This window comes from Salvia splendens, chromosome 6 (assembly GCF_004379255.2).
Source record: "Salvia splendens isolate huo1 chromosome 6, SspV2, whole genome shotgun sequence".
NCBI classification, from domain to species: domain Eukaryota; kingdom Viridiplantae; phylum Streptophyta; class Magnoliopsida; order Lamiales; family Lamiaceae; genus Salvia; species Salvia splendens.
Window position 1 is genome coordinate 2,939,587 of NC_056037.1, and position 110,139 is coordinate 3,049,725.

A 110,139-nucleotide genomic window follows, 5' to 3' on the forward strand; every position below is an offset into this window, starting at 1 on the left:
CTCTTCGGTGACCACAGCAATGAGGTCGTTTTCATCCCAGTCTTTGAACTTCTTCTCAACGACGTGGGCTGCCGGCTTCTTCTTCTTGCTGCGGCAGTCTTTAGCAAAGTGGCCTGGTTTGCCACACTTGTAGCAGTCGCCTTCAAACTTCTTTGAAGACTGCTTTCCCTTCCCTTTGTCGTTTGGACGGTTTGGGCGAGGGCGTTTGTTGGAGGGACCGCCCCGCTCCAACAGGTTGGCTTTGGCTTCATTTGGGGTGAAGCCCTTAGCCTTTTGATCACTTTTGCGCACGTCAGCCTCAATGCGCAATTTCACGATCAAGTCTTCAAGGGTCATCTGCTTTCGCTTGTGCTTGAGATAACTCTTGAAGTCCTTCCAACTTGGAGGGAGCTTGTCAATGATCGTGCACCTTAGGAACTTATCGGGCAAGGTCATCCCTTCAGCCACTAAGGAGTGGATGATCATTTGGAGCTCTTGGACTTGCTCCATGATAGGTCGAGAGTCAACCATTTTGTAGTCCATAAACTTGGACGCTACGACCTGTTCAGTCCCTGCAGCATTATCTATGCTATATTTCTTTTCTAGGCTTTCCCACATTTGTTTAGATGTGGTTACATTGGAGTATACATTGTACAAACTATCATCTAATGCACTTAGAATGAAATTTTTACAAAGATAATATCCTTTTCTCCAAGCTTCGTAGTCCGCCATGACTTCGAGCCTAGTCTCTTGGTCACTTGGCGCTGGCGGCTCGTTTTCCGTGAGGAAGTTGGCGACGCCCAATGTTGTCAAGTAGAACAACATCTTCTGGTACCACCGCTTGAAGTCAGATCCTCCAAACTTTGGTGGCTTCTCGGCGGGTGGCATCATTCTTGGTGCCATAGGTGCCGCACTTGGTCCATTGAAGGAACCAATTCCGTTGCCCCCGAAGGAGCCAACAACTTGGTTGGGCATAGAGCCCCCCATGTTCGTGTTGGGCATAGTACCCCCCACATTCGTGTTGGGCATAGTGCCCCCCACATTCGTGTTGATCCCGGAAGATCCAACACCAGTATTGAGCCCGAAGGCACCAACACTCGATCCATTAAAGGATCCGAAGGAACCACTAAAAGTGGAACCAACCGAACCACCAAAGGTGGAACCAGTGGACGCCCCGAAGGGGTTGTCCCAAACCCAAGGGACGGTGGATGAGGCAGCTGGGAAGCCGGGGGTTGGCATCATCGAGGGAATCGATGAAGTGTTGACCGGTCCAGTGGTCGCCATGGTGGAGGGAATGGCGGAGGTGGTGGTGGCAACAGCAGTGTTGGATTCCGTCGACATCTCCAGCAAAGGTTTAAGTTTCGAAAGTTTTTAGTTCAGTTTAAAAGGTCCAAATCCCTTCAAAGGCAAGTTATCTCGTCTTGTGATTGTTGGTTTCTGGATTACAAGAGATAAAAGCCGGGCGTAATACAACCCAAAAAAAGGGATACAAGAAACGAAACTGAACTGAATTACAATGAAACAAATAAACCGTGAACTAAGTTTAGCCGAGTCGAGGAGGCCTCTTCCCGCAAGACGAGATACGCCCCGGTAGTGCTCTTCGGTTTGGCGTGTCGTCCCCAAAGGTAAAACGGCTACGTCTCTATTGATGCAGCACCGCAATCAGTAGAGCTCCGGCGAACTGGATGGAGGAGAGGGCAGAGCTTCGACAGAAAGACAATGCAGCTGTGACTGTGCCTCGCTTGACGACGTGTCAAGCCACTTGGATTGCTGACTCGGCGGTGGTCCAAAAAGAATAGTTTGGGCCAAGCCCCAAGCCCAAAGACCACCCAAAGACCAATTGCCAAGTCCAAGATCGGGCTCGGGCCCGGGCCCGGGCTCAGGCCCACGAGCACGAGCACGGGCTCGGGCTCGGGCGGGGCGGGCGGCGGCGCGCGCGTGTGCGCGCGTGGGCTCTTTCACCCATCTTGGTCCACTATAATTATTAAGTAACATAAAGTCACTTAATTTATACACATTAAAAGATGTGTTAGTCCTCCAATGTGGGATAATTAACACTAGTTAATTATTCCCTAAGCTCCAACTCCAAGCTTTAATTAAAAGCTAATTATGCCCAACTTTAATCCATTATTTCTCACTCACCGGAAATCGGATTTGAGAAAGTGAATATACTACATTTATCTACGTAAAATGTAGATCGACGCTATGTCATTTAATTTCACAAAATTAAATGTCTCGTCACATTTATTATTTGATCAAAATCCATTGACCGGACATATTTAATACCATGATTTCTACAAATAATGGAGTAGTAAAACACTTGATTTAAATTGATCCAAAGATTAAATATGCATCGCTTTTAAGAGGCTTATTTATCGTTTAAAAAAAACAAAAATAACATTACATAACAATTGTTGTGGCAATTTGAATTATGAAGGAGCTATAAATATTAGCATAAATTTATAAATCTTGGGTTAGTTGGAACCTAGAGCTAGGGATCCACTATGTCTATGACCAATGCCTACTGTAAAACTTATTATATGGAGTACGTTGAATCTAATTTCTAATAGTACTACAAGTTCATAACTTTCGACCAACGAATGCAAATTATTTAATTTCGATCAATTAAAACTAGTTTGGCTTCTACGTCGTCGACCAAACCACTGCAATTTTCTCATTTGGACGATATTTCAACTGTGAGCTTTTAAAAAAAGTTGAATGAATAAATTTAAAAATCGAAACCAAGCCATTTGATATCTATCATTTTCGCATAAAGTCAAAGTTACAACATTAATTTTGAATAATTAATACAGTTACGTAATTATACCGAAATTTAGCGTAGACTTGCATTAAATAGGAAATATGCAAATTTGTGTTTCAAACAGCGTAGGGCATACTTCAGTAGCCCTTTTTTAAACACTCCGTATGTATGCTATTACTAACTTGTATCCTTGTGCTAGTTATTGATTTTCAATAATTGACTATATCCCAAAAATGATCTCTACAAGATCTTCCCCAATTAAAATATCAAAACAGAGAAAGAAAAAAAGCGATAAACAGGGACAGAATAAGAAAAGAAAATCCTCAAGTTATTTTGGCCATAAAAGCAAATTCCAACATGGAAAATGGTTACTGCTGCGGCAGTAAAACACCTCAAACAAAAAACATGAAAACCACAAAATCTAAGACACAATAAAAAACAACAATGATAATAATAAGGGACCTTTTATCTTGGGTGCAACTTCTTGTCCCTTTTAGTACCTGTAGTGCAAAGGCTTGTAAGGCCCCTCAACCGGCACACTGATGTAGTCGGCCTGCTCCTTGCTCAACTTCGTGAGCTTGGCACCGAGCTTCCCTAGATGGAGAGCCGCCACCTTCTCATCGAGGTGCTTGGGCAGCACGTACACCTTCTTCTCATACTTCCCGGAGCTCCTCTCGTTCCACAGCTCGAGCTGGGCGATGACCTGGTTGGTGAAGGAGCACGACATGACAAAGCTGGGGTGCCCCGTGGCGCATCCAAGGTTCATCAGCCGGCCCTCGGCCAGGACGATGATCCCAGTCTTGGTGTCCGGGAAGATCCACCTGTCCGTCTGGGGCTTGATGGTGACCCTCTTCACGCCCGGGAAGGTCTCCAGTCCCTGCATGTCGATCTCGTTGTCAAAGTGGCCGATGTTGCAGACGATGGCATTGTTCTTCATCTTCCTCATGTGCTCGAGCATGATGATGTCCTTGTTGCCGGTGGTGGTGACGAAGATGTCAGCGGTGGAGACCACATCCTCAAGGGTTAGGACTTCGAAGCCTTCCATGAGGGCTTGGAGAGCGCAGATGGGATCAATCTCAGTCACGACCACACGAGCACCACCCTGCTTCAACGCGGCGGCACAGCCCTTCCCCACATCTCCGTAACCACACACGACGCCAACCTTTCCGGCGATCATGACATCAGTTGCCCTCATCAGACCATCGGGCAGCGAGTGGCGGCACCCGTAGAGGTTGTCAAACTGGTTAAAGCAGAATCAACAAAGATAATCAGAGGGAATGAAAATGAAGAAATTTGAATATGTGAAGGTTCTAGGCTAAATCTGGCAATAATTAACCTAAATCAAGACAAATCTTCTATTAAGAGATAACACAGAAAATTAAGGAGAATTCTATATCAAGTAACGAAATCAAAACATAATCCTAAATCTAAGGAAAGGAAACACATTGAATCGGCGTTGACAACAAGCAGTATTAATTAGGTAGTAACAGTTGAGTATTCATAAGCATCAAAAGGGGCACGATCCGGTGCATAAGCCCTAATTATGGTTGATAAACCCTAATTACTAATTAGGCACAAAGAAACAGGTATATCGACAATCGTTGACAAAGGACCACCAAATATCCTCAACAAAACCAATCACAATCAAAGCAATCATACATCAAAACAAACCAAATCAAAAAACTGAATACCTTGCTCTTGGTGACAGAGTCATTGACATTAATGGCAGGGAAAAGCAGAGTGCCATTAGCCTGCATCTGATACAACCTCTTCACACCAGTCGTCGTCTCCTCCGAAACACCAACCAATCTCTCATTCATCTTCCTGTACTTGGTCGGATTTCCCTTCAATCCATCTCTGATCAGCGTAAGCACGATCTGAAACTCCGCGTTGTCAGTTGAGCTCGGATCCGGCAGCTTCCCCGTCTTCTCATACTCCAGCTCCGCCTTCACGCCCTCGTGAATCAGCAGCGTGGTGTCGCCGCCGTCGTCAACAATCAGATCTGGTCCGCCGCCGGGGCCCCAGTCGAGTGCGCGCTCGGTGCACCACCAGTACTCCTGCAGAGTCTCCCCCTTCCATGCGAAGACGGCGGCGCTGTCGCGGGCGATGGCGGCGGCGGCGTGGTCCTGGGTGGAGAAGATGTTGCAGGAGCACCATCTGACCTCGGCGCCGAGGGCGGTGAGGGTCTCGATGAGGACGGCGGTCTGGATGGTCATGTGGAGGGATCCGGTGATCCTGGCGCCCTTGAAGGGCTGGGAGGGGCCGAATTCGGTGCGGCAGGACATGAGGCCGGGCATCTCGACCTCGGCGAGCTCGATCTCGAGGCGGCCGAAGTCGGCCTGGGACATGTCCTTGACCTTGTACTCGCGGCCGGAGGTGGTCTTCTCGATTTGGAGAGCCATGGCTGCGGAGGTTTCAGATCTGAGAAATGAGGGTTTTGGAGTAGAGAAGTGGACGAAGGAGATGATGGAGTGTGAGGGGTTATAAAGATGTGCGCTATATGTTTATTCTGATTTAGTCCCTATATGTTTCTTTATTTTTTTCTACTGGGAAAGAGAAAATTTCATTTTCATGCCTAAACTATTGATATTAAAAGTTAGACCAATACAATTATGTCATAGAGATAGGAATTTTCGATTAAATATAAATTAAAAATGAATTCAAAATGGATTGTCACAAAAACAACTTATATTTTCAAGATTACTCTAGTTGAAAACCGATTAAATGTCTCCAATTGCTATAATATTGGGTGTTCAGTATTTATTAATATATGTGTTGGAGTATAATCTCACAGTCACCGTTGGATGCAGCAAGCTAAAAATCAATGTCACTCTCAACAGCTGTAGATTTGTTAGAGGTTGAGCTCGTTCAAGATATTATTGAGCTCGGCATATTATTGAGCACGGCGTTTTATTGAGCTCGGTGAGCTCGGTGTTCTATTGAGCTCGGTGAGCTCGGTGTTTTATTGAGCTCGGTGAGCTCGGTGTTTTATTGAGCTCGGCGGTTTATTGAGCTCAGCATTTCATCGAACTTTTGCATACTTTCACAACAAGTGGCGCCGTCTGTGGGAAGCGCAATCGGAGTTGATATCGATGACGACGACGAGGTACGAAGCGGAGAAATTCTCGGGGAAGAATGACTTTGGTCTGTGGCAGATCAAGATGAAGGCTCTGTTGATCCAGCAAGGGCTCGATGAAGCAATCGAGCCAATTGATCCGAAGGGGAAAGAAAAAGAAGATCTCGATGAGAAGAGCGTGAGGAAGAAGGCTGAGATTGCCAAGAAAGCCCATAGCGCTATTATTCTCAATCTCACGGACAAGGTGTTGCGCGAGGTTGCGAAGGAAACCACAGCGCATGGGGTATGGACGAAGCTCGAAGCGCTGTACATGACCAAGTCGCTTGCTAATCGCCTATACATGAAGCAGCGCCTCTTTTCATACAAGATTCTTGAAGACCGACCCTTCGCAGAGCAGATTGATGATTTCAGCAAGAATCTGGATGATTTGGAGAATGTAGATGGCCCCATGAAGAATGAAGACAAGGCCATCTTGCTCTTGAATGCTCTTCCCAAAACATTCCAGCATCTTAAAGATGCAATGCTGTTTGGCCGGAATGCAGAATCTGGAATCACATATGAAGAAGTTCAGTGTGCTCTTCGATCAAAGGAGCTTGAAAAGAACTCTTCGAAGACAAATGAAGGAAGTGGCAGTCAAGCCTTGAATGTAAAGGCTTTCAAAGGCAAGAAAAAGAAATTCAATCAGAATCAAAAGCCTAAGTATCAGAAGCAAAATGAGGAGAAGCGAAGCTGTCATTACTGCAAGAAACCTGGGCATCTCAAAAGGGATTGCTACTCGTGGAAAAGGAAGCAAAACGAAGAGAAGGCTACCCAAAATCAGGCTGATCTTGCAGAAGACACAGATCCACCCCAGATCATGAATGTGGTGAGTGGTGGGATAGAGAGTTCTTGGATAATGGACTCCGGGTGCAGCTTCCATATTTGTTCCAACAAAGCTTGGTTTGAAAACCTTTCTGAGGCAACCGGGTCAGTAATGTTGGGGAATGATCAGATGTGCTACATCAAAGGCATTGGAGATATCAGATTGAGAGCTCATGATGGATCAACAAAACTGCTTACTCAAGTCAGGTACATTCCTGAGATTAAGAGGAATTTGATTTCACTTGGCATGCTTGAATCTAGAGGTTTCAGGTTTTCTTCTGAGAAAGGCTACATGAATGTCTCACTTAATGGAAAAATCTTGCTGATTGCTGAGAGAAGAAACAGTTTATACTATCTAGTAGCAGAAACTGTTGTTGCTTCAGTGAATCTTGCAGAGGACTCTGATATAGGTCTGTGGCACAAGAGGCTCGGCCATCTTGGAGAAAGTGGGATGAGAGAACTGATCAAGAAAGGGGTCATTCCGGCTGGAAGTGATCAGAGGTTCAAGGAATGTGAACACTGTGCTCTGGGGAAGAGCAAGAAGCTACCATACAAGGCTGGTAAACACACCTCAAAATTACCTCTTGACTATGCGCATTGTGATTTATGGGGTCCAGCTCAGCCTGCTTCTATGGGAGGAGGCAGGTATTTCATGTCGATAATAGATGACTATAGCAGAAAGGTCTGGATATACATCCTAAAGCAGAAGTCACAAGCATTTGAAAAATTCAGAGAATGGTGCACAGAGATGAAGTTGAAGAAATCCACCACTCTCAAGTGCTTGAGGACTGATAACGGGCTGGAGTTCTTATCTGAAGATTTTGAGTCTTTCTGCAAAACAAATGGGATACAAAGGCATAGGACAGTCCCGGCTAATCCGCAACAAAACGGAGTTGCTGAAAGAATGAACCGAACACTCCTCGATAGAGTCAGATGCATGCTTTTATCATCAGGCTTGCCAAAGATGTTCTGGGGGGAGGCAGTGTGTACTGCTGCGGTGCTAATTAACAGCTCTCCATCATCAGCTATAGGAAATGAAATCCCAGATGTCAGATGGTATGGTGGAGATAGAGAGTACAACCAGTTCAAGGTGTTCGGTTGTAGAGCATATGCCCACTGCAAGCAGGGAAAGCTTGATGCAAGGGCTCAGAAATGTGTGATGGTTGGGTACCAACATGGAGTAAAAGGGTACAGGTTGTGGTGCACTGAAGAGGGGAACAAGAAGATAATTGTGAGCCGAGATGTGGTCTTCCATGAGCATCATATGCCATTCTTGAAGACTGAGGATCAGATGGGTGAAAGAGTATCTATTGATCAAGAAGTTCAGCATGGCCAGCCACCACCTAGTGATCCAGATGATCAGAATGGAGGTGGAGCTTCAAGTTCCCATGAAGCTTCAAGTCCACAGCAACCCCAGCAACGAGATCAGATTGATGATGATCAGAGATCACATATTATAGCCAGGGACAGAAACAGAAGAGAGATCAGAAAGCCAGCTAGGTTCAGTGATTATGAGATGAGTTTTTTTGCTCTCTGTGTTGCTGAGGTATTGGAGTGCTTAGAGCCATCCACCTATGCTGAAGCTATGTCGAGTAAGGAAAAGGAGAAATGGCTTGCAGCTATGAGAGAAGAGATCCAGTCACTACTCAAAAACCACACTTGGATTTTGGTGAAGAATCCAGGGACCCAAAAGCTTATTAGCTGCAAATGGATCTTCAAGATGAAGATTGAAGTTGGTGAAGTTGAGAGTGTCAGATTTAAGGCACGGCTTGTTGCTAGAGGATTCACTCAAGAAGAGGGGATTGATTATAATGATGTGTTCTCTCCGGTTGTAAAACACAGTTCCATCAGGATATTGCTTGCTCTTGTTGCAAAGTATGATTGGGAGTTACACCAACTCGATGTCAAGACAGCCTTCTTGCATGGTGAACTTGAAGAAACAATATATATGCATCAACCCGAGGGGTTCATGGAGGCTGGGAATGAAGACAAAGTGTGTTTGCTCAAGAGAAGTTTGTATGGATTGAAGCAAAGTAGTAGGCAGTGGTATCTCAAGTTTGATGAGCATATGATGAGTATTGGTTTCAGAAAATCACAGTATGATAGCTGTGTTTACATCAGAGAAAGGAATGGTGTACCAATTGCTTTCCTACTTTTGTATGTTGATGATATGCTTGTGGCAGGAGCAGATCTGGGAGTGATTGAGAGAATCAAGGCTGAACTGGAATCCAAGTTTGAAATGAAGGATCTTGGAAATGCAAGGAGAATCCTTGGCATGGATATACTGAGGGATAGGCCAAAGAGAGAGCTCAGGTTGTTGCAGAGGAATTACATCCAGAGAGTTTTGAAGAAATTTCAGGCTGATGACTTCAAACCTGTCTCTACACCATTGGCTGCTCACTTTAAGTTGAGCATGGATCAGAAACCAAAGAATGACTCAGAGAGGAGAGAGCTGAGCAAGATACCTTATGCAAACATCATAGGAAGCATAATGTATTCAATGCTGTGCACAAGACCAGATTTGGCTCAGGCTATAAGTGTTACTAGCCGATTTATGTCAGACCATGGGAGAGAGCATTGGATAGCATTGAAGTGGTTGCTCAGATACTTGAAGGGTGCTTCAGATTATGGTCTGTTGTACAGGGCAGATTGTAAGGATCAAGGTGGAGCACTGGTGGGGTTTTGCGATTCTGATTATGCATCAAATAGAGATAATAGGAGATCTCAAACTGGATATGTGTTCACCCTAAATGGCACTGCTATAAGCTGGAAATCTGGATTACAACATGTGGTTGCTTTATCTACTACGGAAGCTGAGTACATGGCAATGACAGAGGCTGTGAAAGAAGCAATATGGCTGAAGGGAATCCTAGAAGATTTTGGGGAGAAGCAAGATACAGTGGAGATAAACTGTGACAGCAGCAGCGCCTTATGCCTTGCCAAACACCAAGTGTTTCACGAAAGAAGTAAGCACATAGATGTGCGGATGCACTTCATAAGGGATGAAATACAGAGAGGCGAAGTCAAGATGGTGAAAATATCTACTGAGCATAATGCGGCTGATATGTTGACAAAGCCGTTGCCAGCCATGAAGTTTAAATACTGCTTGGGGCTGGTGGGACTTGTGGAGTGATGAGTTTGAGGTTTTGTCAGAGGATTATGATTCATTGTTGATTCTGAGATTAAGGTGGAGTTTGTTGGAGTATAATCTCACAATCACCGTTGGATGCAGCAAGCTAAAAATCAATGTCATTCTCAACAGCTGTAGATTTGTTAGAGGTTGAGCTCGTTCAAGATATTATTGAGCTCGGCATATTATTGAGCACGGCGTTTTATTGAGCTCGGTGAGCTCGGTGTTCTATTGAGCTCGGTGAGCTCGGTGTTTTATTGAGCTCGGTGAGCTCGGTGTTTTATTGAGCTCGGCGGTTTATTGAGCTCAGCATTTCATCGAACTTTTGCATACTTTCACAACAATATGAATGTAAAATTAATATATAAAAACACTAGTAATGTTTCACTATTTTTTTCATCCCTTCTTCAAATCAACGCCTGATCAAAGTTAGACATATAAATCGAATGGATGGAGTTATATTTTGTATGCTTATTAAAAATAGTAAATGAGGTATTAGTTGTGAACCAAGAGAGTAATAATTTGATTAGTAAAATCTAATTTGAAATAAACCATGAAGTTGGTAAGTCGGGCTCCACCACTAGTGTTGATTATAGTAATATATGATATTTCATTTTTTAAGATAAGGAAATCTTCTATCGTTACTAGTGCTAAAATATCTAAAACAAGTCTTGTAGTCATCATTGGTCATGAATCATGATAGGTTTATTGCACTAATTTTATTTAGGGATAAGTAAGGTTACCTATTTTATGGAATATTGTCTTTTAAGAAAAATGAATTTAGAAGACAACATATTTTTCATATTTGGTGTGATTGGTGGGATTTGGTAAATGTCGCGACTCCAATGTGAAAAGGACCCGATGAGAAAATATCACACGTCATTTCTTCGATTACTGTTTGATTAAAATTTTAAAAACAACACCAAACTTTTGAATTATTTCATATATTTTAATCCCAAAAGTAAATTATTGTTTGCCATAAGAAAATTTAGTACAACTATAAAATTATATACTATATGTTGACATCACGGCGACATCTACACGATCTTTGTTATATTTAAGATTTTATGAAATTAAGTAGCTCGATTTCCATTTTATCACTTTTCCAATAATTATACAACTACCATTTTTAGTCAGTAAAGAGAAAATACACATTTTAACCATTAAAATATGTATTAATTCACCACGAGCTATAGGCGGCCCATCCATCAATTGGTAATTCAAATTGCAAAGCTTAATTTAAATTTCAACTCCATCCAAAAAAGAATAATTCTATTTTTTTCATTAATAAAAATATACTATAATTTTTTATTTAATTTTACTAATTTTACATTAAAATTTATGATGAGTCGTGAGACTATCATATGATTCAACAGGAAATATTTATTTTTTCACTATTTTCAACTCCTTTTTATCTAGGGAGTTGGTGATCTTAGGGCATCCACAATGGGGCGCTTGAAGGCGCGCCCGATGCGTGCCATCGTCCTCAGGCGTGTCATCGGGCACCATTGTGGGTGCCCGGACGATGCGACGCCCTAAGCCCACGCCCTATGCTTCGTCAGCGGTAAAAGCGCGCCCGATAGGCCATCGGGCGCCATTGTAGGCGACGCGGACGATGGCGCGCCCGATGGCACGCGTTTTTTATTTTTATTTTAATGCTAAATTCGAAAAAATTGTTTAAATGCCCCCCACCCCACCTTCATTTGTAACATTTCATTTCACGATTCCACTCTCGAAACTCACATTTACTACGAAAATGGATTCAAGTCCCAACAGTTCGATGTTTGGTGGTGATGCGCGTTGGCCGGGTACAGAACCCGACGAATATCGGCCGTTCGACGTCAACTCGCAGTACGATCCCAAATTCAGTACGGATTTGTACGGTTTGTCTGACATGGAGTCGTCTCCAAACCGACCCGTCGCCCCCTCCCGCTGCGCCGCCTCCGCCGCCGCCACTCCATCCGCCGCCCCCGCCCCCGCCCCCGCCAGAAAGAAGCGGATCCGGCACCGCGCGTACTAGTTGCCACCTCCAGCAACGAATGAAGAGTACGCCCCCGGCCGTACGAACTACCAGCCGGATGAAACCCTCGTCTTGGCGAGGTGTTGGGTGGATATATCGGAGGACCCGATATTCGCGAACAACCAGAAGCAGCTCGCGTACTGGGAGCGAAGCCGCCGAGTGCGTACAGGCTCCAACGGGAGCAGCTCTGCAAGCACTGGGATCAGGTGAAGAAGCAAGTCAACCTGTTTGCGGCGGAGTACGAGAAGTGCTTGAGGGAGCAGGGAAGCGGCGAGAGCTTGACCGATGTGCGCGATAAAGCGCTGTTGTCGTACCAGTCCATGTACGGCGACTTCTAGCATTTCAACATCTGGGCGCTCTTGAGGGACAAGCAGAAATTCCAAGGCGGAATTCTGCACACCGGTGCGACAAAGAGGACGAAGACCACCGAAGCTGGTGGTTACACGAGCAGCGAAAGCGGAACTCATCCGGTGGACCTCAACCGGACGTACGCGGAGGATGAGGTTCTGGCACACCGATGTCCTCCCGGCGTCCCATAGGCGTCAAGGCTGCGAAGAACAAGGGGAAGGCGACAGCGACAACATCCTCGATGGCGCAGACGTTGTTGCAAACGCACAAGGCCCTCGAGAAGTGCACGGACCCCACCAAAGCCGAATACCTCCGGGGGTTGATCAATGAGCTGCGTCAGAAGTTGGGAATTTCGTAGATTAGCCACTTGAATCGTGTAACTTTTGTTAATCAATGCAGTCTTCGCCGGTTTTTATTTAACCGTTGTGTTTTTTAATTAGTTTGCATTATATATTTGAAAACATTTAAATTAATTAACTAAACAATAGTAAAACCTATAGGGCGCCCCTTAGGGCGCACCTTAGGGCGTCCCATAGGGTGCCCTACTGCAGGTGGAAGGGTAGGAGGATAAAAAAGATGACGTGGCGGTGCATAGGGCGCGCCTTAGGGCGTCCCATTGCTAATGCCCTTAGGGTATCCACTATAGGGGCGGTGCGCCGGCCGGCCCCTTCCCGCCATCGCCCCGCCGGATTATAGTAGGGAGGACGTCCGCCCCGAGGCGGACAAAATTTCCGGGGCGAAGAGGCTTCGGCGTGTTTTGTGCGAGGACGCGCCGGTCCCCGATCGCCGCGCCGGCCGCCCCTGCGATTTTTTTTCGACATTTTTAGGGTTTAGAGGGAGATTGGAGAAGGAAGAAGGAAGAAGAGAGAAAGAAGCAGTTTCGAATTTTGTGTAATTAAAATGAAAATTGATTATAAAATTTCGGAGCTATTGGAAGTGTCCGCTTATAGTGGCAGAAACCTTTTTTTAGCGCGGACAAAAAAACTGGGGTTGTGGATAAAAAATGGGCGGGACTATTGGGAACGTCCGACTTATAGTGGATACTCTTACCCTTGACATTAACACACTTGAGCAAATTCGTTCTATCATGGTTAATTATCAGCATCACTAAGATATTACTAAAAAGCCCTCCCACCCACCACAAGGCTATAATAGTCCAAACACATTCACCAACCCCAAATTCCTAATTTATTAAATCAGATCCAAACTCACCACCTCACCACCTCCACACCTCCATTCCACCACCTCCGATTCCAATCATGGACGCCGTTTCAGAATGGGGAAACACTCCTCTTGCTGCCGTGGACCCCGAGATCCACGACCTCATCGAGAAGGAGAAGCGCCGCCAGTGCCGCGGCATTGAGCTCATCGCCTCCGAGAATTTCACCTCCTTCGCCGTGATTGAAGCTCTCGGCAGCGCGCTCACCAACAAGTACTCCGAGGGCATGCCTGGCAACCGCTACTACGGCGGCAACGAGTACATCGACCAGATCGAGAACCTCACCCGCTCACGCGCCCTCCAGGCTTACCGCCTCGACCCGGCCAGTTGGGGCGTCAATGTCCAGCCCTACAGCGGCTCCCCGGCGAACTTCGCTGCCTACACGGCGGTTCTCAACCCGCACGACCGGATCATGGGGCTGGATCTGCCATCCGGTGGCCATCTCACGCACGGGTACTACACCTCTGGCGGTAAGAAGATCAGCGCCACCTCGATCTACTTCGAGAGCTTGCCGTACAAGGTTGATTCGAAGACCGGGTACATTGATTACGATAGGTTGGAGGAGAAGGCGCTTGACTTCAGGCCTAAGTTGATTATCTGCGGAGGGAGTGCTTACCCTAGGGATTGGGATTACAAGAGGTTCAGATCGGTTGCCGATAAGTGCGGCGCGCTTCTGCTCTGCGATATGGCGCACATTAGCGGCCTCGTTGCTGCTCAGGTGCGTAAACATTCGACCTCGATCTGATTTAGTATCTGCAGCTGAGCTTAGTAGATCATAAATTTGCCGTTCAATTTGCTCTGCATTTACATTTGCGTTTTGTGTTGTGGAATCAGAGATCTGTTCATTTTCATTGGTGCTTCATTTGCATGTATGCTTGATTTAGACGAAATACCCAATATACTAATAAAATCTGCATAATTTTGTTAATTATACTTGGCGATGGAGTTAGGATCTGCATGTTAATACTATTTTGTGGTTTTGCCCCTGATCTTTTGTCATGTGATACGTGTGTGTGTGTGTGTGGAAGTCTTTTGCTTAGTATGTTGATTCTCATAGTTATGGTTGAGCGTTATAGGAAGCGGCTGATCCATTTGAGTACTGCGACTTGGTAACTACCACCACTCACAAGAGTCTGAGGGGTCCAAGGGCGGGCATGATCTTCTACAGGAAGGGTCCGAAGCCAGCCAAAAAGGGGCAGCCCGAGGGTGCAGTTTACGACTTTGAGGATAAGATCAACTTTGCTGTCTTCCCCTCCCTTCAGGGTGGCCCACATAACCACCAAATTGGTGCCCTTGCTGTGGCCCTAAAGCAGGTCATGACCCCTGGTTTCAAGGCGTATGCTAAGCAAGTCAGGGCGAACGCAGTGGCTCTTGGGAATTATCTGATCAGCAAAGGATACAATCTTGTCACTAGTGGAACCGAGAACCACTTGGTTCTGTGGGATCTCCGTCCTCTTGGGCTAACTGGTATGGGATCATGGATCTGAATCTAGTTTGTTTGTAAGACACAAGTGATTGTTGAGCTCTTTCGTTTTTCTTGAAACTTACATCCGGCTGTTGTTTTGCAGGAAACAAAGTTGAGAAACTCTGTGATCTGTGCAACATTACTGTTAACAAGAATGCTGTGTTTGGTGACAGCAGTGCCTTGGCTCCTGGAGGTGTTCGCATTGGTACGTATCAGTATTGTATTATTCGAATGAGAGCTTAGTTCCTTTGTCTTATTTTCCACTGTTACTGATGAGTGAGTTTTTTTGGGTATTGCAGGTGCTCCTGCCATGACATCGAGAGGGTTAGTCGAGAAAGACTTCGAGCAGATTGCTGAATTCCTCCACCGGGCTGTGACTGTGACACTGAAGATTCAGAAGGAGCACGGTAAACTACTAAAAGACTTCAACAAGGGCCTAGTGAACAACAAAGACATCGAAGAGCTCAAGGTCGATGTCGAGAAATTCTCCTCTTCATTTGAGATGCCCGGCTTCCTCATGTCAGAGATGAAGTACAAAGACTGATGTGATGCATTAACTCCTCATTTTTAAGTTTCTCTGTTTTCGATTTGTGTGTCTTCCCTTTGAGTTCATCTGTTAGGCTCTTCTGATTTTGAATTATGTATGTCAAAAATAACTAAAAGAACAGGCAGTATATGATGTGCCAAAGTTGTTTTCCAAGGTCATCAAATTTCCTTGTGTTCCTACGAAGTTGAAGTTGATCAAAGTTTGAGGTTGTGAGTTTCCCACTATAGAATACTGTTTTTTTTTATGAGTAGATGAGAGGCTACCCGAATATTGTTTTGGTAGTTTTCGTAATCTAATTGCATATCACACGAAAAGTCTAACATGAATAATAGTACTATCTCACTAAATATGAAGCATTTTTTTTTAACTTGAGATTTTATGTATCATTGTTTTGTGAATTAAAGTGGAAAGAGAATAAAATACATATAATAATTCTTTTCATTAAAAAAATTTAGCACTTTTAGTAGAACTAACAAAAAATAAAAACATTTCATAATTTAATGACACAGAGATTCATTTTTAAAACAGAAGCTGCAGTAAAATGGTAGAGGAAAACTGAGAAAAGCAAACTAAAAATCATCCTCCAATTATTACAAGTTGCCAGAATAAAAGAGGAAACTAAAGCAAGGAACACCGTTATGGAAAAACGGTGCAGTTTATGGAGATTAATGTTAAACTAGTAGTGACAAAATAACGAAGCAAGCAACATGGAGACTAGTAACTCTCATCTCTGTTGCCATACCCGCCTCCATAACCACCACCACCACCACGGCCAAAGCTGTTGCCTCCATAATCGCCACCGCCACCGCCATAGTTACTACGAGGAGGTTTCTCTGTGGCCTGGCTTACACGGATGTTCCTGCCATTCAGTTCCTACAGGGAAGTGATAAACACGTGAATTAGACAATGTTAGAGGCAATGAATGTGAAGGAAAGCTGTAAAGAATGCTTAGCAGTTATTTCTAGCGCTCAGAATCTAACCTGCCCATCCATTGCTGATATGGCTGAGTTAGCAGCCTCTTCACAAGTGAAATTTACAAATCCAAACCCTCTCGATCTTCCAGTGTCTCTGTCAACGATAATTCTTACTACATACAGACTGATAAGTCAATATATAGAAAGAAGAAACAACATCAAGCAAAAAGTTACAATGCTCTATATTTTGGTCCATTAAACACTTTACCCAATGCTTCAACTAACAGAGCCAGTGACCTACAACACTAAAAGAGCAACATCCACCTATTTCACAAGGAATACAGATTTAAAACAAGCTAAACAGACGCAACATTGTCAGAGTTCATTTAACTTTTAAGTACGGGATAGTGTTGCCATTTTATATCCGCAAACAAACACATAGACAAAACAAAACTAATAGAACAGTCTAATCAAAAGATTTCGAGAAAAACGGGCAGAACAAGATCTTATGAGCATATAGACATCAAGATACTTGGTACTGCAACATGCCTTTCAACAAACTTGGGAATGTACAGAAATGGGAAATAACAGCTACTCTATTCGACTCACCAGAGTCAACTTCTCCGAAGCTAGAAAAAGCATCCCTGAGAGACTGATCATCAGTTTGATAAGAAAGCCCTATCAAGGGAAAACACAGGACATGCATATGAGATCATAAGACAAATATATGTTACACAAACAAAGCTATAAATGTGAAATTTAAGAAAGATCAACCTCCAATGAAAAGCTTGGTAGACATCAGGCGCATCGCATTAAGCATCGAGGATTGTCCACTCAATGCACTAGAGGCAGATATGCTCTGCCTTAGCATGGTTCCAACTTTGTTGAAGCAAGCCATATGCATTAAAATCTGAATGAAATTCAAATATCTCAACAAACGTGTACATAGGTTTAGAAATGAGATTGTAATCAATCAAGAAGCCATGACAATCCAATTCTGGTTAAGAAAAAAGACTCTAAAGTAGTACAGTAACTTTTTGAGTCAGGAACAGATAACTGATAAACTGATTCAAGCACCATTCTATCAAAAAACAAGAAACAAATTGCTAAAGCACAGATCACGAGCATAAAATACTAGGAGTACATTTCACCTCTTCTTTCTGTCGTGAACCACACAAAAAGTAAACAACATCTGGTGAAAATTAGAGTATGTTCTAGGCATCATATCATCACACAGATCACTCATGGCATACAAAATACATAAATCGCACCTTGACAGAGATAAACAAATTACATAAATCGCAAATAAATATTAAAAAATCCACACTTCCCATAGGAAGAAAAGGTTTTATATTCTGCAACTAAAAACAAAGATCTCTGACGCATATCAAGAATAACACATGCAGAAATGAATAGATCTAAGAAAAAGCTATCAGAATTAATTTAGTCTGCGAAATCAGAGGAAAGATACCTCTTTGAATTGAAGGGTTTTTCGGAGCGGCGACTGCTATCAAGTGAAGGGTTTTAGGAATATACTCCTATTAATCAGATTGGAGCTGAAACTACGAAAATATCTCTCCTACAGTTATTTTTCCTGCGGTTAGGGCTCCATTGCCTGTGTTGTACCCTTTTCCGCTTTTGGGTTATGCATTGAATTATTTATTCATTTGTTTATATTTTTTTGTTATTATTTTTATTAGTAGTAGTAGTACTATTTTTATTTTGGTTAGTTATACTAGAACTTATACTACTAGGTATAATATAATTGTCATGTTTTAATGGGATTGATCCGATTGAACTTTTAAACACTCACCTCTTGTATTTCAAATATAACAAACGCAGATTAGGAATCTTAATTACATACTCCTAATTTACACTATTAGTAAGGGAAACGAGTTTAAGAGCATCCACAACGGTGGCGTCCGTCGCCACGGCCGTCCGCGCCGCTGGCACGGCGCCGCTCGATACATACGGTGGCGTCCGTCGCCACGGCCGTCCGCGCCGCTGGCACGGCGCCGCTCGATGTATCGAGCAGCGCCGTGCCAGCGAGCAGCTGACGTGGCGCGCTGGGATTCGTCAATGGCATAGCCGTTGTGTTTAATTTTTTTAATTAAAAAATCGGTTTTTAATTAAAAACCCCGATAAAAAATAAAATATAAAAAAAATCACTTCCCAAAAAAAATATATCCGTTTATAACCGTTTTTTTTCCAATTTTTAATTTTTTTTCATTTTTTTACCCAAAAAATACACACTTTCATCTATAAATACCCCCAATTTCACTCCAAAAAATTCACATCAAACTACACAATTCTCATCTTCATTCTCTCATATTCATTTTCATCTTCAATCTCTCATATCCATTTTCATATTCAATCTCTCATATCCATTTTCATCTTCATTCTCTCATACCCTACAACATCACTATGTCCGGCCAAGACGATAACCCTACGGGCTCCCACGGTTGGAACCCCGAATGGTTCGGTTCACAACCGTTTCCTAGTCCGGAAACGGACTATTCGACCCCTCCTCTCACCCAAGATTCGGGCGTTCCGGGTGGCTACCGGCCATACCCGGTCGACGAGCAAGGTGTAATACCCGGATGGCTATTTGGCAGGAAACGAGGACGCACCCGAAGTATCTGGGAGGCGTAACATCCTCCTCTAGCGGCTCCTCCAAACGGTCACGGTCGGCATCCCTATCCGACGCCGGCGAAGAAGTGGCTAGCCAACTCGCCGAAGCTAACTTGGGTAGCCCCGACGCCGGACCAAGCGGTTCCCGACGCCGACCGCAAGGAGAGAAGAAGGCGGCGGCCGAACGCCGTCACGCCGCGACTCCATCTGCCCCCGCCCCCGAACCCACACCCTATGTTCCACCTCCACCCCCGAACAACTCGTTGTGGGCCCTTTTGACCCAACTCAATATGGCCGATAGGTCAACTATGACCCCACGCAACTTCAAACGCACGAGGACATGATATTGGGTCTCAAAAAACAATTGGGGTTGGTGCCGCCGGATGCGTAGTCTTCCTCGGGTAATATTAGCCAATAATCATGTAATTTTTAATTTTTAGGAGTTTAATTATGTAATTTTTAATTTTTAGTTTTTTAATTATGTAATTTTTAATTTTTTGGATTTTAATTATGTTTTATTTTATTTTATTTGTAATTTGTAATATTTATTGTGGTTTTTTAATGAATTTTAGTATTATGGAAATGTTTTTGTGTAATTGAATTTTAAATTAATTGTGCTCGTCCTTGCGGAAGAGCACAGCTGTGGGTGTTGTGCTCTTACCAGAGAGCAGACAGAAAAAGTGGGGTCGGCCCCACAACCGTGCTGCTGGCAAGAGCACGGTTGTGGATGCTCTAATGCGTCATTCACAAAATTAAAAAAAGAAAAAAAGGTAAGTGATAAATATTCCATAAATAGCAGTAATATTATTTCATCTTCCACCAATAATCGTCTCATTTTGTCATTTTTATCCGTTCATAAATAAATTTCTCATTTTTTTTTACCAATGGACCTCATATTGCATTGACTTTATTTCATTCACTACAAGAGTAGATTTTATTGGAACCCACAACTTCTTCAACATTATCAAGTGTTAGTAACTAGAAATACTCCCTTGATCTCCTTGAGTGTTAAGCGATAACATTTCTTTTTAGTTGTCTCACTATATTTAAATTATTCCCATTATGTTAAAAACTAAAACATGTAATCTCTCTTATTTTAATATATTTTTTATTATTTGTTTTATTTTTCTCATATCTTATATTCTTCTTACTTATATATTTTTATTTTTTTATGTTTTATTGTTATAAAGCACTCGTTCTTTAATCTTTGTACTTAAAAAATTGCATCAACTAGAGTTATTCGTACTAAATTCTATACTATCATGCTTATTCTTCTTGTGAGATCCACAACATTAAGCAATACATATAAAAATTATGATTTTTATTCTATACATTATTCACATAATTTGAGCACAACGCCATATAATTTAATTAGACTACAGAGTAGTTGCTCTTCAACGCCATAGAGTAAGAGCACAACGTACTGGACAACAATAGAGCACGCCAATTTACGCTCAAGAAACTCATATCCTCTACCAACTTAAATACGTAGACTGCAATTAAATTGGTAACCATTTCATTTCAAAAACAAAAACTTAATTTTCCAATATCACTAAAAAAAATTCTACAAACCGATTGATGTACACGTGGCACTGGCACCGATATGTGGGTGCAGCGAGCCTTGTCCCGTGGAGACGCGCACACACGCACATGGCGCATACATAAATGTGTCTCTCCCCCCTCTCTCTCTCTATCTCTAAAAATATACGTATATATCCAAATAATAATGAGTAGTAGAATACTAGTACTCGTATGATTTAATAGCTCTCCATGTTCTCTCCCTTCTCACTTCTCTCACAGAGGAAACTAGCTTGCATAACCATCTACACACGCCCACGCCCCTTCCATGTGCTTCCGTATATCTGGATATGAAGGTGAACTGTTAGCTTGATTGAGATTGGGAAATATTGTGAAAGAAAAGGAGACAAAAAAGGAAATCTGAGATCTTGTGGCGTTTCTGCAAATGCTCTTCCTTTTCCAGTGGGAATCAAATTGAACTCCAGTTGAATATTGTTGAGGTGCTTATTCAGCTAAATGTCGATACTTTTGATTTGGGGTTGTCGAAATTGAGGAACTATGGTGTAAATCATCGTCAGGAAGCATTTCATCTGCTTGTATTCGGCTGAAAAGTATTGGATTTTCGGTTGTCGTTGCTCGGAGCAGAGAAGATTCTCCTTGATCAAGTGAACTCAAACGCGCTTTTTGTTTTGGTAATTTGGGGTTTTGAGGATTGGGTATTGGTTTGCCGGGGCCGAGTTTTTCTAGGGTTTTCGATTTGATCATATTGCTTCGAGCTGAATTCTGGCTGGAATAGGGATTTGAATTCGCATATTCTGGATATTTGAGCTGGATTCTGGCTGGAACAGCTCAATCTGGAGATTGGGAGTTGGATTTGATTGTATAGACGTCAAGAATCAATTTTCAGTGTGCCATTTCTTCAAAGGGGCTTATGGAGGCAGATTGTTTTCACATATAGAGTTACCCTCATTGAAATTGGTTCTGAGATTTTGAATTTATTTGGGATCGAATTTTGGATTTTGACTACAAGGTTGACGAGGTGTAGGCCATGATCACCAGCTTCCATGTGCTTAGTAAGCTGCCATAACTTGATCCTTTAGGGATTCCATTTTTTCTCAGAAACAAGCTAAGTCAAAAGTGTTAAGTTAGCAAGAATTTTGCCAACTAATTTATTGTTGCTCCTCCGTTGGCCGTGATTTTGGTTATATATAGTTTTCAGTCATTTTCTGTTCATCGCTTAGAGGCCTTTGTGTTGAAGCTCAAGGGTAATCTGTGCGGGTTTGAGCTTGATCTTGAATATCATTGTTTGGTGGTTGGATCAGTTGAAAAGAGAAGTCACACGGAAGATCTCTAATCTAGAAATCAATGTGTGGGGGACATGGTTAATGGACAGAAATTTAAACGCGGGTCTGTTCCCATATTGGAACTCAGCTACACGTGGGAAGTAATTCAAGACTATAATTTTCTTGGCTGTGGCTATTTTGTTTGTTGCAGGAAGGCGTCCAATGTCTCGCTGCTTTCCATTTCCTCCACCGGGATATGAAAGAAAGCATCTACCAGAAGACGTGGTTCTTCTTAAAGAGGTCTGTTCATTCATCATCTCTTTCGGTGTTTTCTTATGATGTTTACTGATATGATAACATTTCTTTATTAATGCTGTGTATGTGTGGATGTCCTGGGTGTTTTTCGTGTCGTGCTTGGAAATTTAGTTATATATTAAATGCAGCTGAATTGATTATCATTTATTGTGCTATAACTTCAGTTCTCTTTGCTGCGAAATTATAATGAGTCTGTGAGATAGTTCTCAGTTCATTAGTCGTGGAAAACACATGTTATCTGAAAACTATCGTTACGTTTGATAACAACAGAAAGACGCTGCTCTCTTTCTGGGTAGTGAATGCTCCATCCCCTTACATTAAATTTTACAGTAATTTAGCTGACGCAGTGTATAATCAGACATCGTGTCTGGTAGTTGTGCTGACTCATTTTTTTTTGTTGAAAACCCAACTCCTGCAAAGACACCATTATCTTATTGAGATATAAGTGAAACTAGATGTTGATTTAATTATGTTATAAGAAGGAATAAATCAATGCTGGATTTGAGAGTAGGATCCTGAACATGATCTTTTTCTTTTCTTTTTTTTTGGCTATTTCTAAAGGGGCATAAAAGTAACTTCAAAACTAAGGCGTTGTGTATTACTTCCATTAATTAATCACATTTTATGGTGAGAACGAGCTTCAATGATTATGGTTGGGAATTTTATATCTAATGATCTAGAACAGATTGTGTAAGGTAAATTTAATCTCGGGCTTCATATAGCTTAAGGTATAGGTTTGGATCAGTGAGTGAGTAGTAATATCACAATGTAAATATACAACTGGATAAATACATCAGTGATTTAGTTTAGTTGTTAGATTGATACAACCTCATAAACTATAATCTGATATCTGACGTAAGTCTGACTTGAGAATAAACAATACTCGATGTAAATTTGATTGTGTTCCAAGCATTGCCATTGACCAACCATTGATATTATATTTTCTCCTATTTTATTCTTGCATTGATGTGTTTTCTATCTTGCAATATTTGAATCCAAAGTTAGGGAATTGTCTCCTTTTCTCCTAGCTCATTTTCTTGAGTAGCTCAGTATGCACATATAATAGCAGCCCCAGTTATTGGGATAATGAGCTGTTTCATTTATGCTCGATGATCACATATACACTCCACAATAATGATCCTTTGTTATCAATGAAATATGCCTTCTCGTGAGCGCCAGTTTTCAGAAATAGAATCTGATGTTTGTGTTGTTGAAATGGAAATGACAACTGGTCTTAGTATTCCAATAAATTTTATTTATGATTTGGCTATTCATTTCTCCTTTCCACTATAATATTACTAAGCCAGAACAGATAAGAGTAGAAAAAGTTGAAAGGGCAAACATTCTATGTGGTTTCCTCTGTGTTTTAGATATAATGAGTAAAAAATTTAATTTTACACATGGAAGAGCATAGAATTATAGTTGCTTTTGGAATAACTCTCTTGTATTAATAAGTTTCATTGTTGTCCTTTGGTAGCCACTGCATAATGTGAATTCTCATAGAGATAGTTACTATTATGCTTATGATTTTTTGTTCCAGGCTAAACACAACAAAGAGCACAAAGAGAAAAAGGAGAAAAAAGATAAGGAGAGGAAGAAAGACAAGGAAAAGAAGGAGAAGGATGGAAAGGAAAAACACAGGGACAAGAAAGACCGGAAAGGGAAGCACAAGGACAAAAAAGAAAAACACAGGGATAAGAAAAGGGAGAAAGTGGACCGGGGAAAGGATAAAGATAAAAGTAGCGTCTCGGAAGAATCAACTGTTTCTAGGAAGCTTGAGGAAAGAAGTGGAGAGAACCTCCAACCTGAAGGGCACAACAAACATAGCCGTTTTGAGGATGAAGGGAAATGTTCCCCCTTATTGCACGGTCAAAATGGAAAGAAGCCTTCACAGAGCATCTTTCCCTTCCAAGAAACCAATGGAGCAAGTTCCGTAAAGGAACTGAACGGGTGGATCCAAGATAAGGAGAAAGGTGGAGGGAGTCAGTTTCTTCAGAGTCTCGCCGATGTGGGCAAAAGGGATCAAGAGGCAGCAGCTGGAACTGCACACTGGAATCCTTCACGATTAGTGGCAGAGGATAAGAATAAGAAAGTTGAGTTGGAAGGATGCAATGGCGTGTTTACTGGAAAGTCGACAGTCCAAAACCTCGGAGTTACCAAAAGTAAAAATGAAGGGATTCCTAGACCACTGGAAGTACAAAACGACTCAAGGTTGGAGGACAAAGATAAGTACAAGGAAGCATTGAGTAATAATAAGCAGGGAGACAAACAGAAAGACAGGGATAAGAAAAGCCTTAGAAAGGATAAACACAAGGAGAAGGAGAAGAAAAAGGAGAAGGCTAATGCAAACATAGAAAACAAGAGAAGTGAATCCCAAATTTCCGGAAAAAATTATCTTGTTGATGCTACTTTTAGTAAAAATGTAAATTTGCTCAAGGATGTTGTCGGTGCTGCTACTAATGAAGCGAGTATCAAGAAGCGGAAAGACATGGACACTAATGGTTTTCTTCATGGTGAGTTCTTTTAGTCGATGCTCATTATTTTATTTCACTATGTTACAGTGTTGTCAAAGTGTCGTTCGGGTCGCTCGGGTCGCCTGGGTCGAGACCATCACCGCCCCAACATGGGTGGGTTGATCGAGATACAGGGTCGCCGTTGGGTCGAGTGGGTCACCTAGGTCGCCCTAAACATATGCTATCTCTGATTTTCTCAAATCTCTCACATGTTTTCTGACTTTCTGAATCACAATTCTCTATATATATGCATGCACCACATCAAACTTTTCAAACCTACTTTCTACACTTTAGAATTCGGCGTCTTCACTCCTAAACAAATAAACAATTCAAAGATCTTTTGCTGCCACCCTTCATATATTCCTTTGTTTTGATATTTTCAGACAATGGTATCAATTATTTATTATGTTATGACTTATGAATTGCTTTGATATTTTGATCATTTCTATTTTCCACTTTATCTCTATTCACATGAATTGCGTCTACATTTATATTATTTGATATATTATAAACATTAGAGCAATATATTTATTTTATTTAATATTAAAAGGCAAAACAATTAGCCTAGATTTGTGGGTCTCTCGACCCAGTCGACTCGTCGACCCACGACCCGAATTTTTACCTCATCGACCCGATGCGCCCCGCAACCCTAACAACACTGCTATGTTAGGAAATGAGAATAATTGTTTGGATTCTATCTAATGCACATGTAATTTACTTTTTTGTTTAAACTAATCATTGCTGCTTAATTTACAGATGGTGAAATTAGGCCTAATAAAGTTCAAAGGCTTTCCCCAACAGAGAATGGAAGAATATCCACTAAATTCTCTTCTTGTAAGCATAATATTCCAAACAAAGTTTGGTCGGATCACGGTGGCCAGTTGAACAATGGTATAAATGAAGCCAGGAAACCTTCTCCATCTAAACCTAATCATCCTTCTGGTGTTAACAAGTTCAACCATCAAAATTTTGTACCTCCAAAGACGCCAGATCCTGCTCGTAGCAATGTAAACGAGGCTCCCAAAATGCATAAGATGAAGGACCATGCTGCTGAAGCATCAAGGAGGCCTCCACATCCCGATTCCAAGTATCTAAGTCAGATCTTAGCAGTTCCCACAGTGGGAGACTGGTCCGAGGAAGATGACCAAGAATGGTTATTAGGCAAAAACGGTCATCCAAATAAGCCCACGTTAGAACCAGCCAGGGTCAAGGAGGAGCTGCAAGTATGGTCTGAAGCTGTACATATCAAATCAGCTGATGTTTGTGCTCTGCCATATGTGATTCCTTACTGATTCTCGCTCGTTAACTTCTGGTTGAAGAGAGCCAGCCATTGCCAGAGTTATCCTCAGCATCTGCCTCTTGATATGGCCGGGTATGGTATCTTATTCCCCGTGACATGCCACCAGTAATCTTTCCCAGCCCTTTCGTCTGACCTATTTGATCTTATAGGTACACAAGGCATCGATGTTGTGCTGCCTTACCGGAGTCGCATGTCATGGAGAGATACATTAATCGACTTGTATATTTTTGTAGCATAGGTGACTTGGCGCTCGTCCTGTCCATTCTAATTTAACCAAGTGCAGTTCTAGTTTCATGTATCCACAATTTTGATGTGCAACATACAAAGTGGTGGTGCTCAGCGACGGAGCCAGCATAGGCCAAGTCGCCGCCAGCAGGGGCTTGGCCATTGCCTAACCACAGGGTCCGGAGTGGAGCTAGGTGGGGTCTGGGCAGAGAGTAAATGGAGCAAACATGGAGCTTTTGAGAGAGTCTCAACCATTGTATGGATGAAAGATGAAAGAGCTACAATAAATAACATCTTTAACTTTTTATGTATTACGAATTAGTAATTTTTTAACTTAATGGAAAGTAATGTGTTTTTTGGGTAATTGAAGGAGAAACTTGAAAATGTTAGTAATTCTTTAACTAGATGTAGAAGTGTTTCATAAACTGGCAGTCAAGTTTGAGTTTAGAGATGAAGTTTGAATATATATTGGCCAAATTACCAAAAAAAAACCTATGAAATCCAGATCCGTCCCTCTATTTTAATACTCCTGATGTTCATAAACCTAACAAATTCGTTCTATTTTAGAATAAATTGCTTAATCATCGACGATGACGTTTAAATTTTGATTTTCGAACCACCATATTAGATACTCCACAATTTCATCAAAATTAATAATCATAGAATAACGGTAAATAAATGTAAGTTTCAAAATTTTTAATATTGATTTTCAAAGTTATAAGACAAATAAAAATTTTACATAATATTTTGGACAATCTGAATCTGAATCTGACCAATGGCTGAGTTGAAAACAATGTATGGACTTTCTGCTCAAAACATAACCAATAATTTCACATTTGCACCCAATGAACACCAAAAATCCCCTTCCAGTCCCTGATGAATATACTTTCACTTTCACACCCGTCGACAAAAATTTAGCAAAAACTTTCCCAATAATTCTCCTGTCCTCTCCGTCCGTTCACCTCCGCCCCTCCAAATCGCTCCCCTTCTCAACTAAAGGTAAGTTTTTCTTAGCAACTTCCCGTGATTCTTGATGGCTGAGCGCACACATTTAAACACGTTTCTTCACACAGTGGCGTCAAGCAACCATTTTTCCCTCTCGTTGTGAGGAATCTTGATCTGGGCTCTTGTTGTTCTGCAAATGATTTTATGGGTTTTTGTAGTTTTTTTATTTGATGAAATTGAGCTTTTTAGTTGGGTGTAGTGTAGTGTAGTGTAGTGTAGTGGGATAGAGTGATGACGCCTCAGCCAAGAAGAAAGAAATGGACTGAGGCAGAGGAGAGGACTCTAATAGATAAGTATGGCGATATGACTTGTGATGGGACTTTATCTAAGATGAAAACTAGGGAGAAGAAATATAGGCCTATTGCTTTACATGTGAATTCTGTGCACCATGTCCGAGACCCGGTGTCGTATCCGTGGCAATGGAGTTGGAAAGATGTCTCTACGAAGGTGCAGAATATGAGGCATCAGTATGCCCTAGTTAAGCAGAAGATCAAGAAGCCCGAGTCTTCGATTAGGGGGTCGGGCGAGGATGAGTTTGATTGGATGGAAGGGATTACACACTGGTCCAACTTTCTTAGGTATAAGGAGGTGTTTGGGGATGTGCCACTGGTGTTTGCAAGCAATGATGGGGTTGGAGGGGGGAATGATTGTTATGAAGGGGATGATATCATCCCATTCGGGCAGCTGGGGGAGGTGGGGGAAGGGGGTTTTGTGGCTGGGATTGATGGGGTTGAGAATGGGGTGATGGATTTGGAGTTTGATTATGATGGGGAGGAGGGGGAAGACAATTACAATGGAGGGAGTAAGAGTGATGCTTGTATGAGGGAAGATGCTGGTGCGAGATTTGTATGTGAAGCTATAGAGCCGGATATGAGGAAGAAGAGGAAGGTGTTGAAAGGGATGGAGAAGAAAGCGTGGGGTTTCCTTTTTAACCAGCTTGGGAGCTTGAAGGAGATGGAAGCTCGGAGTGAGCAGCGTGAGGGGGGGAGAGAGAGGGAGAGGCAAAGAAGGGACCAGCTCCGGATGGAGATGGAGAAAGAGCGTGAGAGGAAGTGGGAAGAAATGGAGAAGGATCGAGAAGTTAGGGAGAACAATAGGGACAAGTTAAGGAGGAAGTGGATTCAAGAATGGGAAGCTATGGAGAGGGAGAATGAAGAGCGAGAGAGAAGAAGAAGAGATGAGGAGTTAAGGAACCAGAGGGAATGGGAGGAGAGGATGAACCGGAGGAGATCAGAATGGAAGAAGAGGATGGATGAGACGTTGAGTCAACACCGACCTGAAATAGGCCAGATTCAGGCGAGGATAATCCACGAGCAACAGAATCTTACCAGTCAGTTGATTGGAATTGTTTCACAGTGGACTGGCCATCCCTCGGCACTCTCCGATCACGCTGGAGCGAGTAGCCATTATATGTCGCAGATGATACAGAACATGCACCATGTGACTGGTATGGTTCATGGCGATGCACGGGTCGAGGGGGATGATAACCAAGAAGATCAGTTCATTGTTGATGGTTAGCACCTCGATTGAACCGACCTACAGAGTGTCCTTTTATCTGCTGTTCGAAGGAGCTTGAGGAACTGAATTAGATGTCTGTATTATAGCTGTTTAGTTTATATTCTTTGCTTTTTTTTCACCTGGAAACTCTTTTGATCTGATATAGTGTAGCATACAATAATTCATTCCTCATTTTTTGTCGGTTGAATAACAATTGTCGAAAATAATTTCAACCAGAAAGCACTTGAATCACATCACTATGGTTTTCAATATTGCCTCTGTAATTTGTTTGTTTTAAGCGTTTTGTTTGTAGATACTAGGAGAAATGCAAGAAGGTATGTAGTTTCTTGATAGTTGAGTTTTATCTTAATTGAATGTCAATAAACATTTTCTGGTTACCAAAGTCTTGGACCTATTTCTGTTCAAATATAACAAAAAATGCGAAAGGCCAATAAACTAGTAGTATGTCCTAAAACACCTTTTATCTGCAAACTGGCAGTTTTGTTATATAAAATAAATTAAGAAACTAATACTACTAGTATACATGTATATATTGAAGGAAAACAAAATGTTTGTATAACTTCATCTCCTCCATTAACTCAGTAGCTCGATCGATTTTGATAGATCCACGACTTTTTCGCCCCACTCCTTCGCCTCTTCTGAATACCTGGCAACTGCAGTACGAGCTTCTGAGAGCTGCTGCTCTTCAATGGCGAAGTCAGTCTTGAGCGCAAAAAGTACTTCGTTGACATCTTCTTCGATCTTGAGGCAAAAGATGTTGCTGAATACCTGCAAATTGCAACGAGAAGAAAACAAAAAACGTATCAAAATTAACATCATGAAGCAATTAGCTAGAATCGGAATCACACTATTTTCTACATCACTATAGTTCTTGCCTTTTTCAGGCGCGTATACACTGCATCTTTCATGGTAGAGGATCTCGAGACCAGATTGATGATGAATAAACCTTGCTCAGAAAGTGATTCTTTTGCGGCCAAAAGAAAATATTCTTCGACAAAATCCGCTTCAGGGCATGTCAAACCAGAACTGGATAAGATTGTCATAGACGCATTGAGAAAATTAACAAAGAAGATGAAGATGATGAATGACCGGTTAAGAAATCCACATTACCTTGTGTCTGATGAGTCAACATCGACTATGAGAATGTCAATTTTTCTGAGGCTTTTTTCGTCTGGACAGAGTACAATGCGATTTATATAATACATTACGGTTAGTTAAGCACATTTTTCTCTATTTTCACAGATAGTTGATGTAACTTTACCTCCCTCAACCTTAGAATCTGCTATCTCCTTGACAAATTTAATTCCATCTGTAACATGTACCTACAAAGGAACATAAAATGGATTGAAGATTTTTAAAATGCTTGCAGTCGAATTTAAACCATATGCATCTCTTTAATGTAACATTATTTTTGTAGTTTAAAATAACAAGTACTATAAGTAATGCATATTATTTTCATGAACTCAAATACGAAGTTGCCAAGCACATCTTAAACCCCTACAATTTCAATTCAGGATTGATTTTCAAAAATAGTGTTACCTTCAAGCGCTCATCCTCTTCGAAACCAAAAAAATCTCTAGCGACATCCAATACCACTGGATCTAACTCGATAACCTATGAAAATAAGAATTTGCATAAGGGTGAGATAGCAAAATAATTTGGAATGTAAAGTATCAGAATTTAATTAAACCTCAATCTGGAGGGTGGGTAGATTTTTCTTCATGAACATAGGAAGCAGTCCTGCCCCAAGACCAAGAACCGCTGTTTTTACCTAGAAAACATGGAAGAGTTGCCTTAAGTCCAATTATTCAAAAACTAGAGCCACACACCAAAAATTTATGGACGATTCAAAGGCAAAGTGATAATATAACAATATAAAAAAATATTCATTTTGAATACTAATCTAGACATTGATAAGAAAGCTAATCATACTAAAGCATGGCCTTCTTAAGCAAGACAGAATTTAATGCACATCGGTCTTTTGCAAGTGAGGAAATCGCTCACCAGGCCTCCAAATGAGGTAGCTATGCTCAAATATGAAGAGATCAACAGTATTCCTGAAATAATCCCATTGTGGTACGGACTAGCTAAGTGGTTGTGAATAACTTCCGCTTCACTACTTAAAGCTGCCCAAAATAAGACAGAACACATGGGTCAACAAATTAAAAATGCATATTTGTAGCTGTATAGAAAGTACTGTACAAACACGCACACATAGGGAAATCAGATCCTCACCAGAAGTCCTAGATGAGCGAGAGTCAAATTTTGACGATAAAAGAGCTTCAGATTGCACCAGATTCTCAGACCTTTCAAAAATGAGACGGCGATACTTATGACCCTTATAAGGATCATCTTTATTAATAGCTTCATAGATCACATCATCCACGATGATTAGACCAGTCAAGTCAGATTCAACCTACATTAACAAAAAGACAAAAATCAGAAGCAAATGGTTGGGTGATATTTAATCATCAAAGAAGTTGATTGAGACAAGAAATAGCAAATAATTAGCAAATAATTAGTGTCCAACTTATTAATATCATAGTGAAAACTAAGCACAACCAAATATGAACTTGGGAATCTGAAACAAGCCTTCCTAAAAATACACTCCGTATTTATTATCAAACACATCTTGCGATATAAAATAAAAGATGGCAGTTATCTAACCTGGTGCACAATACCTCGCTTCTTAATTCCATCACCTGCAGCCATAAACCTGCCAAAGAAAAGAGAACAAAGGAACCAAAAAACCTTTTTCCATCAAATCTAGCAAGTGATAAAAAATAACATTTGAATATCTAAGGCACGTGCACTGACAACTTCCACCCCCCACACATACAAACATATATATATATATATATATATATATATATATATATATTGTATATCCAAGAAGGACACAGGAACTCAGGGAATGTTATTCAAATGATCTGATCATGGACATACTACTAATAGATAAGTACTTAATAACTAATGGATACATACGGAATTTGAAGGTCATTGTCATTGTCACCATAGTTTGGAGCCAACTGCTTGACTAAAGGAGAAAGGTCCGACTACAATAAGGAAAAACAAAATATAAGATGTTATCATACTTTCAGCAAGAAAACGAAACCATTCTAACATGTCAAATAAAGTAAGATATTAACCTGGATGGACTGCATGGGATAAACGGAATTACTAGAATCCAGAAAAACCTAAAGTCAATACGGAAAATTTTATCATTAGAAACAAAATAGAAATTGCATACAGGAATAATATACTAAATTTATTAGTGACAAGAAGGCTTACCATGCACAACCTAGCAGCCTTTGCACTTACAACAATAAGCCACTGCCCTTCTTCTGATGTGTAAAGCCAGTCATGAGCTCTTAACTGAAATATAAAGTTCAGTCACATCACACACCCGCTTGATTAAAACAAGTATATAACAAAAGTAGGCCACAGCAACTGAATTACGGTAGAAAAAGGGACTTGATGAAATTATGATGGCATAGAAAAAAGAAGAAACAAAAGTTAAACATCTAGATCTCAACTCGGAAGTTGGTTCAGATGAAACAGACCTCAATATTACCTCTAAATAGTTCAAACTTAAAAGTTGTTCTAAAAACCTGTCATACAACCCAGTGTTGTTAATTTGGCGTTCGGGTCGCTCGGGTCGCCTGGGTCGCCCGGGTCGAGGCCATCACCGCCCCAACATGGGTGGGTTGATCGAGATGCATGGGTCGCGCTGGGTCGCCCGGGTCGGCGGGGTCGAGCGTTTCGGGTGGGTCGCCCTAACCAGGGGCGGACCCAGTAAGAGGTGGGGGAGGGCTTAAGCAACGTGGGAGCAAAAAGTTGCAGAGGAAAAAGAGAAACAATGGCGGCAGGCAGCGCGAGGAAGAAGACAATTGTAATAAAATTAATATAGTTATTATTATAATAAAAGCTTTCTTTATTGGGAGTTGTGGTATCGTACTTTCAAATGCAGTTATTAATGGAAAAATAAATGTGCTGTGTTAATTTTGGTCAAAGAAAAGTAAAATGTGATGTGTTAATTTAGATTTTTGTTTAGTGGACATAAAATTTCAAATTGACTACTTAGTTTTAAATAAATGATGGCCGATTAAATTATGGAAAATTTTGTTTAGTTTTCATAATATTTCATGTATACTAGTACATTATTATTATGTGAAATTAAGAATGAAAATATGAAAAATATGAAAAATGTGCATTAAAATTGTAATTAAATTTATATAGGATATTGTGATTTATTATATAGAATTAATTTTACTCACTACTTTATGATAACATTTTAATTTATGTATTGAACTAGTTTTATGTATAAAATTGTAACTAAATTTATATAGGAGTACTACCTTCGTTTCTGAAAATTTGAAATTTATGAAACCGCGCATGTTTTATTAAACAATTATTAAAGTAAACAAAAGATAAAACAAAAAGCGATTAAAGCATTCTTAGTGGAGAAATGAGTTCTACTTCATTAGAGAAAAATAAAATTTCTTAAAATAGAAACTTCCTAATTTTAAGTGTTGAACCAAAATAGAAATAATTTCTATTTTTAAAAGTCAAAGATAATATAATAAAGCCCCTACAACCAAAATTTTCTCGTATTTTAAGTGTTGGAGCCATCTCACAATACTAGAGGCAACACAAATACTCGAGATCATGCCTCAAGCTCCAAGTCTACTCGTATTCTTGTGGATGAAGATGAAGAGAATGAAGATATAAACTTGGTTGTAGCAGAATTTGATGAAGGAGAAGATGACTATCATCTAAGTGCAGATGATATATAACTTTCTTTTGACATTTACAGATAATGGTTTCAATTATTTATTTTGTGTTATACTTATGACTTATGAATTGTTTTGATATTTTCTATTTTCCACTTTGTCTCTATTTACATGAATTACGTCTACATTTATATTATTTGATATATTATAAACATTAGACTAATATATTTATTTGATTTAATATTAAAAGGCAAAAAAATTAGCCTAGATTAGTGGGTCTCTCGACCCAGTCGACTCGTCGACCCGCGACCCGAATTTTCACCTTATCGACCCGGTGCGACCCTCGACCCTAACAACACTGATACAACCTCACTTTATAATCCCTAAAATGAGTTGCTTTGTTGAGATTTGATTTACATACTAGGAAAGCTATCTACTGATTAATGCAAGATTATCTTCGTATTCTTGAACAAATGACAAAAGAATATCCAATCGTCTGTAAAATGACAGATACGAAACACAGTAGCGACTATATCTTGTGGAACAATATAATATGCATTGGAGAAAAGAGACTTACTTGGGGAACAATGAATACACCATAGGGATAGACAAATTGTCCTGAGTCTGGCTTAGCATCAAGAAGCGTGCAATTATAGAAAAAATTGGATACTCCAGGTTCACCTAAGATGAGCTTTATCCTACGCCCAGGTTCAAGTATTGAAATATTTCCTTTTGCCCCAAGTCTCAAGTCTTCCATTGTGTACGATATGTCGGAGTTGTTGGAGTATTTTGTGCGAGCATGTCTTTCTTTTTCAAGCATTTCATATAGTTTACGAGCCTAAACCATGTTAACAAGGAACTTTTATATTTCAGTGTATAATGGATAAAATAAATTTGAACTTATGTAAAGAGAATGTCCAAGATAACAACTTAACTGAAAGTAGTTAAAAATAGATTACTTGAACTCTTATTGAAAGTATATTGTCTTTTTTATTTCAAAATCATGCCAATAGGATATATCCTATTGAGTTTCATAATAAGATGGAAAGTGATGTACCTGATTACCATGTCGTTCAATAGAATATTCACCCAAGAACAATGATAAATCAGACACTGAAGTAGGAGAATCTTTCTCAGCAACTACCACAAAAGTCTGCAGTTCCGGGGTGGTTCCATATGGTGGCCCTTGAGAGATGGCATGAATACTCATTTTCCACCCAAATCGAAATTCACGGAGAAGTAACTCTGCGGAAAAAAGTAATGAGGAATATGAGAGAGAGGTCCAAGGGCATAGCTTAACATAAGAAAAGGTCATATTCAAAGGAACCATACCTAAGACATGAGATTCTGCTAAGGTGAGACAAATGAATTTTCCTCCAGTTTCCATAACCCTTTTAACCTAAAAATGCACGAGATAGTTTACGCGTAAAATCAATGCTTAGGCCTACCATGCACAAAAGGTCAATTTAGTATGAATATCCAATACCTCGCTTAAGTAGAGAATGCCCAATCTTGAACCGAGCTTCGGCTCCATCAAAGCATCCAAGCCTCCTTTGTCCACAACAGCATTGAAGCTCTCACCACCAAACTTAAAAACAAGGAAAGTGAACAGCAAGAAATCGTAAGGCTCTTTCTGGCAATATATTCCTATTAATGTGTTTATATGTTCATCAATTAGATTATTAGATAAGATCACTTAATTGATAGAGATTATTCCATAATCAAATCTTGGATAACTCAATTGGCATAGCATAATCCAGAACCAAATTTATTAATTCACTGGCATCCATAAACACATTACTCATGATCAAACAAATTACTCACAAACTTCTATAATCGAACTCTCGAATACTTAATCAATATAGCTTAATCCATAATCTGTCGAAGCATCACTCACAAACTAACACATGACTCACAGATGTGCCAAAAACATGCTGCAGTTACCTGCAACTCGGTCATATCCATAACTCTCCACTTCATCTCCGGCCGCTCTCTCACGTTCCTCCTCAACATATCCATAATAACCACTTTCGAGAAATCGATATTCGTTATGCTCTGAAATCCGGCATCGTAGAGCTGCTCCGAGAGCTTGGAGTTCCCGCACCCCGGCACTAAGATAGTCACCTCCTTGGGAGGCTTCTCGGGGAACGAGAGATTGTCCGTGAGTAAGCTCCGGAGCTGCGGCCACTCGGCGTACCATTCGAAGTTATCTTCGCTGCCGCGAAGTGTGAAGAATTTGTCCCAATTATCTTTGTCTGTGAAGTCACCGAGGGTTTTCAGAATCTCCTCTTGCTTGATTTGTTGCTCTCCATTGGCTATTCTTCGCTGCTGCTTGCTCTTCTTCTTCCCCATCGCGAGTTTAGGGTTTTACAGAGAGTTTGGAGTTGATTTGGGGTTTAACTGCAGTGCAAATGTTATTTGCGTTACTATAAACTTGACGGAATATATTATTTTACAACACTAATAAGTAAACTTTTTTCTATAAAATATAAGTATAAATTTAATTTTTTTTACTAAATTAGAACAAAAGTAAAATATTTTTTATAAAACATATAATTACCCCATTTGTTCTTATGATTTGGTCAAGTCCACATTACTTATTTATTTAAAATATAGTACATTAATACTATATAAATTATTTTGAAAATTAAAGTTTAATTTGTATCGAAGTTTTCAGAAAGTTTTCAGAAAAATAAGAAAAAATGATAATTGTCGACTAAGCAATACTCCCTCCGTCCGCGAATAGGAGTCCCGTTTTTCCATTTTAGTCTATCCGCAAATAGGAGTCTCGATTCACTTTTACCATAAATGGTAATAGAGTCTCACATTCCACTAACTTATTTCACTCATATTTCATTTAAAACTAATATATACAAGTGGAACTCCTATTCCACTAATTCTTTTTCATCCATTTTTCTTAACATTTCTTAAAACTCGTGCCGTCAAGGAATGAGACTCCTATTGACGGACGGGCAGAGTAGATTTTTGCTAAGATATAGTACTATAACATGACATTTGATCACACACATTCGATTGGTTGCCTAGCCAGCCTCAACCAACTTTTTGTGTTTAATTTTTCATTTTTTTTCCGGAAGTCTCATGTTTGTAAGGAAATTAGTAATGGTGGCCTATATTCGGAGCTCATCTTAAGGCCTATCTCTATTTTCTCCTATCACATCAGTAAACCCATCTTAGAACCTATCTTTCTGTAATGAAAGTTCATTTCAGAGTCCATCTCATTTTCACATCAGCATTATTTTATATTTTTCACTTTTAATTGTTAGCGTGAAATAAAATGATAAATTAACCAGAAATAAAGACAATTCAATAAAAAGAAAACATCTTACATTTAAAAAAATATAGAAAAAAACAAACTAAAACATTTATAAAAATATTGAAAACATTGTGCATAGAGAAGTAAAATGTATATAAAATGAAGTGGGATGAATGTGAATAATTGATAGAGAATGGAGTATATATAGGGGATAAAAAATGAATAAATATAAAAAAAGAAAAAAAGGAGATCAACTAGGCTGATCCATCAGCTTTGGGGAGGAGCACATGGTGAGTGGAGAAAGGCCCTTGCTCCATAATGGAAGCCTTAGACAGCCGATGGGGGTCGATCGCTTAGCCCTTGCAATCATCCTCCATTGCCTAGTGCTCTAAGAGGTTGGTAAAGCTTATTTCAGGGAATTTATTTTAAGAATTTATTAATTATGAAAAATGTGTGATAATTTGTTGTAGCTTATTTTCACAACTTTAAGTTGTTAGTAGTAAATTATTTTGTCAAACACTTTTAAGAATATAGTATACTATAAGTTATAAATGGTTTATAAATTCAGCCAAACACTCTTAAAGTCTAATTTAAGCAATGAATATAAGTATGTGTTTCGTAGGCATTCTTTATAGTATCTTCTAAAAAGGTAGTACTACCATTTCTCTTGTAATAAAGCTTCGTTTACTTGAAAAAAATATTGTCTCATTTCCCTTGGAGAAATTTCGGAAAAAGGATTAATTTCGCTGACATTTCGAAATTTAACATTAAATTCGCTGACCTTTTGAAATATGGGATCGAGGCATGCGAATTTTTTAGAATAAGAGTTTTTTTATTGACTAAAGTCCCAATTTGGTCCTTAACATATTGCATTTTTTTGAGTTTGGTCCAAAACATTATCTTTTGAATTATTCGGTCCCTCACATTTGAAATCGGATCACATTTGGTCCATTTTGGACGGTTCCGTCAAATTTTTGACGGTTTTAATTACCGTGTCACAGATCCGTCACTAACTAGGAGAAACTAATCCGTCACTAATCCGTCACAAATCGGCTTCTAATTTTAACGACTCAAAACTAAACAAATTTCGCTATTTATGCATCAACTCAAGATGAAGAATTAAATTAGTATACTTCAATTAGATATGGATGATAGTATATTATAAAAATGCAAAATAAAATTAGTACAATAATTGGAAATTGACCTGGTGGGATTGGAGGAGTTGTTGGCTGGCACGTTTAAGTGAGGTATCGTAGTAAGAGTTGAAGTTGTCGAGGCCGAGAACGCCGTCGCCGCGCTTCTTCAAGGCGAGGGAGCCGACGAAGCCGGCGGCGCCGGTGACGAGGACGGAGAAGCCGTTGGGGCGGCGGGGGTGGAGCAGCGGCGGACCTGCTTCTCCCAGGCGGCGCCGGCGCCGTAGAAGGCGGAGGAGAGGAAGCTGTTGGAGGTGTGGAGGGCGGCGTGGTTGGAGGGGGAGAGGGGAGGGTAGTTGAGGGTGAAGAAGAAGATGAGGAGGAGAGCCGCCAGTAGAGTCACCCGGGAGAGGAGCTTTGACGGATTTGTGACGGATCAGTTTCTCCCAGTTAGTGACGGATTTGTGACTCGCTAATTAAAACCGTCAAAAATTTGACGGAATCGTCCAAAATGGACCAAATGTGATCTGGTTTTAAATGTGAGAGACCGAATAATTTAAAATATAATGTTTTGGACCAAAATAAAAAAAAAACGCAATATGTAAAGGACCAAATTAAGACTTTAGTCTTTTTTATTTTTTCTCTTTTTTTATTATTATTTCCATAACAACATTTATAAATTGACCAAACCACCGTATACTATTTTCCTCCCTAATTCCTATACCTTTGTTTATGAAATCATTCCTCTCGTATTTATTTTGACAGAGTGAATGGGAAGTTGAGAGGGCATGTCGGAGTGCGATCGCAGCCATACATGTACATCAATGCACCACACTCCGGCAGCTTACGGCCGCCGCCGCCGCGTATGTGGTTTAGGCATATGGAACAGTAGTGCTCAGTCTCTGATCTCTCGTGGAATATGGAAGCCATCGGCATCTGCTCCTCTTTGCCGGAAAATTTCTCAAGGAACGATCCCATGTTTGTTTGTAAAAAGCTCTGTTGTAATGGAGCTTAATTGTTATTGCGTATATATAATGGCGAGGGCATTGGACTAAGATTGTTACAAACTGGAATTAATTCAAAGGTAAAAACTAAATTCATAGATTAGTGGTAATTTATTTAGAAGAAAATACAATGGTGATTTTGTGAATGGGAGATGATCAAATAAAGGCATGTCATATGTGTTTAGTAAATACAGTAGGACTGATTTTTCTTAGCAATTTGAGAGGTTAAACAGAAAGCAGTCATGACTCATGAGAATGGACTGTTTTTAATTAATTGACCTTTTTCAAAATTCGAGAAATTTCAAATTTCATTTGAGGTATGAAAGCAGGGGTGAAAACTTAATTGGGTAGTTTGGTCAATTTATAAATGTCATGATAGAAATAATAAGAAAAGAGACGAGAAAAAATATAAAAATATCTCATTCTAAAAAATTCGCATGCCTCAATCTCATATTTTGAAAGATCGGCGAATTTAATGTCAAATTTCAAAAGGTCAGCGAAATGAATTCCTTTTTCTGAAATTTCTCTTTTCGTTATTAGAAAATTCCATTAAAAGTGACATGTTTTTTTTATAATACTATATCAACTTTATTATCTTTTCACATAACTCACGAGTAACGGAATAACACTACATAAAATCAAATGCCACAAATGGAACACTTTGTTTTACCATGTTATTATAATAGTAGTACGTATTTTTTGTTAATATTGATCTGCTTTTTTTTTTGTTTCAGATCACCATGTAAAATACTCCATATCGACACAAATCCACTATTTTAACACTCGAGTGATCAACTTTACTTGTTTGTAAAACAAATTTGAGAGCATACTTCAAATCTTAGTCTCGTTGAGTTTTTGAGATAATTTTTTGGTTTCTCCTTCTGCCCTAGCAAGCCTATCTGCTTGACTTCCAGCAAACCTCTGTCTGAATAGCTCCACTTCTTCATCTCTCTGCATCATACTATTCATTTAATAAACACAACAAAATTGAAATTCAACACCATACAACTATATAGGTAGAAACCTAGAAAAATCAAACTATACCATTTCTCTAAACAATGGCGTGGCGTTCGTCACTCTTTTCATCAGAGAGCGAAAATTGCGTTTCAAGTGGCAAATCGAGCTGCTTAAGCACCTATGTATCAGAAAATATTTGTTTAGCGTTAGCACCGCCGTGATGGATATACAGCTATTTATGAGCACAATTGCAGCAAGGACGGCATGAAAGGTTCTAAGAGGCACGCGAGAAGATACACTAATCCGAGAGAAGTTTTCATGACCACGGAACAAGAAGGTCGATCCTCCCTGTAGAGCTTCCAGAACTGGCTTTCCTGCACGAGAATAACTGCATGTTCAAAACCTGATCAACCTAATACCAATAAGTTCTAAATCATCACAAAAAATGAGGCAATGTTCGTACTTGCAGATAAGCATTTCCTACTCCAGATATGGTCATAGCAATCTTCAAGCCTTGCTTTAGTTTCACCTACACCAAATGCGGGTCAGAATGTCAAGGCATGCTAATATTCAGTAGCAAAATAAGACCATTAGTGCCTTTGTTTACCTTCTCCATTGCATCTATGTACTGTTCCACAAAACCACCAATCTTCTCTCCCAATGCTTTACTCAGTGGATGAGTATCTGCATTTGGAGCATCGGGGATTGATGGTTGGGCGAATTTTTGATGGTAGTAAATGCAGGTAATGAATATAGATCACGACACAAGGAATTACGTGGTTCGATTTACTGAAGTAAATCTACGTCCATGGGAAGAAAGGAGGGCAAGATTGTATTGCTTGATCTGGTTTACAGCTTACAAATACAGCCTTGCTATATGTTATTTGATGTCTAGCCCCTCCTCTATCTGATCTAAGTTCTATTTATACATTGAACTAAGATCGTGGCTTGCATCACCACTAACTAGGTCGTGGCTTGCATCACCACTAACTAGGTAGTGGATGTCGTGGAGGTCATGAGATCCTGCATGGGTCCACTATCTCTTTGTTTGGTCCGCTATCCTGCATGAGATCCTGCATGAGTTGACACCACTAAATAGATCGTGTAGTGGAGGTCGTGGAGGTTCTGCATGAGTCCACTATCTCCCAGTTCGGTCGAATACTGAGACCGAACTTCTGAACTATTGCCGAGCAGCTTTTGCCGATCTGAGGGTAGAGCTGGATTGGTCGGCTTTTACCGAGCTGTAGGCTGGGGCCGAACTCTTTGGTAATGCCGAACTTATTGGTCGGCTTTTACCGAGCTGTAGGCTGGGGCCGAACTCTTTGGTAATGCGGCTGGGGCCGAACTCTTTGGTAATGCCGAACTGATACTCTTCCTTGGGCTTTGGGCTGATGGGCCGTCACTGCTATTGGGCTTGTTTAGTACGTACCCCATCACTACCCCCCCCGAAAAGCGAAGTGAATCACTTCGGCGAAGCGAGTCACTTCGGCATTCTGGATAAAGGTACGGGGGAGGCTGACGTCAGGGGACGTGCCTTGCGCGTGACTGCATTAAATGCGACAGTAAAATCCGGCCGTTGAATCCTGAAAAGGTGGGATTCGAAACGGTGCGATGATTTTGAAATCTTCTCCGAATCTGATAAATACGTCCTTTCTTCATCATTTGAACACTTTTGCTATTGCTTCTTCTGCATTCTCTCTCTCTTTTGCGTAAAAATTTCCTTCCACTTTCAAGAATTTCTTCAGAATTTCTTCAGACTTTCAAAGAGTAAGAACCATGTCTTCTTCTTCTTCTTCTGAGTCAGGTAGCGGTAGGAAAGGGGGTAAGGGGTCTTCTAGCCGGAAAGAATCCGGGGAGAAGACCGTAGAGTATTTTCACAGCATCTTGAGTAAGGATACTGTGATATCCTTACACGAAAAATATTTTTTTCCTGGGGGGAAGGTTGCGATTCCCGACGACCTTCATAGAGCTGACTCGCCGCCGGAGGGTTACGCCACCGTTTATGAAGCCGGCTTGGAATGCGGGCTTCGTTTCCCTCTTCCCCCTGCCTTTGTAGAGCTGCTAGATTTTTTTCAACTCCCTTTAGGTCAGGTGACTCCGAACTCTTGGAGGCACTTATCGGCCTTTGCTGCCGAACTGCGTAGGCTAGATAAGGATCTGTCTCTGAGGGCAATCCTTAATTTCTTCCAGTTTAAGAGGAAGGGATCTTGGTTTTACTTGATCCCTTTACAGCCCTTCAGGGCCTTTTGTAAGACCAAATGGCCGAAATGGCAAAATCGCTTCTTTTTTTATAATAGGACAGCGGCTCCGGGCTTTTCCTGGAGAGGGCCGAAGTCCGTGATTCCTCATCCTCGGTTAGAACCGTTGGACGAGCTCGAGGGCGAGCTCAATAAGATTCCTATGATTAAGAAGCAGTACCTGGAATCTGAGCTCGTCAAGGGCGACTTCGTGTTCGACTCCTCGTCTTCGGACGAAGAGACCGAGGGTGAGGAATTCTTTTTTGTGCCTTACTGCTTTTGTGGCGAAAACTAACCTTGCTTTCTTGCTTTTTGGCAGTGAACATGCTAAATAAGATTAGCCGCAAATCCTCCGAGCTTAAGGAGCCGGAGAAACAGAAGGCTACCAGCTCGGCGCCTGATGCCGAGAAGAATCCGAAGAGGCAGAAGACCTCTTCTTCGGATCCAAAAGAGCCGGAGTCCACTTCGGCAAAGAGGAAGGGGAAGACCCAGAAGCCCCCAAGAGCGCCGGAGAGAGACATCGTCTTGGCGCCTCCTTCGGAGCATGTCTGTGAGCCTTTTGCATGGCCAACGGACTTTGCCGAGGTAACTTCTCTTCTTGATTCTTTGGCTTTGCTTCTTTCCTATGTTTTTTTTTGTGGCCCCTCGGTTGACTTTTTCCTTTTTCCATTTTCAGAGGAACGATATGCTCTCCAAGCTCGTCGCCGTTGAACTCTCCAAAGCGTCCAACGATTATGCTGAGATGCAGAGGAAGTTGGCGGCTGCTCGTCACCAGGCCGAACAGGCTAAGGCAGACTTTGAGAAGGCCAGAGCTGCTAGGATCTCGGCCCAGGATGAAGCCCAGTTTGCCAAAAACCAGCTCGTCATCCAGCGAGAGCAGACGAAACGGAGGGATGCTGCCGCCGTGGTTGCCCAAGGGGAGGTTCTCCGTGCTTTCGCGGAGAAACTCTTTCTGAGCAATCAATTTTCGGCCTTTGTCGGTGATCTGCTGAAACTGATGACCGATAATGCCGAGCAGGGGCCCGAAGTCGTTCTGCCGCTGTACGGCCGAGAGATAGCAGCTCGTCTCCAGAGTCTGCCGCTCCTTGAGGAGCTTGCTTCGTCCTCAGTCCTGCTTTCTGCTGACCGAGTTCGTAGTTGCCGAGCTGACCGGGACGAGAATATGGAGGCTATCTTTGCCTCCTTAGGGCCAGTTTCACCCGCTCCAATTTTCCACGGAGAGGGTGAGACCGAGCAGCTTGATCTGCAGACCGGAGACAGGCAGGCCGAGCAAGAGGTGCTGCTGATCGGTGATGGGGGCACAGAGCAGGCCGGGAGGAGCAGGGAGGCCGAGGCTGAAGCTGAGGCAGACAAGGAGAAGGAAGCTGAACCTCACCGAGGAGCCGGAGACGAAGCTGGCGGAGTATGATTTCGTCTCCCTTCTCTTAGTTTAGTTTCTTCCTTGTTGTAAAATGGCCTTGAAGCCCTCCTTGTGTAAAAAAAAAAAAAATTTTCTTATGAAAAAATTCTTCTTTCTGCACTTGTGTCTTCGTATAGCTTTTCATACTCTCTTTTACTCCTGTTGTGGTTTACTACCTGCTCAGTAAACTGAAATGCCGAACTGACATAGCTGCTTTGTATTCTTAACTCTTAAGGAGCTGGAGGTACTTCACTTGAAGCGGCTGTATTCTTCCGCTTTAGACGAAGCTGAGAAAAAAGCCATGGCTGACCAGATGAAGAATGACGAACTCTTGGCTTGTTTAGTGAAGCTGGAGGCCGACAATAAGGACTTAGAGTCCGAAAAGAAAGATCTGGAGGCCGAGCTGAACACTGCCGTCGCTGAGAGGACTGCGTATGAGGATTTCATCTGCAGGCGCGGGGGAATGACCATCTCTGAAGTTCAGGAACGAGTTGACGAACTGTGGGAGGAATATCAGTACTCCGGAGGAACAATGCGCTGGAGAGCTCGGCTTGCCAACAAGTCGTGAAATCATTGCGGCGCTGGGCTTCTCGGTACGACATCATTCTTTCCCGGCGTCCCTCAATCGAGAGATTCCTTAGGCATTTCCCGCCAACAGATGGTCGCACTCCAGCTCAAACCCCTGATTCACTTGCTCAAAACCGTACTCCAAGTCAGCAACGAACTCAGGAACAGCCGGAAACGTCAAGACGAGAACGGACTCAGGAGCAACCGGAAACGTCAAGACAAGGACGAACTGAAGTTCGTAGAGGAGCTGTGATTATGAGTGAGCAAGATCAACAAATGCTTCGTGAAGAGACTCTTCGCCGCCGAGGTGCTAGAGCTTCCCGGGCTCAGGGAAGAGGCGGTAGGTCGATTAGAGCATCTCGTCGACCTGCTTATTCTTCAGCTGCCGAGAACGCCCGAACTCGGCTTCACGAGGATTTTTTGAATAGGTGGCTCAACTTTAGCAACCGTGGACAGTAGAATAGTCCTTTGTAATAGCGTAACGCCTTCTCGTAGGGCAGCGGAGTTGTATGCCGAACAAGATTTAATAAATGAAATCTCCATTTCGCTTCTATCACTGCGTATTTACAGCTCAGCGAAAAAATTTCATCGTGCTCGTCCTCGGTCTTATGAAGTAAACTTCTTTGACCGGACTCGTCTTTGGTCTTATGAAGTAAACTTCTTTGACCGAACTTGGTCCTCGGTCTTATGAAATAAACTTCTTTGACCGGACTCGTCTTTGGTCTTATGAAGTAAACTTCTTTGACCGGACTCGTCTTTGGTCTTATGAAGTAAATTTCTTTGACTGGACTAAGCTTGTGTCCTAATTTGGCGAGTTTTATCGCTCGGATCGGACTTTCCTTTGTCCTAATTTGGGGATCGGACTTTCCCTTGTCCTAATTCGGCGAGTTTTATCGCGTGGATCGGACTTTCCCTTGTCCTAATTCGGCGAGTTTTATCGCGTGGATCGGACTTTCCCTTTGTTGCAGTTCGTTTCAGACGAACTGCTTATTTCTTAAGCTGAATTGTGGTCTTGTATCCTCCTTAGAAGCTTGGACTCACAATCGTTGGCTTATATATGTTCTAAAAAGGGGATCAGCCTTCGAAGAACAAGATACCTCAGTAACATTTGTAAGAGACGACGCACATAGACAGACAAAACGCACATAGACAAACAAAACGCACATAGACAAACATGACACACATAGACAAACATGAAAAACAAGTAAAAAACAAAGAAAGCACATACCCCTAGGACCGAACTAGACACAAGACTGACTGACCGGACTGTCTCTTACAAATGGAACTTCTTGAGGTTGGAAATGTACCATGTTCGGGGTACTTGTTCTCCTGACATGTGAGTCAGTTTATAAGACCCTTTGCCGAGGACTTCTGACACCCGATATGGACCTTCCCATGTGGGTTCGAGTTTGCCCAGCTTTTCTGCTCGGCTTACTTCGTTGTTTCTCAAGACGAGATCTCCCACTTGAAATTGCAGCTTTTTCACCCTTTGGTTATAATACCGGGCTACTTGCTCCTTGTACTTGGCTGCTTTTATGCAGGCCAATTCTCTTCTTTCTTCGGCAAGATCTAGTTCGGCTCTTAGTCCGTCATCATTCATTTCTGAAGAGAAATTTAGAGTTCGGGGACTGGGTACGCCGATCTCAACCGGAATCACGGCTTCAGTGCCGTACACCAGACTGCACGGAGTTTCACCGTTGGAGGTTTTGGGTGTAGTTCGGTAGGACCATAGGACTTGAGGGAGATTTTCTACCCATTGTCCTTTGGCTTGTTCTAACCGAGCTTTTAACCCTTTCACCAAGATACGGTTTGTTACCTCCGTTTGTCCGTTTGCTTGTGGGTGGGAGACCGAAGTGAACCGCTGTTGAATATTCAGCTCTTGGCACCAATTCTTGAATGTCTTGTCGGTGAACTGAGTCCCATTATCCGAAATGAGGATGTGGGGTATGCCAAATCGGCACACTATGTTCTTCCAGACGAAATCCAATGCCTTCGAGCTCGTTATCGTAGCTAAAGGTTCAGCCTCCACCCACTTCGTGAAGTAATCCACGGCAACGATAAGGAATTTCATTTGCCGAGGAGCTTGTGGTAGTGGTCCTACTATGTCTATGCCCCATTGCATAAAAGGCCAAGGGCTTTGCATAGCACATAGATCGGTCTGCGGCATCCTTGGGATATTTGCATGGATTTGGCACTTCGTACATGTCTTGACGAGCTGCACTGCTTCTTGTACCAAAGTTGGCCAATAATATCCCCATCTCAGAACTTTTTTAGCTAAAGCTCTAGCTCCGATGTGGCTACCGCAAGATCCTTCATGAACTTCCCTAAGGATGTAGTCCGTCTCTTCTGGTCCTACACATCGCAATAACGGTTGAAGGTAGGACTTTCTGTATAGGACTCCTTCATGAAGTTCATACCGAAGTGCTCGGCATGTGACTTTCCGAGCTTCTCTCTTATCCTCGGGCAGTTGTCCTTGATCTAGATACTGTAAGATCGGCGTCATCCAGTTCGGCGAGCTGGTTACTGAATGTACCTCAGCTTCATCAATGCTTCGGTGTAGTAATTCCTCCACCTTTGAGCTCGGATATGAGGCCAACTTACTTAAAGTATCTGCTCGGCTGTTTTCCGCTCTGGGAATGCGGATTATCCGAAAATAAGAGAAACTTCGGCTAATGCTTTGCGCTTTGTCCAAGTATTTTTTCATCCTCTCATCTCGGGCTTCACTTGTACCCAGCATGTGATTCACTATGACTTGTGAATCACAATGGATTTTGAGAGATTTGACAAATAGACTTTGCGCTAAGTGAAGTCCGGCAAGGAGGGCTTCGTATTCGGCTTCGTTATTAGTAGTTGGGAATAAGAACCGAAGTGAATAAGTTACCTCGTGTCCGTCGGGAGCGATAAGTAGAATACCAGCTCCACTTCCCGTTTTATTCGAAGCTCCATCTACGAATCCGCTCCAGCAATCCGGCGGCTCTACTTCGGATTCCAGGGGCTGTGCTAGTTCGGTATTGGCAGAATTTTTCTGTTCGGCAATGACAGGGATTACTTGATCGAACTTTGCCTCTGTAAGAAAATCTGCCAAGGCTTGTCCCTTGATGGCTTTCCGAGGTAGGTATTCGATTGAGTGTTCTCCTAACTCTATGGCCCATTTGGCGATTCTGCCTGATGCTTCTGGCTTGGTCAAAACTTGCCGAAGTGGCAGATCGGTTAAGACGCATACCTTGTGAGCATAGAAGTATGGCCGCAGTCTCCTTGCTGCATTTACTAATGCCAGAGCAATTTTTTCCAGAGGTTGATACCTTGTTTCTGGACCTCTTAATGCTCGGCTTGTAAAGTAGATGGGAAGCTGCTTTAGGCCTTCTTCTCGTACAAGCACCGCGCTAATGGTTTGATCAGATGCCGCTAAGTATAAGAATATCACTTCGGCATCGGTTGGAGCAGAGAGAATTGGAAGCTTGGCTAAATAACTTTTGAGCTCGTCAAAAGCCTTTTTCTGCTCGGCTCCCCACTCAAACTTTGATGCCTTTTTCAACACTTTGAAGAACGGCAGTTGCTTTTCGGCTGCTTGGGAAAGGAATCTATTCAGTGCGGCTAGACATCCAGTTAGCCTTTGCACATCATGTATGGACTTCGACATCGCCATGTTCTGAACAACTTGAACTTTTGAGGAATTTGCCTTGAGTCCGTCCTTTGAAACCCAACAACCCAGAAACTTTCCCGAATCTACCAAAAAGGTACATTTTTGGGGATTGAGTTTGAGGTTGGCTTTTTTGAGCACGTCGAGGGTGGATTTGAGGTTGTCTTCGTACTCCGAAGTGCTTCTGCTTTTGACGACTATGTCGTCAACATACACTTCAACCTCTTTTCCTATCAAATGCCGAAAAAGCTTATCTACCATCCTTTGATATGTGGCTCCGGCATTCTTTAAACCGAATGACATCTTTTTATAAGCAAAGATGCCGAAGTCAGTAATGAAAGCCGTTTTTGAAGCATCATTCTCATCCATTAAAACTTGGTGGTAGCCTTTGTATAAATCAAGAAAACAGAAAATTTCGAAGCCGATCAAAGCTTCTACTTTTTTATCTATGTTCGGAAGGGGATAGCAATCTTTAGGACAGTGCTTGTTTAGATCGGTAAAATCTATGCACATCCTCCATCCTCCTTCTTTTTTCTTGATCATCACAGGATTGGCCACCCAAGAAGGATATTTCACCTCGAATAATACATCCGCTTTCAATAATTGGCGGACTTCGTCATGGATGACTTGATTTCTTTCTGCCGCAAAGAGTCTTTGCTTCTGTTTTATAGGCCGGACTGAAGGATCAATATTTAACCGATGAGTGATTACCTCAGGGGGCACTCCGGTCATGTCCAACGGAGACCATGCAAAAACATCTTTGTACTCCTTGAGGAGCTGGATGGTCTTTTCCCGGAGTAGAGGCGTTCCCGCGAAACCGATCTTGACCGTTCTGGATGGATCATCTTCGTATAACTGAACGGTCATTGAGTTCGACTCTGGTGTGACTTCGGTCATTTCGCTTGCCTCAGACTCCGGCTGCTGTGATTGCTATGCTTGATGATGCCGATCTGATTGCTCGGCACTTTTAAGCGCAATCTGCAGACACTCTTTTGCTCTCTTTTGATCACCTCGGATGACCGCTATCCCACCTTTAGTGGGAATCTTGATGGTGAGGTGATAAGTAGAGCAAACGGCCCGAACTGTGTTGAGCCAGTCTCTTCCCAAGATGATGTTGTACGGGGACCGAGCTTTTACCACAAAGAACTCGATCATCGTACTGGAGCTTGTAGGCGCTTTTCCCACCGTGATCGGAAGGCTGATAATACCTTCAGGGCGGGTGTCCTCCTGGGCGAAACTTTTCAGAGGAAGTGGAGCCGGACTGAGCCGAGCTGGATCCACTTCTAGTTTATCGAAACATTCTTTAAAAAGAATGCTGACTGACGCTCCGGTATCCACAAACACTCTGTGGATCAGTTTGTTTGCCACTCCGGCTTGGATGACAATAGCGTCTTGATGAGGAGAGATGGCCGGGACGGGATCTGCATCTGAAAATGTAATCACTTCGTCCTGCTTCAGCCTTTTATGCGTTGGCTCCTCTCGATTGAAGCCTCTGCGCTCTGACTTCAGGGACGATTTAGTCTTCCCGGCAGGGAGAGCATCAATAGTCAGGATTACTCCATCATATTGCAGCTCGTCATCGTCTTCGGGGTCCTGTTGCTTTTTCAGATCCTGAGGAGCGCAGTTTGCACCTCTCTGCTTTTTGTTCTTTTTCGGCTGCTTGCTTTGGTATTTTTTTAACGTCCCTGCTTTCACAAGAGCATCAATACCTGCAGCCAAATGTCGGCACTCCTCGGTATCGTGACCGTGGTCTTGATGGAAAGAGCAATATTGATCCTGAGGTCGACGCGCGGCCGATTTCGTCATCCGCTTTGGTTTTTCGAACATATCGGAATGCAGTTCGAAAATTTCCGCTCTCGACTTGTTCAATGGTACGAACTGAGCGGGCGGCTTCTCGGGATTGAGACGTGGCCCCAATCGGTCTTGCACCGGAGTCCTTTGAATCCTTTCAAAAGGAGTTCGGCGAGGATGTCCCTGATCGCCAAAAGGAGTTCGGCGAGGATGTCCCTGATCGCTATGATCGGGCTTCCTCCTGTCTCCTCGGGATGAGCTGTCTAAAGACCGTTTGCGACGGTCTGCCTCATCGGCACGGGAGAACTGGTCCGCAATGTCCCACATCTCTTGAACTGTTTGCGGACTGCATTCCACGAGCTTTCTGTAGAGAGCTCCGGGCAGGATTCCATTTTGGAATGCCGAAATGACAAGTAGATCATTGAGATCATCTACTTGTAGGCATTCCTTGTGGAATCTCGTCATAAAGTCGCTGATCTTTTCGTCGCGACCTTGACGTATAGAAAGCAGCTGAGCCGAAGTGATTCGGGCTTCCGCTTTCTGAAAGAACCTCCTGTGGAAAGCATCCATTAGATCTTGGTAAGATCTAATGCTGCCTTGGGGGAGGCTATCGAACCACCTTCTTGCGTTCCCGATAAGCAGCTCGGGAAACAGCTTGCACATATGGACCTCATTGAGACCCTGGTTCGCCATGTTATACTGATAGCGTCCCAGGAAGTCATGAGGATTCTCTAACCCGTCATAAGTCATCGACGGAGTTCGGTAGTTCTGTGGCAAGGGAGTTTGGGTGATATCGTCCGAGAACGGAGTCTTCAATGCTCCGTACATGGCGAACCCGACATCTCTTCGGTATGGAGGAGATGGAGTTCTCCTGTGATTCCGGTACCGAGGAGGAACAGGAACATGTCGGGGTTGAGGATTCTTCTTCCTGGAAGACACGACACTACTGCGGTAGTGACTTTCATGTCTGGATGAGGAGGGAGAATCCACCGTTTTCGTCTCCGGCTTTTGGCCCTTTTGCAGGAAAATTAAGAACTCTTCCTGCTTCTCGGCCAAAAACAACTTGACAGCCTCGTTCAAATCGGGCTGCTGGGAAGACTCGGTGCGATGAGTCTTTGAGCGGCTTGTTCCTTCTCCGTGAGAACTGGAAGTAGATTTCTCCCGAGGCTGTTTTCCAGACCTGCGGGCTGGACTAGCTTCCTCATGGTTATCATGAACGGTATTATGGGTGTTACGTGATCTGGTATGCATTTTTTTTTTGGGGTGGAAAAAAGGGTCAAAAATTCGCTTTATCACAAATTTGGTTCTCTGTTCCCACAGACGGCGCCAGTGATGGTTGGGCGAATTTTTGATGGTAGTAAATGCAGGTAATGAATATAGATCACGACACAAGGAATTACGTGGTTCGATTTACTGAAGTAAATCTACGTCCACGGGAAGAAAGGAGGGCAAGATTGTATTGCTTGATCTGGTTTACAGCTTACAAATACAGCCTTGCTATATGTTATTTGATGTCTAGCCCCTCCTCTATCTGATCTAAGTTCTATTTATACATTGAACTAAGATCGTGGCTTGCATCACCACTAACTAGGTCGTGGCTTGCATCACCACTAACTAGGTAGTGGATGTCGTGGAGGTCATGAGATCCTGCATGGGTCCACTATCTCTTTGTTTGGTCCGCTATCCTGCATGAGATCCTGCATGAGTTGACACCACTAAATAGATCGTGTAGTGGAGGTCGTGGAGGTTCTGCATGAGTCCACTATCTCCCAGTTCGGTCGAATACTGAGACCGAACTTCTGAACTATTGCCGAGCAGCTTTTGCCGATCTGAGGGTAGAGCTGGATTGGTCGGCTTTTACCGAGCTGTAGGCTGGGGCCGAACTCTTTGGTAATGCCGAACTTATTGGTCGGCTTTTACCGAGCTGTAGGCTGGGGCCGAACTCTTTGGTAATGCGGCTGGGGCCGAACTCTTTGGTAATGCCGAACTGATACTCTTCCTTGGGCTTTGGGCTGATGGGCCGTCACTGCTATTGGGCTTGTTTAGTACGTACCCCATCAGGGATGATCGAACCATATCCTGAACCTGAACTACTAAAATACTATTAGAAAGTGCTAATGGAAGAGTAAGGATCTCTTTCAGAGGTGAAGATTAGTAGGCGCGAAAATCATACGCAAGAGGTCTACTCTACGAAAATCTAGAAGTGAATACTAGCCATTACAATCAATTTTTTTAGGCCAGATAAAATAAAGCACACCAAAATATTGTGCTTCTGATAAGAAAACGTGTGACTTCTGAGTTCCAGAAGATGAAACTTCAAGGGAACTGTTGAAACTTGTCTTGTTTCCTTCTCAACCCCTCAGGTTTTAGTATTTACTAGCCACGAACTATAAGGGGCCTCTGCATCCAATACAAAGAACTGAACCAAAGAATGCAACATAAAACAGATCGATATTGGTCATCCATCCTAAGACAGGAAACTGCATTCTTGTCCTGTTCCATGTTAGACATTGGGATCGAAACATGAGCAAATTACTTGTCACAGATCTCTTTGGGAGAAGAGCCCTCCTCCATTGCCTTAGCCTCTGTTGCAGTGCCGTATTCATCCGTGCCACAAACATAGACCACGTTATAGCCCCTCATCCGGCAGTAGCGCGCAAAGACATCGGCGCTCAGAACACCTAAATCAGTTCCCCAAACAGAACTTAACATGAGAAATTCAATTTATATAGACAGAGAGACGCAAAATTGAAGCGGGAATTACTTCCGATGATGTTGCCGAGGTGCGGGACGTTGTTCACATAAGGCAAGGCGCTTGTGATGAGGATGTTCCGCTTCCCTTGTATCGGCAGCTTCGCCGCTGCGCTGCGAATGTGATCGCCCATTTTCTACAAGCCTTCTATGTTTTCAGCTGAATATAAATACTCCATCTGCTGTGCTGACATGTCAGACTGCCAGTTTCTTATAGAAGCCATTCCAACTGATTTGTCAACTTCAGTCTACCTAATTTCCATTTTTCTTATGTCATTTTTATTTTTTTAAATAAATATAGTATTACATTACTATAGGGTACAGTATTATATTTTACATTCATATTTTATTTATAAATTAATTTTATGGAGTACTAACTTTTTTCATTAATTATTTCTTACATATTTATTTTTTATAGATCCAAAGTGGATTATACTACATTGTAAGCAAAGAGATGCTATTTTATCAAATCAAGAGTGAATCATTCCAACACTCTCAATATCTATGCAATTTGCACATTACGACAATATGTTAGTTATATATAGTATGACTGCATGCTACAATATACTCCCTCCTTCCCATAAAGATTGTCTCACTTTGACAGGGTACGAGTTTTAAAAAATGTAATTAAAAGTGGATTGAAAAAGTTAGTGGAACGTGAATCTTACTTTTATATATTAATTTTATAATAAAATGTGATTAAGAATAAATTAGTGGAAAATGAGAGTCCACTACCAAAAATAGCAAAAAGTGAAATGAGACAAATTTTGTGGGACGGACGAAAATGAAAAAATGAGATAATTTTTGTGGGACGGAGGGAGTAGTATTTTAATTGAAAATAATTTTTTTCTATTCACTTAACATATTAAACGTAAATTTCATATAAAAAATAAATGTATCACGAATAATAAGGTGTTATCACTCTTCACAAATACATGTCTACCTATTAAATGAGCTATTGATTTTCTTAATTTATGAAACGTTTCTAAAAATTTACACTGAATATTAAAAATTGTCATTTACATCTTCCTTCCAAATTAAACATGGAATCAACTTTATTTTCTTAAGAAAGTAGATACGTGTAAAAAAGCAAAGAAATATGCACAAGTATCCAATCAACAAAATTGGTACTAATATTTACTAATTGACTGAATAATTAATCACAATGCATAGTAAAGAGGGAATATCATATCATATCATATCACATCACATCAAATTATGTTACTTTATCTAAGTGAAAACGATAACTGATATAGTAGTAGTATCAATTTATGTTATTATCAAATAGAATCGCACAAATTCAAAATTCTACACTTCATCTATACGAGTGAATATCACATCATATCACTTGATATTAGTATTTAGTACTAGTATATACACATTTTTGGATGCTTAGATGTTCTTCTCTAATATGGAGTAACAAATTTGAGAATAGCAAAGAGGATAGCTTATAGTGTAAAATACAATGTTTTCATAAAATACAATAAATTTGCTACGAAACTTTATGATTTCATTATGAAAAGTAATGGATTAATAAAAAAAAAATCTTAAACTATAAATATATTCATAAAAGAGTTGATTATTTATAAACTCACAAATTTTGGTCAAATCTCGATTACCCATTTCATAATTAGAATGACAAATTGTGGAACTTTAAAATTCAATTTTGGCGCACCCGTATAATTTTTGGTGATGTGAATGAATAGTAACACATACGTATACTAATGTGATTACATGAATAGACGATACTATCATTTTGAGCCTAATAAAACTAAAAAATAATAAAAATTTAATTGAGACAGTTGAGAATTTTTGTGATTTCAGTATTATCATTCAAATTTCGAAAGACAACATTACTCTCAGACTCTCAAACTACACTTTTATTTTTAAATCAGATTTAGCTGAACTTACGAAATATAAAGAATTACCACAATAAAAAAGAATATACTGTATATAGCACAAAAGAATATACTGTACTAAAACGAGTATTTAAGCATAATAATCCTAAATAATTTTGTAATTGCAAAATAAGTTAAAAACGAGGAAGAAAAGAATCCGGCTATGTACTTCAATTCGCGTATACGAACACATATAGGTACGCGCATACAGCGGTGATATCTGTATTATTTCTGCCGAATTTCGAAGGGTTCGTTGTGTGAATGCAGCGGCCGCTGCTGCAGATCTGAGTTTTTAGGTCAGTTTGCTTTGTGATTCGACGATTTTCATGTGCGCGTGTGTTTGTGGTGAACGTAATGCGGAAAATTAAGCGGTGCGGGTATTTGATTGATCGAGGAAACTAATTATATTCCTTTTTAATGATTTATTGGATATGGATAGCTGCTATTGGGAAACGGTTGGCGGTTTGTTGAGTGGAATGATCGGTGCCTTGTTTGGGATATTTTCTATGATCTGCGTGCTGTTGAATATTTGATTTAGAGATCGGTTTGGTGGATGTTAGTCTGGCATTATTAATTTGTTATTGTTAACCATCAGCTAATTTGTTGCTTCTGAATATATTTATTCATGTCCACTGTTTCATTTATAGGAGTATTCTGGTATTTATATTGATTGTGGAGGTTGATTCATTTTACTATTACATTTCCAAAATGTGAGAAAATCTTAGTGGCTGAGTCTGATGTCATTTTTAGATGTATTTTCGAGCATGCACACCTTTTTAGCTAAGAAACAAAGTTGAGATTTCTGCTAAATATATTGTTGTTATGTGTGGCTATGTGTAAAGTTCCTTATGCTGTAGTTTACCGACGCCATCGAGCTCTGACATCGTGTAGAATTTATCAGCTCTGTGTGTGACTCGAATCACTTTTCCTCAACATTAAAACTCTACATCAATCATCAATTTCTACACTATTTTTCTTATATTATTGAAGTAAGAGTTGGTGAAATTAAGCTATGCTTGGATTTCTTACCCCTTTTCCCTAGCAATTGAGATTCTATATATGCTATCAATATCTGTTGGGCCTGCTATCTTTGATACTATTTCTGTTGGTTCTTAGTTCAATTGCCATAGAGCAATGGAATAGACTAGTGACAGGATGATTTCAAGTGTTCTTTTGATTGTATTTGTCAACTAGATTTGTGATTCACTCTCCCATGTGCAGCATGCTTAGTTGGTCAAATATTACCTTTATTCTTTATTGAAGAAGCTCTGAAGTAAATTTATCAAACCAAGTGAAATTTTCTAAACGAAATGGGAGAAATGCAAAAACGGCTAGAGTAGAGATTCCAACCTCGATTATAAGAGCTCTAAGAATTTCATCAGAAAATAAGAGTCTAAGAAAAGAAAGGCTGTAAAAAAGTGACATGTGCATTCAAGTGTTCATGTTAAGATTGCTACCCCCTACTTCACTATATTGCTGTAGATCCTAAGCTCATACTAGAATGGTGTAATGATGTTTACTTGAATGTCTTAATGCTTGATTCCTCATAGATGGCCTATTGCTGGTTTGTGTGTAAATGTCCACATCATGCTCCTTCCACTATTTCTGACTTGTGTAAATTGTTTCAGAATTCTATTTCCAGCCTGAATTACTAAAGTTCTGACAATAAGATTAGGCGAGGCAGTTCACTTTATTGGCAGTGTATCAAAATTAAAGGTTTTAATCGAAATTTCATGGTTCAGTTGTATATGACATATTGATGAGATGATCAAAGTATATGGTTTCTAATATTTGCCGTGTTAATGACATGCCCCCCTCCCCCTGATCTCATTGGAGCAATTTTTTTCCATCAGTGTCTCTGAGTTGATTTATACTTATATTTGCTCATGAAGGTTATTCAATTTATACTTTCTAAGTTGGCTCATATCTGGTCTGCACACTCAATCAGATAAATTTTCTCTGTAGGATTCTGGAAATAGTTACGTCCGAGCGCACTCTAAGAAAGACTAATAACAGCGAAGCTTAAGTACTGAGAAATGGAAAATCTGTCAAGTTTTTGGGGCCCTGTGACATCCACACATGAGTGGTGTGAGCTGAATTATGTCCACTCTTCCTATATTGCTGAATTTTTCAACACCATATCTAATGTCCCATGCATCCTCCTAGCACTAATTGGTCTTGTTAATTCTTTGAAATATCGATTTGAGAAAAGGTTCAGTGTCCTTCACCTATCAAATATGATACTTGGCATTGGCAGCATGATATATCATGCCACATTGCAGCGACTGTAAGTTCTTTTATTGTGTCCTTGCCTTTTCTGCTTTCCTATTTGAAATCAGATCTATGTCCTGTGTTACTATCATCTTTAAACATGTGACATGTAGTGGACAATACTGCTTCTCGTCGGTCTCTACGTTTTGTATGATAGTCGAGTGTCGTAATGCTTGTTCATTAGGGGACACCATATACAATTAATGAAACCTGTTGTTGGAACAAATTTCAGAATTGGATTGTCAGTTGCGATTTTAATAGTAAAAGAGAATTTATATGAGTCCTGTGTACTAGACAAGTGTGAGGCTTATGATGTAACATGGCTTTTAGTTTAATTAGGCTTCAAATTGTTATAAGCAAGCAGATTGACTATTTCTGTAACATGCTTGAAGTTGGTCTCATATAGAAGGGCTAAGACAGTATGACGTTATGATCATAGTTTTGAGTACCTATTTAGTTAAACTTATCGAAAAGTAGGGTATATCTAAATTAGTTATGCAAGTCAGACAGTTTCTGTGAAATAGTTCATCTAAGCTGCATCTAGTATTGATATATCTAGCACTATTTTTTTATAATAACCCATTAATTTGAATTTCTTCAGGCAGCAGCAAGGGGACGAAACACCTATGGTGTGGGAAATGCTCCTTTACATCTACATTCTCTACTCTCCCGACTGGCATTATCGAAGTACAATGCCCACGTTTTTGTTTCTCTATGGCGCAGCATTCGCAGTTGCACACTCACAAGTTCGCTTCAACCTTGGTTTCAAGGTACACTACGGACTGCTTTGTCTCCTTTGCATTCCCAGGATGTACAAGTATTACATTCACACAGAAGACAGAGCTGCTAAGCGGCTGGCAAAGCTCTATGTGGCCACTCTTGTGACAGCAACCATCTGCTGGCTAGCCGACCGTCTCTTCTGCAAGGATATTTCGCTGTGGCACTTCAATCCACAGGGTCATGCCTTGTGGCATGTTTTAATGGGTTTCAACTCGTACTTCGCCAACACGTTTTTGATGTTCTGCCGAGCACAACAACGAGGGTGGAATCCCAAAGTAAAGCACTTTTTGGGTATGTTCCCTTACGTGAACATTCAAAAACCAAAAGCACAGTGAAATGGATATTAATTGTGAGAAAGTGCGAATATGTTACGTGCTGGTTGGGAAAAACTGAGATTCATTTTTTGCTCTTTAATTTTGTTTTGAAACATGTATGTAAATCATAGCTGGAAGTAAACTTAGATGGTTGATATTTAAATTTTGACTGTAAAAGTAGAATATTACTATGAGGTAGCATATTTTCATATATCGTGTGACAAGAACAGTTTCTAGTCTTGGTCAATTGGATTTTACGGTGGCTTACAAAATATTTGTGGGCTGATTGAGATGTTTGTTCTATGGAATTTTGGGATAATAATTATTTTATTTTTATTATGATAATTGGGTTTTCCGATAAAATTCAAAATATACAGTTTGTATTTTCAAGTTTCCACCTTTAAATTTGTTATCTAATTTTAAAACACAATCTGAATATCTGTTCCAAACATCAAAGACACCAAATAAACATTCCAAACCATATTGCTGTCGTTATGTATCTCCGATTGGGGCGAAGTATGTATAGATCAAGAAATAGAAACACATTTTCAATTTTTTTCTCTAACACGAACGGTCTAGTTCTCACTTCTCATCGATTAAGCATTACACATTTCGAATCAGGAATTTCCCGATACTCGCTATCTGTTATGGAACCAAAACTGCCAACCGCATCGCATATCAGGTTCGAATTACCTGATACCTTACCACCCATTTGGACACCCCTACGAACATTTGTACTGCTTTGGAACCACAACTGCCAACCTCAGATTACCCAGCTGACACAATCTGGCTGGATTTTTGTACACCGTGACCTTCGCCATATCATTTTCTGACAATACAACATGTGCAATGCTGAAAAATTCACCTTTCTCAATTGCAAATTGCCACTCTCTAATAGATATGAGAAACCAATTCTTGCTTCCATATCTGGTTGCTTTTACTTCAATATATTCAGTAGTGTTGTGATCACCCTCCAGTAAAATATCGTAAGGCAGTCCAGTTTCATTAGTTTCGTTCACCCATTTCACAGAACGGTCACCAATTTCTCCCTCCGTGAAATATTTGAATGCCACATGCTCCCCTAATCTCCCTGTGAGCAATGCCTGCTCAAGTTCCGGATCCTTCTCACTAAAAACTGGTGGGCGTACATCTGTGGTATCAGAGGAATCGAGATCAAGAGAATCCGCAACTACATTCAGGTTGGATGCCACCAAGTTGCTCTGAAGATTAGGCTGGGATTCTGGAACCTCTACCCCAACTAGAACTGCTCCAGGAGCTGTTGAATTAACATCAACGCTAAAATCATTTGGTTTGCATTTGGATCGTAAATTGCTCAAACCCTCAACCTTCCTAGAGCCAGAAGGTATGGGTGCAGCATAATTTTCCACCAATGATGAGGCACATTGAAGAGACCAGATGGATTCCTCATCAGGGAGCTTTGGCACCTTCTTGCTGTTCATAATGAACGATTCTATTTGCTCCTCTGTTGCACCCGATTCGGCCATGGTCTTGATTGTTTGAAGGAAATTTGCAAAGTGCAATTCAGGAGTTCCATCAAATAGTAAACAAGATAACTCCAGAAATATTGAGTGTGAATCTGATTCCTGACGGCAGTATAAAATGTTTTCCTGCAAAATCAAGTAAAGGAGTTAGAGATGAAAACTCAAATCGACAAGGGCCCCCTAACTGAGGTTGCATCTTCATTACCTGCAGAAGGCAGTTGCACTGGTATCTTTTCTTTGATGCAATGTCAGATTTCTTTATCTTATACCGATAAAACAACTTTTCAACAACAACAATCTTCAGGCGTTTGAGATTCTCAAAAGAAGAATGCTTAAGTTGAACATATTTGTCCGGGTGTACATTGAAGATGTAGCGCTGAGCATATGGAAGAACCCAATTCACCAGCAAAGAAATGGGGCTACTACCTTCTAAACCATAGGCAATAGCCTCACGAGTTACAATCTGCGAAAGAAAGAATGTTCATGTCATAAAGACTGGCATAGAACAGATCTGCACTTCTCTTACAAAGCCTCAATACAAGTTACTGACCTCAATTGGTACAAGTATTACCAATCAACTTGTATGCAGACAATAATAATAAATAAAAAGAACTTGGATGGAGTACATTTCAAAAAAAATATAAAGTTGCTGAGCTGAATAGCATCAGTTCCAAATTAGAGCTGTAGCAACCATTTGAAAAACTACAAAAATTATCAACAATATGCACCATCTAATAGATAATGAGATTAAAAAAAGAAACCACTAAGCAGGAGCATTAGCTGGATTGCTTGTTAACATCAGCATAGTGCAAAATTTTCACAACTGAAGAAAAATTGAAATGTGAAAATAAATGTAAATCTTCAAGAAAGATAAATCAGGAGTGTTAAAAGTAAATTAATTTCAAACTCCAGGCATAGCAAGCTAAGAATCAGCAATTCTACGCTTCCCTTCTGGTCAAACTATGAGAATGCATCATAAAATCACAGTTCACAACTTGCTAAATGTAATACTCCCTCCCGTCCACTATCAATAGTCTTGGTAGTGGACAACACGAGTTTTAATGAAAAATTGTAGAGAGATAAAAAGTGGATGAAGTATTGTTAGTTGAACTTGAACAAATAAAAGACAGAAAAAGTGAAATTGAACTTGAATAAATAAAAGAGAAAAAAGTAATGGGCCATGTAATCAAAAATGAAATGAGACAAACTTTTTTTTGGACACACCAAAATAGAAAAAACAGGACTACTGGCTGAGGACAGAGAGTATATAAAATTTCATATTAAGTTATAAGACTACAATATAACACATTAAAAGCAAGTTTAGAGCAGGGGAAATGCCCCAAGCATAATTTCAAAAACCGAGGAGCTAAATGAGCAAGAGAAAGGAAGGTCAACCCGATTCTTCATTAAATAAACTCCATTATCATTTTCCGATCATAACCGATCATGCAAGTTGCCAAAAGTAACATTCTTCATCATGGCTTAAGTAGGATAAAAAAGCTCACTAAAGCTTTACTTTACAATTTGACAGTGAAGATACTCTCCACACATATATCTAAGTAAGAGAGGGTGAATTAAGTGAAAGCTTGGAATATTGGCTTAAAAGTAGTGAATGAGTCAACATGGACCATCATTGTAAAACAACAAAGGACAGATGACTCAACAAATTCAGGATAAAGGGAGAACACTGAGGAAACCTAGATCTTGATATCAATATATAACTACAAAAGTATATTATCGGAGCCTGAACTCATATCCCATGCCCTAAATGATCAGCTAATAGCTCTCAGGTAATGGACATGTTCTATCAAGTTTAACAGGAAGCACAGATAGTGTGGATGCAGCTTCACTAAGCTGTGCATCACCATTAAAGATCAAGATATTACCTCATCTGGATTATTATCCAGGCATGCCGCTTTCCGGGTAGTGATAAATGTCATTGATTCGATGGGAAGTGAATCGCCACTTAAACTCTGATCATCAGAGCCATTAAGCTTGACATCATCAAATTTCTGCTTTTTAGGCAACTTGCGAGGTAACAAAGTGCTTGAACTCAATTTTTTATATTTTCTCTTCAGACGGGAGTTTTTATTGTGCATATCACACCTTACACCCCCACCAGGAGTATATGAGGTAGGCTCTACACTTTTCAAGCCCAGTCTTTCCATTTCTTCAGTTGCTGAAGGATAAGGACAGCTACCAACACGCTCCGCTCTACCATTAGGTAGCAACAAATTACAACTGCCGTTTGTATTCTTCTCAATCTGGTTATCTTCGCAATGATTCGCTTCACTATCATCATCTGCTGAACTTGATGACAAAAATCTTATGTGTTTCCCAGAAGCATTTTCCGATGAAAAGGACTTCAGGCGCTGGGAGTTTTCTTTTAAATGGCCATCCATTTCATTTTTTTGTTCTGAAAAAAGTGGACGCTTCTTGCTGCGTTTCCCATTTTGCTTTCTGAATTTCTCATAACATTTTTCTAGTACAACACCTTCTGATTCTTTTGCCTGCTTTATATGATTAACATAGAATCTGAGACACAGAAAGCATAACTTATTTAGAACAAAGTCACAAAACCAAAAAAATGGTACTCATTACACCTACAGAGTTATTTTACATATGGTAAATGAGTAAATGAGGATATGAAGAACATTTTTTCACAGATACCAACTCCAGCATGGAAAAACAACAACTATGTTGCATCGTAGAAGAAACACCACATTTTTCAAGAAACTGGAGTAACAGCATTGTGCATATCATTTAGGACATGGGTCATAACAAAACTTACCATTTATAGGAAAAGGAAATTTCATTAAGAAATAACAACTACAACAAGGATGTGAAATCTCAAGAGTTACATAGAAATTAACCAGATCTCACTGTTCCAATGTACTTATTATTACATTTCAACGAATTTGCTTATAAGTTATAACTCAACAAGGATGGAAAATATCAACGTATTTGCTTAACCTTAATTATATTTCTAAATGAATGAAACATAGGAAATGTAGCTAGATGAATAATGAACTGACTGAATGTTAACGATGAACTCCTGATTCGACACTCAACTCTAATAGATAAAAGGAGACTCCAAGAAACCATTGCCAAAGTTGACTCCTTAATGAAAACTTCAATAGATAAAAAGCTGACCCTAACAAACCATCAACAAACTTGGCTCCTTAAAGAAACAGACTCCTTAGTAAAACAAATGACTAATAAAGAATAATCAATAACTAATAATAAACTGTAACCAACGATCTCTATCAACTGCTCCACCTCTTGAAATAACCTTATTCTCAAGGCTGGGAAATAATGTCAGAAAATGTCCAAATCTGTCATGGCTAGGCATCAATATGCATCACAATTTTTTCCAATAAGGGGAAGCAGTAGTGCCCCAATGAATCAATCTGTTAGAGTAAAGGCAAATGAGGTTGGAAAAGAACATAACGGAAGAACTGAAACAAACCCTCCTCCAAAGAGGCCACTCCTCTGAAGTGGCCACAAACGTATTTGGTGAACCTTTATTATATTTCTGAATGAATAAGTATATGAAACATAGCTTGGATCCTGAAAGAATTCAAAGAAACAGAATTGGTTCAACCCTAACGAAAAGAACTCCCTATAAATAATGAATTGGTTCAACCCTAACGAAAAGAACTAAATAATGAATTGGTTCAACCCTAACGAAAAGAACTAAATAATGAATTGGTTCAACCCTAACGAAAAGAACTCCTCTGACTCTGACTCTAACGGATAAAAGTTGACTATAACAAGCTTGAATACTGAAAGAAACAGAATCCTTAATGAAACAAATAACTGATAAAGAATGATTAGTGAAACAAACAGTTGTAGAAATGGGTTCCTAATTATACAAGAGCCCATCATGCTGTAATCCGTAACAATGCTCTAGATAAATCATTTGAAATTTTACCAGAGAAAAAATGTTACCCGAAATCCTGGACCCGCACACAGAGGTTTTCACAGCCACTGGCAGATTGTTTTTCACGAATAAAATTCAAAAAGTAATAGGCTCTAATACTTTTCCTTTTGTGAGTATCAATAAACTCACAAAGGTAAGATATTATTTCTTCGGTTCTTATTCTGTAAACTTCAGTAACTTTAGAAGTCAGAGAAAAATAATGCACAGCAAGTGGGTGCTTCACCAAAGGACCCAATTCCAGCTCTTCAAACTTTTTGATGCCCTCACTCTCACATATTGCCACTTCCAAATCATACAACGTAGTAATTTTTCTAGCCGCTAAAAAGCAGTGTATGAATGCATTGATCTATAAAAAAAAATAACAAACAAGCATCAAATTATGAACTCTAAGCTGAAATAAAGAAGCAGGTATAAATTGATAATGTCGCAGCAAACAAAACCAAATAATTTCTTGTAATTCACAATTTATATTTCTCATAATCAAATAAATAAAAAAAAGTAGCAAAGCAACAGAAGTGTCGAGTACTCTATCAACCTTAATAAATTTCAGTTACAAATCAGTAGCACACCAAAAACAGAAAGAAAAACTATTGAAAGATCAACGGTTTGTGATTCCAATAAAAGTATAATTTGCTTACCTTCTCTTCTGTAACCATGATGCACTTCAGCGAAGGCACTTCCTGCATCGGAAGCCCCAAACTTTCCCATGAACCGGCATTCACCGCCAACAAGGCTGCCTGAGAAACTCTCCACGCCGAAACATTCTCTTTCGACTTCAAAAGGTCCTTCCAAGCGCTCTTTGCCGCCTGATCAACTTTCTCAGCCATCTCATTTTCCACTTTAACGTGCTGTTGCGGGAAGCTATTGTTGCTGTCATTGTTATTAAATTCATTCTGATACGGCGCTTGAAAATCAGCATGTTCGTGATTCAGTTGAACAGGGAGATTCAAGTTCTGAAACAGCTGTTGGAGCTGGAGGAAGCTGTTAGGGTTTTGGAGAAAGGGGTTAAATTGAGGCAATAAATTGGGGACGAAAAGATTGGGGTTTGGGAATAAATTAGGGTTCAGATGGATTTGGTGTTGCTGTAGCTGTAGTTGCGGTGGTTGCAATGACCCATGGACGATACCGCCGCCGTCGGGAAGGAAAGGCGGGTTTTGTCCGTACATTGAGGTAGACGAAGAGAGACGAAGTTCCAATTTGTGGGTGGCGGGAGGAGTATAACCTAACCTACTTTTATACTCCCTTCACTTCTACAAAAATACTGATAAAATACTAGAAATATAAAATAAATAATTGAAATAAGGTTAGAGAATAATTTTTTGTACAGACTATTCTTCTAGTACTAGTGGAGTAATATTTACGTTCATGCAATGTAGAGATGAATACCATCAAAATAATTAAAAAACACAATAAAACTATGAGGGTAATAATATATTGGGTTCATAAATTTAAAAAAAAAAACACAATATTAACTGTATAATCGCAAATACTATTATTATCATTATAATTGTAGACTAAATTGTCAAGATTTAACTTTTGGCAGACTAACATATAATTATTCATAGCTGAAAAAAATATTTCCAAAAACAATTCAATATAAGAAAAAGATCGACCTGAACTTTTGTTTTTTTATCATGACACAATTAAGAAAATTGACAAAGTTTAAATCTGAATGGTATTCTTGAATCACGTGTTAATAACATCCTAGATGTTAACACTTTAGCCACAAGCCACTACATCTGTATGAAGCCAACCTCGTTGTAGCGACAACTCAATTTACTAACTTTTATCATTTGAAAATTCAACATCTGATAAAATTACAACTAAAATTATTATACAATACTTGATTAAAATTCATAGATAAAAACTTCAATGGTTATGCGCTCAAAATTTTTTTTACAGATCTTGTTGGAGTTGAATATATGTACAATTCTTTATGTATTGACGCATGTTGACACACCCGTAAAGAGAGTTTTTGTCAAAATACATAGATCAAGAAATAGAAATACACAATTTCAATACTTTTCACTTTTCATCGTTTGAGCATTACACATGTGTTATACTACACACCCGCTACCCGTTTGGACACCCCTACAAACAACTCTACTGTTTTGGTACCACAACTGCCAACCTCAAATTACCCAGTTGGCACAATCTGGCTGGATTTTGGTATACAGTGACTTTCGCCATACTATTTTCTGCCAAGACAACATGTGCAATGCTGAAAGATTCACCTTTCTCGATTGCAAATTGCCACTCTCTAAGAGATATGAGAAACCAATTCTTTCTTCCATATCTGGTCGCTTTTACTTCGATATATTCAGTAGTGCTGTCATCGCCCTCCAATACAATATCGTAAGGCAGTCCAGTTTCATTAGCTTCGTTCACCCATTTCACAGACCGGTCACCAACTTCTTCCCCCGTGAAATATTTGAAAGCCACAAGCTCCCCCAATCTCCCTGTGAGCAATGCCTGCTGACTAAGTGCCGGATCTTTCTCGCTACAAACAGATGGCCCGACATCCTTGGTATCAAAGGAATCTAGATCAATAGAATCCATGACTACGTTAACGTTGGATGGCACCAAGTTGCTCGGAAGATTAGACTGGGGTACTGGAACCTGTGTCTCAACTTGAACTGCTCCCTGAGTTGTTGAATTAACATCAATGTTAAATTCACTGCTAACATCATTAAAACAAATATCTGCTGTTCTATAATCTCTCTGTGCAATATTCCCCGCTTGGATTTGCACAGTGCTGGGCCATGGTCTTGTTAACCTAGATGTATCAACAGAATCAAAACCAGGAGCGGTTTTCCAATCAGCAGGTGGCCAGTTTGAGGACTTGATGCCATGTTTGCATTTGGATGGTAAATTGCTCAAATCCTGAACCTTTACAGAGTCGGAAGACGCAGCATTACTTTCCATCAATGATGAGACAGATTGAAGAGACCAGATAGATTCCTCATCAGGGAGCTTTGGCATCTTCTGGCTGTTCAAAATGAACACTTCTGTTTGCTCCTCTGTCGCACCTGATTCAGCCATGGTCTTGATCATATGAAGGAAATTTGCAAAGTGCAATTCAGGAGATCCGTCAAATAGTAAACAAGATAACTCTAGAAATATTGAGTGTGAATCTGATTCCCGAGAGCAGTATAAAGTGTTTTCCTGCAAAATAAGGAAAAAAGAAGTTAGAGATAAAAACTCACATCGACAAGGACTCCATCACTGAAGATGTATGTTAGGTATTGAATACCTGAAGGAGGCAGTTACACTGGTGTCTTTTCTTTGATGCAATGTCAGATTTCTTTATCTTATACCGATAAAACAACTTTTCAACAACAACAATCTTCAGATGTTTGATATTCTCAAAAGAAGACTGCTTAAGTTGAAAATATTTGTCCGGGTGTGCATTGAAGATGTAGCGCTGAGCATATGGAAGAACCCAGTTCACCAGCAACGAAATGGAACTACTATCTTCTGAACCATAGGCAATAGCCTCACGGGTTACAATCTGTGAAAGAAAGAATGCTCATGTCACTAAGAATGACAAATAAAAGATCTGCACAGTCAATTGGTCTGAGTATTACTAACCAACTTGCATGGAAACAATAATAACAAATAAAAAGAACTTAGATGTATGGAGTACATTCCATGGACGACTTAGTTACAATGGCAGACATTCAATGTTATTGTCATCAATGTAACTTGCTAATAGATAATGAGATTAAGAAAAAGAATTACTAAATAGGAGCATTAGCTGGATTTCTTGTTAACATCAGCGTAGTCCAAACTTTTCACAACTGAAGAAAACTTGAAACATGAAAATAAAAGTAAATTTTCTGCAATGATAGATCAAGAGTTTGTACTCCAAGCACAGACAGCTAGGAAAATAGCAATTCTACACTTAAATGAGAATACACCATATAATTACATTTTAAAACTTGCTGAATGTAATATATAAAATTTCATAAAGTACAATAAGTTAGGCTACAACATATTAAAAGCAAGTAGAGGAAATTAAGCAATTGCGGGTAAAATAAATTCTTAATGAAGGGGATAAATTGAATTATTTAGTTGCTACTAGTAAGTTAGTAAGTGATAACTATTATAAATCCGGTACAAAATAAAGTTTTTATTGTTTCTCAACAAGTATGAAAAAGTAACTACTCCAAAGTCCAAAATAAACATCTTAGCTATGCATGAAATAAACAATATATTGGTTTATCCATGGGAATTATAACCACTTGCTACATGGTTGTAACTTGTATGGAGAATATATAAGATCCAAAGGATGACAAGATACGCTAAGTATGTCCACTTCATAGGACATACGTATAAAACCAGACACATGAAACGTAGATGATGTGCATATAGCCACATACCAAAATGGAAATGGTAATAGAAATAAGTTTGCTAATGTTTTCTATATAATTTAGTACTTATAAGTTTGCTAATGTTTTCTCTGGCTGTTCAAAATTGGTGAACTACCACCTAGAGCATTCGTAGCTTTTCCTATTGAGGCTTTTCAAAATGGATAGCTTGTTTATAATATAACAAGATCTTTAGAAGAATCTTGTCTTTCACCTTAGTGAAACTGTAAGCACATGTAATTACTAGATGTCAAAATACACAACAAAAAACAGAAGTAACTGTTGAATCAAAGTAGGAACGCCTTCAATATGGTTTGTCAGAAGGGATTAGGTAACAAAATCATATTTGAAGTGTAAAAAATTCAAAATTATACGGGTAACTTCACATCAAACATCCAAAAGAAATTTTTAATAAAATGGCAATCCGAAATGAGTATTACCTGAAAAGACTTGAGCAAATAATATAAATTCAAATTATGTATGTTTGCACAAAAACTAAACAGCAAAAAGTGAAAGGAAATAAATTAAAAAAACAATACTTTATACTATGCAGCAAACATAAAAAACCTTCAGCAAAAAGCAATTTCAAAATTCAACAAACCAGAAAAAGGTCCAACAATCCTACATATATTATGCAAGTGATGGGGCTAATAGATAAATCAATACAAATAGTCCATATGTCAACAATAAGTTTGGTGTGGAAGGCACGGGCAAATAGTTGGAACATGTGTTTTGAGTGGAGAAGGGTCCCAACGAGGGTATTGTATTGATTAATCATAAGTGTTGTTTTGGGTAAATATTGAGTGTCAATGAGATTTAAAAATATAAGGGGATGTGTAACAAAATTGAAACACCAAACTTTTTGTTGATGAAAGGAGTACTAAACAAAGTAGGATAGAGTGAAATCAAAGAGAGAAAGGTCATTCCTGGGAGAAACTTATAAGCAACTGAAATAGAGAAATGTCAATTAACCAAACAAATACTGAGGCAGCCTATTTCATCTTAGAATATTTAGTTTAAAAGTTTCAATAAAAAAGTAAATGAGCATCAAGTACAAAGAATACTAAAAACAAAAAATATGCATATGGAAATTACAAATTTAAAATATTCAAATAAAAAACAGTTTGAATAAAGATTTATTATAGAATTACTATTAGATAAAAACAATAGGATATGCAATAAAATATGAAAACCAACAGAGGATATAGAAAATGAAGATATCTCAAATAGCAAAAGCATAAGAGAACCTATGATATGTACAAAATGTCAAAATCTTACTTGGGCTGTTGCTTTGTACTTCAAACTATAATTAATTAAGTAATTGGTCAAATTTTCAAACATTTAAAGAGATTATACTTATGAATGACAGAAATAGCCTAACAAGGCCAAAACTAGCAAAAGAGATAAAAGGCCTAACTTCAAGTTCCATTTATAAGCTATTAAAATAATACAATATTAATGGAAGTCATAGTTGGAAATAAATACGTGTATATATATAAATATATAATAACACTAATTGTTTGACAAAATATACATGGCTAGCCATTGAAGAAACCAAAAAAATCCTTACTGAATGAAAAGTAGTAATTCTATTGTTATAGTCCACATATTGGTAATGTGGACATAATTTAGGACAATTGATCAACATGACTATAAGTTGGTCTAGTTGCAAGTGTCAAGTTCAATAATGTCAAGAACTTGCAAGTTATACACCCTAATATAGATTAAGTAAGTATGTTAGGATAGTTAGCCAATCATTCCTCTGTATGTGCAGAATCTGTACCGATAGTAAAGGTATTTTTGGGTAAAGACAAGCATTAGATAAGCTACAATTTTTTGGGGGCATTAATTGCCAAAACAATAATTAGGAAAATAGAGGCCATTTTTACAGCCCACTTCACTCAAAATCTTTAGTAGCTTCTTACCCAAGTGTTAAGACTTGATCAACCATATATACACACACACATATATACATAGTGAGAGAGAGGGGGGGGAGAACCTTAGAGAGGACAGGAATTCGTAGTCTTTGCATGGCAACTGAGACCTTCCCCAGAAGCATCTGATTGTCTTCCACAGAAGCATCTGACTGAGACCTTAGAGTGGATTTCTCAAAATACAGGAAGTCAACACCATCACGATGTTTGAATTCTCTTCGTAGATTGTCATCATCAGACCAACAGACTATACCAAATGACGAGTGTAGAGAAACCCATTTATCTTGTCTAGTAGGAAGCACAGCATATTCCTTTTTCAGGAGATTTTCTTTCAGGAATTGAACATCTTCGGACGTCATTGATCCAGATCTCAATGCATCATCCCAGATTAAGAACACCTCCAAAACCTATATATTCATAAAATACAAGTTAAGATTCCTAGGTTACATAAAATATCCAAAATATAATTTGAGAATCACTTACCTGCTTTGCAGCCTGATGAGGCAAAGCAACAGCAGATAACTCCAGCAAAAACTGAAGGTAGCTGCTAAAGGGAGGACTTTCATCCACTCCGCATTCATTCACAAAGAAATCATGAAGATGTGGGTACAATTTTTGCAACATTTTTATCTTAGAACTTGCAAATGCTGAAACACATTCAGGGTGATCTGATTTTATTAGGTCTACGGAACCAATAGTATCATGCCAGTAAACATCCCGAGGAGACATAAGAGAACCAGGTAAAGCATCTTCATTCAAATAGCTACATGTATCAGGAACAAAAATAAAAGGCCCAGAATGTAATTCATCTATAACTTTCTTCTTTGAATGAGTCATTTCCTTCCAGAGGTATGCATAGAAGTTGGACATCTGTGAGACACTGGCAAAACAAGAGAGAACAAATTAATACGCAAGCCACTCTGATTGGAAACTATTAACAAACACAAGTACTAGAAGTCCTTTCTAAGAGTCATTTACCCTCCATAACCAACTAATGGCAGATGCCAGTCTAGTCCAATTTTTATCATTACTGACGGATAACTTTACCACTAAAATTATTGATTAACTCTCATGCCATAGATTTGCCTTTAAAAATCGAGTAAGATTTCACATATTATGCTAGCTGGATAACTATGTTAGACTAATTATCATTGTCAAAAATGGTACACGATTCAGGTCATAGGATCAGTACAGGTATATATCAAATGGCATTTAGAGCAACATGCTTCACAGTAGGGGTCCACTCAGATTGTGTACCATTTTAGGCCAAGGTTAATAGCCACAGTTGGGTTATTAAATTCATGTCAACTTAAGTAACAAGATGTTCCTTTAAATGGCAAAATTGCATACTGTTCTGAAGATTGAACCTAAAGTAATAAATGCACATCATATTCTGAAAGCAAGCATTGTACTGCAAAAATATCTCGCATCATAATCTCAGATCACCCTACTTTCAGCCTAATATCTCGTGTCAACAATTCGAAACACTTATTCAAACAATCGATCCAGGTTGAGAATGATTGGCGATCTAGGTCATGTGATCCATGTCAAAAATCGTTTAAGGGGCTGACTTGAATATCCATGGTATAGATAAGAAAGTACTCAATTAAAAAAGAAGAAAGGTAGTGTTATTAAGCACTGCTGATGAAAACAAAATCTACTATCAGAGATTATTAGCAGTGATGGTTAATTAAGTTAATAGATCCATAGTAGTATTAACATTCTAAAAGAAAACATAGTAGTATTAACATTAGTTGGAGTAGTGAAGTAAATGAGAAGTTTTAACAACTCCTGATCATGGTAGACTGGTTACTGAAAAAATACCTAGCGCTTAAATGAGATCCAGACTGTCTCCAAAGTCTAAGAACGGATAGAGCATCATCAAGGGTAACTTCAGTTTTTAATCCAATATCAGTGAGCAACTTTGTACTTTTCACCTGTTTCAAATGGAAAGACTTTCAGTACTTTCACTTATAGAACATACTGTTTCACACGAATACACTTGCCAGGTAGATCCTCAAGTTAGAAACACTTAATGAATATGAATTTCATTCTACAATAGTACATATTAGAAGTAACATATCAAAATCATATAAGCCAAGATTTTCGTAATATTTTCCCTAGGTCTAATGCAAGCCAAACATTGGTTGATAAATTCAGATCCTTGATCCTCCACACACAGTTTTTGATGGAAGGCAGAACAATATTTCTTTAAGATTGAAGAGTACAATAGAAAATTCCAGAAGTACTATCAGAAGAACTATAATTTGGAAAGGTCAAGCGGAACAAAAAATTATATGAAGCTGAGACATTCAAGAAAAGTTAAGCATAAAAGTTCCAGAAACAGTTATTTGTACAAGGATAAAATTCCTAAGGTTACTAGCTGACAAAATCAAGCCCCTTCCCTTAACAACCAGCCCATAATTATTTGGCAACATTTTAATTAGGTAGTTATAAGGGTTTTTTCTTTTTTTGTTCTAGAATAGAACTTAGATTCCGTGTTTGTACTGAACTTTTTTTTTGTTCCGGGTTTGGGAGAGGCGCATGACCCTCATGCGTCTCCTTTTAATGAAACGCATGACGGAGATGCGTCTTTTATAGAGACGCATGAGGGACACGCGTCGTTAAATTTTTATTTTTTTTTCTTTATTTTTTTTGAAAGACGCATAAGCATCATGCGTCACAGGCAAAGACGCATAAGCGTCATGCGTCTTTCATTTTTTATTTTTATTTTTATTTTATTTTACTATTAAAAATAAAAAAATAAAAAATAAAATAAAATAAATAAAAAAAATGAAAGATGCATGACGCTTATGCGTCTTTGCCTGTGACGCATGACGCTTATGCGTCTTTCAAAAAAAATAAAAATTTAACGACGCATGTCCCTCGTGCGTCTTTATAAAAGACGCATCTCCGTCATGCGTTTCATTAAAAGGGGACGCATGAGGGCTCCCAAACTCGGAATAAAAAAAAAGTCCAGTATACTTGAGGAATGTTATCTGTGGTCTAGAACAAAAAAAAGAAAAAACCCGTAGTTATAATGGAGTTCAAGATGCTAACAATTATAAAATGGACTTAGAATAAAGTAAATAGAATTGTATATTCATTTAAACCAAAGATGTGCAAAATGTGGAAGCATTTTATAAGTAACAATGTGAATATTTAATACAATATGCCAGTTACCATACACAGTCAAGCAAAACAACTTATACCAGGCACAAAACTTTGGACAAAATAGTTTCAGAGCATAGAGAGATGAGATCAGAGATGCTAAAATGAACACTTAAGCTCAAATTGCAAACAAGAACAGGTAATGGGCTAATATATACACGCCTCAAATTTAAAAATACTTATTGAAACATGAAGCACCTAAAATTTTTAAACATTGACTAACCTTTGGAATAGTACAAGGAGCATTACGACCAAAAATTGAATTTACTGCCACACAATCATCAAAGAGATCTTTAGGGTAGTGAAGTTTGTTGCTGATATTTGACGCTATCCATGGGATATTTTGGAGTGTACATACAATAGAGGATTTGAATGGTTTGCGTTCCCCAGTTGTATCATTGTGATAACCAGTAGCCTTATCACTGAAATATTCATCCCATAATTTATCAAGAATCTCTAAGAGGTATCCAGACTTTTCCCGATCATCTCGAGAAGAAATCCAGGACACTATGTGAAACAACTCCTGAGATTCCCAGTTGTTAGCAACTGAATCAACAGACATCTCTGTAGCTTTCTCGTCATCCTTAAAACTAATAGGAGACATTTCAGGAACACTCTTACAAAGATCAACAACTTGAACAAAATCAGTTACTCCAATTTCCTGGAAAAATCTCCTCCATTTCAACACTCCAGCAGAGATGGATTTGGTGATTGGATGTCTTACATAGGCAACATCTATTTTGAACCAGTTAATATCAATTCCATTTATTAGCTTGTCCACATCAACAGAATTTCCATACTCCTGAGTGAAATGGATAGCCACCTCACTACATCGCTTGAATCCAAAATTTGTCAGGATCAGGGCCTTCTCGTGCAACTCTGCAATAATGCTATCCCTTTCTAGGCAACAGGTTGTACAACTTGATTGTAAATGGAGCATGACAAAGGCAAGGTACTCTGTCATCAATTCTTCATGTCCCACTGCAATTTTCTCATCGTATATGGCTGGCAGAATCTGCAACTTTACAATGTCATGAATGCACAGTCGCTGGACTCCGATTTTATAAAGCATCCTTGCAGCATTCTCCATAATTGATGCGTCGGAGCATGAACCATCAATGGTGGAAGCTGCAGCCAGGAGTCCTGGATTCACAATCCGCAGTTTGGCAAACAATTTTGGAAATGTCTCAAGAAGATATTGATCACTAATACCTTGGTCTACAGAGTCACAATGCAACCAAATAATGCCCTCATTCACAGAGCTGTATTTACCATCTGAAAGAGGGATAAATGGAGTTTTCTGAAGATCAGATATGAAATTAGATTCAGTCCCATTACTTGAGGAAGTTTGCATAAAAGGCTGAGATGGCATCACATAAATGGTGCTGAGCCAAGATGCTAACCAACCGAAACCCATCGACTTTAATTTATCTTCTGAGCGGCACAATGAAGAAATGAACTTAAGCAAAATAGTGGGTCCACAATCCTCAACCCCCAGAGCCTTAGCTAATGAATCAGAGAGAACAATATCCTTATTCAAGAATCCCAGACCAAGATGCTCGTGAAGCAAACTATCAGATAATAAAGAACGTGTCTGGTCAGACCAATTCCTCATTACCTTGCAAGGAGGAACCCATTCCTCATTGCTTTCCAGAAGCAAGCAATTTGACATGCGCAATTTGGAAATTATCCTTCGTGGTAGACTAGAAAAGAACCCATGTACTTCACCCACAAGAGGAACAAAGCTCATAAATACAGTAATAGCTTTTGCTGGACTGTTCTCATAACAAGGAAGAGAACAAAACGACCTAACAGCACTAACAAATAAATCAGGGAATTCGGATAGTAACCACTGGTTCCATGGACTGTTACCATCAACTTCTTCTCTAGAAGAAGGCAAAACAAAATCACCTTGGAGAATAAACTTAAGTCCATATGTCCTGAGAGGAAGAAATGAAAAAACTGGCTGCTGATTCAGAACTGGGGCATATCCTTCTTCGCTTGTCTCCTTTAATGTAAAAGCTACAGAAATTTCCGTCGTTTGCACATCAGAACGAATGGTATCAGCCACTAATTTCTTGGATGCTACAAACCACGTCATCCTATTATTACCCAGGGCAACCTCTACTATGCCATTCCCAATAACTTCTTTCCTCATAACAACGAATGAATCATCAACTAAGTTTTTGAACTTAATGCATCGTAGCCGATGAAGAAATAATAGCAAAGAAGGATGAAGATCCGAGAACATAGATAAAATGTTGTTCATGCCTAATCCCTCCAGCAAGCTTGATCTAAAAGGTAGCACAATGCATGTTTTCCAAGAGTTTCGATCAAGGCGGTCAGAACCTGCCAATGCCAATCTGGTGTAAAAGTCAACATCACAAGGAGGGATTACTGTTGGCAGAACAAACCCAATCTGGCCTCCAGTAATGTCAAATTTTATATGAAAACCATTTGAATGAATTTCTGGAGCATCAGTAACCTGAAATTTGAGAAGAACAAAAAATAAAACTATGGTATACTGAAGACTGAGGGCTGGAATATAATAACTCCTACCAACACTTCTCTGTTTATACATGACAAGAAATAATGGATTTCTCTTGTACCAGTAATGGGTTTCTGACACAATCACATGCACAAAATGACTTTTAATCAGACTGACAGAACTACATCAAGGCAGAACCTAGCACAATAACCAGTTCCATATTATTGTTAATCTTCAATCTCAGCTAGTAGTATTCAGAAATATCTTAGAGCTGCGGGCTTTAAAGACTAGAAGATAATGCAGCATATAGTAAACAGAAAGATGGGCGTTTAACAGCAGAGATCAATAATTGAAGGAATTTGAACCAATAGTCATGAGAAGTGAACTAAAATATCTTGTCACAGCATTCCAGGAAAGAAGAATAATCATTGCATATTTATGCAGCAGGAAAATATTGGTAAACCGCATGAACCATGTGTTTAAATCATCATAACACATCAGAATATAATGCAACAAAGAACACTTTCAAGATAACAGAAACTCAAGTTAATGGTACCCGGAATACTGATTTGAATCCGATGCCTTTCTTTCCAATGTATCCAGTGTTGATGCCTTTTTTTGTTGAATTTCCAACATCACAAAGGGCACTGATGTTATTGAATGAAAAACCATGTTCATTATTCAACACAACAATGCCTTTCTCCTCCAGAATGAATGTTAGAGTGGGTTCCACATTTTCGGGATAAATATTATCATCGGCATTTTGTACCTATAGACAAATCAGATAGAAAAATGTCAAGAATAACTATATAAAATTGTCATCAATGATAAAAGCATCTCTTCGAGTGAAAATCTAGATATTTCACTTGTTCTTCATAGAATCATATCCACAGTTTCCACTATACGATATCTGGTCATTTTTTATCTTATCAGTGTTACTGGGTGTAATAAGTTACTATTGATAAGGTTAGTACTGTAATTTTATTTTTCTTCAGTAAATGAAGTAGCAAGTAGCAACAGATAACAGGTCTGATAGCCACCACGAAGAAAACTCGTATACAAGCTCGAAAATACAGTTAAGATGTTCGGGAACATGTCCGTACCAGCTCTAAGATAAAGTGAGAATCTTGAGAGTACAGCTCTTGTGATAGACAATGGAGAGCTCTGCCCAATCGAGCATGCTGCTTTTCCAGCATGCTACTTTCAGTAGCTGAAAGACATTGATTTAAACCAAATTCCTCCTGCCTAATAGATTCAATAAATTTTGCTGGATCTGCGTCGTCGTGATTATCAGGCCTTGATAATTCCTCTGAATCAGTACTAGTGCAGCCTAAAAAGTTAGCATAAACAGTCATATCACTGGCTGGTTTATCTTTTCCAAGATCTGCCTCACTAGAAACCAGCATTTCACCTGAAGAAGCAACATGCACGTTCAGATCACCTTGACCAACCATTGATAATCTATTGGGCTCCGAATTGACCACATCTAAGCATGATGGTGTGGGGGGTAGTCCATGTGTAGTAGAAGAACAGAAGGATTGGTAGTCATTTACCCATTCCAACAATCCAAGAGACAGACCAACTTCATGAAGAATAAGACGATGCTCTATTTGCTTGCATTCAGCCAAGATAGCCGCAGGAGCATTATTCACAAAAGATTGTAACCCAGAAATCAATATATCTGCTACTGTACTGCAAAACTCAACTGGCAGATAACTCAAACATTCAAGTACAAACCTTGATAAAACTGGAGCTGCCCTATTCATTATACTCCTATTATTCAAAAACTTTCTGTCTAAATTACTTGATGTACTTTCGCCGACTATATGCTGATCAAAAGATTGATTTCCATGCATGTGAGAATTTCCATTATCAAGTATCTTCTCTAAATAATTATTGATAACAACTTCAAAGGCTTTCCGTGCATGGCACTTCAGAAGTGAGAGAGGTATACTCTGTTCACCACCATATATTGCAAATAAGGACAACAATTGAACTGCTGTTTCAAAAGAAGATTCTTCAATGAAAACTTTTAAAAAAGAGTCCACAGTAGCTGAATGGTCCAAACGAATTACTTTGCCATCCTTGGTAACCAAACAAAGCAACTCTTTGGAGTTAACCTCCTTTAGCAACCACTTCACAACTGAACCAAGATGGGGAGCAAATAAAGTATCCCAATGCGACCACAATTTTAAATCAGCCAGCATAGGGGCCTTCAGCATGACCTCAATGGCATCTCGGCTAGTAACAGGAGCAATAATTCCACTTTTTACTGCATTATCCTTCTCATCTTCGGCCGATGAATTTCCGATATAGGTTGGTCTTGATAATGGTATAGAAAACAATACAGAATGTGAAGTTAAGTTGCACCTCCTTTCCTGTATGATATCCAGAAAGTTTTCCTTGATATGACTATTCCCTAGTTCGAAACATACTAAAGGAAACTGCCTAGCCAGCAATTCAGAAACATAATGGATGTTCACTGTCTCATTTTCCTGAAAGCTATCTAGAGCTTGTGATAGCAACACATCCAATTGAATAGGCAGCATGCGAGCCTCCAAAGAAACATTTTTTGATGAACCACCTAGCATGCGCTTTTGTAATGCATCAGGAAGCAGGTATGCATATTTCTCCAGAAACACAAAATATTCTCCATAACCAAGTGATTCAAACTTGTCCACAGAATATTGTTCAATTAGCCAATACTCACAGTTGCAGAGTTTCCTCAACAAACGGAATCTATTTTCTTCGGGGCTTTTACGGGGAAAAACATCCTCCTCAAGATACCCAGAAATTTTCTTAGCAATATCTTCAACTGCAATATCTATAGAAATTAAAATAGGAGAGGCAGAGGTGAGAAAACAGGATATCAACAAACAAAAAAACAGAGGTGGAGATCATATATCAGTTTTCACATTGCAAACAAATTCGATAAATAGACGACTAAAGCAGTACATTCACAATAATTAGAGATTCTATGCATCAGATTACTCAAAAATACATGTCCTGTCATAAAATGCACAAACAGAGAAAAAACAGAGGTGAGTTATGCAGAAATTGCAATTGACCAGACCAAGTACACTATACTATGCCTTCCAGAGGTTATAAGACACCTGATATTCATGCCACAATACAATTCAGCATAGCACTGCCTGACTAAAGTTAAGCATAGCTGTGTTGGAAAGGAAGTTGTTTTTACTAGCATGAGAGCAATGGTTTAATTAGTAGTTGAGATTTATAATTATAATGAAGCAGCCAATACTTCATAGCAATTTGAACATGAAATTTCTATTCAAATTCTATTGCTGCTCTCGATTATATCAAATTCGTGAAAAAGAAAAACACTAGCACGCAGGAGACCAGGAAGGAAAGGGTAAGTAGCTAGCTCCATGATCATTTAAAAAATTCAGGACTACTAGTGCTTTACTCACTTTGTTTATGTGTAACAATCACAGGTGCTGGAGCAGCAACACCCTTCTTAGCTGATTGGACATCAATGTTTATGTAATCATCTGAACTCTCATCTTGTTTATTGTCTATTTCTTGTTGGCCAAAGTTCAGGAAAGTATCATACATATTATCCCATAATCCCAATTTCATACATGCCACCTGTAACAGGCAGATATGAGTAAGCCAAAAGCATATTTAGAAAAGAAAAGTTTTATTAAGCATGGTCTGGGACCTAAGGAAATTTGATACTCCAATAAATTACAAAAACCCATATACTTACAGCAGCATAGAGCAATCCAATGAATGGATATGATGCAAACATTTCCTTCACTTTCCTCTTTCTCCTTACATTGTAAAATTGAAGCATCCTTTCGAGAACCTAATAAGCAATGAAAAATGAAGCACAAAGATAGAGTCAGCCCACTGCCTGGCCTGCCATTGCAAAATGCTAGTTCTTTCTAATCGTGAAAGTCGTCAGTCCGAGACTCGAAAACAAATTTAATATTTAATGTCTATCGGGGCAGAAAACTTCTGATTCAAGTGAATCTAACATAAAAGATTGCTCAAAAACTAAATAACGGAACATACAAGACATCTAAATACCCAAGCCTGATTTCAAAAACCGAGAAGCTAATTGAGCAAGATGGTCATGCAAGATGCCAAAAGTAACATTCTTCATCAGCCCTTAAGTAGAATAAAAAGCCTTACTACAGATTTACTTTATAATTTAACAGTGAAGCTACTCCCCACACATATATTTAACGCCATCTGTTGCCAAAAAAGAAAGTTCAACGATAAAAAATTTAGAAACAGGCTAATACTAGAAGTGTGTGTGCATGCACTCCACTAAGCTGCGCATCTCCATTAAAGACCAAGATATTACCTCATCTGCATTATTATCTCGGCATGCCTCTTTCCAGGTAGTAATAAATGTCCTTAATGATTCAATAGAAAGTGAATCACCACTCAAATTATTATCGTCAGAGCCCTTAAGCTTGACATCCGCATCAAATTTCTCCTTTTTAGGCAACTTGCGAGGTAACGAAGTGCTTGAACTCAAATTTTCATATCTTCTCTTCCCACGGGAGTGGTTATTGTCCCTATCACACCTTACACCACCACCGGGTGTATAAGAGGTGGACTCCACTTCACTTTTCAAGCCCAGCCTTTTCATTTCTTCAATTGCTGATGGATAAGGGCAGCTACCAACACGCTCCGCTCTACCATTTGACTGCAACAAATTACAACTGCTGTCTACATTCTTCTGATTCTGGTTATCTTCATATTGATTCGCTTCACTATCATCATCCTCTGAACTTGAAGACAAAAATCTTAAGTGTTTCCCTGAAAACTGGGCTTCCGATGAAAAGGACTGCAGGCGCTGGGAGATTGTGTCAAAATGGGAGTCCATTTCCTTCTTTTGTTTTGAAAAAAGTGGACGCTTCTTGCTGCGTTTCCCATCTTGCTTTCTGATTTTCTCAAAACATTTCTCTAGTACAACATCTTCTGATTCTTTTGCGTGCTTTAAATGATTAACATAAAACCTGACACACAGGAAGTATAACTTATAGAGAATAAACCAAAAAAACATGATAATCATTTGCCAAACAGTATTTCGTAATACCAACTCCAGCAAGGAAAAACAACAACTATGTTGCCTCAATCCTCAGAGAAGCACCACCACATTTTTTAAGTTCCAGATTGATAGCACTGTGTTTCTAGTGGTTCAGGCGTTCACAACGTACATCATAACAAAACTTAGCAGTCTATAGGAAAAAAGAAATTTTATTAAGAAAATAACAACTACAGCAAGGATGAGAAATCTCAAGGCTCACATAGAAATTAACCAAATCACACTCTTCCAATGTATAATGCATCAACTGAAACGAAGGGACTCTCCTCTGGAGAGGCCACATTGCATTTGCTTAACAGTGATATGTTTCTAATGAATGTAAGGAAACATAGCCATATAAATAATAAACTGAATAAAACCTAACAAAAAGAATTCCTAATAAGGCTCTAGCTCTAATAGATAAAAGCCAACTCTAACAAACCATTAACAAACTTGACTCCTTAAAGAATCAGACTCCTAAATGAAACAACTAACTAATAAAGAACAATCAATAACATTTAATAAACTGCAACCAACTATCTCTATCAACTGCTCCACCGCTTGAAACAACCATGTCCACAAGGCTGGGAAACAAGCTCAGAACACGTCCAAATCTGTCATGGCTAGACGTCAATAAGCATCCCAGTTTTTTCATTAAGTGGGAACAATGGTGCACCAACTAATAACTTTTGTAGTAAAAAGAACATAATGGAAGGCCACAACGTATTTGTTGAACCTTAAGTATATATGTTGAATGAATAAAACGTAGGAAAGCATAGCCCTATAAATAATGAATTGGTTGAACTTGAACCCCAATGAAAATAACTACTATTCTGACTCAACTCTAATGGATAAAATCTGACTATAACAAACAAGACTCCTTAGAGAAACAGACACAAATGTGAAATAACTAATAAAAACAATTAATAACTAATACTCCCTGCAACCAACAATCTTTATCAATGGCTTTTAAATCTTTGTAGTTTGAAACAGATGGTGCAACCCCAAATCTATCACGCATTAAACCACTGCCTCAATAAGCATTCCACAACCTTGCATCCATACCAATATTTGCAAACAATGTGATGTTCTATAAAAACACAAGCTTTCTTCTCATTCACATCCCTAGTCTCCACCAGTCCCACCACGACATGAGTTACAACACAATATTATCCAATAAAAGCATACAAAATATATGATGGACGGGATCCTTGTATAGATATAGATATAGATATAAATATTAGGAAAAAATCCAAAATCCACCACAAAAGTATTGCGGATGCACTAAAAATTTCCAAAAACTTGTACATGACAGTTGTAGAAACGGGTTCCTAAATTATACGAGTGCTCTATGATTATTTATTATTATGCTCTAGATAAGTTATTGAACAAAAAAAAAGTTACCTGAAATCCTGGACCCGCACACCAAGGTTTTCCCAGCCACTGGCAGATTGCTTCTTACAAATAAAATCCAAAAAGATATCGACTTTAATACTTTTCTTTTTGTGAGTATCAATAAACTCACAAAGGTGAGATATTATTTCTTCAGTTCTTATTGTGTAAACTTCAGTGACTTTAGAAGTCAGGGAAAAATAATGCACAGCAAGTGGGTGCTTCACCAAAGGACCCAATTCCAGCTCTTCAAAATTTTTGACGCCCTCACTCTCACAGACTGCCACTTCCAAATCATACAATGAAGTAATTTTTCTAGCCGCTACAAAGCAGTGCATGAATGCATTGATCTATAAAAAAATTACAACAGATCAAATCATGAACTTTATACCAGCTTAAAGATGAAATAAAGTGGCGGATACTATAGTGCGGTATAAGTAATTGAGAATGTAGCAACAGAGAAAACAAATAATCTCGTGTAATTTACAATTATATTTCTCATAACTAACAAAAATTAGCAAATAAATAAAAGGTGTCGAGCAAGGATTTATACATCACCATGAAAGATTGATTACTCACTAGCACACCAAAAACAGAAACATAAAGTATTGAAAGGTTGTGATTCCAATAAAAGTACTACTCCCTCCGTCCCTGAAAATTTGTCACCTATTTCCTTTTTCGTTCGTCCCTAAAAATTTGTCAACTTTCACTTTTACCATTTTTGGTAGTGAACCCCATTCACACTCACATTTCACTATAAAATTAATATATAAAAATAGGACTCATCTACCACCAACTTTTTCAACCCACGTACATTTCTTAAAACTCGTGCCGGGTCAAATGATGACGAATTATCAGGGACGGAGGGAGTATAATTTGCTTACCTTCCCTTCTGTAACCAGGATGCTCTTCAGCGAAGGCACTTGCTGCATTGGAAACCCCAAACTTTCCCAGGACTCGGCTTTCACAGTCAACAAGGCTGCCTGCGAAACTTTCCACGCTGAGACGTTCTCCTTCGACTTCAAAAGGTCGTTCCAAGCACTCCTCGCCGCCTTATCAACTTTCTCAGCAATCTCGTTTTGCACCTTAACGTGCTGTTGCGGAAAGTTGTTATTATTATTGCTATTGTAGTTATATTCATTTTGAGGGGGCGCTTGAAAACTAGTACGTTCGTGATTCAGTTGAACAGGGATATTCATGTTCTGAAACTGATGTTGAAACTGGGGAAAGCTGTTAGGGTTTTGGAGAAAGGGATTAAACTGAGGCAATAAATTGGGGTTTTGCTGGAGCGTGAAGAGATTGGGGTTGGGGAATAAATTAGGGTTCAGCTGGATTTGCTGCTGCTGTGGCTGCGGTGGTTGTGATGAGCCACGGCCGCCGCCGCCAGGGCGGAAGGGCGGTCTTTGTCCGTACATTGTAGGTGGATGAGTAGCGACGGAGTTCCAATTTCAGGGAGGCGGGAGCAAAATACCTACTTTTATAGTACTACCTGTCCAACTCACCCTTTGTGAAAAACTTGAGATTAATAATTGATTATTTCATGAACTTATGTAATGTTATTATTTTGTACTCCTATTGATGCGAAGCATATTTTCTATATTTTCCCCGTTATACTACACACTTTTATGTAAAGTATAACTCATCAATTCGTGTTTTTATCGGAGTAGGATGTGAAAAGCTGTGTGAAATCTCCAGAACTTATCACCCGGTCGGGTCAATTTGTGGAGTTAAAATTCCACTCGGCCGGGTGAGACCCAGAAGGCAGCGCGAGTCCAGGAAGGGTCGTTTTCCTGTCACCCGGCCGGGTAGTTCTTTGATTCTAACTGCAACAATATTGCAGTTTTGTGGCCGTTTGTAAAAAGAGAAAAGGGAACGGATGTGACGGAAGGGAGGGGGGTTGGCAAAAGAAAAAGAAAGGAGAGAGAGAGTGGATGGGGCGTTTTTTGGGCAGAGGGAATTGATTTTTTGGAGGAAGCGTGGACGAATTGGGATAGAGGAAAAAAAGAGAGGAAAGGGAGAAAGAGAGGAGGAAGAAGTTCCGGTCAACATTCTGACGATCCGTCTCCAAATCTCGATTCCATTCAACGAGAGCTTGAATCCTACGGTTTTTATTGCTTATTTCACAATGTTTTTAGGCTAAGCTCTCTATGTTGTTCCAAGTTGTAATCTAGTATTTGTAAAGATGTTCTTACACCATTGATATCATTTGTTTGATACTAACAAGAAGCTTAATGTTTTCACTATGTTTTTGGCTAATAACGTAGTGATGTTAATTCCTTTGCTATTGTCTCTTTAACATAGTTTATGAGTGATTGATTGTTGGTATGCTATAAAATTAGAATTGTTAAGAGGATAATTTAATAGTGGATTAGGTAAGTTCGCATAGTAGATGATCTTTAATTCCCTCGCTTCCGCAGGAATTTAATATCTTCGAAAATTAATTCATGGAACAAGTGTTCAGTTGACTGTGAATTATACGTCGCAAACATGTTCAGTGCACGCGATTAGGTTGATTAATTAATCTCAAATATGTGCTTTTAATATAGGTATAGAACAATACAAGCCTAGTAAGCAACTTGGAGTGACATATTTCCCCATTCAAAGAGTCCGTCTTTCAATAACTTGTAGCTTTAGATCATCATTAATTTGTAGAAATCAGAACCTTCAAATCAAGATCATTTTTTAGTATTCTTTTCCTTTGTTTTGGAGTTAAATAGCCTACGCCTCCCTGTGGATCGACACTCGAAGTACTACAATCGGCTCTGTATTCTTGCAGATTCGTTGTAATATTAGAGTCAATTTATTAAACTCGTGTGAACCGTATCATTAATATTTGAACTCGAAAATTACACATCACCTATAGTAATAGTATTTAATTTTTTTTATAATTGCATCAATTTATTACCGATTTACTATCAAGTTACTAATTCTGTCGCAAATTTTCAATTAGTGTTAGATAATTATATTATATTATTTATAATTCAAATATTCATGTACTTCACATAACTTGATTTTAGATAATTAAGTGGTCGCCTTTCATTACATTCATGCCACTATTCTACTATTAGAGTGAAATTTTTCAAAAATAGAAATTGAGACTACAAATTAGTACCCCATACAATTAGTAAATTGAAAATAACTACGATATAATTAATATATCTATTAAAAAATCATAATTAGATTTGGTCAATTTCAAATATTGTTGAGATATATTATTGTTATAAATATAATTACTCATATGGAACATTACTTAATGTTTAGAAATATGAAGAGAAACAGTTGGTGTCATAAATTAGAAAGATAACCATTAGAGCAAAAATGTTTATTTAAATTACTAATCGAAATAAATATTAATACGTCATTATAATGTATTATCTATAGTTTTTTAAATTGCATTAAGACTCATTTAATACACTACCGTCCACAACAAAAATAATTTTATTTTTCATTTTTCCAGTTTAATTCATACATCAAAATAACATTAAAATTTGCGGAAGTCCTTCCAACAAAAAATACTCTCATCTTTTCAATGTCCTTTCCCTCTTTGACTTTATCAATAAAAAATAGTCTTATTTTTTCAGTGTCCTTTTTCCCTATTTCACTTTATCACTTTTTTTTGTAGTAATATATTTATCTCATAGTTAGAGTGGTCATTAAACTCTTAGGAGCCGTTTGATAGCTATGTTTCGTATAGATAAGAGATTAATTTGGGTTTATTGGTGTGTTTGGTAGTTATATTACCAAACATAGTAGCCCGTATTTTGTATCCGGCCCACACAAAGCCCATTGAAAAATCTTTTGTTTTAATCATATTTGTAACTACCCAAAATCTCATGTTATTTATCATAGAAGCCTAGTTAATTTAGCAAAATACAATTTTACCCATCAAAATTTTCTAACACATCAAATTTTCTTAGTTATTGTATTGAAATAAGTCATTTTCCTATTAAATCATGTTATGATTTTTGTTGATGTCAATTTGTTGTTCTCACTTTATTTACATTATATTATATTATACTTATAAGTACGTACTACTTGAAGGCAATGGTTTTTGTTTTAAACAAAAATATATGATTTTATTCAATCCACAAATACTTTAAACTTCAAAAAATGTGAACCTATAAATTTTGGCACATGATAAAATATTTTCATATAGAATTTGTCCAAAATAATCAGTGATTATTCATAAAATTTGTTCAAAATTATCAATGCTCACAAAAATAGAATACCAAAATAAATATACGTTTTTTGAAAAGGAGTTTAGCTTGAAAAGATGCTAATTTTTGTAAGGATTTTAGCTTGAAAGGATGCTAACTTTTGCAAGGAGTATAGCTTGAAATATGCTAATTTTAAATAAAAATATACGATTTTACAGGAATTATTAGAGCAAAATGAGGATAGTTTAGTAATTAACTTAAATTAATGATGATAATTTTGACAATCATAATTTTAATCTTGCTTGTGACTTATTGTACCAAACACTACAATAAGATAACTCACAATTATCTTAATCTACCAAACACCCAATATATGTAAATTAACTAATCAAAACTATGATTACTATCATAATGATATCATGTCTAGTTTGAAACATGACATGGCTACCAAACCAGCCCTTATAGTATATAAATTAGATATTCTTGCAAATTTGTCCATCTAAAACTAACTGCGCTGTCCATGCATATTAGTTTACACTAGAGTACAATGAATACGGCAAAAGCAAAAGGAAAAGGAAAAGGAAAAGGAAAAGGAAAAGGAAAAGGAAAAGGAAAAGGAAAAGGAAAAGGTAAGTATCTACAAAATCATATGTGCAACACCAGTTTGAGTTGAATGGCACTAACAAATTATTCTTTTTAAATCTATCAAAATCCAGAACTTGCACAAACATTTCCTTCCTTGCTGGTAGCGCTACAAATATAAGATAGTAATACAAAGAAACAAAGCATTCATGAGGTCAAATCAAATGACATTTACACCTAAACTTTCTTACAATAAATATCAGGCAAAATAACAACAAATGGAGTTCTATAACTGAAACATGATGACACACAGATCAGTATGCCAAGTAAAGGGTAACTATTTCAGCCTGCTGGGCAAACTCGAAGCTTGCTGGCAACATAGAGGAGATGGCTGATGTTCGTTGATGGGTAGTTTTGGAGCAACTTTAGATTAGATGTAAAGTCACCAGCAAGCAGACGCTTACGCACAATAATCAGCATTGCACAACAAACTCGGAGTAGTGTTTCCTGCAATTTGGAAATTGCTTAACATCACCTCTATATCGATCCCAAGAAAATCATTAGTCAAACAAGACATCAGCTATATGTATCAGCTTCAAACATGTATCATGGAAGGTCGGCCAACTGCCATACCATCTGTGGCTCAACATAAGCAAACGCTTGCACACAATAATCAGAAGACCTATTAAATAACCCCCCCCCCCCTCTCCCCAACAAAAAAATTGTAGTAATAACAAAATTGTTTAGAGTAGCTACCATTACCGTACATCTGCAAATGTAATTCGTATATGAAATACTTTAAGAAAGTGACCTACCTGAGGACCGTCAGGGTCACTCAGAAGCGTGTCCCAGATTAAGAGAATGTCAGGAAAATTGAACTCTTGGGTCAAAAGGAGTGTTATCCACCGAAAGGCATAAAACTGGGGATTAACCTGCAAGTACATACAAATGAATTTAGAAAAGGAAAACTAATAGTTATCCATGTAAAAAAAAAGTAGAGAAGTAATTTCTCACTTTTGTTGTCATCTCAAGATGCCGCCATAGTTCTTCATCATGCTCCTTTAAAAGCTGTGATAATCTTTTAATGGTGGAACGAATCCCCACAACACTATTATCAAGCTGCTGAACAAAATTGTCCCGGAACCCGCCTATCAACTCCACGAAACAGAAGAAAGTATCTGCTTCAGCAGAAGCCTGCAGAACTTGGCAAAAGAAAGTATTAATTGTAAAAAAAAAATAACAATACAAAAATTCATCATTAAAAGCATGCACAATGTTACAAACAAAGAAACTTATCTCACATATTGAGATTTGAGATTTGGTTACATGATCATCTCATTGTACTTATTCTTTTGAGAGGATGGAGCAACAGTGTAGATAGGTTAGTCATTGCATGAGCCAATATTGATAGGTAACCACAAGCTTAATTTGATGAAAGAAGGGCAAGATTTATGCAGTATCCAAGTAGCATAAAATTTTCATCGATATCCAATTAGCATAGATGAAAGGAGAGCTTATAGGGGCTTCAAACAGCTAAAAACTCTCAATTATATGAAATGGAATAATTAGTTTTCTAGTTGGTAGAATAATTTACTTAAAGACAAGAAGATTCCATCTCATTCTAAACTAATAGGTTAAGTAGCACTTCGTCATCATAACAAGCAAGAGCTATCCAAGAAAGTAACATACCGCATATTCCTCATTGGGATCATTTTTGAACACGTAGTATAAAGGCGCTAAGAGTTCATTCATCCCTTGTACATATCTTATTCCAGGATTGAGTTTTGCAAATACAATTAAAATATTCCTTAAAGCCTCCTGAAAGCAAGATCACATAAGCAAGTGAAATAAGTTCAGCAAGATGTCAACAACAAGAACATAATACAGAGTATAACTTGAGCTTACTTGGTTGGATTTAGCAAAAGCTGAGTCCCCAGAGAAAAAGTTTATGCCTGGATGAGTACGGTTGACATCTCTGTCAATTTGTTCCAAGATTTCAGCATCCTACAAAGCATATGCATTCCAGCCAAATGGTCAAATACTGGTGTTAAGATTGATCACAACATTCCATTAATTTTATAAAAGTGGGACAAATTTAACTTCATTTCAAGCAAGTAGGACCTGGCTTGCATAAAATATAATATCACTATCAGTGATACATGACTCTTTGGAAAGAATTAAAGGTACCTGAAAGAATTGATTCCATATGCTACTTTCTCCAAGACTCAAGGGATGCTCTCCATGAGTTATTTCCGATCTTGAGAGGAAACCTGGGCTGCCATCAGGTTCATTTTTCTCATGACTTGATTTTTCCAGCCTCCTCGTAATATCTGACTGACTAGCCACAAAAACATTCAGAAAATTCCAATAATTGGAAGATGGGTGGAAAAACATAAAGCAATACAAGTCTTTGAAGTTTGACAAAGATTGATTTAGCAAAGTGCGTTAGCAAAACTAAAGAGTTCCAGGAATTTTCTGTCAACAATATTAACAAAAGTTGAAAATAATTATGTAGATTAACACTTAAGTGGTGTAGATATGTAGTCACCCATTTACTTGTACTTCATAATTTTCATATAAAATTTAAATTTCTTATTTGTCACTAAAACAAAAAAGAGCGATTCACAAGCACAAAATGTCATGTCATAGATGACTAGTTTATTTCAACTCAAGGGATTTCAAATACATTAGCCCAACCGGATAAGGAAAACTAGCTACAATTCAAAGGTCGATATAAACATGTCATATATGGCTAGTTCATTTCACCTGTCAAGGAATTTTAAAAGCATTATCCAACTGAAGTAAGGAAAATTAGAAAAAACTGAAACATTGTTTTTAAGATATCAGATTATAAAATAGGCCACAAGGTATTGTTTCTTTGCAATAACTTACTATGGGCTATGGGACTAAAAACATATAAGACATACAAAACTTAATACACAAAGCACGAAAAACAGTCTAACACAGCAGATGAAATAAGAAGATTATGGGTCCTTTTTCCAATTTCACACACACTGCACTAGTGAAATTGGCATCATTGTGTTCACATATTATCCAAATCTTAATGAACTTACAGGATTGATAAATAACTCCTCTTTGAAATGTTTATATTGAGAACGTTTCTTGGCCAACTCTGAAGGCCAAAGAGAGCGATCGGGAGGTAGATACCCCAACAATAGCTAAGAAAATTAAAGGAAAATTCATAAGTTAGCTATATGTTAGGCAAGTAGGAACCAAGTGTAGAACAGGCACAGATATCAATATCATTCTAACTTACACCTCATACCTTCCACACAATTGAGCGAATTCCAGCTCCATCAGGTATGCCTTCTGATGCTAACCTCCTCAGTTCTCCCATAATTATAACCTTCCTTGACAGCTGAGGTTAAGAAACACACAAAGTATCACACAAAAATACAAAATAACAATGGAGCTCATAAAGACTGGAGAAAAAAAAATGAAGACAACAAAGTCATAGTGCCAGAGAGATGGGTTCTCCAATACAATACTGCTAAGTACTAAATCATGTTCATTACATTCTGCAACTTGACCAAGGAGGACAAATATTTCACATTGTCAACCGAGTCATATCATTCTTGAATACAACTCTCTACTTTTTATGTGAATGTATGTACTGCAGATAGATAAAGAGACACAGAGTCCAAATAACAAAACATGCCTAATAAACTCAAAATAAGTAGGCTGCCAGATGCCAAATTAAAGTATATATTTGTTTGCAAATAGAAGAACCATAGATATTACCCACAATACCCTAGCCCTAGGGTCACTATCTTCACACAGAGGAAAACACCCTCTCCATCTTTTATTGAGTAGAAGTCTGTTGATCTTCATATCAAGGTCGTGAATCATACTACAAGGTTTTCTATGTAAGAGATGACCGTGGGCGCAGACAAAGGGAACAAGGACCATCCCAGTGTCTCCTTGTCAAGAAAGAGTTGTGTTTATCACGACTATGCCAAGCATCTTGACATTGTGCTAACAAAGGCCATGTGCCTTATACATAACTAAGTAGTTGAACTGATAATTCTTTTGGATTCTGAAATATTCCGAGCTATAACTCTTAGAATTTATGAACACAACCGTAACAATTTGGTCATATAGATTAAGGAAATCCTATAAACAACATTAAGGAGTTTCATATTTTTAGGAGTAGGTGAATTATGGTTAGGTTTAACTTAATACTCTTAGATGAACATCGGCCAGTAATTCTCCTTCATACTGGTTGAAATCCACATGATATCCATATTAACTAGTAAGATTTAACTTTGTAAAATATGCACTATCATTTAAGCAGCATTCGATAGAGAGGAGAAAGAATAAAAACCTCTTGAAGAAGCTGAGTCTGCCTAGAGATAACTTCCGCGGCAGGAAGCGCCGGGGCAGGTGCCACAGCCGCTCCGCCACCTGACACAGTAGAATTGGCCGAGGAGCTTCCATTTTCTTCGTCACTGTGAGAAACACTACTATTACTACAGTAAGTGCTACTCAGCGGATCCCTGATTTCCGTCTTCGCAGCACTGGCAACAGAAGAAGCAGCCGGAGGCTCCGGTGTGGGCACTGGAGGCGTTGGCTCGACCACTGGGGGTGATGGCTTCAAGGCGTCGTTGGGAGGCGGCGAGGGCGGTGGATTGGGTGTCGACCAGAGGGAGCTGTTGAGCCAGTCAGGCACCCCTTTCTTCACCATAATCAAACCGAATTCGTCAGCGATTCGCGATCCAGCAATGATTTGGTGAGAAATGGATTGAATTGCGTCGGATTAGTTTTTTAAGATTGGAGAAAAAGATTTCCTCTGATCACTGCGGACGGGACGTTCTTCGTGAATGCGTCGCATTCATTTAGTTCGGCGTGTTCCCCTCTCTGTGTTTGTGTATGTGACTGTGTGTGTTTGTGTGAGAGAGAGAGAGAGAGAGAGAGAGAGAGAGATTACGGAGACACGAAGTTTGGTTGCCAGGTGGATTTGTTGTGGTCACGTGGCTTTGGCATGCGCTAGACGTTGAAAATTAAGCGTAGTAGAAAAAATGATATAGTATCTCCCTTCTTAACCTATATTATTTCTTTTTATCTTTACTTTACTTTATCAATTTTACATTTTCTTTTACTTTACCAATTTTACATTAAAACTCACACTATAAAAATTCCTATTTTTAAGAAACTGGGAAAATATAACAATAATATACTCAAATACGTATTTTGTAAATACTTCATATAATTTCATTCTCATTTTCATATATTGTTTAATTATCGTCTATTTTATTATCTTTTTCATGAAACTGGACTTTCTTAATTTTTGTGTAAAAAAAGGTACATCGAGACAAAGAAAATATATAAATATATGAAATAATAGTCTGAATTTTGGTCAAAATAACAAAATTAAGTTTGCACCCAAATTAGTATTGAGATCGTAGCTGATGTGGCATAAAATTCTATTCTTAACTTACAAACACTACTTTTTTATAGTGTTTAAATAAACATAAATATGCCCGAGTTTGATACTCACTAGGACTTGGTAATACTTTTTCTATCCCACTATTAGGTAGTAGAGTATTTTTTTGGCATGAAATTTAAGAATAAAATGATGTTTAATAATGAAATGAATGGAGATGAAATAAATTAAGAGAGAGAAAAATTATTAATTATTATAAAGACCAAATGATTAGTTTGCGTGACATCAAATGTACTTCCAGAGATACTATTATCATTTCCTACTGATAACGTAGCAATCACTAAAACTAAATTGCTTTTGGTTTATTGTGAAGACATATGCTGTATATGTGAAGACTTATCAAGCAATTATTGAATGCTTTTACTTGCAAGAAATGACAATGGTGCAAGTTTAACAACTAAAACCCATAAGATTGTGTTGTGGCACATGATGTTGAGAGTACAAGCACTGGTCCATCATATATCATGTGATTGTGGAGGATACCAAAGCTATGCCTTTTCCTAAATTATCATCACAAATCTTTAATTATTTAAAAAAGTTGTTGATACTACTACTGCTGCTGCTGTGGACTCTCTCTCTCTCTCTCTCTCACACACACACACACACACCATTGTACAAAGATACAAAGTGATACAGTCAGGGAAAGGGAGAAGAATTCAGTGAAAATTGATTCTTAAAAATGCCTGTTAAAAAACTATATATAGTCTATTTTTTCTAAACTCAATGAAAAAAAATCGGATAAAAAAGGTTCCATCCAAGCCATGAATCACATGAAATATAATTGACACTGATTTGGAAAATGGACCAAGATTTTCGGGTGCTCGGCCAAAAAACAACACCCTTGCAGAATACAAGTAATCCATTTACAGAAACTTACAGTCCACTTCACATATCTATGTACTCCGGGGAAAGAATTGTTCGCGTAAGCTCCTTTAGATTTGCTAATATATGGCGAGGTCCTAAGCTCTTAACACCGATAAAATTCAAGAGCTGCTCTAAATCCTGCAATCAAATTTACAAATGAGTAACTACACGCCCAATGATAACAATTAGACAGCAGAAATTTGCGAACAAAAAAAAAAAGATCTCTGACATGTCCTCGAACAATTATTCAGTAGTATCATATTTTGATCGATAGTAGGAGTTGTTCTTGCCTACTTCAGTAAGAAAGTTGATTCCAGATGTGTCTCGAACAGTAATATCAACAACATCAGTGAACGAATTAAAGGACATCATCAATTAAGGTCATTATAGTGACCTAAATTCAAGGGTACTTTAAATATTCAATGAAAACTGTTTGTTTATTGAAAAGGTATATACATAATGCACCAAATATCTACAAGTTATTGAAGTGATGTGTGACCAGTGCAAGAAAGAACCTTGTTTAGCAGGAACACAGCGTAAGCAGCTCTTGTTGAGTCTTGACCTTCGATGAATAAAGGAAATTCTACAGGCTTTGAGCTCAGGGAAATTACTGTATATCTAAGGATGTACTGGATGCTGAATGTTCAACTGAAGGAGAATGGTCAAGTATATATGATCGAGAACCTCCTAAGCGTAATGGATAACGCAGAGGGACTTGCAAATACGAAGCAATAAGAGACACAGCCTGCATACCATTTTGATCAAGACATATTAACTTAGAAATAAGTGCACTCGCAGATTGACAGCATATGCATAAACTGCATAAAGCTTTCCAGTCTGAGATCAACCTTAGTACTGCTCATTGTTGCATACATGTAGAACAACAGTTCAGCAAGTAGTAACCCAAATTCATTTTTCAAATATGGAAAGTACATACATGAGCTACATATCCAAGGGCAGTTGAGGAACGCTGAACCTCCTTCTTGTCAGTAAAAAAAACTCATCTTCGTAAAAGAGACCACAGTGAGGTGTAGCCCTGAGATAGTCAATGTGCCCTGATCGAGAGGTTTTGATCCATCGGGAACATCTGTCAGAAGAAGAATAAAACAGCACAAAAATATTATGATTACAAAGCTTAAGATGCTTCACATATATGAAGCAGATTAAGAGGTAACACCTACTAACTCCAAGTTTGAATCAGGTGCATTATAATAGTGTACATCATCTACAAAATATACTATGCGCATAAATCGTGATGACTACCAATCACATTAGGACATAGATATTAAAGGCCTATATGAAACAAAACCAAGTAAATCATCAATGAAAGCAACAAAATGATTATAATGTCTCTCGATATATGTCCATACAACTGGTGCTGCATATGTCAATATTTACATCACAAAAAATCAGATATACTCAAAATTGCTCAAATATTTTAACCAGTTAGATAATGAAACCCAACACTGGTCTTGGCTTTTAGGTGGATCATTTTAAAGACTTATGGGGGTGAAAATTAGCAGAAATGTAAGAAAAGAAAACCAAAATATACAGATGACAAGGCAGCAAATACACACTCCTGGACCTCACAAACAAGGTTGAAAACCAAAAAAGACTAGAGATGCTATTATTTTTACTGGCATACATAAGCCAATTTCTCCGTTTGACCTAACCCAGACTGATGATCTAAAAGACATCCCATAATCACATATCTTATCTGTTTCTTCAACTACTGATACTGTTGCACAGACAAAGTAAACTCAAATACAAATTGTTCTGATTTGCCCTCCACTCCATTAACTATTTTAGAACAAAAACTGCAGTCTTCTGTTGTACTTACATGCTGTTTATTATCTTAGAGCTATAGCTTAACTTGGTAATTATCAAACACAATCAATAACTGAAAAAGTATGTAACAAGATCTGGTGCTTTTGCAAATATGACCTATCCCCTAGTCATGACTACCAGACACATAAAGATCCAGATCCTGGTTGAGGGGGAACCAAATCATGCCAGTGAAAAAAACTAAAAGTCGGTATGAAGAGCATGCAGCAGTTGAGGACTGATAAGAGGCAATTAAAAATATCCTCACAAAAATATTCAAAGAAATAACATGATGCATTATCATATTTTTGGTGGTAATGTGGTATCTGGCAATTGATGTACGTATCATTGTGACATCCTTTGCATAATTACAGGGAGTGTCAATAATAAATAAGCAATTTAGCTAATAAGACAAATTCAACATGAACCCGATTCTTAAACAACCACCACATGATGGTATGGCCAATAGTTATATCTTTACCGTGAACCTAAACTCATAGGCTTTCCATTTCTGTATCATAACTCCCAATTCCAGCTGAATGTATTTATCCATTAACATAAGAAACTTCATATAGTCAATTTTCTGGTAAAAAACTCGACCACCCTCTATAAGTCGTTTTTCTCTTATTCTTTGTATTTATATCATCCCAGCATAACTCTTCTATCAAACGTATTTTCTAATGTTCATTTTGGCAGTACCTGATTTACAAAATTGAGCAAAGCGCATTGCAGAACACTTAAATTCAGTTCATGCAAAAATGATCCCCCTCTATCCATATAGAAGTTATCGCAATCAATAACTACTCGATCAAATAGCATGCTGGGGCCATAATTGACTGCTCAGCTTATTTCCCTTCACTATTCCTGTTTCCCAATCTTATGAATAAATAAGCCAACAACATTTTATTATATAAACATGAATCATCTTGAAGCATTGGATGATGAAATATCAAGATCAATGGCTGAGATCGATTGAGTTAGCTAAATCAGTTATGGAGTTGAAATGCAGTGGGAGCATGAGCTGTGAGTTGCTGATGCGAGCTGGGGGATGAACCGGATGGTTCCATGTATATAAGATCCAAACATAACAATAAAAAATTAAGAGATACACATTTTGTTCATAGAGAGAGGAAGAAGCAACTACACTTCAATCGATTAATTCTGAGAGTGAACTAGATTAGATGAGTTGTTGTATGGTGCAATTCTTAAGTGATCGTGATCATAGTAGGATGTAGGTTTTACAACCTTGCATCATTTCTACTGTTTTAAATCGGTTCAAATTCATAGCACATTTAGAGGATCACTAATATCCAACAAACTTATCCATATCTTCCATTGCAACTCCTTTAGCACCAATAAAAAAAATAAAGATAATAATAAAGGGTTATAATATTACTTGTATCCACGAGTGAAGCTTCTCTTCAAGAACCGATTTCTTACTCTTGGCTTCCTCAAGTGCGGAGGTCAGACTGCACAAACGAGCGAGCTCCTGCTCGTAATCCTCCCATTCTATAACCTTCGCCGGCTGATCCTCCTCTGCTACCCGCTCTTCCTCTTGTGCCTTCACACAATTGGCTTTTTAAACAACCCCATTCACAAGTCACGATCGACGAATTGTTTCCAGAAAATCTCTTCGATTTCAACGACGAAATACGATATCCATCGCCGCAGCTGCTCACTCATAAAATTAGTGTCATGTCTCAAAAATAAAATTTGTGGAGCCGAATATAGTGAAAAATGTCGTTGTTGATATATGAAACAGAACTCGTGCGACGACCAATGCTGATGAGGGATGCGGCGAAGCTGCCGCACTATGGAGTCAGTAACAGCTACAGAACCCGCATTTAACAAAGTTATTCGACAGTCGTGGATATGGTCTGGCAACATTAAATTTGTCTTTCACGACAATATTTATGGGGTTAAAGTCGGAGAACCAAATTATAGAAGGGCCAAATCGTAAATTCTCAAAACTTACTGTACCAATTCATCCTTCTTTTCGCCTTCGTACCTAAATTTTCTTCATTCAATCGGATTTCACTCCGAGAGTTCCTATCATTTTCCCCCAAATTTCGAACCTAATTTGAAAAAATATCTCTGGAGCCGCGCGCGCGATCAATGAATCGGGCGATTTCATCACATAATAACTGATAGATTCTGCTTGGAGCGATAACGAACCATGGCGGGGTTCTCATTGAAATGCGGGGACTGCGGGACGCTGCTGAAGTCAGTGGAGGAAGCGCAGGAGCACGCGGAGCTAACAAAACACGCCAACTTCGTTGAATCCACGGAGGCCGTGCTCAATTTGGTCTGCGCCGATTGCGGAAAGCCGTGCCGCTCCAAAACCGTATAATTCTTTAACTATGCTTTGATATGTAGTTGTGTGCGTGCGTTTCCGAGGGGTGAATTCGTTAATTGTAAAGCATTCTGGTGAAAATCAAGTAGTGGCCTATCTCTTGCGTGAGTCTGGTGATCGATCTCTTTATTTTCAAATTAAAAATGATGATCTGCTGCGAGTCTGTGACAACTCAATCGTATTCTTGCCCTGTCGCCCATGTTCCCTAGATCGGTAAAGTTAAAATGAAAAATTTAGCATGACACACTTTATGGGCGTATGTAATTTGGAATCTGTCATCTAATTAATCCATTGAAGATTAATAAGTTTCACCTCAACTATATCTATAAGTTAAAAGAGGAGTAGATGTGTTCGTCATGGAAAGTTTGAGCAAAAGATTCCAATAAGTGAATTATTCTGCTATATAACACACATTTGAACCAAACTTTCACTATAGATGCACAGTTGATCTATAAATTTTTTGATGCATTTGGACGGTTCTCCTTCTGGAAATTGGTACACTGGATGATTTTTTAACACAATGAGCTTCTCACTTTTTAGGCACTTATCATTTGTTTACGTTAGCATGTTTTTTTTTTCACATAATGAAATTTACACAGGAAGTATTTTAGAATTTAGCATGTTTCTTAAATAATGTGGGTTTCGGTGTGTTGTTTGAACTCAGGAGAGTGATTTACATACTAAGCGGACAGGACACACTGAGTTTGTGGACAAGACTTCGGAGGCAGCAAAACCTATAAGTTTGGAGGCGCCAAAGCCTAAAGATGATGTTGAGATGGAGGAGGCTGGCGGGGGTAGTAGCACTCAACAAGAAGGTGGTAAACATGTTCGTTTTTTTCATGTGCATGCTATGTACTATCACCACTTCAAGCTTTCTGAAGCATTTTTCTCTTTTAAGAATACCACTGGTTTACCAAACACTATTTGTCCTTTTGATTTTAATGTTCATTTCATCAAATATTTTATTTATTAATATTGTCAATAGTCTTTTGTTCAATCAGCTTAGTGCAGTTTTCTAATACTCTTTCTGTATTTAGAAATGGTCGTTCCTGAAGTTAACCCGCAGCTACTTGTAGAGCTTGAGGAAATGGGGTTTCCTAAAGAAAGGTCAACTCGGGCACTTCATTTTTCAGGTATGCTTTTTTCTGAATAATGAATATTTTATTGTAATCTATTTTATGGCTTGCAGTATTCTCTTGTTTGATATAGACCTAATGAGCATTACACAAAGACAATCTTGATTTTTGTTTCACATTTTGTTAGTTTTTTTTGCTCTTCTAGCCCTTGTAATATGCACAAGGGTTCTGAGACACAGCATGCTTCTTTAGTACAATGATTATTTGGCTGAAGTTTTAACTACATGATCTTTACAATTGTGCCGATGAAATTGGTGGACTCATACTGTTTTGATCTTCTTACAGGCAATGAAAATCTTGAGGCTGCTGTAAGTTGGATTGTTGAGCATGAAAATGACCCTGACATTGATCAAATGCCTCTGGTATGAGTTTTATGTACATGTACTGATGCACTATTAATATATCATACTATCACTTAATATTAAAATAAGTTTTTCTACTAAAATGTCAACACCTCTACATAGAATCTGGAAGTTTACATGTAAGTAAAAGTAAGATTCGTGGTCCTCCCCTAGCTTGCGAACAAAAGGATCAATATTTGGTTAAAGGGAAGCATGCATATCGCAACTGTCATCCTTAGTCAATTTGTTTAGCTCGAAATTCGAGCATGCAAACATTGTAAACTCAAATCTCGTGATATGGGCTAGCAAATTTGCCCTATTGGAAGTTTGTCTTCTTTGATGGAGACTTGGAGTTGTCGTTTGTATAATAGTGGAATTATTTTGCTTCAATCCTCTAGACTCCTGTTGGCTGTTGCCAACATTAGCAATGCTTGCTGCAAGGATACTGTGATTCCTAATCTGAGAACACACTTTTATTAGATATATGCCTGTTATTATCACCTAAATTATCGTTGATTTTTCTGACATATCAGAGCATATATCTGATTGCCATCTCTTCTGTTTAGGTACCTGTCAGTTCCAAGAAACCCGAGGCTCCCAAAAAAGCTCTCACACCAGAAGAGATTAAGCAGAAACAACATGAAGTAAGGTATACTTGATCCTGATGAAACTCGCATCTCTTTCTGTTCTGGTACTACTACTATAAATGTGTTCGTTTCAATATAAGCATTCTATGTCAATGATATTAGCTTGCTGCTACTTGAAATTGTTGACGCTTTTGGTTAGTTTTGTAAGTGTCATCTCCTTGCACAATGCTGTAGAGATGTTGATGAATGTGAGGACTCATTCTTTTTTGAATGTTAGTCTACATGCATTATATATTATGGAGGATTTCATCACCCTCGTTTACCTGTTCCCTATCATACTACTGATGATGTTGCAAACTTGCATACTCAGATTTGTTTCTTAGTTTTGCTTGATCTTTGTTAATTTCAGGGAGCGAGCTCGCAAGAAGAAAGAAGAGGCAGAAAAACTGAGTGAAAGAGAAAGAGAAAAGGTATTTCTTCATTTGATTCTTCCTCCCAGTTTTATGTACTTATCTGGATTGGGATTTTATATAGATTGATGAAAATTATAATCCAAATTTTTATTGAAAATTTTCAATGTTATAGTATTGACCCAGAGAATTGGCGTTGATGTGCACATCTTTATTATATATATTACTGTCATCTTATTAGTTTCAATTTATATTGTGCAACTTCATTAACAATTGCTGTGATTGGCTTCACATGATATGGCAGGAAAGAATTCGAATTGGGAAGGAACTGCTTGAAGCAAAACGCATTGAAGAAGATAATGAAAGAAAACGGTGCGCTAGCACTTGTGTATTCCAATTTAGATTTTGGCTTTTTTGGTAGATATTTTCAATGAGTTGGGTTCTTTGCAAACAGAATTATGGCCTTGCGAAAAGCAGAGAAAGAGGAAGAAAAAAGAGCTAGGGAAAAAATTCGTCAAAAATTGGAAGAAGACAAGGTCCTTGTGATATGCTTTTGTGATTTCTTATTGTTTTTGATGTATATTTGCTGAAGATATCCTATATCATGTAATTGGCCTTTGAATATATGGACAAGCTTGCTTGTTGATGATTGGGTATGTTGTTTAGGGGTAGTCTGCTTTAGGTGTCAAGTAGTGGGGCGTGATTTTCCATTCATTTTCTTTTGTTATTACTTATTTTGCTTCTTTCAATCTAACCTTTGGATCGAGCTGAGTCCAAACTTGTGTACATTTCCAGGCAGAAAGACGTAGGAAACTTGGATTGCCCCCTGAGGAACCAGCTGCTGCAAAACCCTCCCCTCCACCTGTTGAGGAAAAGAAGGTATTCCCCTATCTGTTTCTTCGCTGACATGGTCTGGTTATGAGTTTGTTTGGCCTTGTTCTGTTCCCTACTGAGTTATTCTTTCTCAAAATTAAAATACAGAGCTCCCTGCCCATTCGACCAGCTACAAAGGCCGAGCAAATGAGAGAGTGCTTAAGAACACTTAAACAGAATAACAAGGTATCATTCAAATTCTGTTATGGTTTGCAAGTCTAAACAGAAAAATGTTTTGCATTTTTGGATAATTGAGTTTTATATTCTGATGAACAATATTCTTCAAAATTCTGAAGAGGAGAAGTTTCTCTCCAAGATTATTTCTCTGTCAATTTATATTGTGAAGCAAATGAGCCTGATGTATCATATATGCATCTGACAGAGCATGTTTCTTTCAAACGGAAATGTTGGGTATGGTGCAATATCTTTGCAATTCGAACAACTGGGCTACATTTTAATTCTTTATTGATGGTTCCTCCTGATTATTGTGTCATTCTGACATTATATGTTCCTATTTCGCCTGAGTTATGAACTATTACACTCCTGATTAACCAGGAAGATGAAGCCAAAGTGAAGACAGCTTTCAACACGCTCTTGACTTTTGCAAAGAATGTCGCAACAAATCCAAATGAGGAGAAATTCCGCAAAATTAGACTCACCAATGCTAATTTTCAGGTGCACTTTACCAAACATATCTATTGATTCTTATAATATGGGTTATATTTCTCCTTTATCTGAATTTCAGTGCACTGGTGGCTCTTATACATCAATACATGTTTGAGTTTATTGGTGACGATTAACCTTAATTCAACGTGGCAGGATCGGGTTGGAAAACTGAAAGGAGGCGTTGAGTTTCTTGAGCTTTGTGGATTTGAGAAAATCGAAGGGGGCGAATTTTTGTATCTACCAAGAGAGAAAGTCGACATGCCGGTGCTGCACTCTGCGGGGAGTGAGTTGAACAGTGCCATAAACAATCCTTTCTTCGGGGTTCTTTGATCTACTGCCCACCTATTTTAAGTTATCAAGAATTCTCTTTTGACATTTTTCCTTTCACCAAAATGCACTATTTCGCATCTGACTTTTATTTGACAGCTTTATTCCTTCAGAGTAAAATTTGTGAATTGCCTAAGCGGAGCAGTTTCTGGTTTTTTGTCATGTGATGAAAATCTTATTCTGCGATTGTGCTAAATGAAATGACTTACTTAGCTTAATCTTTTAGTGTCTTTTAATTATTAAATTATTATTATTATTATGATTATGATTATGAGTTGATTGCTTATTAAATCATGAAGAATAGTTCTGTTTTGCCCCCTTTCCAAATTTGAATGATAAATCCTGAAGTTTTAAAATATTCTCAATTGCTGACCTGACTAAATTTGTTTATTTTTAAGCTTCCCAGACGCTAAACAGTGTTGTTTAGTCGTACACAGTTATGAAAACACATTCGTAGCACCGTTAATGCACGTCACTAAAAATTTATATGTATGCTGTATGCATATACTCATCAACATGTGAAATTTTATCAATTAAATAAATATATATATATATATAGGGATGTATTTATTTCCTTTTCCTATATTTCCTCCTTTTTCCTTCTTAATATCAGCCATTAGATTAGAGAAATGGACGGTCAAGATCAACATTGGGTAATTAATCCCGTGTTGCATTATTTGTCCTATTTTGTGCATTATGATGAGGGTACAATAGTAATCTAATAATGGCTGGAAACCGCTACGAATAATGCACCACATGGTCACGTGTAATGCATATAATTGCCTATATAATGCACAATATGTGAACTGCAATGCATACGAACAAGATGTGTTGTGTTATGATGTTTGACACACGTTTCTTGTTTCCCCTAAGGGTTTAATAAGCTTAGGGGCTAGGGTATAGTACGAGACATGTATGTAATCTTCACATGGTAACGAGTAATGGATATATTTGACTATATAATGCACAATTTGTGAACTGCAATGCATACGAACAAGATGTGCTGTGTTATGATGTTTGACACACGTTTCTTGTTTCCCCTAAGGGTTTAATAAGCTTAGGGGCTAGGGTATAGTACGTACGCATTAATAACAAATTATAAAACGATACGAATAATTCACCAAATTGTCACGAGTAATGGATGTTATTAACTATATAATGCACAATATGTGAACTGCAATGCATACGAATAAGATGTACCATGTTATGATGTTTGACACACGTTTCTTGTTTCCCCTAAGGGTTTAATAAGCTTAGGGGCTAGGGTATAGTACGTAGACATTACTAAATGCACGTATTTAATCTTCAATCCGTTGATTAACCCATATACACAATACCTCTAATAATGCATAATATACTGAGATAATGACAATTAACAGCTACATAATGCACTGCCTAAACCAAATAATGCACATACGTATATTCCAATAACAACAATTTGTTAGTAATGTCTACGTACTATACCCTAGCCCCTAAGCTTATTAAACCCTTAGGGAAACAAGAAACGTGTGTCAAACATCATAACATGGTACATCTTATTCGTATGAATTGCAGTTCACATATTGTGCATTATATAGTTAATAACATCCATTACTCGTGACAATTTGGTGAATTATTCGTATCGTTTTATAATTTGTTATTAATGCGTACGTACTATACCCTAGCCCCTAAGCTTATTAAACCCTTAGGGGAAACAAGAAACGTGTGTCAAACATCATAACACAGCACATCTTGTTCGTATGCATTGCAGTTCACAAATTGTGCATTATATAGTCAATTATATCCATTACTCGTTATCATGTGAAGATTACATACGTGTCTACGTACTATACCCTAGCCCCTAAGCTTATTAAACCCTTAGGGGAAACAAGAAACGTGTGTCCAAACATCATAACATAGTACATCTTATTCGTATGCATTGCAGTTCACATATTGTGCATTATATAGTCAATTATATGCATTACTCGTGACCATGTGGTGCATTATTCGCAGATACCAAAATGTGGCAGTTACTTTTTCGTCAAATGTCAATAATAACCCTGTAATGCATACAACCACCTTCTATAATGCAACACGGAACCAGTTTTATAGAATCAATCTGATCCGTTGATGCCTTAGATCTAATGCGTAATATTAAGAAGGAAAAATGATCTAAGATGTGAAAAGGAGAATAACGCTCCCCTATATATATATATATATATAGGGTAGTGATCAAGATATAACTAATCTTAAGTGTATAACTAGAGAACAAATCTCAGCCACACATCTTAATGGAACAAATATTATTTATTTTAATTATATAAAATAGGCCAAGGGTATTTTAGGAAATTATATTATGAAATTTAAATAACTATGTAATTTCCGGTGCGGAGGAGAGAGAGGAAGAGGGAGAAGAGCTCGGGGTCCCCGTCGATGAAGGGGACGGCGGCGCTGGAGTCGAAAATGATCTTAGAGAAGAAGGATTTGGAGCCAACTGAAGATTGGAATCGTGGTGAACTCTGTTTTTCGATCGCGGCATGATTCTCTGTTTTTTTTCAGAAGATTTGCAGAAAGTGGAAAAGCTACAGCAAGAATATTTGATAACTTGGAGAGTAAAAATGGATGATTGATTGTGAATTGAGAAAACGGGAGAGCAAAAGATAGTTTCCTAAGGTGGAGAGGAAGATCATGTTTCCTGATGAAGCTGGTGGGAAGCTATGTCATGTCAGATTTTTTAATGGCAGCACCGCCTCTCCAGCTTCTGATGCTGTGGAACAATTAGGCCATCTAATGCTTTCTGGTATACTCCGCATATGCTCGGTTTGAGAGAGAGATTCGGTGATTGCGTACGCCTGAGTATGGCCTGTTGTGGTCGTCCATTGCGTGAATCGCGGTTTTCTCGCGGATCGTCGGAGAATCGCACGCAGTGGATGTGTTTTACGAGTTTTAAGAGAGAAAGTTGGTGCTAAGTGCTAACTATGTTGATACTGTCTGTAAGCAAAGATTTGGGTGAAGAAGAAAATTAAAGGAATATTTTTGTAAATCTTATGCTACTAAATATTCATTTCTGACAGAGACAAGTTTCATTCCTATGTATTGCAAAAAAAAATAATTGCTTCACTCTTGTTTACAAAATATTTTACTTCACTCTTGTTTACAAAACACATCACTCTTATTCTGATTTTACTCCACTCTTGTTCACAAAACACATCACTCTTATTCTGATTTTACTTCACTCTTGTTTACAAAACACATCACTCTTATTCTGATTTTACTTCACTCTTGTTCACAAAACACTTCACTCTTACTGTGATTTTACTTCACTCTTGTTCACAAAACACATCACTCTTATTCTAATTTTACTTCACTCTTGTTCACAAAACACATCACTCTTACTGTGATTTTACTTCACTCTTGTTCACAAAACACATCACTCTTACTGTGATTTTACTTCACTCTTGTTCACAAAACACATCACTCTTATTCTGATTTTACTTCACTCTTGTTCACAAAACACATCACTCTTATTCTGATTTTACTTCACTCTTGTTCACAAAACACATCACTCTTATTCTGATTTTACTTCACTCTTGTTCACAAAACACTTCACTCTTACTGTGATTTTACTTCACTCTTGTTCACAAAACACATCACTCTTATTCTGATTTTACTTCACTCTTGTTCACAAAACACATCACTCTTACTGTGATTTTACTTCACTCTTGTTCACAAAACACATCACTCTTACTGTGATTTTACTTCACTCTTGTTCACAAAACACATCACTCTTACTCTGATTTTACTTCACTCTTGTTCACAAAACACATCACTCTTCTTCTGATTTTACTTCACTCTTGTTCACAAAACACATCACTCTTATTCTGATTTTACTTCACTCTTGTTCACAAAACACATCACTCTTATTCTGATTTTACTTCACTCTTGTTCACAAAACACATCACTCTTACTCCGATTTTACTTCACTCATGTTTACAAAACACACCACTCTTATTCTGATTTTACTTCACTCTTGTTTACAAAACACATCACTCTTACTCCGATTTTACTTCACTCTTGTTTACAAAACACATCACTCTTATTCAGATTTTACTTCACTCTTGTTTACAAAACACATCACTCTTACTCCGATTTTACTTCACTCTTGTTTACAAAATACATCACTCTTATTCTGATTTTACTTCACTCTTATTCACAAAACACATCACTCTTATTATGATTTTACTTCACTATTGTTCACAAAACACGTCACTCTTATTATGATTTTTTACTTCACTGTTATTTACAAAACACATCTCTCTTAGCATGATTTTACTTCACTCTTGTTTGCAAAACACATCGCTATTTTACTTCACTCTTGTTTGCAAAACACATCATTCTTAGCATGATTTTACTTCACTCTTGTTTACAAAACACATCATTCTTAGCATGATAATGCTTCACTCTTGTTTACAAAACACATCACTATTTTACTTCACTCTTGTTTACAAAACACATCACTCTTAGCATGATTTTACTTCACTCTTCACTCTTAGCATGATTATTTTTGGGACAATTCAACATTGATATTATAATTAGATCAGAGCAAGAAGAAACAGAAAGGGGCTACATCTTAAATGCATAGCTAAAATCTCACAAAATTCAAATACTACACTACATCCCATCATAAAAATTGCAACGATGGCTTATCACCTAATGTTAATTCCCTAATTAAAGGAAATCAAAACTAAGAAAAACAGAAGATAAATTGGGAAATGCAGGCTAAATCATATCATAGATCTGTGTGTTCCAGCTCGGGGTCAGATGCCACGATCATGTGCGACAAGATGTCGTAGAGCGGCCCGCCCTTGGCCATCGCCTCCTTCTTATCCTTGATCACCGCGATGAGCTCCTTCCGGAGCGCCGCCGCCGCCTTGTTGACGGTGGCGGTGTTGTTGGCCGCTGGAAGAGTGATGATTGGAAACACCGATGCAGATTCCTTCGTCGGGGAAAGAGTCACTTGAATCGCGAAAATATTGATAATTTCCAATCGAATTCCTCTTCAATCGGACGAATCGGCGGTAGGAGAGCTGAGAACTATTTTACAGAAGAAGAAAGCGGTTTCTTTTTCAAATGCCAATGATGTAATCTAATTTTGGATGTGCAATGACCATTATACCCCCGCCTTATTATTGTGGAGTAAATTTGTGATTGAGGGAACTAATATCTCATTAAATTCAAAAATTAATACTAGCCCTTGATTTTTTTGATCTTGTGGCTATTATTTGTTCTCTAGTTATATGGTTAAGAGGTGTTTGAATATATATATATAGGGTTTTGATCTATGCAAAACCAAATTTAAATACAGAAACGCAAAACAGTGTCATGCCAAGCACATTTTTAGGTCATAGTTAGTTTATTTTTAGGTCATACTAACGAAGTATGACCTAAAATGATCTTAACATGACATTAAACTCAAATCTTATAATATGACATAAAACTGTTTAATTATGACCTTCCGTGTTTTGTGTTAATTATTGACCATTAGATCATCTAATCCTATGGCTGAGATTTGGGCTGCATTTCTGGATTTAAACACATACTTATTTTGATCATCTCCCTATATATATATATATATATATATATATATATATATATATATATATAAAATGAGTATTTCTAGGCTTTCATTTACCAAAATATAATAATGCAGAATAATTATAAATTATAAATTTATAGTTTATCAATTTTGACAGATTATATTACCATAATTACGTGGTTAAAATCGTTACGAATTATTACGCCGTCACTTTAATCAATCAGAGCATTATTGTAGAATCCAACTCACATTTCCACTAAAGCCGATATAAATAATTGAGTAATTTGTAAGTACATCAATGGCACTCTTATCATTTTAACATTTTGAAGCTACTTTATTTTCCATCGGGATTTGGGGCCGAGGACGACACTGTTTAGTCAATATTGACGACTACTCTAAATGATAAGAGCATCCGCAACGCGTCTCGTTGCCATCTCTATCTCGTCTCGGCGAGGCGGCATCGAGACGGCGTTGCAGCCCCGCGTCTCGTCCCGGTCTCGGCGAGCGTCTCGTCCTAGCAAGACGGATGGCGCGCCAACTCGCCACGCGCCAGCGCCACGTGGCGCTAGGCGTGGCGCCCACTCGCCGGCCAGTGAGTGGGCGTCGTCACTGCTGACGCAATAAATCATTTTTTTTAAAAAAAATCGATTTTAATAAAAATAAAATAAAAATAAAATAAAAAACGGTCATATGACCGTTCAACAGTCATTTTTAAAATTTTTTTTATTTATTTTCTTTTTTTCTCTATAAATACTTCTCTTTCATCCTCATTATACACACATCTATTCTTTCAAATCATCTCCATTTCCTCTCCAATTTTCATCTCACCTCTTCAATTTTCATCTAAAAAATGTCCGGCGACGAAAACGAGGGCGGCTCCGGCAGATATGACTTGAACTCTGACAAACACAGATTTTGCATGTTTTTGAGGACTAGATTTGACTTATTTTAAATGTCAATCATGCAAATTATGTTTTTAAATTGCATATGTTATACATGTGATATTTTTGACGTGTTTGTTAATAAATGATAGAAAAAGATAGAAAAAGTGAAAAAAGACCAAAAGTGCAGCAGCCTCTGTTCTAGCCCATTCTTCCAGCGATTTTGAAGTCCAGTCAGTGCTTACTACATGCCATTCTCTTCGTCTTCGAAAGAGCTTCGCGTGGATATCTTGCATGTCTCAATCGGAGTTCTGTGGAGGAAGTTATGACAATTCTACGAACGTTGCGCGGTGCAGTCAAAGCTGACGGGAATTTATGCGGAAATTCACGGAAGAAAAGAAATTATTATATTGTGAAGCCAAATCTCTCCTATTTCTTGTAGGGCACGAAATTTATAAAAAATAAACTTTTTTCCAACCTATAAATACCTCTGATCCTAATTCATAATCTGGATCTCAGAGCCTCAAATCCTTCTCCCTCTCTACACTTCTTCCATTCCATATTCCACCCTTAAATTCATCCATCTTCCATTGGAGCGGAGTTCTGCAGATCCAGGCAAGAGAAGACTGAAGATTGAAGATTCAACCTTGGTTTTTATCAATTTCTTTCATGTCTCGTACTTTATTTGTAGTTTTTACTTGTCTATGAGTTAAACATCAATTGTGGAATTTTTGGTGAAGATATTCGATTGATTTTCCTTGTTAGCTCTTGTAGTTATTTGATTTAAACTTACGCTTTCTATATTCAATTGATTTATACTTTATTTCTTTCACGTGAGGTCATTGGTCTTAACGATCTTTTAGGAGTTAGATGTTAGAGATTTAAAGAAGACTTTGATTTCAACACCTAATCTACGGATTTCTCATCTCGGGAGAGGGTTTAATCCAGTTAAGTGACCGACTTAATAACTCTAGAGACCGTAATTCAAGAAAGTCGATTGTGTTTTGGATCCTAATATTCTACATTCCTATGCCTGCTTTGTATCATTGTTTATATGCTTTCTTTTTATTTGTTTATTTATTTTTCAGTCTAGTTTAATAAAATAAAATAAAAACATCTGTGTCTTTAAATAGTATATGACGCTTAGTATATGATAGTCAGTTGCAATCTTATTCCCTGTGTTCGATATCCCGGTACTGACCTTTAGCTATACTAGATCTACCCTGTAAACTTGCAAGTATTTTTAGTGCTAATAAATAGTGCATCAAGTTTTTGGCCCCCAAACTTAATTATTTGTTTGTCCTCAAACAAAACAAGAGAAAAACTACTAAAGAAACACGGATGCTAAGAACTAGACTTCATAGTTGCCTCAAAAATTGTAACAAGAAATAAAGAGTTTGACAAGAATACAAATCAAATCAAGCAAAGCTTAGTGCATTTTCATTACTAGCTCGTTGATCACCTTGAAGTACATGCGCTCACAAGTGTTTAGAAGTGTGTTTATCACTCACTCTCAAAGTGTATAAGGTAAAGAATATATGCTCTCAGATCATGCAACATGCAAAGTTTACCATAGGCTTGCTCGATGTCTAATCCCTTCTCTACTTTATGTGATTAAAATCAAAAATCCGAAAGGTCTTTATTTTCGGTTATAATGTAGGCTCTTTGGTAGGTGAGGAAATATGACTAAAAAGTGACTAATCCCAAGCATAGCAAAAGTGATCAATTTCTACTACTTCAAACATAGCACCGCACCAACAATTCGAATCTCAGTAAATTCTAGACTTTGTCTAAATTTCTTCTCACTTCCCAAATTCCTTTGATTTTTTTTTCTTTTGTACATCTTTTCTCTCTTTTTTTTCTTTCTATGCACAACCAATTATCTCATTCAACCCACAGATGTCTATGCACTTTTCACAACTAAGCACACTACTTTTCTTTCTACCTTATCTCTCCAACTCTTTTCACAAAATATAAACTAAAATTCACCAAGAGTGTATAGATATTCCCTTTTATTTAGCTTCCAAAGAAAAGGCTTTAAAGGCTCAAAGTGGCTAGCTAGGGAAAAATATTTTGAATAAGATCATAAATTTGGATATATAAAGTAGCTAAGAAGGATGGCCTAACGTCCTCTTTTATCATTTAAACACTATGTAAACTTAGGCAGATTAGGATTAAGTTCTAGAAACAAATACATGAATGCAGATAAATCACACAAGAAATAAATTTATGGCTCAAGTCTTACAAGGTATGAGCATGATTCAAGGCAAACAATCAATTCATTATTTATGCACCTTTTCACTAAACCTTCAAATCAATACATCAAATCAAACGCGTTTGGCGATTGGGGGGCATGTACAATGTCTTGGGTGGTTCCGGTTCCGGTTCGTCGACGCCGAGCACCCAAGGCTCGTCAACACCGGCGGCGTACCAACCACCCCATTTTGATGTGGATGCATACGCTCGTCCCTCCGCCCCAAGGTATGGGCAATCGCAGGGATTATCCCAAATTAATGAGGATTTTCCGGATGAACCCAATCCGGAAGGAGGACGCGGCGGTAGAAGCTCCAGGGGTCGCGCATTCGACGCCGTGGAGGAAGAGGAGGAGGCGGCCGAGGAGGAGGATATAGGCTGTCATCCATACAGCCAGGCGGACACGATGACTCTGTTCAACGCTTGGGTCAGCGTCTCGTACAATCCCATCGTCGGGAATCAACAAACCCGCAAGTGTTTTTGAGAAAAGGTCACCGCCGCCTACAACGAGAACAAGTAGGCTCGGTCCCGCCGCCGCACCCTGAAGATGTTCCGCAGTCATTTTGACCGCGTCGATAGAGATGTCAAAAAATTTTGCGGCATCTAC

At 38.7% G+C, this 110,139-nt stretch overlaps 12 protein-coding genes and 1 pseudogene across 16 annotated transcripts; 4 read left to right on the plus strand and 9 right to left on the minus strand.

The window, feature by feature from the left end:
• Positions 1–3,047: 3,047 nt before the first annotated feature.
• LOC121809415 (adenosylhomocysteinase-like) lies at positions 3,048–5,236 on the minus strand. The gene is made up of 2 exons (XM_042210030.1): positions 4,432–5,236; positions 3,048–3,980 (listed from the first exon to the last, which is right to left on the minus strand). Exons 1-2 carry the CDS (start codon positions 5,140–5,142, stop codon positions 3,234–3,236), a joined length of 1,458 nt encoding a protein of 485 aa, XP_042065964.1. The 5' UTR covers positions 5,143–5,236; the 3' UTR covers positions 3,048–3,233.
• Positions 5,237–13,371: 8,135 nt separating this feature from the next.
• Positions 13,372–15,630, plus strand: LOC121808023 (serine hydroxymethyltransferase 4-like). Its single transcript, XM_042208361.1, has 4 exons — positions 13,372–14,112; positions 14,471–14,861; positions 14,963–15,064; positions 15,159–15,630. Exons 1-4 carry the CDS (start codon positions 13,435–13,437, stop codon positions 15,401–15,403), a joined length of 1,416 nt encoding a protein of 471 aa, XP_042064295.1. The 5' UTR covers positions 13,372–13,434; the 3' UTR covers positions 15,404–15,630.
• Positions 15,631–15,918: 288 nt separating this feature from the next.
• On the minus strand, positions 15,919–17,955 carry LOC121808024 (glycine-rich RNA-binding protein 4, mitochondrial-like). The gene is made up of 5 exons (XM_042208362.1): positions 17,792–17,955; positions 17,095–17,230; positions 16,930–16,998; positions 16,387–16,493; positions 15,919–16,279 (listed from the first exon to the last, which is right to left on the minus strand). Exons 2-5 carry the CDS (start codon positions 17,222–17,224, stop codon positions 16,121–16,123), a joined length of 465 nt encoding a protein of 154 aa, XP_042064296.1. The 5' UTR covers positions 17,225–17,230; positions 17,792–17,955; the 3' UTR covers positions 15,919–16,120.
• A 2,716-nt stretch (positions 17,956–20,671) lies between these two features.
• Positions 20,672–26,469, plus strand: LOC121809340 (DEAD-box ATP-dependent RNA helicase 42-like). The gene is made up of 4 exons (XM_042209918.1): positions 20,672–22,052; positions 23,608–24,580; positions 25,337–25,952; positions 26,030–26,469. Exons 1-3 carry the CDS (start codon positions 21,975–21,977, stop codon positions 25,870–25,872), a joined length of 1,587 nt encoding a protein of 528 aa, XP_042065852.1. The 5' UTR covers positions 20,672–21,974; the 3' UTR covers positions 25,873–25,952; positions 26,030–26,469.
• A 2,478-nt stretch (positions 26,470–28,947) lies between these two features.
• Positions 28,948–35,778, minus strand: LOC121808406 (eEF1A lysine and N-terminal methyltransferase-like). Its single transcript, XM_042208885.1, has 17 exons — positions 35,306–35,778; positions 34,848–34,949; positions 34,694–34,760; positions 34,419–34,606; positions 33,939–34,199; positions 31,920–32,003; positions 31,778–31,825; positions 31,614–31,684; positions 31,296–31,344; positions 30,864–31,044; positions 30,633–30,754; positions 30,319–30,399; positions 30,168–30,242; positions 29,890–29,950; positions 29,739–29,799; positions 29,504–29,654; positions 28,948–29,396 (listed from the first exon to the last, which is right to left on the minus strand). The coding sequence occupies exons 1-17, from the start codon at positions 35,711–35,713 to the stop codon at positions 29,202–29,204; spliced, it is 2,205 nt and encodes a 734-aa protein (XP_042064819.1). The 5' UTR covers positions 35,714–35,778; the 3' UTR covers positions 28,948–29,201.
• Positions 35,779–39,603: 3,825 nt separating this feature from the next.
• Positions 39,604–40,427, minus strand: LOC121807929 (probable methionine--tRNA ligase). Its single transcript, XM_042208261.1, has 5 exons — positions 40,337–40,427; positions 40,193–40,258; positions 40,027–40,103; positions 39,817–39,907; positions 39,604–39,723 (listed from the first exon to the last, which is right to left on the minus strand). Exons 1-5 carry the CDS (start codon positions 40,343–40,345, stop codon positions 39,604–39,606), a joined length of 363 nt encoding a protein of 120 aa, XP_042064195.1. The 5' UTR covers positions 40,346–40,427.
• Positions 40,428–51,385: 10,958 nt separating this feature from the next.
• LOC121807802 (probable methionine--tRNA ligase) lies at positions 51,386–52,340 on the minus strand. The gene is made up of 3 exons (XM_042208131.1): positions 52,128–52,340; positions 51,900–52,044; positions 51,386–51,448 (listed from the first exon to the last, which is right to left on the minus strand). The coding sequence occupies exons 1-3, from the start codon at positions 52,246–52,248 to the stop codon at positions 51,421–51,423; spliced, it is 294 nt and encodes a 97-aa protein (XP_042064065.1). The 5' UTR covers positions 52,249–52,340; the 3' UTR covers positions 51,386–51,420.
• Positions 52,341–54,130: 1,790 nt separating this feature from the next.
• LOC121807196 (alkaline ceramidase-like) lies at positions 54,131–57,722 on the plus strand. 4 transcript variants are annotated; one of them, XM_042207411.1, is made up of 3 exons: positions 54,131–54,308; positions 55,978–56,299; positions 56,885–57,722. In XM_042207411.1, exons 2-3 carry the CDS (start codon positions 56,049–56,051, stop codon positions 57,396–57,398), a joined length of 765 nt encoding a protein of 254 aa, XP_042063345.1. In that variant the 5' UTR covers positions 54,131–54,308; positions 55,978–56,048; the 3' UTR covers positions 57,399–57,722. The 4 variants fall into 4 exon arrangements, with proteins under 4 accessions (XP_042063345.1, XP_042063346.1, XP_042063348.1 ...); XM_042207412.1 differs by having other exon boundaries at positions 54,135–54,209; XM_042207414.1 differs by lacking the exon at positions 54,131–54,308 and adding an exon at positions 54,355–55,001.
• A 111-nt stretch (positions 57,723–57,833) lies between these two features.
• Positions 57,834–64,012, minus strand: LOC121807731 (protein NO VEIN). Its single transcript, XM_042208016.1, has 5 exons — positions 63,461–64,012; positions 62,831–63,168; positions 60,766–61,414; positions 59,085–59,342; positions 57,834–59,005 (listed from the first exon to the last, which is right to left on the minus strand). The coding sequence occupies exons 1-5, from the start codon at positions 63,986–63,988 to the stop codon at positions 58,100–58,102; spliced, it is 2,679 nt and encodes an 892-aa protein (XP_042063950.1). The 5' UTR covers positions 63,989–64,012; the 3' UTR covers positions 57,834–58,099.
• An 816-nt stretch (positions 64,013–64,828) lies between these two features.
• On the minus strand, positions 64,829–82,738 carry LOC121807730 (protein NO VEIN-like). 2 transcript variants are annotated; one of them, XM_042208013.1, is made up of 13 exons: positions 82,124–82,738; positions 81,252–81,589; positions 79,119–79,779; positions 78,516–78,614; positions 78,217–78,394; positions 75,889–77,609; positions 75,342–75,554; positions 72,521–74,782; positions 70,951–71,063; positions 69,610–70,006; positions 69,192–69,533; positions 66,076–66,333; positions 64,829–65,987 (listed from the first exon to the last, which is right to left on the minus strand). In XM_042208013.1, the coding sequence occupies exons 1-13, from the start codon at positions 82,652–82,654 to the stop codon at positions 64,926–64,928; spliced, it is 8,175 nt and encodes a 2,724-aa protein (XP_042063947.1). In that variant the 5' UTR covers positions 82,655–82,738; the 3' UTR covers positions 64,829–64,925. The 2 variants fall into 2 exon arrangements, with proteins under 2 accessions (XP_042063947.1, XP_042063949.1); XM_042208015.1 differs by lacking the exon at positions 81,252–81,589 and having other exon boundaries at positions 82,124–82,259.
• A 3,321-nt stretch (positions 82,739–86,059) lies between these two features.
• On the minus strand, positions 86,060–90,953 carry LOC121807077 (TBC1 domain family member 13-like). Its single transcript, XM_042207272.1, has 9 exons — positions 90,324–90,953; positions 89,265–89,357; positions 89,053–89,157; positions 88,166–88,312; positions 87,884–87,982; positions 87,668–87,796; positions 86,993–87,172; positions 86,794–86,910; positions 86,060–86,485 (listed from the first exon to the last, which is right to left on the minus strand). Exons 1-9 carry the CDS (start codon positions 90,681–90,683, stop codon positions 86,321–86,323), a joined length of 1,395 nt encoding a protein of 464 aa, XP_042063206.1. The 5' UTR covers positions 90,684–90,953; the 3' UTR covers positions 86,060–86,320.
• Positions 90,954–92,204: 1,251 nt separating this feature from the next.
• Positions 92,205–95,709, minus strand: LOC121807930 (annotated as a pseudogene).
• Positions 95,710–96,137: 428 nt separating this feature from the next.
• On the plus strand, positions 96,138–101,041 carry LOC121809411 (UBX domain-containing protein 1-like). The gene is made up of 12 exons (XM_042210016.1): positions 96,138–96,474; positions 97,148–97,298; positions 97,521–97,616; positions 97,905–97,981; positions 98,527–98,609; positions 98,957–99,017; positions 99,262–99,329; positions 99,412–99,493; positions 99,753–99,836; positions 99,939–100,016; positions 100,386–100,505; positions 100,650–101,041. The coding sequence occupies exons 1-12, from the start codon at positions 96,307–96,309 to the stop codon at positions 100,824–100,826; spliced, it is 1,245 nt and encodes a 414-aa protein (XP_042065950.1). The 5' UTR covers positions 96,138–96,306; the 3' UTR covers positions 100,827–101,041.
• Positions 101,042–110,139: the final 9,098 nt, after the last annotated feature.

Excerpts from the sequence above, each read along its gene's own strand:
- LOC121807730 (XM_042208013.1), bottom strand. The coding sequence starts at position 82,654 with ATGTACGGACAAAGACCGCCCTTCCGCCCTGGCGGCGGCGGCCGTGGC. Across the intron at positions 77,610-78,216 it reads GATTGTTACACATAAACAAA|ATATTGCAGTTGAAGATATT; the intron begins GTGAGTAAAGCA and ends TAATTTCTATAG. Across the intron at positions 75,555-75,888 it reads CTCACTTTATCTTAGAGCTG|GTACAAAATGCCGATGATAA; the intron begins GTACGGACATGT and ends ATTTGTCTATAG.
- LOC121807077 (XM_042207272.1), bottom strand. The coding sequence starts at position 90,683 with ATGGTGAAGAAAGGGGTGCCTGACTGGCTCAACAGCTCCCTCTGGTCG. Across the intron at positions 89,358-90,323 it reads AGACTCAGCTTCTTCAAGAG|CTGTCAAGGAAGGTTATAAT; the intron begins GTTTTTATTCTT and ends TCTTAACCTCAG. Across the intron at positions 87,797-87,883 it reads CTTTTGCTAAATCCAACCAA|GAGGCTTTAAGGAATATTTT; the intron begins GTAAGCTCAAGT and ends TCTTGCTTTCAG.
- LOC121807196 (XM_042207411.1), top strand. The coding sequence starts at position 56,049 with ATGGAAAATCTGTCAAGTTTTTGGGGCCCTGTGACATCCACACATGAG. Across the intron at positions 56,300-56,884 it reads CATGCCACATTGCAGCGACT|GCAGCAGCAAGGGGACGAAA; the intron begins GTAAGTTCTTTT and ends GAATTTCTTCAG.
- LOC121807929 (XM_042208261.1), bottom strand. Across the intron at positions 39,908-40,026 it reads AAAACTTCTCTCGGATTAGT|GTGCTTAAGCAGCTCGATTT; the intron begins GTATCTTCTCGC and ends TCTGATACATAG. Across the intron at positions 39,724-39,816 it reads CGCCATTGTTTAGAGAAATG|AGAGATGAAGAAGTGGAGCT; the intron begins GTATAGTTTGAT and ends AGTATGATGCAG.
- LOC121807802 (XM_042208131.1), bottom strand. The coding sequence starts at position 52,248 with ATGGGCGATCACATTCGCAGCGCAGCGGCGAAGCTGCCGATACAAGGG. Across the intron at positions 52,045-52,127 it reads CCTCGGCAACATCATCGGAA|GTGTTCTGAGCGCCGATGTC; the intron begins GTAATTCCCGCT and ends GAACTGATTTAG. Across the intron at positions 51,449-51,899 it reads CCCAAAGAGATCTGTGACAA|GTTCAGGATATGGTTCGATC; the intron begins GTAATTTGCTCA and ends TTAGTAGTTCAG.
- LOC121809340 (XM_042209918.1), top strand. The coding sequence starts at position 21,975 with ATGTCTCGCTGCTTTCCATTTCCTCCACCGGGATATGAAAGAAAGCAT. Across the intron at positions 22,053-23,607 it reads ACGTGGTTCTTCTTAAAGAG|GCTAAACACAACAAAGAGCA; the intron begins GTCTGTTCATTC and ends TTTTTGTTCCAG. Across the intron at positions 24,581-25,336 it reads CACTAATGGTTTTCTTCATG|ATGGTGAAATTAGGCCTAAT; the intron begins GTGAGTTCTTTT and ends CTTAATTTACAG.
- LOC121808024 (XM_042208362.1), bottom strand. The coding sequence starts at position 17,224 with ATGCATATGGCTTGCTTCAACAAAGTTGGAACCATGCTAAGGCAGAGC. Across the intron at positions 16,999-17,094 it reads TACCAAGCTTTTCATTGGAG|GGCTTTCTTATCAAACTGAT; the intron begins GTTGATCTTTCT and ends TTCCCTTGATAG. Across the intron at positions 16,280-16,386 it reads TATCAGCAATGGATGGGCAG|GAACTGAATGGCAGGAACAT; the intron begins GTTAGATTCTGA and ends ACTTCCCTGTAG.
- LOC121808406 (XM_042208885.1), bottom strand. The coding sequence starts at position 35,713 with ATGGGGAAGAAGAAGAGCAAGCAGCAGCGAAGAATAGCCAATGGAGAG. Across the intron at positions 34,950-35,305 it reads TGGATATGACCGAGTTGCAG|TTTGGTGGTGAGAGCTTCAA; the intron begins GTAACTGCAGCA and ends CTTGTTTTTAAG. Across the intron at positions 29,800-29,889 it reads AGATTCTAAGGTTGAGGGAG|ACGAAAAAAGCCTCAGAAAA; the intron begins GTAAAGTTACAT and ends TACTCTGTCCAG.
- LOC121809415 (XM_042210030.1), bottom strand. The coding sequence starts at position 5,142 with ATGGCTCTCCAAATCGAGAAGACCACCTCCGGCCGCGAGTACAAGGTC. Across the intron at positions 3,981-4,431 it reads ACTCTGTCACCAAGAGCAAG|TTTGACAACCTCTACGGGTG; the intron begins GTATTCAGTTTT and ends TGCTTTAACCAG.
- LOC121809411 (XM_042210016.1), top strand. The coding sequence starts at position 96,307 with ATGGCGGGGTTCTCATTGAAATGCGGGGACTGCGGGACGCTGCTGAAG. Across the intron at positions 97,982-98,526 it reads ACATTGATCAAATGCCTCTG|GTACCTGTCAGTTCCAAGAA; the intron begins GTATGAGTTTTA and ends TCTTCTGTTTAG. Across the intron at positions 99,837-99,938 it reads CACCTGTTGAGGAAAAGAAG|AGCTCCCTGCCCATTCGACC; the intron begins GTATTCCCCTAT and ends ATTAAAATACAG.
- LOC121808023 (XM_042208361.1), top strand. The coding sequence starts at position 13,435 with ATGGACGCCGTTTCAGAATGGGGAAACACTCCTCTTGCTGCCGTGGAC. Across the intron at positions 14,113-14,470 it reads GCGGCCTCGTTGCTGCTCAG|GAAGCGGCTGATCCATTTGA; the intron begins GTGCGTAAACAT and ends TGAGCGTTATAG. Across the intron at positions 14,862-14,962 it reads CCGTCCTCTTGGGCTAACTG|GAAACAAAGTTGAGAAACTC; the intron begins GTATGGGATCAT and ends GTTGTTTTGCAG.
- LOC121807731 (XM_042208016.1), bottom strand. The coding sequence starts at position 63,988 with ATGTACGGACAAAACCCGCCTTTCCTTCCCGACGGCGGCGGTATCGTC. Across the intron at positions 61,415-62,830 it reads GTGCGGGTCCAGGATTTCGG|ATTCTATGTTAATCATATAA; the intron begins GTAACATTTTTT and ends TCTGTGTCTCAG. Across the intron at positions 59,006-59,084 it reads AGTGCAACTGCCTTCTGCAG|GAAAACATTTTATACTGCCG; the intron begins GTAATGAAGATG and ends TTGATTTTGCAG.